The sequence below is a fragment of the Adiantum capillus-veneris genome, chromosome 2 (assembly GCF_014529385.1).
Source record: "Adiantum capillus-veneris isolate H3 chromosome 2, ASM1452938v2, whole genome shotgun sequence".
Lineage (NCBI taxonomy): Eukaryota > Viridiplantae > Streptophyta > Polypodiopsida > Polypodiales > Pteridaceae > Adiantum > Adiantum capillus-veneris.
This window is the reverse complement of record NC_140932.1, coordinates 152,105,743-152,249,921: the sequence shown is the minus strand read 5'-3', so window position 1 is coordinate 152,249,921 and position 144,179 is coordinate 152,105,743. Positions and strand designations below refer to the sequence as shown.

General features: G+C 42.1%; 1 protein-coding gene across 3 annotated transcripts; it reads left to right on the top strand.

Annotated features, from left to right (window-relative positions):
• Positions 1 to 57,043: 57,043 nt before the first annotated feature.
• LOC147463868 (zinc finger CCCH domain-containing protein 63-like) lies at positions 57,044 to 104,723 on the top strand. Of its 3 annotated transcripts, none has more exons than XM_086491697.1 (7): positions 57,044 to 57,350; positions 57,503 to 57,609; positions 58,086 to 58,148; positions 75,251 to 75,376; positions 75,478 to 75,783; positions 103,753 to 104,055; positions 104,220 to 104,723. In XM_086491697.1, exons 1-7 carry the CDS (start codon positions 57,299 to 57,301, stop codon positions 104,517 to 104,519), a joined length of 1,257 nt encoding a protein of 418 aa, XP_086347823.1. In that variant the 5' UTR covers positions 57,044 to 57,298; the 3' UTR covers positions 104,520 to 104,723. The 3 variants fall into 3 exon arrangements, with proteins under 3 accessions (XP_086347823.1, XP_086347817.1, XP_086347826.1); XM_086491691.1 differs by having other exon boundaries at positions 57,045 to 57,350; positions 58,083 to 58,148; XM_086491700.1 differs by lacking the exon at positions 57,044 to 57,350 and adding an exon at positions 74,630 to 74,736 and having other exon boundaries at positions 57,561 to 57,609; positions 58,083 to 58,148.
• Positions 104,724 to 144,179: the final 39,456 nt, after the last annotated feature.

The window sequence follows — 144,179 nt, the reverse complement described above, 5'->3', positions numbered from 1 at the left end:
CTGTGAAAATTTTGGTTGAAGTTCAATTCTTTTTGAAAAAGCAACAAAGTCAGATGGAGCATCAACTGAAATCAGTGGCAGAAATAGGGGTGATAGCAAAAGTCATGTTACAAGAATAGGGTGAGCTAGTGTAGGGTTTGAAATTAGAGCTGGAGGAGCTGAAGTGTCAACATAAAGATGAAGTTTAAAATTTTCTGGTGCAACATCAAAGTGAGGTTACTAGAGTCAAAATGTCATTGGGGATGTTCAAAGAGTGGACCCAGGCCTTAGAGGGTAGAGTTAATGGTGAGCTTGAGAAATTGATTGCTAGAAATGTGGAATTGCAGGTGCAAAACCAGATATTGGATCAAAGGTTGAAGCCTTTGTTGGATTTAGAAAAGCAAGTGTTGCGTCAGGAAGAAGTGGATGTCAAAGGGGTGCTCATGTTTGAAGGGGATGTGCAAGTGCTTAGACATAAAATGCTTGATGGTATGCAGAAGGCTTGGAAATCCATGAGTGAGAGGTTGAGTACTGTGCTGAGGCATCCCTATGAACTGGTAAAAACTGGTTTTGTCAGTACATATGAGGGTCTAGATGGCAAAGGCTGAGGGGAAAACATGCGTGAAGGACTAGAATAAATGATGTGATGGAGTAGAACTTCAAATGGCGCACCCCCACTTACACAAGAATCTAATATCCCATGTGCTATGATGATTCTACTTAGTGGAAAATTGTCCCACAAATCAAAGAATTTTTCAAAGATTCCCTCCTTAAAAATTCGGAACCAACTAAATCCAACCTGCACAACTCTGACAAAGCAGAATCCGACTGGCCAATACAGAGCTACAAGCTCCTAGTACCTCTAGATCAAATTTTGATGTCTCCATGTACTAGGTCCATCATCATATATACTTGAAAAATGTTGCTCCTGGTTTTGACCATGAAAGTCAAGTTGTTTCTTGCCAATATGTTGTACCATAACTTGTTGAGAAGCACCACTTCCAATAATGCTATGCTTTGAAATTCTTGTTGAACACTGGGTCAACAACACAACATAACTCAAGTTTTGTACCAAAGTCTTATCTTTTGCGAGTTATGAAATGCTGCGGATTATGGCTATAAACGTCATTTGTAATGAGTAGTTATTATAGTTTCAGAAGCCGGGGTGCAATGGCACTTCTAGATTGTAAATACAAAGCCATTTGACCCTTTCAACCCCATTTTTGGTTAAACCTAAGGTAGCCTTAGTATATAAGGTACCTAGGTCATTTTGTAAAAGGGGGGAGACTTTAATCATAATCAAAACTTTAGCGCTGCCGTCTCCTGTGTGTGAGAGAGAAAGAGAGTGAGCGTGAGCTTTATCCTCTAGCTACGCCCGGCTCGCTCAACACATTGGAGATTTGACTGCACCATTGGTGTAGGCTTGAGCAGAGCTACGCGCCAACGCCAAGCATTCCACGCGAGACAAAGCGCACACGCCGATGCATCTACGAGCTATTTGTGGCCGTAAGTGTATCAAATGATGTCTGTTTTCTGCGTGCTAGTGGTCTATAGGATCGTGGTGACATAAGCTACGCATAGGTACTCATAAATTTCAGTTTCGGGCACTTTCAAAATTTTGCTCTGTCATCCTACGCGTTTTCCGCAGATGGGTTTAGAGTGAGGGTTGTGAGTGTAGAAGCTTAGGGACAGGTGTATCCTAGTGAGGGGATGGTGTTCCTTAAGTTTCGTACGAATCTGGCATGATTAGGTGAGTTACCTTCCATATGTGTGTATGTGGCTAGGTGGTGTAGTTGAGAGCAGTGAGGTTCTTGATTGTGGTTTAGTTGGCCTTCCAGAGTGTTGTATGTGTAGGATGGTCTCAGCCTGACAAGCTAAAGAGATTTACTCTGTGTGCCTATCGTGTCATCTGTGTCCTCGATTGACATTATGTTGATGTAGGTAGTGTTTGCATGCACTTCATGGGTGTGTGAGTCGCTCCCGCAACAATTCCTTTTGACTCAATCAACCCTGCTTGAGGCCAATCCAAATGAGGTGGTCTCCCCTAAAACTTCTTTAATCTGACATCAGCCACAATGAATCTTCCTTGGCCCAAATCTTGTACAATCTTTTAGGGACCTTTATACCTCAGAGTAAGCTTGCCTATGTGTGGTCCTAATCTAGAATTGTAAAGCATCACCCAATCTCCAACTTGAAAAAATTTAAATTTGACTGTCATGATTACCCAAGCTTTCCTCCTTCTTTGAATTACCTCAGCGATATAAGAGATCACCAATCTATCTTCCTCTAGATGCATCAAATATTTGCTTCTATGTTGAACTGACAATCTAGGACTCATTTTCTGAGCACTAGCTCTAAGACTTGGAACTAAAAATTCCATTAGCACCACAGCCTCAAGAACATATACCAATTTAAATAGAGTCATATCTGCGGTAACCTTAAAAGCTGTCCTAAAAAACAATAGAGCTCAATCCAATTTTTGATCCCAGTCCTTGTGGTTATCTTGAACAATCTTCTTTAAAATTCTGACCAATGTCTTGTTGGTGCTTTTAGCTTGTCCATTGGCCTGCGGATGATAAGTTGTAGACTTTTTGTGAATAATCATGTAGGCTTTGGTTATCTCAAAATCACCTCATTCAAAAAGTGACTCCCTCTATCACTTACCAGCTCCACAGGACACCCAAATCCGGTCATAATATTATGGTAAAGAAATCTAGCTACACTCTAAGCTTTATTATCTTTTAGGGCCACTACCTCCACCCACTTGGTACAGTAATCAGTAGCAACTAAAATGTACTTGCAACCCTTGCTGGTGGTAGGCTTTACACGTCCTACAAAATCCATACCCCACTTTTGAAAAGGCTCCACATGTAAAATTGGAGATCCGACATTCGATCCCTAGAGTCTGGCCAACCAATCTTCTGACAAATAACATAGCTCTTGGCATGTTGATGAGCATTTTTCAACACTGTGGGCCACCATAATATAGCATGCAACACCTTTCTCCCTGTAATATCACCTGAGAAATTCCCTCTTGCTGCTCCTGAATCAGCTTCCTGCAAGACAACCTTTTGTTCAAAGCCAGGCACATATCTTCTAATTACTTGATCAATCCCTTTTTTGTATAAAGCACTTGCTATTACCAAAAATGGTCTAGACTTTAGAGAAAAATTCTTCTTCTGATTATCTAAAAAGCTTGCTGGCATAGTATCACATCTGTCAAGTAAATCAACATTTGATCATACCATGACTCAAAAATTTCATTCTGAACCTCAAATAGTTGAGCATTAGGGAGATAATATCTATACCCATTCGTGCTTCTCCATTGTCCAACCTACTTAAATAGTTAGTAGTTGCATGCTCTCTACTTGGTGTGTGCACAATCACAAAATCAAACTCCTACAACAGGAACATCCATATGGCTAATCTCCCAGTTAACAATGGCTTCTTGACCAGATACAATAAAGCTTGGTGACCTACATGAAAGACCACTCTATTGCTTAACAAGTACTAATGGCATAATAGACATGTATGAACCATCCTTAGGATTTCTCCTGCATAAGAACAACACCAATAGCAATATCCAATGTATCCACAAAAACATGAAAAGGCCATGTCCAATTTGGTGGATGTAATATAGGTGCTACTGACAACATTTTCTTCAACATTTGGAATGATTTATCCTGTGGTTCATCCCAAACAAAGGGAACATGATTCTTTGTCAAGTGTGTAAGAGGCATACATACATTTTCTAAATACCTGCTGATGTATCTAGCATTCCATTTAACATGTCCAACAAACCTACTGACCTCCTTCACATTTTTTGGAGCTTTAGCTGCTTCAATAACTTCAATCTTCTTCTCATTAATGGAAATCCACTCTTGGGAAACCACATGGCCCAAAAGAACTCCACTTTTAACAACAATAACACTCTTGTAAAGAATTCATACATATTCTAAACATCCAACACCTTTCAAAACACAGCTTAAGATGATGGAGATGCAAATTCCTTTTACCAAACACTGAGAAGTCATCCACAAAAACTCTCATAAATCCTGCAAATAAGGCTCAAATGTTTTATAAGATGCAAAATTGAATGATGGTGGTCCATTTTTGAGACCAAAATTCATAATTGTGAAAACATATTCTCCCCATGTGATAAATGTTGTTTTTTATTGATCCTCCGCAACAACCTTAATTTGATTGTATCCTAAAAACCATCCAAAAAGCTGTACATATCCTGCCCTACTACTGCATCTAGAATTGCATCACAAACTAGCATTGGAAATGAATCAGTTATAGTGGCTGCATTCAACTTCCTATAATCTACACATACTCGCACTTTACCATTCTTCTTTAGAACCATAATAACAAGTGACAACCATGTACGTCATGAATTGGTTTAACAAAACCCACAACCAATAAGTTGTCAACTTCCTTCTTGATGTGTTTTGCAAAATTAGGATTCAACCTATACCTTTGATGCACAATGAGAATAGCATCCTCTTTAAGGTTGCTATGATGCTGGTGCAATCCAAGATCTATCCCTTGTACCTCAGATTAATCCCAAGCAAACGCATCTTTATATTCTCTCAATAGCTGAAATAGATCCTGCAAAGATTGTCTATCAACATGAATGCTAACTTTCACCATCTTCTTCAAAAGCCCGAATTCAACTCTTTAAGCTCATCTTGCTTAACTCTAGTTGATCCTCCAAACCTTTTGTTGTATATCTTCTCAGCCAAATCTCTTGCCTCCTTTTATTCTTTCTGCGATCCTTCGAGCTTGAGGCCATATTTTGATCCACCATTTGTACCAATTGTAGCCGTAAAAGTCATCCTCAGGTTTTCTCTTGTTGTTACCATATACATGTGGTAGTGATGTGTGTGAACACACTAGGACCGCCGGGGCATTTTTTCCCTCTTTAGGAGTTTTTTCCCCCCGTGCATTGTATATACGCCCATCCCTCTAGGGCTATCCATCTTTCCATTGCAGACTAAGTAACGCAATCTCTATTGTGTGCCTTGAGCTTCCTTCATTTTCTCCAAGCTGTTTGCATTTCCTTGCAACCCTAATTCCAACAATTGGTATCAGAGCAGGTCGCGTCCCCCCGGGCTTAATCGCCAGCAGCTCTAGCACACGGCTGCTCATTTTCTCCAATTTCAGTGAGCTTTGGCAAGCGTTTGCAGGTCGATAAAATTTTTGGGTGATCTCGTAGAGTTCATTCCGCTCGAATTTTTGATTTGAGCTCATTTTGACCTCCGTTTCCACTACAAGCAGTACTGCACAGGCTATTTTGTCATTTTGTGCAAATTTTTTGTTAGTGCCGTTTTTTGCATAACAGGTACCTTAAAGTCTTCTACCGTTTGTGCTATATAGCACGTGTTGTTCCCGCTTTGTTTCTCCTCTTTTCGGGTAGTTTTCACATTAGGTGCAGCATTTACCATGGCTGACAACAACACATATGTGTTCAAGATGTTTGCTGCTGAGGGAAAATTGGATGGGGACAATTACCCTATGTGGGCTTACATGATGCAACATGTTCTTGTGTCAAAGGGCCTCTAGAATATTGTGTAGGGCATTGATATACGTCCTGGTTCTGAGGATGCAAGCAATGTTGAGCATGTTGTAGGTCTTGCTGCAAGAATTGTTGCTATTAGAGTTGTTTTGCCTACGACAGAACAATCTCATTCGGATGTAAAGGATGTGCAGGCTCATGCATTGATTGAATTGTCTGTGAAGCACACCATTGTTCCTCACATTCGTTCAACAAAATCTGCAAAATAGGCTTGGGATATTTTGGCTGGTCTTTATGCAAGTCGCAATGAGGCTAAAATTGCTTTGCTACGTAAAGAGCTGGAGTCGAAGATTATGCATGAGGAAGATGATATGGACACTTTCCTTGCTAGTATCAAGGATATTAATGAGCAACTTGTTTCTGCAGATGAAGTGATTTCAGATAGTTCCCTTGTGCAGACTGTTCTTGATGCCTTACCAGATTCTTACCAAACTTTTGCTAGTACTTGGAGACTTATGACCCAGGGAAATCCTGAAGTCAAGTTTGATGCATTATGCACATTTCTGTTGTAAGAGTCACTTTCTAGAAAAAACAGGACTAGGCAGGCAACGTATAGTTGAACAGGCTTTTATTGCTTCTCAAAGAAAGGGTGGTAACAACAATGCAGCAACTTCTTATGGTTTTGCTGCGAGTGGCAAAAATTCTGTTCCTAATGCTTCTACTAGCAGCAATTTGTCTAGAAATTCTGGTGATAAGGGCAAAAAGAATAAGTCTTTCCATTATTGTAAAGCTAATGATCACTTGATCAAGCACTATCCTAAGTTAAAGGCCAAAGAAACTAAGAAGAAAGAGGGTGATTCCATTGCAAATGTTGGTTCCACTACAAATGCAGCCATTGTTGAGTCTTCTGTGAAAGGAGACTATGATGCTGATGTTGATGCAGGGCTTTTAGTGCAGATGCACTTACAATCTTGTTGCCCATGATGCATGCATGTCAGTTGCTGCAGATTCACATATGTGGTATTTTGATAGTGGTGCTACAAAGCACATTACCTCACATTGTGGATTTTTCACCTCTCTCGAGTCTGTCCCTCATGGGAATTCACTCACTTGTGCCAACAATGTCTCTTATCCGGTTCAAGGAGTTGAAAAGATTGTGCCTACTACTGCAAATGGCAGTTATTTCACACTTCTTGATGCACTTTATGTACTTGGGATCAAGAAGAATCTTTTGTCTGTATCTGCACTTGCTAGACTTGGACTTGTAGTCAAATTTGTGGATGATAGATGTACAGTTCATGATCTCAGTTATGGTGATGAAATTGTTGCATCTGGGCTTTTGTGCCATGGGATGTATAAGCTCACTTTGTATGACAAGTGTGGACAAAATTTTGCAAATGCAATTGCAGATTCAAGGGCTATTTCAGATGCAAAACTTTGGCATGCACGTTTTGGTCATCTGAATTTTGTCAGTTTGCTGCATTTGCAAAAATCTGATATGGTTGCTTCTTTGCCGCCTCTTGAAGCACCTGTCAAACATGTTTGTGAAGGTTGTATTTTGGGTAAGATGCAACGTTCAAAGTTTCCAAAGGATGGTTCAGTTAGGGCCACATGCAGTTGCAGCTTGTGCATAGTGATGTTTGTGGGCCCATGCAAACTCCGTCCATAGACAATTACCTTTACTTCGTGACTCTCATTGATGATTACTCCAGGCATGCATGGGTATTTCCACTTAAAGTGAAGTCCCAAGTTTTTAAGTGCTTCATCCAATTTCTGGCTATGGCTGAAAATGTATCAAAATGTACTATGGGCACCCTCCGTTTCGATCGAGGGGGGGTGTATATGTCTCATGAGTTGCATTTCTTGCTAGTCGTGGGATAAAACACCAATGTATAGTGCCTTATACACCTCAGCAAAATAGCGTTGCTGAGAGGAAAAACAGGTCACTTACGAAAATGGCACGATTGTATGGTCAAAAGTCAAGCTTTGCCGCATTCTTTTTGGCTTGAGGCCATCATGTGTGCCACTTATGTACTAAACAGGTGTCCTACGAAAACTTTGTTGTCTTTTACTCCATATGAAGCATGGCATGATAGAAAGCCTTCTATTGAGAACATGCGTGGTTTTGGCTGTTTGACATATGCTTTGGTGCCACAAACACAGTGCAGAAAATTGGATGATAAGGCTGTCAAATGTATTTTTGTTGGTTATAGTGCTGAAAGAAAAGGTTACATGTTGTATCATCCGCAAACAAAGCATATTCTGGTTTCATGGGATGTAGTGTTTGTGGAAGATTCTGTTCAGCCCTTGCTATCATGTACAAGAGACAATAAGGTAAGCTCACAGGACATTTATGACAGTTTGTTGCCTCTTTTTAGTGGTGTAAGTTCGAATGTAAATTCCAATGAGGCAAATGTATAGCCGATGGGGGTTTCAAAAAATGTTACAAATCAGCCTATTACTGATGCAGATGTACATGATGTACTTGATGAGGGAAGGGTTGAAAATGAGCATGCTAGAGGTATGTCAAAATGGCTGGTGCATACATTGCATGACAGTAAATTGGATGCACCTTTGTCTAGTCGTACTCGTTCATGCTCTCTCCATGCAATTTTGTAACTTTGGGGGGTCATATAACACTTTTACCCTCTCCAGGCTCATCACACTAGTAAACTCCCTTTATAGTACTTAAGCTAAAGGTCAATAGGGACTAAGCCCACTAGAAAGCCCTAGTACATTTCACACAATGCTACCTAAATCGGATTAAGAACCCAAGTAACCATTGATTATTAGGAAGGCATTCCCCATGGTATTAAGAGAAGATCTCTAACGCCTAGCTTGGTCAAACTAGCTTAGTCGGATTGCTTGATTTTTAAACCTAGACAAGTGCTTATGACAAAAAATTACATTGAATTTAATGGTTGATACTAAGAAAATGCGTTGAATATTATGCTACCAATCACCATTAAAGCAAACAAACATGGATGCAAAAAGATAAGGGGCAATGCTAATGGACGAGAAACACCTGTTTGTGTTGATGGTGGCGCTTGATTCCATGAAGGTCCAAATCCTAAGAACAGAAATTGTTCCTGTACACACTATGAAACACAAAGAATACCTCTAAGAGGCACATCAGTGGGAAGAAATAACTTTGCTAATCACTAAACTCTAAAACAGAAACACTCCTATCATACTAATCTTACCTACCCTCCATCACTCAAGTGATGAGGATCAAAGGTGTTTGATGACATAGGTTTCTGTTTAAATGTTCTGGATGTGAATGTGTAGGTCTCGGTCAATGTTTTGACTTTTATTGTGCATACTCGCTTGCTAATTGCTCTTGCTCTTTATTTTTTTCTTTTTTGTGAGTATAAGTCTTTATATATACATTCCCTAAGATTGGGAGATTGAGAGGTCAGGGAGGAAGGTTGAGAGGGGAGTGAGTGAATGATGACTGTCAGCAAACACTCCCCCTTTCCTTGGGTAGATCATACCTTTTGGAATGAGCTCGTCACCCTTTGAAACCAATTGTTCCAGTTGGTAATAGGTGAGTATTTTTGCCAGTAGTTTTCTTTTATCTTAGGTGCCTCGTCGAGTTGCAAGGGTGGTAAGGTACTCTCCCAGGATCGAACTTGAAGTGGTTCATCAGGTGATTCTTGAACACTAGGAGGTATGGATTCCTTTGTAGCTTTATGGAGGTCCACTATTGTAGGTGGAGGTTGTGGAGAAGCTTTTACCTCTATGGATGCATTACATGAGGAGCTAGAAGCTTCATGGAACTCCCCCCTTCTTGAGCTAGGTGGAACAAATCGTTCTTTCTTCGGTACCCAAACTAGCTCTGGAGCGGGTGTGAAGCATTCTTTGATTTTTTTCTTTCCATGATTATTGATTCATTTTGGAGCTACAGGATTGGGCGTACATGGGTCACGTGACAGGTAAGAACACAATCTACGTTTTGGCACCCATATTTGATCATTTCCTTGATAGTAGCCTTGGGCTTCCAATAGTCGTTTAGGAATCCAACGGAACGTTTCTTTACATTTCTTGGGGTGAATGGGACGTCTCTTACCAGGCTTCAAAAATGTGGGCTTCTGTTTTTTAGCATCAACCATGGTCGCTAAAGAAGATTTAGGGACCCATTTGCATGTTCTTTTTGTTATATGAGGATGAGTCTTGTCAGAAGCTATATGCATTGCTTGTAGCATATTTAAGGGTACGGGCATTTCATCCCCCTCAGGTGTTACCCAGGTTGTCCCCCTATTTCCCCAAGTGTCTATGGTTGCTGCTAGGTGGACCCAATCCACATTGTCTGACTTAGTCATCCCAGGTAGTACATCCATATAAGGAGAATATTTCCCAACATCAGTGTCAGCTTTACACGTGTAACCGTACTGCAATGGGGCCGAGTGAACTGTGGTGTCAGATCTATGATCAATTATAAACCTGTTTCCTAGAGGATGTGCTCGACCAGTCACAAGATCCACTCGAATGACAGAATCTTGGAACTGCAGGTAGACATGGTTTTTAGACCAGTCATGCATCATTTTTGCTTCCCTCATGAAAGGACGTCCTAAGATCATCTCCGATGCCATAGTGTGTTTGGAGAAATCCATAACAATGAAGGTAACTCTTATTTTATGTCCAAAGACCTTGATCTTGAGATCTTCTAGCATCCCAATAGGTTTAACAATAGACCCATTGTCCATCTTCACTACCATGGATGTGGTCGTAGGGTGAGGTCTTCCCATAGTTTCCCATCAATTTTTAGTGACAGTGCTAACCCCAGCGCCACCATCAAGGATTCCCTTCACAATTAATACCTTAGTAGTGATGGGTATGGTTGCATTGGATTCATCACCCTCAAAATATTGTCCCAACTTATTAATAGGTATTTCTATAACAAGGTTCTCATCTAGGTTGGGTTGTGGATCTAAGTGTTCCTCCTTTATTGGCATCTCCCCAGCTCCATCCATCTGTGAAAATTGTGGTAGCCCAAACTTTAGTTCTCCATTGAGGAAGGCTCAAAGAGCTTAGACTAGCTCAGGGTCTTTATATAGTTTGGACATGATGGTGATTCTAACTTGTGAAGACATGAAATCCATCAATTTGGCAATGTTTAACGACACCTTTTGGACTTCAGTCCCTTGACGTGGGGAAGATGGGATCTCCATTTCTTCGATAGGATCAGGTAGTCCCTCTGTAAACATTCTTTCCATCAAGAAGTGAGTACGTCCACTTTCCCATGACTTCAAGTCACTTTCTTCTTGGATGACACTAGATATGTGTAAGGGTCTATGGACTTGGTGAGGTTGTTGTTGCGTAGGGAACACGGTGTCTGTAATCTGGATCTACCTAGGTGCTGGTTCTAGATCCCTTTGGGTATCTTCTACCAAACTCCTTAATTGCTTGACTCACTCAATCTCCTCTGTAGGGTTTGGATAAGTTCCTATCTTCTTCTTGGATCTTGGCCATTGTGGCTCATGAAGATCTTCTTGTTGGTTTCTATCTTAGTGGTCGTTTTGGTCTCCATGGTTTCACCTGAATCAGAATCCTCTTCAGCATCGTTCATATATACGGGGTCGTCACCAGTCCCTATGTTGGTCTTTGAACTGGGGTCTGACTTCGCTGCTTTTTGCGATCTCTTCCTTCATGTTTTCTTCTTTTTTTGAGATTGGGCAATTGATGCCATGTCTCTTTCCTCAAGAATATAATTTTGTTTTTGGAGCATTGATCGTGTGAGTACATTTAGTGGTACCATAGGTGTAATTTGTGATGGCTCCTCGGTAACTTCAATCAAGTTTAATGGCGTGATCTTTGGTGCATTTGGATTATTTGGACATTGGGAAATCAAATGATCTATGCCACTTCGATTACACACGAGTATCGACATTGTAGACATGCTCGCTTGATTGGTTTGCATTAGTGCGGTGTTCTTTTGTAGCCTAATAGGACACTCGGCCACACGATGTGGACCTCCACACTCATAGCATTGAAGAGGTGGTCTCTTAGCAATGTAATTGATATTTTCGCCTCTTGCCACAAGAGCAGCTACTTGATATACAGGTTTCACTTGTCCCCAATAGCCCTCCATGTAGTATTGTGGACTTTCTTCAAGCACATCCATCCCATAGGCAATATTAGGATCTATATCTTCCTCACAGCCTTCCAAACAAGCAATAGATGACTCACAACCCACTTCATTCACAGAAGTGATTCTCGGATGTGGTGGTTGCACTCCTAGCACTGGAGGTGGTAAGGGTGTTGTTTGAACAACATTTTGGGCACTAGGGACCATGTGTTGTGCTGTTTGTTCAAGAGGTGGGGCCAACATCAATGCAGGCACTCGAGGTGTGTCTGTCCATGCCAAGGTTGGTCTATTGGCCATCGCGGGCTTAAATACTATGCAATCCTTAGCTTGATGACCATACCTTCCACAGGCATTGCAGTTCCCATTGAATTTTACTCTAAAAGTAGGGTATTCACTGGTACTATGCGAACCATAGCATACTGAGCACCATTCTTGCTCCCTTCTTGGATACATATGATTGTTTTGCGGAGCATGATTGTCTCTAAGACTCTCTTGAATGGCCTTGCTGACTGCTAAAGTCATCTCAAATATCTTTGGTTGTAAGGTTTCTAGTTTCTGAAACCTTAGAAATTATACAAAGCCTGATCAAATTAACTTCGTTGTTAAGAACACATTGTAGAATGATCTAACTATGGTAAATATTGGTATTTTTGGAACCATAACTAGAGCTTTACTTGAGTTAGAATTTTTCAGAACCGAATTCTGATAAAATCTGGAAAAGTTACGGACTCTGAAAGGTTACACTATGAATTTAATTAGTTAAGTAAAATTGAATGGTTTCAGTAATTATTACTGCTAAAGATTTTTTATCCTAAGGTTCTAGAAATTGCAGATATTTCCAAAATTAATTATTAAAAGTCAACAAACTAGCAAAAAATTTATTTTGTGTATCTCGGGAGCTGTGTGGGATAACGATGAACTTTCCCAGACTAGATTTCGCGGCAGGGGGCGTTTCTGGAGCTATAGGGCTGCTTGGGATGCAAGTTATTGCCATTTTCCAGCCTCTGAGTGCCCAGAAACCTATAAATATGACCCTTGCTTCATAATTTTAGATAGACTCGGAGCCTTGAAACATTCTCTCTCATCTAGAGAGACCTCTACTTAGAAATCACTAGAAAGCAAAACTATAGTTGGTTAATCAACGATAATTAGTACTAACCTTTCTTAATTAACAAAGCTATGTTAACCCATTTATAAATTTCTTAATTAATTGAAAATTAAACCTATGTATACTAAAAAATCCTCTCGTAATTCAAAATTCTCTGTTGATTATTGTGATTAAGTTTAGGGATACTAAGCTAATTAATTATTATATCATATTAGGACTGAAATTACTCATTTTAATCATAAATTAATGATAATTATACTAATTAAGTTTAGATTCAGATGAGATAATTATCCAAGCTATTTTAGACTGTCATAATGCTAGGAAAAATATCTTGTAATTTTTTGAATAATTTTCATAATTAATTAAGCAGATTTACACTATTTTTAAGAGAAAAGTAAAGAGAAAAATAATGAAACTAATCCAAAATTATTTGAGATATTTATCAGAGATATATCACATCTTAGGGAACCCGTGATAATTATCTTAACTTCAGATAATTAGTTTACCTAATTATCTTAGCAGAATTACACTACTTTTAGGAAAAATTAAAAGGAAAAAATAGCAAATTGATCCAAAATGCTTTGAGATAATTACTAGAGGTAAATCACATCTTTTGAAACCTGTGATAAGTATGTTAACCTTAGATAATTAGTGTAACTAATTATCTCAGCATAATTATACTTTTTTTTAAGGGAGATTAAAATGGAAAAAAATAGCAAATTGATTCAAAATGCTTTGAAATAATTATCACATGTAAATCACATCTTATAAAACCCATGAAAATTATGTTAACCTCAGATATTTAGTTTAACTAACTATTTCAGTAGAATTATACTGTTTTTAAGAGAAATTAAAAGAGGGAAAATAGCAAATTGATTGAAAATTCTTTGAGATAATTAGAGGTAAATGACATCTTATGCAACCCTTGATAATTATCTTAAGCTCAAATAATTAGTTTAGCTAATTATCTTAGCATAGTTACACTGTTTTTAGGAGAATTTAAAAGGGGAAAAATAAAAAATTGATCCAAACTGCTTTGAGATAATTATCAGAGGTAAATCACATTTTAGAAATCCCTTGATAATTATCATAATCTTAGATAGTTAGTTTAACTAATTATCTCAGTAGGAAAACATTGTTTTTAAGAAAAATTTAATGGGGGAAATAGTAAATTAAACTTAAAACCTTTGAGATAATTATCAGAGATACATCACATCTTAAAAAACCCGTGATAATTATCTGATTTAGAGATAATTAGTTTAGCTAATTATCTTAGTAAAAAAGCACTTTTTTTAAGGGTAAAGTAAATGGAGAAATTAATAAATCATGTGATATGATTACATACGATTTATCACAGTTAGAATACATAATAAAAGGCCGTGATAATTATGTCAAGGTTAAAAACTTAGTATAAATATTTATCTAAGTCAAATTATACTAATTCTAGCTAAAAACTAAAGAGAAAAATTAGTAAATCAGGCTATATGAGTACATGCTATTTATTAGAGCTAGATTACATGATGAAAAGGCCGTGATAATTATGTCAAGGGTAGAAACTTAGTATAGATATTTAGTTTAGTCAAATTATACTAATTCTAGCTAGAAACTAAAGGGGAAAATTAATAAATCATGCTATATGATTACATGATATTTTATTACATGATAAAGAGGCTATGATAATTATGTCAAGATTAGAGAATTAGTATAGATATTTATCTAAGTCAAATTAAACTAATTTTAGCTGAAAATTAATGAAGGAAATTAGATAATTGAGTTGGAAAATTAAAAGATAATTACCAAAGGTCACAAATGTCCTTATCTCCTTGTGATAATTATACCATAGTTAATTAGTGAGTTTAGAAAATTATAATTGACCAAAAGTCCTCTTTTTAACAAAAGATTACTAAAATAAATAGACTTTACAATCAAAAGTTTTTAGGAAAATTATAGTAAGTGTAAACCTATGATATAAAGTGGAGGAAATGAACTCTTTGAGAAAATAAATAGAATAAATATTAAGCTCAAAATAAACATATTCCAAGCGTAAAATTCGATGGAAAATTTAGGAACAAGATATACAAAATTATAAGAAAATTAGGATAGCGTAGAAAACCCTTATCATGCCTATATAGGAAAGTAAGAGATTACTAGGTCAAGAATTTACCAATTAAGACTATAAATTTAACCTAGAGTTGGGTAAAATTGGATACAAAGGTTAAGTCTAGCTTTCGGATAATTTACCTAATGATTAGACGTCCTTTTTATAAAGATAAGAAGTTATGGCACCTAAAAGGACCCGAGCAAATCCTACATCTGATGATAAGGATGTAGCTCCAAAACCAACTAGAGCGTCGCACGATGACGAAGCCGGGCCTAGTAGTAGGCCTACGGAGAAGAATCTTCAGGCGCTAGCACAACAGCAGATGGCCAATCAATCCCATGTGGATTTCCCATTATTCAATATAGTATTTAAATAGTTCAAGTTCTTTTATAAGTTAGCATTGCATACATAAGGAGTGAGTAAGAATAAGAAAAGGAATAATTGACCAAAAACGGAGGGTAACTTCCAACGTGCATTGTTTATAATGTAGGAAAGAATTGTTTTGGTTAAAATTGGTTGAATTGAGAAAGATATGATTGATCATCCTTAAGACAGCTTGTCTCAAGACACCTCCGACTCCTTGGTATATTTTGATGATAGTGATGGCTTTGCAGCCACGGATAAGCCGGTTACCCCCATGAACGTTGAGTTTCTACTCCGTGTCATGTCTTGATCTTTCTACATAAGTTAGGATACCGTTTGTTAATCCTAGAGGAGCTGTCCAGTTGTATGGGAAACTGGTTTGGTGTATGGGCACCCGAAACTTTGGGTGGGGGTTTATCCACTCCGGATTGTGAATAAGGAATGGGTGCCGTTTTTTCACCCTTAGGTGGTCTTGAGGCAAGAAGAGTACTTGTCATGGTTATTATGGACAATGTTTTGATTGACAGTACCCTATCTTAAGTTTAAAGATGTCTGTTTTCTTAAAAAATGTTATCTTTAATAATTTATTGAAGGAATTACTGTGACGGAATGTTATAAGAAACTATTTTTTTAAATGTTAAAACAATGTGATAGTAATTAGAAAACAAATGAATCATGTGTGAGTGCGGGGTGGTAAGTGGGGATTGACTAAGGTTGTCAATCATGGACGGGTGGACCTGATTAGTCAAGTAACTATCCATTCCCGCGCACTAAAAACGTTTAGAGACTTATTCACTTGGAAGAGGAGTCCACCAGCGGCTATGCATTGGTTGAGGATACCTTAGCCAAATTTGTGGAAGTTATAGGGCCGAAATAGTTTTTTGGACTTTTAATACATTGTCCTGTTTCCGCTGCGAGACATGACTAGGTCTTCTTCTAAGGCTATAGACCCAAGACATTATCAATGGTAAAGGTCTATTCCTTGGATTTTTCTTGTTTACAGACTCTGATTTTTATCAGACCTAGAGACCTGTCAAAGATCCCATCCCGATCTTGGTATTTGGTGGATAGGGGATCTCACATTGGCTCCTTAGCAATAGGCTTTAGGGTCATTGGTTGATGCCCCGATGTTTGCGTGCTAATAGATTTAGGCTCAACAGACACTCTTTCTCCTTGAATCATTAAATTATCCTCCAATTGGATCGCATTGGTGGTGACTGCTTCCCAAGTGGTGATACCTCTAATGACTAGGCCATTGTAGATATCCTCATGTGGTAATCCCCTAATGAATCTATCAAGCAATTGATTATTATTGAAGCGCTCATTTGGATTACAACGATAATTCAAATGCTTCAAGTGACTAATAAAGTCTCTCACCGACTCTCCTTCCTCTCGTTGGGCTTTCTGGAGTTGAGAGGCTACACCCCAAAGTACTCCCTCTCGTATGTATTCTTTCAAAAATAGTCTCCTAAGAGTAGGGTAAATCGTTTTTTCTTCCACCCTTAGGGTTCTATACCAATCCCCTACCTTCCCACTTAAGGTTAGGCTTAAAGCATTACTCTTATGCATGTCATTGTGTTCTCCTAGAGAATTGCATATTTGTTCAAACACTTTGATATGCTTTCTCACATCCCCGTCTCCACTAAAATTTTGCGTGAGCTTGGCTATTTGTACTGCCTTACTTCTAGGTTCTCTATCAGGCTGTTACGCATATTCTCAACAATAGATCGACCGATAGCTTGAGCAAATGTTGAGAGTCACCTAAGTGAGCAGGAACCGTGGGTGGAGGTGCTCCAGAGACTACATGTGGAGTAGGTATTGGCATTGGGCTTGGCGCATAGGAAGCCCTTGGATTCCACATTGGGTACAATGTTGTGCCATGGGATGGCCCAAAGTTCATATGTGTGACCCTAGGCATAGTAGACATCGTATGTGACATGCTAATTCTAGCCGGTATAGTCCCATGGAAATAAGAACTTGGGTGTTGTGGTTGTGGAGCATAGGTTGTTGAAACAATGGGAGGAGTAAGGGCTACATGAGTACGAGGACCCATGGGTGTATACAATTGGTACACACTTGTAGGTACTCTTGCAGGCATTGAGCTACCATGTAGTGGTGATGTACTAACAAATGAGGTCCATGGCGTGTTTCTTGGCATGCCCATCATTGGCGTAGGCATGGTAGCCGTGGTGTCATCAAGGGAAAGATGAGCTAGACTTGGAAAGGTAAAGCTTTCACTTGTGGGCTCAGATTGCACTGAGACCCCTGGCGAAACAACATATGGAGGATCCGTCAGACTTACCAAGGGAGTCTCCATTTGCGATAAGGTTGGTTGTTTAGCCTTCCCTGTATCCAAGAATCTCATGAGACCCGTTGAAGGCATGTTGATCCCCTTGTTCTGTCTTTCTAACTCAATGACCCTATGGATGACCTCACAAACTCTTTGTTGTTGATCCTCCACACTAGTAGCACCCATTGTGGATTGTAGGACATCTAACCAACCCACGTGATAGGTGTGACCTGTGTTTAGGTCGGTTAGAGTTTTTCGTTTGTAGTTTGTACTCCCAGTTCTCATTTAAGAACGCTCCATCTAGGATTGAGGTGCTAGGGATGTCCTTTATACTAGATGCAATGTGGCTCTCTAGGGGTTGGCCCTTAGCGGTTGCTAATTTAGGAGCACTCAATTGCTCTCCTAGCAAGGATATTGACATAGAGGCTTTCTCTTTTAACTCTCTTCGTTGCTCCGCCTTGCGTAAGCTCTCGATTTCCTTTTCCCTTGCTACAAGGATATACGGCTCAACGTCTTGCACTTCCGCAAGGCTTCCACAATCACATAATATAACCTCAGAGGGAAATAGTTCTAAAGAGTCAGGGGGTGCAGTGAATGGAGTATTCACGTGCACATTCTCTAAGGGCATAGGGTCTACGTTGGTCATGAAATTACTTCCCCACCCCCCTCATTTACATCATTAACTCCATGTTCGGAGCGAGTGGCTCTACTAAAGGTTTCCTTCAAGTGGCTAAGCACGCTCAACCCGGACCGTGGGCCCATGTGTTACGGGAGCGACTCACACACCCATGAAGTGCATGAAAACGCTACCTAGATCAATATAATGTCAAACCGAGGACACAGATGACACGATACGCACACGGAGGAAATCTCTTTAGCTTGTCAGGCTGAGACCATCCTACACATACAACACTCTGGAAGGCCAACTATACCACAATCAAGAACCTCACTGCTCTCAACTACACCACCTAACCACATACACACATACGGAAGGTAACTCACCTAATTATGCAAGATTCGTACGAAATTAAAGGAACACCATCCACTCACTAGGATACACCTGCCCCTAAGCTTCTACACTCAAAACCCTCACTCTAAACCCATCTGTGGAAAACGCGTAGGATGACAGAGCAAAATTTTGAAAGTGTCCGAAACTGAAATTTATGAGTACCTATGCGTATCTTATGTCGCCACAATTTTATAGACTACTAGCACGCAGAAAACAGACATCGTTTGATACACTTACGGCCACAAATAGCTCGTAGATGCGTCGGCGTGTGCACTTTGTCTCACGTGGAATGCTTGGCGTTTTCGCGTAGCTCTCCTCGAGCCTACACCAATGGTGCAGTCAAATCTCCAATGTGTTGAGCGAGCCGGGCGTAGCTAGAGGATAAAGCTCACGCTCACTTTCTTTCTCTCTCACACACAGGAGACGGCAGCGCTAAAGTTTTGATTATGATTAAAGTCTCCCCCCTTTTGCAAAATGACCTAGGTACCTTATATACTAAGGCTACCTTAGGTTTAACCACAAATGGGGTTGAAAAGGTCAAATGGCTTTGTATTTACAATCTGGAAGTTCCATTGCACCCCGGCTTCTGAAACTAGAATAACTACTCATTACCAATGACGTTTATAGCCATAATCCGCAGCATTTCATAACTCGCAAAAGATAGGACTTTGGTACGAAACTTGAGTTATGTTGTGTTGTTGAACCAACGGTCAACACTCCCCCCTTCCGCGTTCATGTCGTCCACGACATGACCTGATTGTCGATGGCAATGTGGTCTTTGCTGTCGTTTTGGCTTCATCTGTTGCACTGCTTGTAACTTTGTCGAACCACAACAAGAACTATGATCCATTAGAGCGGACATCTATCATCATAACCATTCATCTTTTGAGATCCTCTGATTACTTTTATGTCTGCTCTTCTTCATTGGGGACTTCTTTGTTCCTGTGCAATCATGTTGTTAGTGTTGTCTGCAGCTTTGTCATTGTAGGCCATTCTTCGACTCGCCATTGAGGAGAAGTATGCTATGATCTGAAATTGGTGCTCCAATTCATTTGTCAATTGATTTGAGTAGCATTTCCTTATTGTTGATGTAGAAGGATTATGTACAAGAGGATGGTGATAGGTGTCCTTAGATTAGGGTCTAAAACCTGGATGACCAAAGGAAAAAAACCCGGTGGGAAAAAAAATGCCTTTGGTATACGCTCTTATTGGAGTTGAGCAGTTGAACGTGAAGTACATGTTCATAAAAGGTGAGTGCTCGGGTGAAACACGGAAAGAGTGCCTAATGCAAGTGCCAATTATGGGACACTCTATATGCATATGAAAAATTTGTCAACAAAAGCATGCCATGTGAAAGAAGGAGATGATGGGTGTTTCGAGGAATAAATGTAGCACATGTGACATCAAAAGATGTCTCAATAGCTTCAACCTTTCCAAGAAGGGTTGTCGATGTAGAAGTTTCTCCACTCGTATCTCACTATGCTCAGTACGTGAGTGTCTTTTGGACCTTCTCCTTCACTTCACCAGACTTAAGTACTTAGACTTCGACTCTTTTTCTCACCTATACCAGCATGAGCGACACAACGTAAATATGCTCAACTCTTCCAGCTTGAGCAGTACCTAGAATAGCTAAGACGCTTAGACCACAGAGAATATTACTTGAAGCTTTGGGACTAACACCTCACTCATTTTGTGGCTTAGCTACTCGACTCTGACTTTTATGACTTGTCGGTTGCCTGTTGACACTGCTTTGTGACAAGTTCTTTGGTTGTTGTAGTGGCTGCTGAGACATACTTCGTGAAGATTCATTGTTTTCTTGTACCCCACTTAAGAAAAATCATTCAAATAGAAATCTAAATGCTATGTACACTATACACATGTCCCTAGGGGCTCATATATGGATTTTGTCCCCATACTCCTATGTAACACTACTATGAGGGCATATACTCTAAATTTCGTCAAAAAAAAATCACAATAAAACGTAAAAATTCAATGCCTCTCACAAAACATTGCCCTCTAATAGTCATAATGTTAGGTCCGCATTCAGAATGCCTCCCCCCTTCCTAATTGGAGTCATAATGTTAGGTTCGCATTCAGAATGCCTCCCCCCTTCCTAATAGTCATAATGTTAGGTCCGCATTCAGAATGCCTCCCCCCTTCATAATGTTAGGTCCGCGTTCAGAATTCCTCCCCCCTTCGCAATGGGTATGTGTTGTGCTTGGGCAATTAAAAGTTGTGCCTATGCAGGCCTTGTAATGTAGCCCTATTATTCATACACAGTCAATGCATGGAAAAGATTTATGTTGTGCAAGATGTGGGTATAAGCAATTTGCTTATTGGAATTTGTTGGTGAGGCTTCCTATTCTAAGCAATGTAATGGTCTTTGAAGCTCCTGTAAGGTTGCTTGATTGAAGCGATTTGTTCTCTTCTAACTGTACTGTAATCGTAGGAAGAATTGTAAGAATTCAAGCGGCAATGCACTTACAGCAGTTTTGTTGTTCTTCTTTGAGACCCATTTCTTTGCGATTATTGGCTGTTTTGTTGCTGGCTCTCGTTTGGGAACCCATACTTGCCCGTGCTTCGTTTGTGTTTGAAGAGACTTCTTTGGGATCCACCTTTTTTTTGTGTGAGTCAACAGTGGTCTTTGCTTCAGCCCTTGTATGCTTGGTTCGGGACGGGATTCAGGCTTTGAAAGTTGATACTGTGGTTGTTTTGGAATCCAAATGAATTCCTAACTTTTTCGTGCTTAAATCAACTTCGTTGGAGCCCAAACCTGAGTTGTGAAAGCTTGCAATTTTGTGATATTCTTACCCATTCTGAGTTGATGATATGGGATGTCGTAAGATTCAGCACTATCGCTACTATCCTCATCAAGGTTGACTTCTTGTACTTTCCCTTGATTTTTTGGTTGGTAGTGGAAAGTTATTGTCTATTTGCTCGTGGGTGGTAGTTTCTTGGAGGACTTTTCTAGCCCATTGATTAGAGCATTGTTAGCTCGTTACTCGGGTCGTATTCCTCCTAGGCTGAGTCTTTGCATCCTTATTAGGAGCCATGTATGAGGATGCTTGTGGTGGCTGTGTCTTCACGGAGTACTTTGGAATCCACTTTTGATGCACTTTATTCATGTGGCGATGACATTGATTCTCGGGTAGTTGATCTTCTTGAAGCTCGAAGTGTTCTACAAAGTCATAGAACTTGTCGTCTTCTTCTTTTTTGGATTCTCCACATTTATTTGTTTGCTCCTTATTTCTAGAGCTTGTTGATGTCTGGTTCTCTTCGTTTTCCTGGATTACACTCACTGCAAAATAAGGAACGACATCATAGCCATTTTCATCACAAAAATTTGTTGTGGGAGCATCCTCCATGGCGCACACGTCCAGAGTAGCCAAGATGTGTTCCCATCCAAAAGGCTCTAACTCTTCTTCAAGAAATGGTTCTGGGATATAGTCCCTATCCTCCATAGCTCGCTCTAGGATACATTCCTCAAGTTTCAAGCTACCACATTGTGAAGCTCCACACATCCACAGTTCTTTAGACTTACCTAACCAAGCTGGAAGTTCTGATCCTGCTACTGTGGTGGAATCAAACTCCTCAACCGGTGTTCTCGCCACATCCCTATAGCTATGGTCCCTCAAGTTTATCTTTGTTATGTTTTCCATATGTCTCAGGTATATATGGTCATAACCCCAATCTTGGACCATTTTCAATTGTCGCATGAATGGTCTTCCCAAAATGATGTCATAGTTGTTCTTCTTGCCAAAGTCAACAATAGCAAAAGTGTGTTCATATTCAATGCCACAAGAAGTAACAAGTACTTTTTCTATCAGTCCTAGGGGCTTTTCCTTGTGTCCTTCTACAAGCTGCAGGGTCATTCGTGTGGATATCAAGGCAGGTTTTCCCCATTTTTTCCAAACCTCTTCGGTTGCAATGGCCACACCAGCTCCACTGTCAAGGATTGCCATGGTTTTTACATTATTGAATTCCACAGGAAGGGTGGTGTTTCCATCTTCTCCCTCATAATACTCGCCTACCTTGTTTAATGGCACTTGCCTAGTATTTAGTTAAGGCATTTCAAGCTCTTTGATGCCTTCCTCGATTTGAGTCATTAGGGTTTTTACACCAAATTTCTCTAGACATTTACCCACATTAGCCTACATGTTTGGTCTTATTCTGAGCAACTCGGCTAACATTATTGTACAGGTGACTGGGGTAGATAGAATATCTACTAGCCCCTTTGAATTGATGGCCTTGTTGGGAGACAGTCTTTGTGATGGGACTACAACCACATCTGACTTGGTCTCGTACTCTCCCATGTAGGACGTTAGTGTTCTTAGAAAATGGGGTTGACTATCCATATATTGTACAGATCCTTTGTTGCCCCAATACGATCGCACGTCTAGATTCATTTGAGATCCAGTCTCAAATTCCTCTATTGGTGGTGGAAACACTCCTCGTTCATCACGAGTCTTGTCTACTAGTCTTCTTAGGTCATCGGCTTCATTGGCCTCTCTGACTTGTTTCCACAATTTGTCAAGACCATCTATCTCTTTACAATCCTCAGGTATAGCTTGGTGAAATCCCTTGGAAGAGGAATCCGTGGTATTCAGTACTATCCTTGGTTCTAATGCTAGGTCTTTGAGGTTTGGTCTATGCTCATGACTAGAATCTGGCTCTTTTAATTCCTGGTTTGGTGGGATTACTTGTGTACGCATGACACGGATCACATCCTCAGGTTTTGCAACTAGTGGTTCTAGTAAAGTTTGGGCTGTTTGAATCATTTTATGGCACATTTCAAACCTTTGATTTTCTAGTTCCGCATAGGGATATGTCATCCACCTGTGTTCTTGGGTTTGGTTGTTTTTGAGCCTCACATCATAGGTTTTCAAGAGAGCATCTAATGTCTCATTAACCTTCTCTGCCAACACAGATCCTCCTGAACTAGCACTTCTCGGTTTCTCATCCATGGATGGTTCTTCTAGAGGTTTAACCATCTGTGTAAGAGAAGGTTTTCTGACTAGGTGCGTCTGTCTTTGGTCCATCATCTGTCTTTGGACTCATGTCACTTTCCGTGTTCTTTGTCTCTGGATTCTCATCAACTTTCTTTTGAGCTTGTGCTCTCGTAACCACTTGAACTAGTACGCCATTTTCATTTTCTGAGCTACTAGGGAGCTGGACAATCCCTAATACATTTGTCGTGGTTTTCCTGATTTGGTTTGGTTTTTTCGGGCAATTGGGGATCAAGTGAGTGATGCCACACTCAAGACAATAGGCATTTACTTCAGTGATCTCCGTATGAGGACATTGTTTGACCAAGTGGTTGTCACGATTTTTGTGACGATCTGTCTCTGGTTGAGGAGATTCTTTTAGCATTTCCTCTTGGCTATAAGCAAGCTTTGACCTAGATAAGCCGCTATTTGCAATGAATTGAATGTCCTTTCGTCCATTTCATACCTTCTTTCTTTTGACTGAAACCCAGGAGGTGGAGGTTGTATCGGCCTCACCACTCCATGTGTTTCTCTTACCTTTTGTTGCTCCGAAGGGTAGTACTCACTTTGGTTGCTATACCACATTGTAGCTGGTACTGGCATTGGTTTATTTTATGCTTCCATCATTGGCATGTATCTCATGTCTACCGGCATTCTAGCACCTGGCAGCGGAGGTTGTTGTCCTAAGACAAGCTGTGGCCTTAAAACTCCTACTGGTCCCAGCGCATTCGCCATAATGTATCTAAGTGGAGTAGGTGCTTCTGGAACAGGTTGTACATACCTCTCCCTAGCATTTTCCGTGTTATAATAGCACTCTTCCCCCGTATGGTTCGTCCATTTTCTCTCAATTTCACACCACTTCAGCTCTCCCGAATCAGACCTTACAAGAGGAATCAACCTCTTGACCAAGTCATCGATAAGCTTTTCTTGATCAATAGGTGTCGTTGGCTTGGCAATAGACTCATTTATCTGTGAAACACTGTGTTGAGAGGATGTGTCATCTCCTTGACTCTTTAAGTCCTTTTCTTTGTATGCCTCACAGTTATCCACTAGATAAAGAGCTTCTTTGATCAACTCGTTTAGCGTCATCCTCCTTATCATATGCAGATCCTTCTGAAGGCCCGCATGTATCATTCCTTGGATAAAGATCAGCATTAGTCATGCTTGCGTAGGTAATTCCGCTCTCGGATAGAGCTTAACATATCTCTTGAGCCGTAATGATGCTTTGCGTACTGATTCATTCTCTTTTTGTTTGAATCCATGGATTTGCGAGACTGTGTTGTGAGCAATGCCTTTTGGCGAGAATTCTTCAATAAACTCCTCAAACAGCTCATCTAGGGTCTCAAAATCCCATTTTTTCCATCGAGTCGAACCATGTAGCTGCATCATCTTCTAGAGTCAATCCAAATCCCGCAAACTGTGTCGCAAAATATGAAACTTCCTCTACTCACTCTTGTAAAAGCCGTTACGTGATCTCTCGGATCTTTATCTCCGGAGTATTTTATGTTTACCCATTTCTGGACTTGGGATGGTCTAACTCGTCGATTGTCTACAAGTCTAACCAGAGACTCTCCCAATCCTTCTTTCGTTATCGCTCTTGAAGGGAATCCTGGTGGCTCTCTTCTTGGAATTCCTATAGAAATTCTCGTGTTTGGTGGAGGCATTTGTGGTCCTTCGTTGACCAAATATCCACCTCTTTCTAGTACAGTCTGTGGATTTGTGCTTTCTACAACTCTGTATTCTCGTCCATACTTGTCGACAACTATAGATCTCCATTGACAGTCGACTCCGTATGTGTAGACATATAAGAGCTTGTAATCCGTTATCTCTTCTGGGTATGGATCTGAGCACCTATAAAGATTGACCTCATTGTCGTCAATGTATCTATATAGTCCTTCACTCTCATGACCAATCATCCAAACTCTCTCAACAAGATGGATCTTTATCAATTGCAAGTTTGGAAGATCCATTGTGGGAGGATATTCCTCTATTGTCGGGATCTCCAAGCTTGTGTAAGCTGCGTTTGAATCTAGGGTAGACATGATTTCTCGGCTTAAGAGCTTTTTCTTGGTTCAAGTAGACTTAGTCCACTGTGTTCAAGTGCTTTGGTTAGGGAAAAGTCGAAACTATGTCCAAAACCGCAACCATTTCGTCACAATTCTCGCAAATTGTCGCTTTCAGACACCCCTAACTTGTGGATTTATTTTGAGTCCTCAAACGACGTTTTTTTTCTCAAAATTGACCTAAACGGTTGCCCTAGGCATACATTTAGTTCAAGTTTTGATCTAAGATCTGTAGAGCCGCTCTCAGGCTTCGTTTTGATATAAAAACTTTTCCGATCCGATACCGTTTGTGAAAGTTATGGCCAAAACAGTGAAATGCAGTTTAGAATGGTCAAAATGAGTCCAAATTCAATTTTAAAAGAAGATTTGGGATCTCTGTGACACTGTGAACACTTCTGTATGGTCAAAATTACAGTTGGACCCTAAAACTGGCCTAGAGATATCCTACGCGTAGGATGTCTATATGCTCAGAATTTAACAAAATTTGGTCCAGAGACTCCCCTTAAGTCCAGCAACACAATGGTATGCTCAAAGGTTGATTTGGACCTAAAAATGTCCTTGAGACATCCTACGCGTAGTATGTCTTTTTACTCAGAATGACTTGAAATTTTCACCCCAGCTTCTCCTCGATTTGCTGATCATAGTGGTGTGCTCATAGGTTGGTTTTGAGTCTTAAATCAAGCTGGAGACATCCTACGTGTAGGATGTCTAACTGCTCAGATTTTGTCCAAACTTGATCCCAAGATTCTCCTAGTTCTCAGCAACCCAATGGTATGCTCAAAATTGGATTTAGATGCCAATAGGTCAAGATTTGGGCTGCATAAGCTTCTAGTGCACTCCAAGAGTAGGATGTCTGACAATTCTTGTCTTTGCTTGGTAAATAGGCCAAACAAGGTCCAAATTCACTTTTGAAAAAAAAATTGGAATCCTTGAGACACTTAGAACCTCCCTATGGCCAAAGTAGAATTTTGACCACTTTATGACGTTGGAAACATCCTACGCGTAGGATGTCTTTTTGCTCTGTTTCAGCTCAAACTTGCACTATAGCTTCCCCTTGATGTGCTAAGCTCACAGCTATTTTTACTTTTTGATTCTGACACCTATAGGTTGGTCAAATGATCAAGAATCTGTTCCAAAATCCTGATGTCTGTTCTGATCAATTCCTAAGTCAAATCAACTCCAAATTGGACCAAATTTGCCTAGGAGGCTTATCTAAGGCTATATGACAGCATGGTATGGTCACAATAGAATTTTGGTTTCAGAATTATGCAGTAGACATCCTACGTGTAGGATTTCTTTTTACTCAGAATGAACCCAAACTTGGACCAAAGATTCCCCTAGTCTTCAGCAACCCATTGGTATGCTCAGAGGTTGATTCGGAGTGCTAAATGATGGTGAAGACATCCTACGCGTAGGATGTCTAAGTTCTTAGAATTGCCCCAAACTTGAGCCACATCTTCCCCTTGATGTCAACAACCCAATGCTATGCTTAGATTTTAATTTGGATGTCAAAAGACCCCAAAACTAGCTGTTCTAGCCTTTTGTCTGTCCAAAAACGCTAAAGTCTGTTCAATCTTCACTTTCACTGACCCAAATGAGCTGAAAACTCTCACATACACTCAAAACATCATGTATAACATGCACATGAAGTCACCCTATGCTTTGGTCTCAAAAATTATGCCTTGGGCACAATTTGGGTAGGATGTCTGGCAATTTTCGTCTTTTGGTCTTATCCTGTCAAGATATGGTCAAGTTCCCCTTTTCAGGTGAAAATAGGGTAAAACCTACCTTCTGAACACACTGGTCAACTTAGAATTTCAAAATTTCCACCAGATCACCCTGTAGACATCCTACGCATAGGATGTCTTTTTTCTCAGAATGGACTTCTGTTTCTACCCAAGGTGCTTCTTGATGCATAGAACAAGAATATGTGATCACGGCAAATTTTGGATGTCAAAATTGCTTAGAATCACCACTTTTGGGAAAATATTTCTCTGAAAGAGTAACATCCCCTTAACTCTCAGTCTATATGTCCAAATGACATGAGCTTAGGTGTGTGTGTCCAACACAACATGCAGAATATGGGTATGATGTCAAAACTTGATTTTTGCTTCCAGAATCACTCTCTAGACATCCTACACGTAGGATGTCTACTGATGAAATTTTTGGCAGAATTCATCCACAGGCATCTCCAAGTCTTGAGCACTACTTTTCAAGCATTCCTACCAGTTTTTTATGCAAAATTGTGGTCAGAATATTAATTTTCTTGTTTTCGCATTTTTGACACTCCGTCTTTGGTCTTTTGGGTGTCAAGAGTTGGTCAAAACTCTAGTTTCAATGTATACTTAGGGTAAACCCCCCCTTCTGAACACACTGGTGCAATCAAAATTTTCAAATTTGGTCTCCATAACCCCCTTGAGACATCCTACGCGTAGGATGTCTGTGTTTATAGAATTGCAGGTTTTCTTCACAGAACCCTTGCAAATGCTCTTTTATATGCACAACATCAGTCAGTCATACAAAAATATCCACAAAAGCTTGTTTAATGCATTTTTACCCTCAAAAGCACACTTTTCTGTGATTTCAAATGCAATCAAGCACTTTAGAAAATAATTCAGTGTTGAATAGCTCTAGATCAGAAATGGATCACTTACCTAAAGCTACTCCTACAAATCATATGGGGTTTTGCATCTATGAGTAGAAAAACGCTTCACTGCCACACACGGACTAGTAAACGCTTTTATCACCTCACAAATCACTCGACCACTAACAACTACTCTAATCCACAGATCCTAACTAAACCTATCTAGTCGCAAACCCTCGGCAAGACACACGCTTCCTGGATATCCACTTGATCGCAAAATATCCTCTTCCGGATCCACTTAAGAAAAACGCTTTCTTTACCCGAAACTAAATCAAGCAACAATCACACGAGTGTTAGTAGGAAACCTTCTTAGGTCCTTGTGTCCCCGGTAGCAGTGCCAATGTTGCGGGAGCGACTCACACACCCATGAAGTGCATGCAAAAACTACCTAGATCAATATAATGTCAATCGAGGACACAGATGACACGATAGGCACACAGAGGAAATCTCTTTAGCTTGTTAGGCTGAGACCATCCTACACATACAACACTCTGGAAGGCCAACTATACCACAATCAAGAACCTCACTGCTCTCAACTACACCACCTAGCCACATACACACATACGAAAGGTAACTCACCTAATCATGCCAGATTCGTACGAAACTTAAGGAACACCATCCCCTCACTAGGATACACCTGTCCCTAAGCTTCTACACTCAAAACCCTCACTCTAAACCCATCTGTGAAAAATGCGTAGGATGACAGAGCATAATTTTGAAAGTGCCCGAAACTGAAATTTATGAGTACCTATGCGTAGCTTATGTCGCCACGATTCTATAGACTACTAGCACGCAGAAAACAGACATCGTTTGAGACACTTACGACCACAAATAGCTCGTAGATGCATCGGCGTGTGCGCTTTGTCTCGCGTGGAATGCTTGGCATTGTCGCGTAGCTCTCCTCGAGCCTACAGCAATGGTGCAGTCAGATCTCCAATGTGTTGAGCGAGCCGAGCGTAGCTAGAGGATAAAGCTCACGCTCACTCTCTTTCTCTGTCACACATAGACGGCAGCGCTAAAGTTTTGATTATGATTAAAGTCTCCCCCCTTTTACAAAATGACCTAGGGACCTTATATACTAAGGCTACCTTAGGTTTAACCAAAAATGGGGTTGAAAGGGTCAAATGGCTTTGTATTTACAATCTGGAAGTGCCATTGCACCCCGGATTCTGAAACTAGAATAACTACTCATTACAAATGACGTTTATAGCCATAATCCGCAGCATTTCATAACTCGCAAAAGATAAGACTTTGGTATGAAACTTGAGTTATGTTGTGTTGTTGACCTAGTGGTCAACACCATGGCATGCATGTCTTGGCCTGAGCTATCGGGATTAGGCATTGGGAAACCCTCCATGACGTCGTAGTCAGAGGAAGTGTCACTAGCCGCTATGTTTGGGTCTTGGTTTGTAATACCTTGGATCCCTGCCGAGAGCCCGGAACCTAAGGTAGGTGGATAATGAGAACTTGTGTAAGTCAAAATTCTCTCTAGTTGCTTCATCTCTAGCACACGACCAAACGCAGATGCATGTGCCTTTGGCACCCTACAAGCGTCGGCGAATAACCTTGAAGGTTAACCGCTTACTTTTTTAGGCGTCCGTTTTTACTGGTTTTTTTAATGTTTTTTAATGATAGGTTTTTTTTATTAAAGTGTGTGATAGCTCAAAACGAGCGTATCACTCAGAGGGTTGCGGTGTGCTTTACAGCACAACGTTTGGTCACCTGAAGCTCCGTTGGTCCTCAAAAAAGTCAATTTTTAGCTACGTGTGAAGCTAAAATACGTAATTTTAAAGGGCGACTGAGGCCAGAGCCTGAGCCTGAGCGTGAGCTTGGGTCTGGGAGATATTCCTGATCCCGGTCCTACCTTTATTTTTTTTATTTTGGGATAAGGTCGCTGCGGCCTATGCGCGAACACACACACACACTCTACCTACCTACTTACAACTAATACACCTACTGTTACACACTAACACACTTCATTAACTCTCAGAGATCTACTTCCTACTTACTGTACTTTATATTACATAGAACTAACAACCTTAATACTAACACCTTACACAGAAAACACGATAACCTTTCAAAACTTCATTACAAAGAAATACTCAATAGTAGCAACACAAAATCCTTCTTCTCAACACACACACCTTCCTTCCCTACCTTTCCTACAATTGAAATTGCACCACAAAAGAAGCACAGAGTGCCATTCAAGCTTAGTGTATGGCATTCCCCGGCAGCGGCGCCAAAAATGTGCGCGTATGTCGCACTTGTCACTGCAAGGAACTTGCCAATACACTGTGTGCGAGCCACAAATGGCTCCTAGCACACAACAAGCCTAAACTAGTAAGCTCAAATATGGTGATGGTGTGTCACTCACCGCTCTACGCTTGCTGTCGTGGAGGATTCCTCGCCGCAAAGAAGAGGGAGACGCAACTATGCCGCTACGCCGCGCTCAACCACCTCGCCGCCGTCATGCCGCCGCAATGCTTGATTGCCCTCTCTCTCTCTCTCTCTCTCTCTCTCTCTCTCTCTCTCTCTCGCATACACACACACACAAGGAGATGAAGAAAAAGAAGATGGAGATGGAGCAAGAGCACTCTTCAATTGCACAAATGAGAGAATGAGTGAATTTTAGGTTTAGTTGACTTTTATATGAGCTCGCCCCATTCACACTTGGGCGCCCATGCTTAGCCAACTAATCCCTTGAATGTTCCAGTTAGAGTGCGTCTTTCATCGGCGATCACTCTTATCCTTTTCCTATTGGACCAACAAGCCCGGTATCTGACTCTACCAAATAAATAATACAGCGTCCGTCGTAGGTGATAGGAATGTGCGTGAGGGTTAACAGTTCTTTATGTCGATGATTCGTTGATCACTGGAGCAAATGAGAGACATATTGCTGAATTCAAGGCTGATTTGAATGCTACTTTCAAGATGAAAGATTTGGGGCTATTGCATCATTATTTGGGTATACAATTTAAGCAATGTGATGGTCGTATTGCCTTGTGTCAGAAAAGTTACATAGAGACATTACTATGTAAGTTTGGACTTGAGGATTGCAAACCTATTGCCACTCCCATGGAAACAGGTTTGAAGTTGAGTCTACATGATGCTGGTGATCCTGCTGATGTCACTCTTTACCAAAATTCTATTGGCTGCCTCATTTAAATGTATGCAACACAAGGCCGGATATTCAGTTTGCAGTCTCACAGGTTAGCAGATTTATGCATAGCCTAGGGTCAAAGCATTGGCAGGCTGTCAAGAGGATTTTTCGCTATCTTAGTGGCACTTTTCTTGGCTTGTTTAATCACAAGGGGGGATCATTGTCGCCAGACTTACATGCTTTGTTTCATGCTTGGCAGTTCATGTATATCATGGTTAAGCAAGAAGCAACCTACTGTGGCCACTTCTAGTTGTGAGGTTGAGTACAAGGTAGTCTTCACAGCTACGAGTGGATTTTGTAGTCCCTGCTATAAAGGTGGTGTTCTAGGGCACTTTGTTTAAGGAGGCATTGTTGGATGGTGGATCTGGAGTAAATATTCTAGCGGAGTCACTATATTAGCAAATGCAGTTAGGTAAGTTGGAACCAACACCATTTGAGGTCAAGATGGCAGATTAATGAGGGGATCAACCCTTAGGAATCTTGAGGCAACAAACTATTCAAATTGCATGCATAAATTTTCAGGTGAACTTTGTGGTGCTAGCAATGGAGCAAGGAAGTGCTTCATATGAGATGTTATTGGGGAGACCTTGGTTCAAAGCAGCTAAAGTTAAGCAGGATTGGGGTGATAACCAGGTTTTTTTGAGAAAAAGTAAATAGTTACTAGCCATTCCTATGAAGGGAAGGAAAAATACATTCAAAGAGAGACCATTGTATGCTCAGACCATTAACTTGGATGAGGAGATTGAAGATGATGTGAAGAAGAAGTATTTTTGCAGGCTAATCCAACCATTGTACGTGTATTTGAAGTAGATAATGAAGGAATTTTGCTACCAATGACCACATACCGGCATGCGGACCATACATGTGTTGGAATTAGGGTTGCAAGGAAACTCACACATCCATAAGGCGTCTAAGCCATAATCCACATCTGCTGGATCAATGGTGTGAACCAATGGTTCAACAATTTGGTCTGTATGAATTGGATATTCTTTTGGTAACAATCTATTTAGCATCCTCTCCTTAAAATCTAGAACCATGCATAACAATTGATCGAATGGAGAGTTAATTAATACCTCAAACCAATCCTTATCATCTTTTCTTACTGCAGGTCTTTTCAACTTGTGCTTCAGTTGCTCCACTTGAATGTCTAAATTCAGATCCTCTAGAGCCTGATTCTTTTGCTCCTTCTGAACTTTTTTTTGAACCTGATCCCTAATACCTTTTTGCTCCTTCCAATCAATTTGTCCCTTTGCTTTGGACCTAGTAGCTGCCATTACATCAGCATCCTGATTATCAACACATTCATTACACTCACCTCTGCCCACTCATCACAATGCTCCCTCATTGGCTTCTCCTGACTGTCTTGGATTTGCACCTGTGGTTCTTGGTGATCAAGTGCATCAATAATGATCACATTTGCTTGAGCTTGTGCTTGATTCTATTGTTGCTAAGGTGGAATTTATTGTTGATTGTCTTGATTATAAGGCACTACATGCATACCTCTTTCTTCTTTATGCTTTACCCATAAAGCACAATTCAGACCAACCCAATGATGTGGTGCACCACAATAAACACATGGCATCACCCTCGGTGGTCTTCTCTGATTATTGTCTTGTCTTGGAAGTCTTGGAGGTCTCTGAAATAGTGGTCTATCTCTAAATGGAGCCACTTGATTAGTTTCAACATCATTTCTACCTCTACCTGCATTTGTACTAGGTCTACCCCTGTTAGTGGGATTATACCAACATTGTGTTGTATTATGACCTTCTCTTTCACAAATGCGACAATACTGCTTCTCCTTTGGAGGTACCACAACATACCCAATCTTCTTTGATTGGGTAATCAAATCCTCTTCCTTATTCTTCTTATCCTTCTTCTTCTTAAACCTATGCTTCTTCTTCTTCCTCCCTTTGGTGCTTTCAGTCTCACTATCTAATGATACATCAGAATCACTATCTTCATCGGATTCAGAGTCAGCATCTAACTCATCTTCTCAATCCAAGCTACTCTTACTTTTGACTTTTGTCTTGGAAACCAAGCCTTTTTTCAACTCTTGTTGTAGCTTTAACCAAATTGTTAAAACCACTGCGATGTCAATGTTGGCTACTACATTCTTCAATCCCTTTATCAAACCTCATGCTAGAATTTCATTTGTGGGCCTTTCATTACCCTATAATCTGTTCACCAAACTTTTGAATTTTTGAGCATAATCTTCCACCAACATATTTCCTTGCCTGATGTCTTTGATTTTCGTCAATATATCTGTTGGAGTTTTCTCCTTTTGAAACCTTTGTAGAAATGCATTTCTGAGTACATCATAAGTTGAAAAATGTGCCATGCCATATTGGCTAAACCAGCTCATCGCTGTATATTTCCAATGTTGTTGAAAATCATTGAAGCTTTATAGGATCACCATGCATGGCCAAATATCCACTTGCTTGCCATTTGGTCTCAAACTAAGCCACATGACAATCTGCATCCTCACTAGACTTACCTTTGAATTTTGATGCCTTAACCTTAGGGTTGGGAGGTGGTTGAGCCATAGGGGGAGACTGAGGTACTCTCCTAGATCTTTGCCTGGTAGATATGTGTAGTGGGTCAAAGTGGAGTCTTCTCCTACTTCTTGTAGATCTTGCTATCAAGAGTAGAGCTCCAACCAATTGCCTCACCTCTCTGCCCTTTGGTGCTCCTGAACTCTCCCCTACCTGAATTTTTGGCTGCACTTCAGAGACATTTGTTTCTCCCTCTTCCTCTATGGCTGGATCATATTGAATGGGATCAATATTTCTTGCTTGGGCTAGAGCCCTAGTGTAATAGACTCAAGATACCCTTCTAGGTCTTTCCGACATGCATCATCATTCAGTGTGACCCACAAACTGACTTTGAATGCTGACTCAGAAGATAATCAGACACAATATTCCCAAGAATTATAGCGGGATCACCAAATGTGTTGGGGCTCATCAACACATGAAACTCACACTCAACCATGGTATCAGCAACAAACAACCATCTATCTCATGATTAGACTCAACATAGAAACACTCTAACTCTCATGTAAAACTTAGGAATAGAATCAGAGTAAGCAGCAACACACATGAGAAAGATTTGACAACAGAGTAACATTTGAGCAACTGAGAGTTTCCTATTTCCTCCCCAAAATAGAGTTACAACTCCGACTCTCTCATAGAGCCATACAAAAGTGTCAAGTTCTCCCTCTCTAACTAACCTACCTAAATATGGCTATATCCCGACAAGTCTTGGCACACATGCTAACTGTAATTATTCAATTTAACAAGATCTGACTAAGCAACAAGTGACTAAATAATATCCAACTGAGCAACACAATAGACTCAACAATATTCAACTAAGCATTATCGAGTCAACACGGACAAGGTCACCCTTTGCACTCACATCAAAGGTTTTAGTAAAGCACATGAACCTAATTAGTTTCTAGAGCTTTATAGTCAAATGCAAGAGAAGGATTGGGTGTTTGGAGTTGTCACATACAATCAAATGCAAAATAAGGATTGGGTACCTAGAGTTCTCACATATTGTTGCATCATTGACATACTTGCCAAGCATGGATATATTGACAAAGCCCTACGACAAGTCTATTTTGAGATGCGAATGAGTGGTTGCTACCTTGTATATAACATTAATAGAAACCTCTCTGGTCGCATGAAGACTATTCACATTGTTACCCGACTCTTCAATGATATGTGGATGCTTACAAGATTTTCGAAGAGGCCTTGGGTAAGAATCTTAGTGTCAAACTGCCACATGTATGCAAATACTTTATGAAAATGCTTGAGGAGCTTCCTATCCGGAATGTCCTCTCTTGGAATGAAGAAGCTCTCGGATGTTCTCAACAGATGTGAGATGAGGGTATTTCTTCAGATGTAATCACCTATATGCTCTTGATGTAGCAGCCCAGCAAGACCCTCACATGGATGACAAAGTTCACGGGGGATTCTATAGAAACATGTTGTGCTTGGCAATGCTCTTTTCAATATGTATGCTCATTTCCGCAGGAGGTGGGTTCTGCCCGTGCAAAGTCCAAGGAGGAGTTGTTGACATTCTCATGCTCCTCACCACAATGCTGCAATTCTTGCATCGGCTGCAGTGGTGGGTGAATGACCATGTCGATGCCACGCTAGCATTTCCAATACAGTGCCTAGTGGACAAGCTACCTGACTTGCTAATCTACAACTCCATGTCTGCCTATTGGCAGCGGATGCCGCCGTGCAACAACTCCCAAGCCCACGTGCTCTGATCATAAGAGCGCTTTTTGCTTCTACTCGTTAAGCAACGTCAAGTTCAACGACCTGCGATTTCTTTCTTGGTTACTTGTGTAGATTGTGGACATCAATGATGCTGGGTAGATCCTCAGGAAAACAATAGTCCCCAAATAGTCGACATTAGTACTCCGTCGGACGGCATCATTGAAAATTTTGTCTTGTGCATCATGAAGTAGGGTGGAGTTGTGCATCCGATCACCTCATGTAAACAAAAACAGAGCTCTAATGTGTTCTATTTATGCCTTCCAAAGTGGAGCGGTCCATTCCAAAGAGGGTTCTCTCGTCAAAGTGTGGCCAATGGGCCATACTCTTGGGTTGCTAAATGGGGCCTCTACTGTCAATCTCAACCAATGGGATGCAAGCGACATGTGGTTATTTTCATAAATTGATGTAATGCTCCTCCCAAGGATGTGCATAGAAGCAACAATTTTAGGACAGGACTGGGAGTATTCTGTCCAGGCAAGTACAACTTGTCAAAGCTCATTTTGCAAAAAAAGCCAATTGTTGATGTTGGTTTCACTCCATGAGAGCACAAAAACATTAGCCCAAGTCTTTGAAGGCTTTGTATCCCAAACTAGTGCTTGGAATGGTTGTCATGGTTATCTAGCATGGAGGCACCCCACTTAAAATGACACGCCTTTCCATCAATTGCTATTGATACTGATGTGCCTGGAAGAGATAGTTCTTTGTACTTGTCTCTATTCTGTACTTGTTTCATTCTTTCCCGAGGAAGAGAAGGCAACCATCGACGGTCTTTGGAAAGAATCAACAAAGGCATAATTTGTTTTTTCACTTAAATATATTCAAGGCAATGAATTCAACTCCCTCCATCGTACGCGAGGGTTCCTTTTGGGGTTGAAAGTATTGGGGTTTCTCAGAAAGAGGTCTCACCCTACCACTATCTTGATTTGTAGAGAAGCATTGCCACCCTCAACATGTACAAAGGTACACAAGTTTGTTTTGCAAGGAGCTACCGGGACAACAATTACAGCCTCCTATTCTACTACTTGATGCTTCTTTCACCAAGGTACTACATGAAGTTCTATTTTGCAACAGTGATGGTTGACATACAATAGAGAAGTATAAAACGTTTTCCACATTCATTGCCACAAGAGTGAGCCATGTGGAGGGGAAAGCTTTTCTTGAAAGGAGGGTAGAGGATGCTCTACATAGCATAATCCAAAATTTCCACGACTCCAACTCCACAACACTGCAAGGTTGGTTACATGCATCCAATTACCCATGCCTATGCGTTTGCTTGACGTAACACATAAATGCTATAGGGCAAGATACGCCTTTTGTTTCTTATAATTCTAGAGAGACCATAGTGCCAACTCTCTAGCATACTTTTGTATGGCACTTTTGCAAGATGTGCACTGTCTAATTAGCATTATCACTTTGGACGTGAATGCAAGACAAAATGTTTAACTATTCACATTGCTTTTATGTAGCTTGACTTAAACATTGTCATCAAACTTGTACCATTGGATGTCACCCTTACAAAATTAACAAGTCGGTAGTGCACCTCAATTTTTATAGTCTATTGATTCTTTCTGTGTATTTTTAGTTTGTCAAAGCTTCCTTAAGTTTAGTTTAGCCACATGTTTTCTTACATGCTCAATCTCGATCATTGTATCTATATATCAAACAGACGCGTACTTCTTTTCTTACAGTTCAACTTATGTATTGGAATACTCAATGCACTCTGCATGTTACTTTATTCTTAGGTGGTTGATGTGAATCTAAGTATATTCTTGTTTGGTTTGGAAATGCATCTTATATATTGTAGCCCAATGTTATCCTCTCCATAACCTATGTAGCACAAAAACAACCCTTTATCCCATCATTTTTCTCCTCATATATATTCGACACCAACTTCTGTGATCGACATGAGCTATGACTCCTTTCTCTCTTTGATTGTCAAAACATGTAACTCTCTCTCTCTCTCTCTCTCTCTCTCTCTCTCTCTCTCTCTCTCTCTCTCTCTCTCTCTCTCTCTCTCTCTCTCTCTCTCTCTCTCTCTCTCTCTCTCATGTTCTATGAGAAATAAGGGAAAATTGACTATGCTTGATTGAGAATAAGATGGGTGTCTCAAAGATGGGTCCACGTTCAAGAGATTAAAAAGTCAATATTTCTAGGCTGAATGGCAATCTGCAAACCATTACCAAAGTAGGTTAAGGAGTAGGTTAAGATACAACCCTTTTGCTCGATTCTATTACCCTCTTTAGTAGCCCTTTGTTTTATAGAGAGCACTATGCGACACAACTTGTTTCTTCACAATGCTCATCAAGTCCCAAGCTAAGCTATTGTTGGTGACTTTCAATTGGTTCTACTCACCTGCTCATGTTCCACAAAAAAACCTGAGGTGATAGAAATCACAACCCACTAACCAAGTAACCAACTACGCTTCAAAATCTGTTATACTATGTACGTCAAAGGCTCACCAAGCAAGACTAGTTTTTGTTGTAAAGGGAAAGGGCAAGGAAAGCCTGCATTGAGGAGAGAGAGGAACAATGGAGAAGATATGTCTGATGTTGATACTCTCACTCAAGGTTGCTTGGAGGGGAGTTAACGGTCCCTCTCTGCCTCTTGTTTCTTAATAGGATAGGCCCCATGTGGAGCCACAATCTCTCTCTCTGTCTCTCTCTCTCTCTCTCTCTCTCTCTCTCTCTCTCTCTCTCTCCTCTATAGGGGAAGCCCTGGGTGCAACACACCTTGTCTATCTATCTTGCTCTTGTTTTTTGGTAGCAAGACCAAGGCCCAGAGAGATAGATAGTGATGCTCGATGGTTTGTGCATGGATGAGAGAGAGAGACATACAGAGAGAGGGAGAGATATTTTTGCGATGGGATGAACCTACAAAGAGACAAAGCAACAAGTTAGTGATGGTGTATTGGGACTACCACAGGGGCATATGACTTGTTTGACGGAAAGATGGAGAGAAAGACTACTATTGTCCCCTCAAGATCACAACAACGAACTCTGCCAATGCTGTCAACTTGAAGGTGACCCCTTATGCTAGTACTCTCACACCTATTTCTCTCTCCCCCCTGTAATGCCGCCTACTATGGCCGCCCAGGCAAGAGCACACATCTGCTACAAGAGGGTGTGTTTGTGTTTGTCTGCAAAGAGAGATATAGCAACAAGTTGGCGACAGTGAGTGCATGTAGAGAGTGGTGAGTGCCTCGTTCTCCAGAATAGGGGAGACCACTGCAAGGCGACCATGATGGTGCATAGTGGGGAAGCAGATGCGAGTGCAAACCCAATGATGGCCTGGGGTAGGGGTTGTAATGGTGATCTAAGGAGAAACACACCTACAATGAGCAGTGCACGAAGGGAACAACGGAGCAGGATGCAGGGGACAGCGTGTGGGTGCAAGGGGGAATAAGGTGTAGTTTTCCTTTGGAAAAGGGGAAAGTCGGGAGTGAGTCTTTTGAAGATTCCTCTTAATAAACTCAAATAGAGCCAAATATGTAGGATAAGTATGGGAAAGTAAGAGGGAGAGCAAATGACCAAAAAACTTCTTTCTATATCCAATGCCAATTTTGGTACTATCAAAAGTTTCTGACTTCTCAATGCTAGGTTGAGTCTTTGTTTTCTATAAGCTTAGGTCAATAGTGTAATTTCATGCCTAAGGTAGGATTGGAGAAGCAAGGCTCTAATCTATGCATGCATGGCCAAGGGGACTCCTAAAATAGGGACCATGAGTCTATAGGGGTAAGGCTAGGTGGACATGAACATGTGGTAGTACTCAAGAGCTTTTAGTGATACTAGAGCTCAAGGAGGTCGTGGTGGAGAAGCAAGGCTCTAATCTACACATGCATGGCCAAGGGGACTCCTAAAATAGGGACCATGAGTCTATAGGGGTAAGGCTAGGTGGAGATGAACATGTGGTAGTGCTCAAGAGCTTTTAGTGATACTAGAGCTCAAGGAGGTCGTGGCCTCTCTCTCTCTCTCTCTCTCTCTCTCTCTCTCTCTCTCTCTCTCTCTCTCTCTCTCTCTCTCTCTCTCTCTCTCTCTAGGAACGCTCCCTGGTGGGGTCGAGGACGTGCAAGCCACACATGAATAGCTTATTCTACACACACAATTGTGTACAACCATCTGCAGCAAATCATCCTCTCTCTCTCTCTCTCTCTCTCTCTCTCTCTCTCTCTCTCTCTCTCTCTCTATGGGTGCTTGCTGGCCTTTGCTCCCTTCTTTGTTTCATGGGATCATCGAGTTGCGCCCTGTAAACGGAGCTATCTCTTCTTCTTTCGCAAGATCCGCAATTTTTGAGTCTCTCTAAAAAGTAAGAAAAATAGATTCCAATGTCCACTTCTTAAATTCTTCATTCATAATGCTTGTTTGATAATATTTTAAAATTAAAGGCGAGCTCGTTTTCATATTCTAGTAAGTCAGACAAACATTTCCGTTCAGTTTAGAAGAAAATGCTTCTTTTAACTTTTTCTTGCTTTTTGTGCTTTTCAATTTTTTTTGTGAAAAGTAGGGTGGATCCTTAATCTACCAGTTTCGGCGATGCTATAGTTCAATCTTATAAAATCTACTTTTTTAGTGCTTTTCACGTTATTTTTAGCTTTTCATGCTTTTTGCTGATAGAAAATCTATTTTCTTGTTCGGGTGGTCAAAGAAAATTCATGGTTCAATTTTAGGATTTACGCTATTTTTAGCTTTTCATGCGTTTTGACGTTTTCAAAGAGTAATGTGCTTTTTAAAATGATCTAAATCAAAAAATAATATTTTTAGTCATTATCTGGTATAAAACGGCTATACAATGAAGAAACGTGATTAAAAAAAATAATTATAAAAATTGTTTTTATAAAAAACGGCATTGTAAATATGTCGAGTAGTACGGGAAAGTTGTAATTAAGCCAAAGTATCAAGGTGCAATATAGTTCATTCATGATCACGTTAGTTGTCAAGATACGGTTTCAATTACTTGATTTGCGACAAAAATAGAAGGGAAAAGGGCGAGAGCTGACCACCAAAACATGTGCCATGTTTTAGAAAAGACTCCAAGAAGCAAAAACCTATTCCAAGTACACTACGGCTAGACAAAATTGGCATATAAGGAGCAGTTCTACTTAATTTTCAATATCCATAATTGCATCTATTATTGCAAGGCTTTATGTACGTATTATACAAAGTGGTGTACACTCTCCATCACCATCTCCATAAGAACTTATTTCTTATTTGTAGAAAGAAGAAGAATCTAACAACACACACTCTCTCTACTTGCTTACTATACTCTTATCTTTGCATTGTGTATGTGCTCTTCATCGACTTTGTGATGTATGTACCACATCAAGTAGGCAATAGGGACACTATTTTTTATCGTATCTCCTAAACCGCTATGAATCAGGTCAAACTCTTTGAGCATCAGAGATTAAGAACATCGTTCTCTCTTTGTGTCATGTTAAAATTCCACATGAATAAAGAGTCATGGTAGCTTGTTACCCACTGCACTTAAGTCAATATTTTGAACCCCAAGCTCCTTGAAGAACCACTATATAGAATCATTGAATGGGAAAACCCACTTAGCCAAATCAAAACAATGGGAAAATCAAAGAAAATCAAAACCTTGATCAAAATTTTTGGTAAATTTATTTAGATCACAAATATCACTTTATGAGTGTGAGTAATTAAATGTTTCTTAAACAGATTTACCTATGCATATTGAGGTGGGGAAATACCATATTTTATGATTTGCTTTGATGAGTTGATTTTAAGTGTTTGATATCCATAAACTTATATAGGGGTATATGGTTAGTCAACTCGAACCATACATGCAAATATGGATAAAGTGGCTTTCCTTTTGTGTTACAATTTTTTGCATAAATCTCATATGGGAAAAGTGATAAGATAAGGTGCTATCTATGTTATGAGACTGAGCTTGATGCATTGATTTGTGGTCAACCACTTCCTTTTGCATGTCATGCATCCAAAAATAGAAAAAAGTTGTTTTTTGCATACATGTAAAGTTATGGCATATGCTTGATCAAAGTGGTGGGGATATTTTGCATCATGATTGGGTTAATTTAATGATGTCATATGATGTATGGAGCCTCGTGGATGGATGTGGATGTCTCATGTGCATGAGTATTCCGCTTTACACCCTTTGATGTCAAAACTTGCTCTATGTTTAAGGAGGGTAAGTTGCGTTCATAATATACCACTTATGCATGGTTAAACATGATCAAAACAAGATTTTGAAGTTATTTTTAGTTGTTGGCCAAATTTTTTTAATGCAAAAAAATTCCATACTTTAAAGGCCATGTGTACTGGCTTGGTTTGGTCACAATGTGTATAGTGAAAAGTCTAAGTATGGGAGTTGGTTCAGTAAGGAATATGGTTTATGGTAAAGGGCTGAGATTCACTCATGGGTTATGGCCGTGATTTTGATTGTGGACGCTAGTGTGGATCTTGCATCATTTTTTTGGTTATGGCTATGTTGTCAAAATGCTGTCAAAATTTTTGCATCCATGTTATGTGCTAAAGTAGTTTTGCAGGTTAATGGTCCATCACCCTGAGTAGGGTGGGGTGCTCACCAATGTGATAGGATTTGATTATGGTTTAATATCTTGGATTGGATGACAATGTGGTTTTGATGGTTTATGGTGGATGTGTAAGGGTAGAGACCCTATACAGTCTTGACTACCTGGAAATGATTGTTTGTGCATATGCAAAGTACTATTTTGATTGGACTCATGTGTTATGTTTCTCATGATAGTGTCGCTACAAGATTCGGATCACCTACATTACTTAGCTTTAGATGAAAGAGTAGATGACTTGGGGCTTTGTTGAATTTGTGGTGTTGCCTATATCTTCTTCTTTTTTGCTAGAGCCTAGGATCATGTACACAGTTAGTGCAATGGGATAGAATGACTTACATGGAAAACACATTGGGGATTGTCTCTTGGATTTTCCTGAACACCCAATGATGGGCACTGAAGAGACATGGTGCGCAAGCTGGTATGGTTCATGTTGATTTCCTACCCCCTGTCAATATTTGGAATCCTTTCAGAGCCCGGGGTTCATGGAGGGAGGCAAAGCGGCCTCGTGTCTAGCTCAGGTAAGTTAGAGGTGTTCTGGCTTTCTCCTTGCAAAGTGAAACTCTCTTTGTCTTTAGTAAGAGCAAAAGTGGATGGGTGCACTAGTCAATCCTTGCATAGGGTTTGGTGCTTCTACTATTCATTTATATTTTGAAGTTATAATATACCCAAATTTTGCTATTGCATTAATTTATGGTTTCCCTATTTTAGCTAGATGGGGCATTTAAACATTTTCTTTTTTCACTCTTGTGTTTATATGCACTCTATTTCACCTTCCACTCCTCTCTTTCTCTGTCTCTTCTTGCAAATGTGGTGTACATGTACCTTCACCGTTCTCTTGGTCATTTTCTTTACACTTTCATTTATACCACACATTCAAGGGTAGCACTAGACATTAGATACCTCTCTCTCTCTCTCTCTCTCTCTCTCTCTCTCTCTCTCTCTCTCTCTCTCTCTCTCTCTCTCTCAATTGTCTATCTCTCTATCCGTAATGTACATGTTATCGATATGTGTGTGTGTGTGTGTTACCTACCTTTTACATATCTCCATGTTGAGATATATATATATACACACATATACATACATACATACATATATATATATATATATATATACACACACACACACACATACATACATACGTATATATATATAAATATTATTAGCAGCAAGCTAACGTGGACACCATTTTTCGGAGTTCTCTTTGTAAAACAATTATTATTTTGATAAATCGGGAATATTGTAACTCTTATTTTCTTGGTAAACTTTGTAATTAATGAGTCGGGGCTACAAGCTTCCAGATTGTATCAGGCATTCAATTCCTAGCTTTGGTAGAACTCCAGATTATTACTTTTGACCACTCAAAAACCTTGGCTAAGGTATAAAAGCCAATTCTTGTAAGTTTTTTATAAGTTTTTGGATAAGAAATACACAGCGTGGGCAAACAGTGCTCACTTCTCTCCTTCTCGCGCTTCCTACTCCCTCTCCGGTTGTCACATTGTGAATGCGTTTATTGCATTGCAACCGCAGGTAAGAGCTCTACGCATTGACGTAAGCCATTCACAGTATTTCGTAGCTTTTGGCGTCGACCCACGACCTAATTTCATCATAACTAGGAATTCGCACTTTTAAAACAAAAACTAAGCATAGGCGGGGTATTGGGGCATCATTGCTAAGCATTTAGATGCATTCTGGGTCAAAAACGACTAGGTCAAAAATCCACTGCTGTTAATAATCGCGATTTTAGAACTTGACCTAGAGTGGGGTTTGAGGCCATAGGCATGTGTGCTTAGGTCTTATAAACTTGTCCTAAAAGTTTCGTTATGTTTGGATGTCATTTGATGCTGTAACGGATGTGATTTGCTTGCCGATGAGCGATTGGCTTTTGGTGATTTCAGTCACTTGAGTGTAGCCTGAGTTAGATGCGAGTTGTTAGTTGTTTTCCGAGACATTGACAACCTCTTGTAGCCTCTATGCACTAGTCGAGTCAGCTTCGTCCCACGGTTTGACAAATTAATCGTGGCTCTTGCTAATAATGCAATAAGATAGGATGGTGAGGTTAGACACACGTCCCACATTTTCCACCGTTGCCGGGGATCGAAAACTAGAGAAAAACACGAGCGTCTTGTGTAATTGTCCTTTAAATTCCTCTAGGTTTGCCTGGAGTTCAAAACTCTCTTTTAGAAATCGCATAGCTTAAGATTGGCGTCTTTTGCTGTGTAGAGGTAGCTTGGAAGTAATCGTACTTGCTGAGTACCTTTAGGACTGTAGGATTGTACATTTAGATTAGGATTTGGAGAATGATTGATAGACGAGACAAATCTTAAGATCAAGACTCTGAAAAACAGAAAAAACACAAGAAAACGAGTGTTTGTGGACACTTTCCACAACCCCATTGCATGAGAAACTAGGAGTAGGGTAAGTAGGATCCGAGGTGGATTTCATAGCACTGCTCTCTCTGAAAGAATCAAGTGTGAGTTGTTATTTAAAGCTGCAAAATTTCAGATCTACGGCTAGAAATAGCACGAAAAGACTCGAATTCACTTAATCCAACTGGAGAGTAAGCCTGAGAGTTGTCCGAATCAGTGGGTAAGCTCAATGACACTTCGAGGTAAAAATTTCAAGAAGTTGACCAAAACTAAGATTATTTACTTTTTCTTGACATTTTAGGCCAAATTAAGTTTTGACTTGATTTATAGCCTTAAAAAACATCATAAAAGGATTGTCTTCGAGAAAATTGCAAAAAAAGTGCTCATTTCAAGCCTCAAGTTAATAATTACGATTATTAACTTTTTGCTCTAAATTAGCCAAGACTCATATCATTGACTCGTTGCATGTGTACAAACAACTTTTGTAAAGGCCCAAGAGATTTGGATCACTAAACTGTCAAAAAACTAGGTAAAAACTAAAGTTTGTACTGACTTTTTGAACCTTGAGTGTGAATTAAGGAAACTTTTATCCAAACTTGCTGAAACTTGATTCATAGGCTTATATTGATGTGATAAACATGTGTATATGCTCAGTTGACCAAAAGCTTGCAAAATTTTGGCAAAAATAAATAATCACGATTATTTACATCTGCCCTGTTTTTGAACCTTTTTACCAAGTTGGCATACCACTAGCTTTACCATGTTGTAATAAGCCCACAAACCAAATTTGGTAAGATTTGGATCACTGGAGTGAAAACTGTGACAAAAATTGCAAAGTTAGTCTGCAGACAGATAATTGATGACCATTTGACCAAAAATTGTCCAAACTTGATGAAAATTGGCTAGTAGCTCTACAACTTGACTCCATTACATGTGGAATAATTCCTCCTCTTTCCTCCTTCATTCATATTTTAGGACAAAACCCACACTTTATAATCCTCCCCTTGGGATTTGGACTAAGAAAAAATAACGAAGATGCAATATCCACACAAGATGATAAAAGTCCTCCCCTACAAGTAGAGAGGTTGCACGTTTAAAGTATAGAAGACAAGGTTGTTCTTGCCTTCATCTTCTTTTTTGTATTCTACCATGTGAGCCGAGCCTTTGATAGGTCTCTTCCCTTTGTAGCTTCTACTGTTTCTTCTACTAATGCTGCTTTCTCCACTGCTACTGCCTCCATTTGAGGAGCATCGAGAAGGAGGGTGCCCCTTCTTACTGCATTTGTTGCAAGGTTTATTTGTGTAGAAGTCTTTTGCTACTTGTCCCATTCTTCCACATTCATAACACTTTCTTCTAGTTGATGATGTCAATGTCAAATATCTTCCCCTTGAGGATGTCGTGACAAAAGCCTATCCTAATGATGTTGATAAACCTTTTTGATTTCTTTATTCTACTTGGATTGAGTTGAGGACATCTTGGAAAGGTGGAGCTAGTTCTTTTTCTTCAAGAATTGTGACTAAGTGGTCATAAGAAGGTGGAAGTGCACTTAATAGTACGTCCACTTTGTCATCTTCTGGTACTTTGACCTGGATGTAAGTTAGTTGAATGACAATTCTCTTAAGCCTATTTACTAGGCTAGCAATGTCCTCCCCTTCGATCATAATGGTCTTGTAAAGCTGTCTTTTGAGACTAACTTTACTTCTTTTGGGCCTGGCTCCAAAATTACTTTCTAGGACATGCTAGGCTTCATGTGCATGCTTACATTCATCTATGAAATGCACATAGTTGTCATGCAAGGAGGTGATGATGATTCCTAATGCTTGTTCGTCTTTGGACAAATTTTGTGCACTTGAGTGTAGATGCCCTAGTATGTACTCCATCGGGTTTGGGTTGTTGCTCTAGGGATGTGCTAATAATAGATCATAAACATTTTTTCATTAAGTAACCCCTTAACTTTGTTTTCCAGGTGTGAAATCCTTTCCCGTTGTACTTTTCAATTCCCTTTTCCCCCATAGTGCTAATGGAGGGGTCCTAGCTTAGGAGACTCTCCTACCCCAGTGTCTACCTCTTTTACACGAGCACAAAAAATTTGAAATTTATTTGAAGTTGTTGTGCTTGGTTGGATTCATTTCATTGCAAGGTGAGAGAGAGAGAGAGAGAGAGAGAGAGAGAGAGAGATTTATTCCTTTCATGAAGCTCCTCTTCAATCACCGGGGTGAAGCCCCTCTTCACAAAGGAGTAATGCTCCTCCGCTTTGATTTAATGTTTAGCCATGATGATGTGGAGTCCAAATCTTTGGAATGATCCCCTGCTTGTTTTTCTCCCTTTTGAATGCTCGATGCAAAGCTTTCTTCAAATGCTTGTTTGATGGATGCTCTTGAAATCCCTTGTTGAAGCTTTATTGAATGTCCTTGAAGCAACAACAAAAGCTACAAAGGGAAGAGACCTATCAAAGGATCATCTCACATGCCAAGAAGACAAATATGAAGGCAAGAACAACGTTGTCTTCTATGATGCCATACCTTGAAGATGCAACCTCTCTCCTTGTAGTGGAGGACTATTATTTTCTTGAGTGGATACTATCATCCTATGTGGATTTTACCAAAATACCTAATATGGTCTTCCATGTTTTTAAGGCAGACACTATTGTATAGAGTTCGCGTTCGTAAGTTAACTAATTGCTATGATTATGTTGCTATCTTCAATTATGTTCACCCGTTATGCTCACAAAGTCATTTCTCAAAAGTACTCTCATTAATTTTCGCTACTCTCAAATTAAATAGGCCAATTTCATTACATTGGTATCAGAGCATTTGGTTTCTCTTTTCTTGCTTAAGAAGAGAGGTCCTTAAGTAGGCTATAAATGGTTGATGTTGTTAATTATATTAGGGTAAGTGGAATTGGGATCTATTATCTGTTTTGTTGAGCCCACTATGTGGGAGATGGTGCACACCTCAAGAGCTTTGGACTTAATAATGGAGTCTTTTTAGACTTTCCTACGGCTTTACCATTATTGAGCCATAAGAAGTCCAAAAGGAGCTAGCCCTTGGCAACTCTGCTATGTTAGACCTACTCCTCTACTCTCTATAATTAACCACTTCGAGCTGTGGGTGTAGATACTTAAGAGCCGATTTTCAAAGGCTAAGAGGAGTGGCAACTAAGGTTTTGAATTGCCAAAGCATACACTAAGTACATACATAAATTTTGTTAACATGTCTAACAATAATCAAGAGAGTAGAATGAACATTCATAGCTTTGATTTTGCACATGAAGGTGCTAATGATGATGCTCCCATGTTTGTGAATTATCTCATCACTAGGTTGCAGCAAGCTATGGGTAACCCTGCTTTGCAAGCCGAAGTTACTCAACAACTTTGTGCTTATGGAATTTCCGTTCCTCTCCAAGAGGAGAGAGAGCTTAGGAGGCCTCTTGAAGAGACCCCCAAAAGAATACTCTCTCCCATTCGAGAGGAGGAATCCAAAGAGCAAGAAAGCAATGAAAGTTTAAGTTCCTCTGAAGATGTGGCTCCACGAAGACGACAGTCTAGACGATCGCCCACTCCTCCCAAGAGGAAAAGATCAACACATAGTCCATCTCCTCATCACTCTGAAAGGCAAGAGAGGAAACAAAGGAAGAAAAGGGCTAGGAAGAGGTCACCCTCTTCTCCTTATTCTTCACCTTCCTCTTCTTCTGACAAAAGTTACGGTTATTCTCCTATAGAATACAAGAGGGGAGGACATCGCAAATCATTTCCTGCATGGCGAAGGTCACAAAAGCTAAAGAAGTTCAAGGAGGGAGGAAAGAGTATCTCTTTTCTCACCTATGATGGCACCTTCGGTGCTACCGACAAAGTGTTGGCCTTCATCCAGCAATTTGATGCGGCCTTTGGAGATGAGGGCTTTACATAGTCCTCTAAGCTACTCCATGTAGCTATGCACTTCCAAAAATCAGCTCGTCAATGGTGGGCTAGCCTTCGTGGAAATGGTGACGCCCCAAAGACATGGAAAACTCTACGTGTTTCCATCATGAAGCGATTCCTTGCAAGCGATGCAAAGGACAAAGTGCTTACCAAATGGCGCAGCTTGAAGCTCCTCTCCCATGAGTCTATCCACAAATATGTAGACAAGTTTTGGGATTTACATCTCAAGGCTACTATCTTTCAAAAGATAGACTTTGCCGAGCAAAGGCATCAATTATGTGCGGGATTACTTGAAGAGATCGCCGAATACATCAACTCTCAACGGCCTGGTACTATTAGCAAAGTAATCCATCACACCATGGTTGCTTCACGCATCAATTTCCATCAAGGGGCTAGACGTAATGTCAAGCCCATGGAAAACAAAGACAAAAATGATGCAAAGGGAAAAACCAATGTTCAAAATACTTCCCAAGTCAATTCCAACAACAACAACAATCGGTCCAAGGAGAAGGGAGTTTACAAAGGTAAAAACAAACTCTCTCCTAAGAGCTTGAAGCTTTTTGCAAGGACCATAAGTGTTTTAAGTGTGGGGAGCAAGGATATGGCTATCATTCTTGCCCTAAGAAGAATACTCGCAATGAGACTCCTAGGGCTTCCACCATCGAAGCTCCAAAAGAGGATGCTCATTGCAAAGGATCATCACTTTCCTATGCTTGGGGAAAGGTAAGAGAGCACGATGCCTTCATCTTGTTTGACCCTGGCTCAACTCTTAACTTCATATCAATGGAGTTGGCCACCAAGTTGGGCATTCAAGCTTTTGAGATGGGAGATATAGTAATAGCTAATGCAGCTTTCAAGGGACAACAAGCCTCCGTTACTCCCTTGATTGGGAAGTTGAGGCTTCATGTCCAAAGGTATGTCGACAAGGAAGACTTCTTCATCTCTCCTCTCCAACATGAGGATGTTATCCTAGGGGCACCATGGTTTGATCGCATGGCTGCCAACATGAAGTTCCCTGAAAGGAGAATCTACTTCACCTACAGGGGAAAGAACATGTATATAGATGCTAGTGAGCGAGGTCACACTATTCCACTTGTAAATCCTCTTGCTTTTGATAAGTCAATGAAGAGCTCAGTTTCTACGTACATGATTTTTGTCAAAGAGTCTCTAAAAGATACTAATGTTTCATCAAATGTAAATGGTAGGAATCAAGAAGAGTTAGACTTGTCTAATTTCCTAAAAGGATTCCAAGATGTGTTCATCGATGATATCCCTATGGACTTCCCTCCAAAACGAGGGGATGATGACCATCGTATTGAGCTCCTTCCTGGAAGCTCACCACCGAACAAGCCTCCTTATCGAGTCTCACAAGCTCAACAAGAGGAGATCATGAGGCAAGTACAAGAGCTGGTAGACAAAGGGATGGTGAGGCCTAGTTCCTCTCCCTTTTGTTCTCTAGTCCTTTTAGTGCAAAAGAAAGATGGTACATACCGTATGTGTGTGGACTATCGAGCACTAAACCATATCACTATCAAAAACAGATTTCCCGTACCTCGGGTAGAAGATCTGTTTGATAAGCTACAAGGCTCAACCTACTTCAGTAGGATTGACCTTAAGAGTGGCTATCATCAAATAAGGATAGTGGATGAAGATATCTTAAAGACCGCGTTTCGCACAACATTTGGTCTTTATGAATATCTAGTCATGCCTTTTGGCTTGACTAATGCACTAGCTACGTTCAATCGTTTGATGGAGAAAATTTTTAGACCATACTGCAAATCACTGGAGTGTTCTTTGATGATATCATCATCTATTCCAAGTCTTTGGAGGAACATAAGCAACATCTCCAAGTGATTTTTCAAGCATTGAGGGAGAACAAGCTTTTTCTCAACCAAAAGAAAAGCGAATTCTTCCTTCAAGAGATTCAATACCTAGGTCATATTATCTCTAAAGATGGTATCCGAATGGATCCATCAAAGTTAGAGGTAATAAAAGCATGGCCTAACCCAAGAAATCTACACGAGCTAAGAAGCTTTGTTGGTATGTGCGCATACTATAGACACTTCATAGCAAAATTCTCTCAAGTAGCAGGACCACTACACGACTTAACTAAGAAGAACGTTAAGTTTGTATGGATTGCTAAGGAGCAAAATGCTTTTGAAAAGCTCAAAGAGAAGCTTACTTCCCAACCCATCCTCGTGCTTCCGGATCTCTCAAAGCCATTTGAGGTCCAATGTGATGCTTGTGGTGATTGCCTTGGAGCAGTTTTGCTTCAAAAAGGGCATGCCATAGCATATGAGAGCCAAAGGCTCAATATTGATGAACGAGTCTTGGGCATTTATGAGAAAGAGCTTTTAGCTGTTCTACATGCCCTAGACACATGGAAGCACTACCTATTGGGGACTCCATTTATCCTACGAACCGACCACCAAAGTCTCAAGTATTTCATGACGCAAACCAAGCTTTTCGACAAACAAATGAGGTGGGAAAATTTTCTTTCGCAATTTAATTTCCATATTGCTCACATAGCTGGTAAGCACAATTAAGTGGCCGATGCACTTTCACGACGACCCAAAGTTCATGCGGTGTCTATAGCTACTCACAATGATCTATCCTCTATGATAGATGAGTATGCTACTGACCTTGACTTTAGAGACATAATGTCAGCCCTTGCTTTGGGGAAGAAAGAGGAACCATTCACCTTGCAGGATGGTTATCTTCTCCACGGCAATAGGCTATGTGTTACCCATTCCCTTCGTGAGAAAGTTATGTATGAATCCCATGCTCCTCCCTATACGGAGCATAGAGGTATTCAACCTACTCTCCGAGGAGTAGAGACGTACTTCTATTGGCCTACCATGAAAGTGGACATACAAGAGTATGTTTCAAAATGTGTAGTATGCCAAAAGACCAAGTATGATAGAGGGAAGCAACCTGGATTACTCCAGCCACTGCCTATTCCAAATTCACCATGGGAGAGTATATCCATGGATTTCATCTTTGGATTACCCAAGTCTATCCATGGGAATACAGGAATATGGACAATAGTTGATAGGTTTAGCAAGCAAGCACATTTTATTCCTGTCAAAAAGACTATTAAGGCACATCAAATGGCAACTCTCTTCATATCTCAGATTTTTAAGCACCATGGATTACCCACATCCATCGTGTCAGATAGAGATCCTAGAATGACCAGTAACTTTTGGAAAGGTCTCTTTGAAAATCTAGGAACAAGATTGAATTTCTCTTCGGCCTATCACCCACAAACAGATGGCCAAAGTGAGATAGCCAATCTTACGATACTCGATCTACTCAAGACTTATGTTACCGAAGTAGATCAACGCTCACAATGGGAAAAGTACTTACCTCTTGTAAAGTATGCTTACAATAATACTGTACATACTTCTACGGGAAAAGCACCTTTTGAGATCATTGAGGGAAGACCTAAAAGTCCCTTGCTACTCAAAGTACATGGGAAGATCTTTGCCACCGATGAGTATAGCCGTGACCTACAAGAATCTTTTCAAAAGATTAAGGAGGCTATATCCATCTCTCAACAAAGACAAAAGGCTGCTGCTGCTGATAAGCACAGAAGAGCCTTAATGTTCAAAGAAAATGATTGGGTCTTACTCAAGTTTCCTAAGGCTCGATTAAGGCAAACGATGGGCAAAAATCCTACGGGCCATCAAAAGTATTATGCTAAACTAGCAAAAATATACTATGGTCCTTTCCAAATCTTGAAGCCCATCAATTAGACGGCTTATCAACTCAAGTTGCCCAACCATTGGCTCATACACAATTCCTTTCATGTAGCCTACTTAAGTCCTACAAAGGAGAACCACCAACTGAACCAGTAATTGAAGACCCTCCCGAAATTGAAGACCAAGAAGAGGTGCTACAACCCGAAGCTGTTCTTCGGCATGAAGACAAGGTACTACAACATGGTAAGATTATCCGACGGTATCTTATTAAATTCAAAAATTATCTTTTTGAAGATGCTAGATGGATGCAAGGAATACAGTTTAAGGATAGTATGAACCTTGTCAATGCTTACAATGCTACATTAGAGTAAGCAAATGTACAAATTTCTTTTAAATGACTCATGTTTTTGTCTTATAAGACTAGTCCTCTTTTTAATTGTGCACAAATTTAACTAGTATGCATGCTTAGAATCATGTTTGTGATGACGACGTCTCTCAAACACCAAGTAGAATTTGTCACTCTACTTTGGGAGAACGAAATGGACTAAAGAGCGGACATGCTTGCGGAAGCTATGTCTCCCAAGCACCAAATGGATTAGTCATCCATCTTGGAAAGATGTCGTAGGGTAAAAAGGGATCCTCTACCCGCTAAGTAAAATTGACTAATGACTAAGGCTTTATCTCTTCTACCTCATAGTCGAGGACGACTATGATTTCAAGAGAGAGGTAATGTCATAAAATCTAATATCTAATATCTAACCAACCCAAATGATTCTCTCATATTAAATTGATCACTTAATGTGGGAGAATAAACGGGAACAAGTGTTAAGATATAGACATGTGCTTATAGATCTATCTCAACACGGGGCCAATGGTAAAGGGGCCCAAATGAGAGATGGTCTATCAAAGAGAAAGGCTAACAAATGGAGCATAAGACCTTAGGGTTAGCTTCATTGAAGACCTCCAATAATGTGTGTAAAAGGCCTTTGACCTTAGGTAAGCTAGGGCTGAGCTTGAGGTGCGGGAACCCGACCCAACTCGAGGTGCTTGTCTTGCTTGTCATGCTTGATGACTAAGGTGCTTGATGATTGAGGTGCTTGAGGTGCTTGACATGCTTGACATGCTAGGGTTGCACTTGAGGTGAGAACCCAGCCCAAGCTTAAAGTGCTTATGAGCCAAGCTTGTGGTGGGAACTGGGCCTATGCATGAGGGGCTTGAGGTGTCAAAAAGTCAAAGATTCAATCCCTACAAGGAGGGGGCGAGCCCTACATGAGGGGGGATGAGAGAGAACACCCACACACTCACACAAGGCATGAATGGTACAAAGAAAGCAAAAGGGACACTTGTCAAGTTCCTCCTCATGTTGCCCTCATGGTGTGCCTGAAGCCTATTGGTTGGCCACCCAAGGGGTCCAATAATAATTTAGGAGATTTAATTAATTGATTTAGCATTTATCTAGCCCTCTCTCTCAAAGGGGAAAGGGGGACACTTGTCTCAAGGCTACCCTTGCTGCTTGTAATGCCTCCTGCTTGTGATTGGCTAGGCCTGGAGGGGTCCAATGAGCTTCAAGCATGAGCTACAAGGGGGGGTCGACCCAAGCAAGCTAGGGGGTTGCTTAGGGGGTATACTCACCCACACACACTCACAAACACTCTCATTGTGTGTAATGCAAAGTGCAAGAGCGCCCTCTCCTTCTCCAAGCAAGTAGAGGTTGAGAGCCTACACCAACACTCTTGGATATGGAGTGCAAATCCACCAAGAGTCATGCTTCAATGCTTAAGCTTGCCATCTCCTTCTTCTTCATTACTATGCTATTATGTATGCTAGCAACAAGAGTTATGATAAGTGAGGAACTAATTCTTTCTCCTACGAAATGTTTCTTCTTCCTCTTCCCTACCCTCATTTCCTGCTAGTTCTCTCCACCTTCGAAGGTGTTCGAGGTCTTGGGACTGAGGCTTGGGATAGTTAAAGCTTTCTTCAAGTTTATGTTATGTTTGTGATGCATGAAGCTTTCCATCTTCATTGCATCACCTAGGTCACAAGGAACACAAAGATTGTATTGTAACAAGTCTCTCTTAATGGGAGAAATCATAATATAAATGCCTATTAGAGGGGGGACAGGCTCCACATAAATCCGGTCCTCAACTGTTGTCATGTTCTCTAAATTCTCTCTCTTACAAAAGTATTGTTCATGCCAAGTTAACTAATTGCTATGATTATGTTGCTATCTTCAATTATGTTCACCCACTATGCTCACAAAGTCATTTCTCAAAAGTACTCTCATTAATTTCCGCTACTCTCAAATTAAATAGGCTAATTTCATTACATGTATGCGGCCCATCACTTACTTCCCCTCATGGATCATAATGGTCTCATCGGACATACGATTGATGAGGTAGGCGTATCACTTTGGCATGTCCCTCCTGTGAACTATAGAAACCCTGTCCATTGAATGCTCATCATCCAGGCCTCTAGGTGACCCCGACGCAGTGTTCGAGTCACTCCTAAGCATTTCCCACGCAGTGGGCGAGACACCGGCCACTCTCAAACGCGTAGGCAGTATAATCCTTCGGTGTACTCAAAATAAACATAAATCTAATCTATTCTAACTTAAATAAACCTAAATCTAATCTAATGTAAATTTAAATCTAACCTTATCTTAAACGATAAAAAGAGGAAAATGGTATAACCTTTCTATCACCCAAGTGTGGTAGATGGGTTATACCATTTCCCTCTTCAATAACAGGTAAATAACGTAAATAAACCTAAATCTAATTTAATATAACGTAAATCTAAATCTAACGTAAATAAACTTAAATCTAAGTAAACGTAAATCTAATTAAAAATAAACCTAAATCTAATTTAATTTAATTTAAATAAACCTAAATCTAATTTAACATACGTCTACATCTAACTTAATCTTTAACGTCTTTTGGGATAGTTTCCTACGACGTTAAACCTCTCTTCTTCTCGTGTGTGTGTGTGTGTGGGTGTGTATGTGCCAATAAAAAAAGAAAAATGGTATAACCTTTCTATCACCCAAGTGTGGTAGATTGGTTATGCCATTTCCCTCTTGAATAACAGGTCTTGAGTTCAACTCCTCGTCGGCTAGATCTTTAGGTCTCTTGAATTGGTTTCCTACGACGTTAATTAAACTCTCTTCTTCTCGGGTGTGTGTGTGTGGGTGTGTGTGCACGCCAATAAAAGGAGAAAAATGGTATAACTTTTCGATCACCCAAGTGTGATGGATTGGTTATGCCATTTCTCTCATGAATAACAGGTCTTGAGTTCAACTCCTGTCGACTAGATCTTTAAGGTCTCTTGGGATAGTTTCCTACGATGTTAAGACTCACTTCTTCTTCTTCTTCTTCTCCTTCTCTCTCTCTCTCTCTCTCTCTCTCTCTCTCTTTTCCTCTGTTAATGTGTGTGTGCATTCTTTGTTTATGTATGTGTGCGTGCGTTTTTGGTTTATGCATGCTCTCTCTCTCTCTCTCTCGCTCTCTTTTTCTCTCTCAATGTGTGTGTGCATTCTTTGTTTATGCATGTGTGTGTGCGTCTTTTGTTTATGCATGTGCTCTCTCTCTCGCTCTCTCTCTCTCTCTCTCTCTCTCACACACACACACACACACACACACATTGTGTTTTTGAGTGTGTGTGTGTGTGTGTGTGAGAGAGAGAGAGAGAGAGAGAGAGAGAGGGAGAGAGAAAGAGAGGAAGGAAACATTAGAGCGAGGAGAGGGAAGGAGCATACCTGGCTCTCCTTCCTCTCCTCGTGTGTGTGTGTGTGTGTGTGTATGTGTGTGTGTGTGTGTGGAGAAGAAAGAGAGAGAGAGGGAGAGTGCTCGTTACCTTGCTTGCTTGAGCGCGCGCCGAAAACTCAGATCTGAGATCTGAGTATTTGGATGCTCTCGGTTATTTTTTTAACCCCTGACAGCCTTGCTATAGGCGTCGCTGCTCATAGCGACGCTGTGGTTTTTCACATTTGAGCATCGCACTGCGAGCGTCACTAATATTAAGTACCTCTTGTAGTGAATGTTTACGAAAGGGAAGGGGCCTCTACTAGTGCCATTGTTGAAAGTGGGTTACTTAGATGCCAACCTATTAGGAAAGATGGATTTATTAACGATGAGGATTGCCACCCCAATGCCGGCTCACCCTGAATTACCCAAGCTCAATACACTTGGATCACCCAAAAGAGGAGCACTACTTCCATATAATTGCATATAAGTCTCTGTGGACTAGCAAACTACCTAAGGACCAAGATTACGGGATAGAAATCTCGACTACCGGTTTATTGTCGACTCACTCGCGAGCTGCAGTTCCAAAATTGTACCAAAACTGCCAAAACAGCACCTTGGGCACCCCCTGGGCTGTTTTGACCCAACTACGGCTTATTTTCTTGAAAGCGTCCCTATGTGGGGCTCCCATGGCAAATTTGGACCTCGGGCTGACAAGTTCCAAAAACGTCAAAAAATTGGCCACATGGAGACGAGATGCGTGAGGGACAGTGTGGCACCGAATCTTTATGATTTGCTGACGTGCGAGGCTCGAGGCATATGCAACCTAGTCCTAAGAGCGCATCGCACGACATAGTTTAAATCTGCTAGTTGAGCTGAGCAACGAGCTTGAACGAAGCTTTTGCTTTCTAACTCCTCCAAGATTGGCAGAGTTGCCTCGATGAAGCCATTCTCTCTCTTCTCGTTGCCGCTACATGACAACCTCTCTCTCCTCGAATTGCAGGGTGGAAATGACGAATTAGCTGACGTGCACTTCAACTCTACCTTTGTCCCGTGCGAAACCTACCTAAGGTAGAATAAAGCTTGCCACGTACTCTGTTTGAGGTTTTGAAAACGATGAGGCATTTAACGTGTGCCGTACTGTCGGCCCAAGAAAATATACGCGCACGCCGCAAATAGCTTATTAGCTTGCACACTTTCATTAATGGTGAGTCTGCATCAGCTGGAGTAGTGTCACTTGAGCCCAGTTGTGAGCAAATTCCCTTGGGTTAGGCGTATCGGTCTGTCTTTCCCTTTCTCGCTAGTCTTTCTCAGCCTCGGCGGGCGACCCGGGCCCCTTTTCTTGGGCAGACGGGGTCTTTGCGCAGTAGAGAGAGAGAGAGAGAGAGAGAGAGAGAGAGAGAAGTTAACGCATGATAGATGGATCAAAGTGCTACCTCTGTATCTCATGATACTCAAACGGACCTTGAAGGTGAGCGCATCCTCTTTACTGCGGCATAGTCGATAGCCATCAAGGATTTTATGTCTTGCATATAATGTAGAAGTCTAGATAAAACACGATGTTTCACCCAGGTTGAGAGGACGTCATGGCATGCAGCGTTAATCTATCTTGATGCATCGCAGGAAGCTTGCAGCAATTGAAGCTGCAGGATTGTTCCTATTTTTTGCGGACAGGGACTTGTGCATTCGGTTCGAAGTGCCGCTACAATCATCCAACAGCTGAAAAACTTGTACTCTTTTTTCTGTCATGTACGGTTGTTTTGCATGCATGTGCATTCGATTCTGTTTATGCCAGGCAAGCTGAGAGATTTTTGATTCCATGTGTACATAGAGGGGTTAACACAACTCATCAGCCACCTAGGTTTTGACCTAGGGAGCAGTTTATAGGTTGTTTATTGATACCTAGAGGGTTTACTTGTTAAGGGGCTCTGCATAGGGGTTCTTCTTCTGTGTGGGTGGTAGAGTAATTTACCTTGGTGAGCCCATTTAGCTGAAATTTTGAAATAGTGGGCATGAGCTAATGTCATTGTGCACTAACAAGCTTTGCCATGTGACTTTCAGAAATGTTTATATACATTCTTTTCTTGGTGAAGAGGTTTACATGATATAGATCAGTAATTCTTATTGCATCTTTCTTGCATATGCATATAGCATACAATGTTGCACTTCAATATCCATTCACTTGGTTTTTGGTGCAATTCAGCAGGTGGTCTTATCCAATAACAATGTTGAAGATTTGCCTGAGCGTCCTGGGCAGATGGAATGCCAGGTATGAATAGCTTTAAATAGCTTCAAATGGCGATTAATTGTGGGACTTTGGCTTTACTTTTCAGTGATCCTTGTGCATGAGCTTGAGGTCTTGGCATAAAATTCACATTCTATTCTACTTTTCATGTGACCATTATGCATGACGTTGAAGTCTTGTCATATACTTTGCATTTTATCCTCTGGTGGGTTGTCATAATAGGGCTTGGTCATTTTTTGGTGAAAATTCTAACTTCAGATGGATAGGATTGTTTTGACCCAATCAAGGAATGGAAGCATGCTTGAATTCAAATTTTCTTGTGCTGTCACTTTACTATTGATGGCCATTGTCTTTTTTGAATGTTGTTTCGCAATTTTGATTTTGTTACTGGATTCTCTAAATTATAGAGTGACTTGCCTTGCTTGCTTTTTACTAAGCTTTTTGGTTTGTTAACTCTGATCGCCTTTGCTGATATTTCTTTTATGCTTTGTTTATGAAAGGAAAACTATTGGCCTTTAATTTAAAGAGATGCAAAGGGTAAAAGTGTGCATGCAGTGACATCTATTTGCAGTGACATAATAGATGTCACGTGCATACTCGTAGTGAGCCTTATGGACATGCGACACCTCTGTCGCTTCCAACCAATATATCCTCTGGGGCCTAGGGCATTTTGTATTGGCAATATTTGAGTTTGTTCATGGTTTGTTTATAGAACCTTGAACTAGAGACGCAAAATGTTTCTAGAATTGTAATAGGTGCATCTCTTATTTATTCATTGTGACCTAGTAGATGTATGACAAGAAACATGTATGCTAAGCTTAGACCACAGTCATTGTGTGTTTTCAAGGTGTTTGCTATAGTTGTTTCTTGTTTAGAGTGTACTCTATTTGGACTTTTAAATATTTGACGTAGGCAAATTGGTATCTTGAAACTAGAAATGCTTGCTCTTTTTTACACTTGAGATGTCTTGCATGAGTGCTTGTAGCGTTTGTCAAAGTAGTGTGATTTGACGATTTTATCATCGACTAAGAGTCGGATTGTATCGAGTCTTTTTAAGATTTATTGTTGGAAGCCATGTCGACAAGCTTCCTTTTAAGCAAGGTGAAGATCACATCATTGATTTGGTTCTTGGGAACCAAGGATCGATGATATTTGATAGGCTACGTGATTCTATCTCCTTTAAAAAGCTCGACTTAAGAGTTGGTACCATGATATCAAGATCACTTCTTGAGACATATATAAGACTCAATTCAAGATGTCCTTTCAATTATATATTTTTGGTGATTCTATTTGGCTTACCAATGCTCGCGCAACATTCAATAGGATTGTGGACTAGTTTTTAAGAGAAAACACATTGTGTCGACACATTCTTTGATATATGATTGTTTTCTCTAAGTTGGAATTAGAGCATCGAGAGCATCTAGGACGGGTGTTTCCAGCATTGAGGAAAGAAAGATAATTATAAACTTGGGTCGACTCGTTGCTGCGCATCCTCCCCACTTCCCTTCCCTCGCTATCGTTTGCCCCCCCCCCTCCCCAAGCTGCGTCTGCACATTCACCCACGTTGCCTTCCTGCAGTCTCGCCCTTTCCCGCCCTTGCTGTTCCCTGCACAGTCGCCTGTTGCCGCCCCTGCACTTGCTCCTGCTACCCCTTGCCGTTCTCCGTTGAGCAGCGTCCCCCCCCCCCCCCTTCCCCTGTCCCGTTGTGCAGTTCGGTGGAATATTCGTCTGTAGCCTACCCGTATCCCCCTACTCCCTCGTTCTCATTTGGAGTTGGTTCACAGCGACTCCGATTTCCTTCGTTCATCTCGATGCTTTCGACTCTCCCTCTTTCGTCTCGTAGCAGTAGACACAGAATGGCGGCTTTTTCTTCATCTTAGAGGGACTCCATTGAAGTCCCCTAGCCCGACCCCGCAGAACCCACCATCCGACTTGCTCTTTCACCGACAGAGCAAGCGAGTCTAGAGGCAAAGGTGGCGCGCCTGCAGGCCACCTCTGTTATTTGCAAGATTCTCGGCACCAAACCCAGCAAAGGGGAAGTGAGCGATCTTCTTCAAGCCCGCCTTCTCGCAGAGGTGGGCAAGATCCTTGATGTTTAGCTTCTCGGACGTGGCTACTATTTGATAGAGTTTCAGACTCCCGAGATGGCGTCCAAGGTCATTGCGATGAGTCCCCTATCCATCCGTGTAGTTAGAGTACATTTTCGACAGTGGCGCCACGGTTTCGACCCAGCTACCCCGATGTTCTTGTCAAGGAGACAGACCTACCCATCTTAGAGTGCTTCCCCGGCTTGAGGAGAGAGTACCTTCCACTCCTTTCCAGAATAGGCTCAACGAGCAGCAGGCACAGAATAGCGGCTTTTGCTCCATCTCAGAGGGACTCCATTAAAGTCCCCTTGCCTGATCCCGCAGAACCCACCATCCGACTTGCTCTTTCGTCGACAGAGCAAGCGAGTCTAGAGGCAGAGCTGGCGTGCCTCCAGGCCACCTCTGTTATTTGCAAGATTCACGGCACCAAACCCAATAAAGGGGAAGTGAGCGACCTTATTCAAGCCCGCCTTCTCGCAGAGGTGGGCAAGATCCTCGATGTTTAGCTTCTCGGATCTGGCTACTACCAGATAGAGTTTGAGACTCCCGAGATGGCATCCAAGGTCATTGCGATGAGTCTCTGGCGATTTCATTTTTTATCTTCCCAAGACTTAGAGTGGGCACGATGACACTTGAATAGTCATCGACAGATATAGCAAGCAGACTCATTTTGTTCCGGTCAAGAAGACAGTTAAGCCGGATCATTTGGGCTAGCTTGTTTCTCTCACAGATATTTCGACTACATGGCATGCCTCCGTCTATAGTTTCAAATAGAGATCCCCGTTTTTCTAGTTTATTTTGGAGGACGATCTAGGAGAATATTGGGTACTCGGTTACAATTCTCGTCCTCTTTCTACCCACAGACAGATGGGCAATTGGATAGCGAATTCGGTGGTTCTAGACTTGTTAAAGTTTACAATCTCTAATCAAAAGGTTCAGTGGGAGAAGGATTTGCCCTTACTGGAGTTTGCCTACAATAACCTAGTGAGTACTTCTACGAGGAAGGCGCCATTTGAGACTATGGAGGGTGCTAAGAAGGTTCCACCTATTCTAAGCACCAAGCAGATAGTATGTTCAAGTTTTGGAGACTGCTTTTGCAAAGGTGTGCAAGGCTCTTGAGAAGTCTCAAGCAAGGCATAAGAAGGCAACAAACAAGTATCTCCATGACTTGCAGTTGAAGGAAGATAGGTGGATGCTTCTACGGTTTGAGAAAGCACCCCTATGGGAATGAAAGGGCAAGGAGCGACTTTTTCCAAAGTAGTATGGGATACTATGGCCCTTTCCAGATTTAGGTAAAGATAACTGAAGTTACCGAATACTTAGAAGATTCACAATGTATTTTATATGAGTCTATTGAAACCTTTTAAAAGTGAGGTGCAAGTGGACAGGAAGCCAGAGGAGTAGCCCAGAGTGGAAGAGAGAAAATTCTCATTCCAGAACAGGTCTTGGCTCACAAGGAAAGGAAAGTGAGGGATCAGATGATAGTGCGTTTCAAGATCTCGACAATTGAGACTGACGTGCCAACATTCAAGGGCGGCTAGCGAGGCTACCCACAAGTCCCATGGCACAAGGAAAGAGAGGAAAGGAATCATCTGGTAGATTAGAAAATTCCACAGATTGAGATTGAAGTGCCAAGGACATGAGGGCCAACAAGGCTACCAACAAGTCAAAACAACACAAGAAAAGAACAGAGAGGTAAGCTAGGTCCACCGGATAATTTGGTCAAGGGTACTTTTTGGGCCCTCAATGCAAAGTGGATGGAGGAAGAGAACCTCACAAATTCTCTTCAGAGAGAGCTGTACCTTGAAGCTTTTAAGCTATTAGCAGTGTTTATGCCAAAAATGACCGATGACTGAGCAAGGTTGAATCTGATGCGGTGCGGACTGCACAAGAGGGGAGCCACTCCACTCCTTGTCACAAATTGCCTAGGTTAAATAAGGTCACTAATTTCTCTTTGAGATTATAGGGTACTAATTGGCTGAAAGTATTTTGCGGAATGACTTTATGAACTGTGTGCACTGAATTGGAAATTTCCTTGATTGAATTGAAGACATGTGCTCTTTCATGCATTAGAGACATGTAGAAAAAGATGAAATGTCTACAATATTTTATCCGATGAATGATTTGAACTTAGTGCATCTAGACATTTGTTAGAGATCGGTTAGGTCTAGATGTGATGGCTAAGTGAATGAAGAATGAATGTGATTTGAACTTGGTGCATCTAAACATCTGTTAGAGATCAATGAGATCTTGTTGTGATGCCTAAGTGAATGACATTCTAGTTCATCAAGATGTCTGTGGATGAGATGATTGGATACAGTCAAGGCTGAAATTTGTTGTTGCTTATTTGCTGAAAATCGCCATGCAAAAAGGGGGCAACTTGTGGCGATGATGTTGGGAAAAGAAAATGCTAGGCTGAGGTCTTCTGGATGAAAAACGCTAGCAAACTGGGGATGTCTTGGCGATGAAACTTCTTGCTGGAAAACGTCAAGGGCTTGGGAGGCTATGGCGATGCTTACTTGATGATGAAAACGCTAGGTTGATGGGAGTCTTTGCTTGGAGGGAAACTGCCACCAAGGGAGGTTCTTGCTGAGAAGTTGTCTGTTGAGCATCGGTGCTCCTATTGCTAGACCGATCAAGGGCTGAAAATTGACGCTTCCTATCTGTTGTCCAAAAACGCTAATGGGTGAAAATCGCCATGCAAAGAGGGGGCAACTTGTGGCGATGATGCTGGGAAAAGAAAACGCTAGGCTTAGGTCTTCTGGATGAAAAACGCTAGCAGACTGGGGATGTCTTGGCGATGAAACTTCTTGCTGGAAAACGTCAAGGGCTTGGGGAGGCTATGGCGATGCTTACTTGATGATGAAAACGCTAGGTTGATGGGAGTCTTTGCTTGGAGGGAAATTGCCACCAAGGGAGGTTCTTGCTGAGAAGTTGCTTGTTGAGCACTGGTGCTCCTGGGGCGAGACCGATCAAGGGCTGAAAATTGACGCTTCCTATCTGCTGTCCAAAAACGCTAATGGCTGAATTCTGTCGTTGATTCGTTGCTGTCCCAAAAATGCTGATGGCTGAAATGTTTTGGCACCAAAAACGCTGAAATGGGCTGGTTCTTAATGGCTGAAAACTGCTGGTCTTTATGGTGGTCAAGGCTGAAATCTGTTGTTGCTTATCTGCTGAAAATCGCCATGCAAAAAGGGGGCAACTTGTGGCGATAATGTTGGGAAAAGAAAACGCTAGGCTGAGGTCTTTTGGATGAAAAACGCTAGTAGATTGGGGATGTCCTGGCGATGAAACTTCTTGCTGGGAAACGCCAAGGGCTTGGGAGGCTATGGCGATGCTTACTTGATGATGAAAACGCTAGGTTGATGGGAGTCTTTGCTTGGAGGGAAACTGCCACCAAGGGAGGTTCTTGCTGAGAAGTTGCTTGTTGAGCACTGGTGCTCCTGTTGCCTCTTCTGCCCATTAGTGCTAGTCTAGGTTTGCTTATATACAAACTTACTCAATTTGCCCTACCTACTTTTCAACGAAAGTCACCTAAAATAATAAGTGAAAAATGTCAAAAAATAGGGAAAATAGGCTAAATGCACTGGAATTTTTTTTTGAAGGATTCTAATGGGAATACTTATGATCATGTTGTGTGCAACCAGAGGATATGCATCTACACTAAGTGTCTGGACATGCACGGTCTGCAAACAAACTCACAAAAGTGCCAGAAGACTTCCTATTCTAGACTGACTTGATTGAACTGAACCTTGGTCATGCTGTAGCTTGTCCACGGATACATAGGGTTGGATGTGTCACGTGACATCTGTGCATTTTAAAACGTTATCGATGCAGATCCTAATGGAGGCATGGACCCCCTGGTGACGGTTCATCTGCAAGCATTCTCAAAATGCATTGCTCGAGTGGGCCTTAAGAGCATAGCTTTTGGGTTCATTATAGAATGTCCCTTCAATTGGCATGTTCCAAGGCTATGTCTTAGCGAGCATTCTGCGAGGCTGAATAGATATTTCTTTGGACGAGAAGGGCCCACACGGTACGTGTTCCCATGAAGCCACAACATGAACAAAAGCGAACCAAGATCAACCAATGGCTATGGAAAGTAGATCGGCCAACACCCAATTAGCAGCCTATGCACGTTCTCAAGGAAACTGACACTATTTGGCTCGGGATTGTAAAGCCAAAAAGCGCATGCACGAGTTCGCTAGAGGAGGAGGCAAAGGCAAGCTTGACAAGGACGACAGTACCAATATTTAGTTAATGAGGTCTGACAATCGGTGTTATAAATGTGGCGATGCTTTGTTTGGCTCGGGTTTTTGAAGCCAAAGACAAAAGCAGGAACTCACAAGAGGACAAAGGCAAAGGCAAGCTAGACAAAGATAATGGTAATAAAGAATTGACAGAAGAGATTGGCATGGCATACAAGGCGGCGCTCACAATGGCCATGACGCAAGATTTCTAGTCAGATGGCGGTTGTCGCAACTAGCTTCAACCAGGGGGAGGCTTGTGAGCAGCAAAGCGGCAAAATGTTGCTCTCTATAGACCCTTGTGTTGGAGTTCAAGTTATCGATGTTTGAACTCGTGGGTCGCAATTCAAGACACATACATCTGGCAAGGAACCAATTAAGCATATCTATGGATGAGTGCACCAATTCATTGTTGTTGGCCAGATTATGGATCGGATGTGTTTCAAAGTTCATTGTTTGGAAAGTCTGGACGTCACAGTTCACGAATGGGAAATCTTGTACGTAGGTCGACTTTCTATAAGGCAATCGATGTTCAAGATGGCATCCTTCTAAGGTAAAACGTTCGAGGGTAGTAAAACCGAGGTGTATCCAATGGAAGGTACCTCTACTAGGGTGTCTATGGTAGCTTCTTCATCCGCTTGGTCTCACTATTTATGTCCACTATGAGCTGCAAAGAGGTTGTTGAAGCTATAGCACATCTCAAGTGAATAGCCCCATGTGATTCCAATATTTATTTTGGCTTTAGATATTTATTATACTTATTTGTCAAAGTTTGGATAGGGCAATTTACTAAGGTGCCTATATAGGCACATCTAGCTCCCATTGTATAATCATCAATTCATTTGCCAAGGTTGGTTGGTTTAGTAGTCTCTCTCTCTCTCTCTCTCTCTCTCTCTCTCTCTCTCTCTCTCTGGTGTATTCTCCCTGTTGCTCTACGCTTCCGTATCGTGGACTTTGGCAACTTCTTCATCGATTTGGTCTTCCTATAGATATCCACTTTGAGTTGCAGCAAGAGTGAATGTCCAATGTAGCCTTATTATTTATTTTATCATCATATGTATTTTTTTAACTTATTTAACATGAGAATTAGGTTGGGTAATTTAGTATATTTGTATATAAGGACCCCCAACGCCCATTCTAATAGTCATCTAATTCATTGCCGAGTTGGTTGGTTCGAGCAACCTCTTTCGCATTCTCTCTATCTCTAGGCTTCCACATCGTCTACTTTGACAAGGTATCCCCTATCCATGCCCGTCTAGGCCAACCACCTAAATGCTCGTATGGCCCCACAATAAGGGAAAATATGTGAAAATGAAAAATGTGAAAAACACAATGAAACAAGGGCACAAGGCATCAAGTAAAAATGAGCCAAGGCTAGGAATATCCCCAACACCTACAAGAGGAAAGACAATCGTGGAAAGACCCAGCTCAACAAGGCTAAAGATGATCGAAGAGAGAGCTCATTCAACTGCAACAAACCCACAAAACAACCCTCACACCCTATCAACTATCCATCGAAGATATCGGGATTGACCAAATAAATCCAGAGAGGTACTGAACTCTAACCAAAATATCGTAGACTCTAATGATCTTATGCACCATCACAAGCTCTTGATGTGGCAAACCTTGAAGATCTGGCCAACATACTAAAACTAGACAAGGGACCTAAAACCTAGAAGTAGAAGAAGAAAATCCAACTTACAAAACCCAACCGAGGGGGCTAAAACTATAAAAGAAGACTTAAGGGGTTAGGATTTTTACCAACTTACAAGACCTAGCCAAGAGGCCTAAACCTTAAAAAGGAACAAGACATAAAGCAAAACCCCAACTTGCGTAAATTATGCTAATATGGAAGACTGTACTGACATTCTCGAAAATTGTGCTTGTTGCATTGAATCTCCTAATTTTACTGGCAGATATGACCGCCAAATTTTGGACTAGTTGCTTTTGGTAACGTATGCTTTTCATGTGAGATGCTTTTGGAGAGACCAAGGGGCTTTAAATTATGTACATAGGGTACTCTCTCTCTGGTAGCAATACTCACACAAAGACGAGCATAAAGAGCAAACATCAAACTTGCCTCCCAGCCTTATAGCCGATACAGGCTAACTCGAGCCTGGGAGCCTAAAGCTAATGAGCTAGCCTCTACCGCAAGGGCTGGTGTCCCATACCACCAAGCCCACACCAAACGGGTGCATGGATAGAGCTACCAAGGGCCTAGAGTCCAAGTGTGGTGATCACACATGATGTCTCACAAATGAGTCTCATACCTATTTATAGGACTTAACCTCCCTTCAACTAAGGGTGCATTCACCGCATGGTTGGTTCACACTCACCGGACAGATTGCAAGAGCCCATCTTGATGTTAGAGAACATTATATTGATATTCTACCGCATAGAGAAGCAAAGAAAAGTCATAGGCCGGAAAGTGATTCAAGCAATATTAAGAAATATCGAAAGGGGCGCCAAGGTTTGGGACCAGTGCGGTCTCGGAGTGAAACTCCACCTCTTCGTGTTTGGCGTGGATTCTCTCTATTTATGTTCTGTTGTTTTGAAGTGTTAAAAGGTCTTTTCTTTCAATCGGCACGTGGTGCCTTTCCGTTACATATACTGCAACATATGCACAAACTTCAAAGCAAGTAATACTTTTATTCACTCAAAGCGTGAATCTCTACTGAGAGCTCTTCCTCATAAATCTACGCAACACTCATATTTAAGAAATTACAAGTCTCATATGCTACAACGTGGCCATCATGCATAAATTTTGCTCCCATATTGCTACTACATGCAGTGCAATGCACCTCCTTCAGTCGCTCAAGTAATATAAGTCCTCGAGTAAATGGTATACCTTTCTGTGTTAGGCCATGCAATGACGAAGAAAACTGTCTGATAAATCCCCAAGATAAGAACGTAAGTCCAAAAGGCTACTACTTCATACACCATACATCTAGCCAACCTTGGCCAGATCCATGCTTGCACCCTCATGCATTACAATATGCCTCTAGAAGTGTATCTCTCACCTAAATAACTTGCTTTTCTTTAAGTTGATAATTATCTTTTCTTTTTTTGAGAAAAAGATCCTTCTATTAGTTAATGAAATTGCCCATAGGGCTACAACCTCCTCTACAAGATAGGGCTACAACAATCATGATGGGGAGAGACTCCCAATGAAAAAACAACATATGTATAATGAGGCTAAATCAAGAGACCGGAGGAGGGAAAAGCCACACAGGTGGATGATAGTGCCATCTGAGCACACCTTGGACCATGGTGAAAAAAGGCCCAGGATGCCAGAGTCGAAGGAAAGCCTCTCTGCGCTCCCACATACGGTCGGAACTATCCTGGAGTCTCCCGAACTGTCCTCTGAGAGTATGGATCAGCTCTAGCCAAAGATCCTGAACAGTCTCTGCTGGTGGTACAGGGCAAGCCTCGAAGATGTGGAAGCAGCGGGCCCGCCAAATGAACTAGAGTGTTAGGCCATTGATGAGCTCCCAACACTCCTCTCTCTCACTGCACCACTCCTGTGGAGTAAGCTCTGTAACAGGTTGGAGTGTAGGTCGACCCCCCTGCATCACTATTGTCATGCTGGTGGAAGATAGCTCAAACTGAAGTGTGGGGCCCTGAGAGTGGACCAAGCAGCTGCCCCCCAAGTGTACTACCGAGTTGTGGAAAGAGCTGGCAGCAGCCGAAAGACGCGAAGCCACACCTGCTGCGCCAAAGGACAATCCCAAAGACAGTGACGCTGACTCTCCACAAGATGGTCACAAGCTGCATATGTGGCCGAGAGACCACTATGTACAAGCCAACTTCCAACTGCTGTAGCTCTGTGTGCAACCAGCGACTGGAACAAAGTGACTCATCTCGGCTCTCTGGAGTCCCACAACCTCTCCCAAAAAGGTGCCAAGAACTCAGCTGTGAGACCCTCCTCCTGCCAATGAGGTGCTGCAGCACGAGCCTCTCTCTGCGTTGCCAGGATGTGACGTCCCAGTCGAATAGTGTACTGAAAGAAAGGGACACCTGGATGGTCTGTAGAGGAGAAAGGGTCCTCCACAGCCACTCTCCAAGATCCCACTGTACTCGTGCCAGTGGACAACTCTCCCATGCCCAAAGTCTCCAGTGGCCAGTCTCAAGAGCTGTTGGGTTAGGATCTATGACACAAGTCCCCCCACAGGTGCCCACCACGCGGATCCTCTGAAAACAGCACTCTGCCACTTGCCGGGCCTCAACTACAACTCGGTGTAAGCGTCCCTCACCCTATAGCTCGAAAAACAAAGAGGATATAGTCTCTGAGCAAGCCCGAACTGAGATGAGAACCTCCAATCGCGTGAAGGTTGCCATCCATCTGGGCGCTATTGATTCGAGAGGTGTGAGCCACTCAGCTGGTACTGTCTCTGAGATGTCCTGACACATGCTCTGCACCCCTCTCATGCCCAGTAGCTGAATGCCTTGAAGTTGCTCTGACAAGCCTGAAAACTATAACTAGTCACCTAGAGAGCATTGTGGACCCTTTGCCATGGGACCCCAGGAAACATGAGGCCAACTGTCAACCAAGTGGTCTCTCTGAGTGCTAACCATGGGGTTCCAAACAAGGGGCTGTCTCAGGCGCTCCTCCGTGCAAGTAGGCTGACGTTGCTCTAGGCCTCGCCGCAGTTGCTCCCAGGATTGGAGCTGACTCACAGCGAAGTGGTCCTCCAATCTCCTGCTCAAGCCAACTCTGCGCATCTCTGTGAAAATCCATCGAGTCGAGGGTCGCCATTGGCCTTCAGCTTGAGGCACCCTAGCACTAAGCCATTGAAGCAAGAACTCCTTCCATGGCTCCTCACTTGGAAGAAGTCCTCTGACGATGAACTTCCCAAGAAGGGCTCTGCTGTGCTGTGCTGTGCTGTGCTGGGTCTATGATCCCTAACCCTTCCTGAGAACAAGGAAGAGTGATGACTTGCCATGCCACTTTGGCCCGGGCTATCTGAGTGTCACGCCCTGACCAAAAGAAGTTCCTGATCAGCCTCTCTACCTGGCCGATACAAGAACTCGAGAAGATCCAAGAGGAAGTGATAATGTAACAACTTCCTCCCGGTAGACAGGAGGAGGGAAGCAATTTGCGACTCGGGAGACAAGTCCAAACCAACCTGACAGCCCAAGTACCGAACTGCAGTCCTTGGGGGAATCCACTTGAAACCCTCACTTGGTATCCAATCGGGCGTAGGATCACTACCAACCGAGAAAGCCATTGTCTTTCTCCAGTTGATCAGTGCGCCATATGCACAACAGAAAGTCTCAAGAGCCTGCTCACACCACCTGAAACCCTCACTTGGCATCCAATCGGGCGTAGGATCACTACCAACCGAGAAAGACATTGTCTTTCTCCAGTTGATCAATGCGCCATATGCACAACAGAAAGTCTCAAGAGCCTGCTCACACCTGTGTAGGTTGGCCTTCTAGCCATCCAAGTACAAGGCTGAGTCGTCTGCAAACTCAGCGTCCAGTAGCTCATCTCGCTTAATAGGGAGCGCTAAGCCACGTAAACCAACCTGCTATGAAACCAAAAACCTTCTCATCACCTTAGCATAGAACTGAAAGAGGAAGGAGGCAAGAGGACAACCCTGTCTGACCGAAGGCGTGAGCATGAAACGATCACCTCTACCTCTTGCTAAAAGCACCTGACTGTGTGCTCGTCTGTACAAAGCTGACACCCCTCTGATCCAAGCATCTGAGAGCCCATCCTGCGTAGAGTGCCCTCCAAAATATCCCAATCAACTCCGTCGTAGGCCTTCTCAAAATCGAGAAGAAGAATCACCAAATCCTCACCACGGAGCCGCGCGAGGACAGAAGCTTCCAAAAAGTAAAGATGTTGTCAAGGATACTACGCTCCTTGACAAAACCTGTCTGAGTCCCATGTATAAGGCTCTCTAGAAGTGGCTGAATCCTCAAACTCAGAGCCTTGGCAAGAATTTTGTAGGCTGAGTTGAGGATGGTGATGGGACGCCACTGTCGAATCTCATCCAAGGAGCCACCCCCTTGGGAATGAGGTAAATCAAGCCCTCACTCATGCTGTCAGGCATCTCACCTGTGTGCAGGATGTATTGAAAAGCACTACAGAGATTTGAGCCAAGCAAGTCCCAGTACCCCAATAAAAAGCTAGGAGTCAAGCCATCCTCACCTGGACAGCTACCACGGGAGAGTGCACAAAGAGCCATGTGCAGCTTCTCTAGTTGTAGAGGCAGCTCAAGCCTCTTAACGCATCTCCTCAATCACAAGACAAGGCATCTGTGTCCACATTTGCTTTCTGCATGCATCCTGACGCTCTGACTGGGGCTCTGCAGACAGTAAATCACGGTAAAAGACAGTAGCAATTGCACGCATGTTCTTTGGCTTTGAAGCAACTGACCCGTCGGGTCTCCTCAACTGATTGACCTTGGTATGCGTATGCCGAGGTCCCACTGCCTCAAAGAAAGCGCTTGTCACTCTGTCACCCACGTGGGTCCACTGAGATGCTTGTCGATGGAAAGCAAACTCATGGTGCCTCTCCTCTGTGCTGACGAGCTCCCGGCGAGCCTGCTGTAACTGCTCCTCCAACCAAGGACTGTCTGGATGTTGCTTCTGCATCCTCTGCAAGGAAGCAACGCCCCATCGGAGACGCTACTGCTCCTCTCGTTGCAGCCAGCCGAGCCGAAGACTCCCGAAGAAAGAGCCGATTAAGCTTAGCAATCCCGAGGCCACTCTGTCAGCAGGAGACTCCTGCATGTCTAAGCTCTCTGTCCAAAGAGTCTCCACTCGCTCTCTAAGCACCGAGTCCCGTTGTCACGAGTCTGTGGCAACTTTACTTGTTGATTTCTTTTTGGGGAATTTTATTTGACTTGTTTTAAAGCACCCCTCTAGGGAACTGCTATTTTGGACCTGAAAATGTGTTCGCGTCATTAGCTTTGGAATGACAAGGGGAACATTTTATTGCTCTGCTGCCAAGTCAACTGACGCACTAGTTGAGGTATTTTTAGCCAAGTTGGCCAAAGTCGGAAACTGGGCGAGGTGTCACTATGTGAGCACTTCTGCCACTCTGGGCGAGTCTACAAGAGAAAGGGGGCGCCATTTTCAGCTGCAGGCGGATTGCAACAAGTGCAAGAGCCCCTCTTATGTACAATGCGGTGCCAGGCACTTACGTGAGTCTGTTCGTAGACCGTGCATGACCAGGCACTTAGAGTAGATGCTTATCGTCTGGTTGTACACATCATGATCATCAGATTACCATCAAAACCCATCAGGAGCATTTTTACAGTGCACAGATCCTTTTTCCTTGTTTTAGCCATTTCTCACTGATTATTAATAAGTGACTTTGTTGGGAAACTGGGTAGGGCAATTTTGACCAGCAAGTATATAAGAAAACCATTCGCTAGCATTATCTGGCAGAAGAGGCAGCAGGACCAGTCGTCCAACAGTGCACCTTCTCAGCAAGACTCCCCCGGCAGGCAACCTAGTGTTTTCAGCCACGAAGAACCAGCGTTTTCTTCAAGTGCAGATCAGCCTCAGCGTTTTGCATTTGCAGATCAGCCTGGCGATAGCAGGACCCAGCAGATCCCCTAGCGTTTTTGCAGCAGACATCAATTCAGCCTAGCGTTTTTGTACCAGCAAGCCAGCCTAGCGTTTTGCAGATTCCCCGCGACGGATTCAGCCCTAGCTTCAGTGTTTTCAGTTTTCAGCATATAGACACTGCAGAATAGCCCTCAAACCTCACAGATCTCACCTTCCCGCAACAAATCCTCGTCGCACGGTTAGATCAGCCAGCGTTTGCAGATTCAGCCCGCTATTTGCAGATTTCAGCATCTGCGTTTTCAGTGCATCTTCGTTGCGTCGTCGCCATCGCCGTCATCATCGACATAGAGTCAAAATTCAGCATATACAAGATTTGCAGATTTCAGCCACTAGCGTTTTCAGATTTCAGCCCGTCTCGTCGTCGTCATCATCATCGTCGACATTGTCGGCAAGTCCATTGCATTGTAGAGATTTGTGCAATCAATAGTAGATTGCTCTGGCCATAGAGAGTGGGACCTTCGGAGGAGGGTCTGACAACATTCTGGTGTCGTATTCTTCTCTCTCTATCTCTCAATCTCAGCACCTTCATTCACAATGTTCACCACTTTGTTTGTGTCCATTGCACTCTCTCACTAAAGGAACGGAAGGCTCTCCGTTCCGTGAGCAAAAGGAACTCTTGAGCACAATTCGGAGCACTCATCTTGAGCAAAGCTCAACATTCACATCCGTTGCACCTTACAATAGACGTCGTAATAGTTGGGGATTTATATGCGACTATTGTCGCACCTGTTATCGCACATATTACCACTATGCGGACACGAAACGACAGAGTTTTGCTTCTAGTTGCACTGTCCCCAAAGTCTCCGGCCCCTTTTGGTATTTCTCTCTTTATTGCCCATGACATAAGGACAACTGCTAAGGCACTCGTACTTTGCTTTTGCAGAACTGGAATGCCAAAGCGAGCCCCCAAGGCACTTATTTAAAGGCCCTTGGCTTAAAAGCAGTGTACATGAAAAGCTATGCTCCCAAAAGCTCCCCATTGCCAAAAGATAGCGCGCGGCCTTCTTCGTACAGGTGTTTGTCAACGGCTTTACGGGCTCGTAGGGGTTTAGGCCTCTTTGCTAGAGAGCCCAAAGTTGGGGGTTTTTATGCTCTAGGCTCCCCATGGCCTTACCACGTCACTAACTTGTGACAACATGTGCCGATTCATCACTTTTCAAAACTTAAACCTTAACCTTGGGTGAGTAAGACGGCTTCCTTCTCTATAAGAAAAGAGGTGAGATCATCAAAATCCAGCTTTTCCTCGTGATTTGCAAGCGCATTGCCTTTGCCACCATCTCCTACTCCTCGGGCAATTTGTAATAGTAATAGTCAATGCATTGTCCATAGCCAAAAGTCAATCATGGATGACCTTTGCCTTCATAAAAAATGATTGCATGGAAGTAAGTTTGGTCTTCAAACTTGCTGGAAAATAACTCTGCAAGAAGGGTGACTGCTTGCATTGTAGAGGCGCGATCAAACATTTCAGCCTCGATTCAAGGCATGAAATTTGGGTGCCATGTCACCACCGTACGGGCATCACATCAGCTGTGTTGCTCCGTCTTCTGTTGGCCACTTCATCGCTTTGTGACATCTTTACAGGATTTGTTTAAGCACGATGTGTTTGTCGAACAATGTTTGGAATCATATGGATATCGTCATAATTTTGTTGGTGTGTCTTAAGTGAGTTTTTCTGTTCATCTTGTCTTTGTTCATTAGCTAGCTAGGCAGTACAAAATTTCCTTTTGTAAAGGAATGTATCAAGGCAATGTGTTCTCGGTGCCTTGTGAAAGTGGATGCAAGATTTTTTTTTTGAACAGTATCAATATACAAACTCTTGAATAAAATGATATATCCAAAGCCCGACAAAGAGAATGACATGATTGGGAGTATCTTTAATTATGATGGGGAAGTTTATTAGCACATAAAGGGGAAGATGGGGGACATGACCCGAATTGTTCTGAATTTTGCTTGTTCAACGGCAAGAATTAATCTAGAGGCATGACTCTCTCAGTTTGAGGGTCAACACCGTATTTTGAGGGTAGCTGATCTCTTTAACGTGATTTTTGAGAGTCTCATCTTGGATTTATGGTCTCGACCTTATTTGATTTCAGGGAATCACAATTCCTTGTTCCTACCTACTTTCAAGTCTTCCGCAACCAAGAGGACAAGAAACAAGACATTTAAAACAAGACTTGTCAGATTCTGGAGGCAAGAATCAATTCCGTTTTCCAACTTCAATGCCTCTTGAGAAAATTGGTTCCACGCAAAGTTTTGGAGCGAGAGGTGAGGGTTGGAAACTCTGAGAAACAGGAGCGGCACTGGGGTGCTTTTTCCTGTGGGTGTATTCATTTGTGAGATGATGTTCTCTCTTTTTAGGCGCAATAAGACTGAAATAGGATAGGAGGGCTTTTTCTCAAGGAGAGGGGGGATACCTGTAGGCCCTTTCAGGGTGCTGTTGTCTTTGATAGTGCGGAACTCTGATAATTTCTCCTCAGAAGCAGACCTTAATTTTTTCAGTTTAAATGAATTAAGAACTGCAGAAGCTGCTCTTAATATTGACTCTTCTTCCCATTGGTGATATGTGGAGATGATGTGTTTTATTCAGGTGATTCAAGGCAAACTGCACTCATCGTTTCTATGTCTCACGAAGATTGTGAGGCATTTAGAAACAAAACATCCTTGGATCTGGAATTCACGGTGCACTTGCAGAAGGTTGGGGCATCTGTGAGATCTGTTTTTTGGTGGAGTATCTGTTATTATTCTTAGGTATCTTATCACTATGGTGCCCTTGTCCCATATTCTTGACTGAAGCTTAAGCACAATCAAGCAGAGAAATTCCATGTGCCGTTTGAAATCCTAAAGATGGTGTAGGGTTCCCTTGTTTCATGACTTTCGTGACTTGATTTGATAGGAATCGGCCAAAAATTGCATTAGTTGCACTTTTTTTGGCTGTACCTGAATCAAACTTTCTGAAGTATTTTTGCCCTATCTTTTCAAAGAAACTAATCGGTTCATTCCTAGGTGTCTAGTTCATCAGTGCTACAAGCCTCTAAAGTAGAGTACTATGCAGAAAAATGCGTTAGATAATTTGTATTCACTTACAGCTGAAAAGGAATTGACCTCGTAAATTATGTGCTTGTTAAGACATCCATAGCAAAAGACATGACTTAATTTTGCATTGCAAACCAGTTTACATTGTGAGTAACTTTTCTGAAATTTTATGCAGTTTTTTATGAAAACGGGAACTTGTAAGTTTGGGCCTGCATGCTGGTACCATCATCCACGGTTAAAGAGTGCAACGAATGGCAGTGGGCAACTGCAGTTAAATTTTCTTGGATTGCCACTAAGACCGGTTTGTGACTGCTTCCTGTGGTCCAATGGTGGTTTGTTGTTTTGTCAATATGGTTTTATTCTCTGAAAATAAGGCTCAACTCAAAATCTGTCATTTTCCAGGGTGAGAAGGAGTGTACTTATTATCTGCAAACAGGTTCTTGCAAGTATGGGAGTACATGCAGGTTCCATCACCCGGAACCCATGGCTACTGAAAGTGTGCAGCCATCTTTGAACTTCCCAACAAACTTACCTAATGGACTTTCTACACCAACGCCTGTGACCTATCAAGATCAAGGAACAACATGGCCTATGGCTAGGGCTCCTTTTATGTCATCACCGATGGGGATGCCGAGGCCTTTGAACGTCATACCCTTCGTCACATCTTCTCCCCAACACATTCCAGTGACTGGGCCAAATCCTTTTCAAGTAAGAAATCCTTCTTAGTACCACTTTTAGGCTTGGCAATGAGGTTGGATTCTTAACTGAACTCAAATCTGGAAATGTTGAAATTCTCATTCATAGTAATAGAACTCTGACGTTCTTGTAATTTTGCACGTATATATATATGTATATATATAGATAGATATATAATGTATTTGTGTGTGTACATATATATACCAAAGTTTGGTGTCCCTTTCGTTATTTATTTTTATATTAATGCTTGAGCAAAGTACAATGTCCGAGGGTCCTCTTTGCTCATTGTTCCCCGGAAAATCTGAGAAAAGAGAGGTCCTGGTAATTAATTTAAAGGCTCTGGGCCTTCTCAAAAGCAATTACATGAAAAGCTTCAGTCTCAAAAGCATCTGGACCAAAAATTGGTGCCCAAAAGCAGCGAGCGTAAATTGCATAATCTCGTACAATGCCACATCAGCAGCCAATGTGAATCGCGGCGGCATCCATACAGCCTTGCCACGTCAGCACATACACGTGATTTTGGTTTTTAATCATTCTTATGTCCCTAGGGCCCCATCGGACGGGACAATATAAGTTGGAAAAACTTATATATTTAATTGTTGTCCATTTCCAAGACGAACATGCCACATCATCATTTTGTGACATACCCCCCTCTTGAAAGAATTGTAATAAACCTCGATTATGTCTACAAAATCAAACCTAAGCAGAAACGAGTTTAGTAGACACTGACTTTTAAGCGCTGATGCACTAGAACTGTGCTCAAGGTTCCATTCCCTTACGGAAGGGAGAGCCTTCCGTTCCTTTAGTGAGAGAGTGCAATGGACACAAACAAAGTGGTGAACACTGTGAATGAAGGTGCATGAGACTGAGAGATAGAGAGAGAAGAATACCACACCAGAATGTTGTCAAACCCTCATCCGAAGGCCCCACTCTCTATGGCCAGAGCGGTCTACTATTGATTGCACAAATCTCTACAATGCTTTGGGCTTGCTGATGATGTCGACGACGATGAGGACGATGACAAGACGGGCTGAAATCTGAAAATGCTAATGGCTGAAATCTGCAAATCTTTATCTACTGAATTCCGACTCTATTTCCATGACGATGTCTATGACGACGATGCGATGATGACGCGCTGAAAACGCAGATGCTGAAATCTGCGTTTTCTGGGCTGAAACTGCGAACTTCACTGGATCTGACTGTGAGGCGAGGATCTGGTGAGATCTGCGAGGTTTGGGACTTCTTCTGTGATGTCTGACTGCTGAAAACTGAAAACGCTGGTCCTATCGTGGATCTTGTCGCGAAGAATCTGCAAAACACTGGTTGGTCTTGCTTATCCAAATACGCTAGGCTGAATTCTGTCTTCTGTTGCTGCCTGTTGTCTTGCAATGCAAAACGCTAGGCTGATCTGTTGTTCTACTGTCGCCGGGAATCTGCAAGTGCAAAAACTCCAAGGCTGGTCTGTGGATGCAAAAACGCTAGGGTCTCTTGTTGATACAGAAAACGCTAGGCTTGCTGGGGTTCTTGTTGAGAAGGTGCCTGTTGAACTGAGTTCCTGCTGCCTCTTCTGCCAGAAAGTGCTAGCGCTAGGTTTCTTATATGCATGCTTGTGAAAATTGCCCTACCTAGTTCCCAACAAAAGTCAATTAAAAATAATAAGTGAAGAATGTCAAAAAATAGATAAAATAGGTCTATGCACTATAAAAATGCTCTTGATGGTTTTTGATAGAAATCTAATGATCATGTTGTGTGCAACGAGAGGATATGCATCTACTCTAAGTGTCTGGACATGCACGGTGTGCGAACACTCACAAAGGTGCCAGATCACTTCCTAATCTAGGCTAACTGACTGAACCGAACCCATGTCATGAAGTAGCTTGTCCACGTACACATAGGGTTAGATGTGCACGTGACAATCATAGTCCTAGTCTCGACTACTCTATTTTATGCAGACCATTGAGTACTTGCAAACTTTCTTGATGTCATGGTTCACACAAAAGTAGTGGACGTAAACTCTTTGACCTTGTTTGCACGAATAGTCTTCAATTGCTTTCTAGATTCCTTCTCCCCAAATGTCCGCCAATTCTTGAAGATGTCAAAAGCCTCATCCTTGTGCTTGAAGAATTATACCCAAGTAAAGCAAGAGAAACATTAAGCAAACATTTTACCTAGAGATACTCTTGATGATGATTGCTCTTCTATTGACAATAAATCCTCTTATTTGGTTCCTGCTTCTCAGGCTCGAGAAAGCAATGTATTTTCTCAAGATGATGCAATAGACGATGGTTCGCATAATAGTGTTGATAATGAGGTAGAAATACGAGTAGTTGTTAAGAGGGGGAGCAAACTTGGCAAGCTATTGAGGTGGTTGTCGGGTACTTTGCAAGATGCCAAGCTACAGATTTTCCACTAGATTGGTGTGCTTCGGGTTCCATGAAGCAATCTCAACGGTTGTTAGAATGTTGAGATAAATGGAGCTTTATTACAAGTGAAGTATGTCCTAATGTCCTCAGAGGCGAAGAAGAGCAAATCTATTACAATTAAGGAGACACTTTTAGAACTGATGTAGAAGGAGGCTAAGCAAACAAAGAAAGGTTGATTTTGTCGAGAGGAAAGATATAGGGGAGTTGGTTTTGAGGCCACGGGAGCGGAAGGTCATTGGTTTCAAGTCGGTGTACAAGACGAAGTACAAATCAGATTGTTCATTGGACAAGCAAAAGGCTCACTTAATGGCCAAAGGCTTTTTAGAGCTCGATTGTGACGAGACCTTTGCATTGACTGCAAGTATGGTGACCGTACGGATAGTTTTTACTCTAGGAGCTCATCATCAATGGCCTGTGTTCTAAATGGATGTCCAATCAGCCTGTCTCAATCGTGACTTAAGAGGAGGACATGTAGGTGAAGCAATCTTCAGGTTTCTCAGTTCTAGGATCGAGCGACAAGGTTTATAGCTTGTAGAGGCTGTCTAATGCGTGAAGCCAACTCCTTCACTGTGGTACCCAAATATAGACGCTTTCTTCGTGTTTGGGACAATTCTTTGTAGACCCAGATTTATATCTTTTCAGGAAGACGAGATTGTTGACACTTGCTATCGTCTATGGATGTTCTTGTTATCATATGTGACAAGCAAATTCATTGTACGATGGAGACCCTGCCCAAGGAGTTTGAGTTGGAAGATCTCTGCGTGTTCCATTATTTTCCTAGAATTGAGATATGGCAGAGTGGGGGCCATCTTCCTCTCTCAATAGTGATATGTCACAAAGTGTTGATGTGTTAAGCCTCTGAAGAATAGAGCCAACCTTTAGATCATGGCCGAGGGGCCTAAACCCTAAGAGGCAGAAGCAGTTGAAGAAGAAGCCGAAGAAGTTTCCACCAACTTATGGGACCCCGTCCAAGTGACATAAAGGCATTAAAATAAAGCTGGACCCAACACACACACAAGCTTATTTGCGTGGAGCCCGATGATGTGGCAAGCCAATATAGAATTCCGGATTTTGCTATTAGCGTGTACGGATTTCCATGTTTCACATTGATTGTGTTGATGTGGCAGCTTGTACGGATTTCCGTTATTTACGTTGGTTGATTTTCAGTGCCAGCTTTTGGGCCAGTTGCTTTTGAGTTTCAAGCTTTTTATGTAAACTGCTTTTCAAAGGGCCTTTAAATAAGTGTAGAGGGCTCTGTCTCTGTAATGCTTCAGTGTGAAGGTGCAAAGCACGAGTACCGGCATTGTATAGAGCTCAAGTAATATAAAGAAATACCGGAAGGGGCGCCAGGGTTTGGGGCCAATACTCTCTAGGGTGGAACTTCGCCACTCCCTGTGTCGTCTCTCTCAGTTCAGTTGTTATTGAAGTGCTAAAAATCTGTTCAGTCTTGTAAGGTGCAGCGGAAGTGAATGTTGAACTTTGCTCAAGATGAGTGCTCCGAATTGGGCTCAAGGTTCCTTTTACTTACGGAAGGGAGAGCCTTCCGTACATGAGAGAGTGCAATGGACACAAACAAACTGGTGAACACTGTGAATGAAGGTGCTGAGACTGAGAGATAGAGAGAGAAGAATACGACACCAGAATGTTGTCAGACCCTCCTTCGAAGGCCCCACTGTCTATGGCGAGAGCGGTCTACTATTGATTGCACAAATCTCTACAATGCTTTGGACTTGCCAACAATGTCGACGACAATGAGATGGGCTGAAATCTGAAAACGCTCAGGGCTGAAATCTGCAAATCTTGTATGTGTTGAATTCTGACTCTATGTCGGTGACGACGATGCAACGATGACGTACGCAGATGCTGAAAGGGGTTGAGAGGTGCAAAAGAGAGACACCACCAACCTCAGTGGACACCACCTCAGAGCCGACGCCCTTCCAAGCGGGTATGGTGTCATAATAATCAATATCTAATTCTCCTAAATGATTTTCTCATGTTAAACTGATCATTTAATATGGGGAAGTGCCAAGGGAGAAAAAGCTAGAATATTGGTTAAGCTAGCAGACCGGGCACAGTAGGGATCCAAAGGAGGGAAAATAGGGATCCAAAGGGGGGGCCATCTGTAAAAGAGCCATGTGCAACAATGGGCTTAAAAGACCCTAAGGTTCAGCCCATTAAGACTTCCAAAATACTAAGGTTCCAAAATTCAAAGGTTGTGTCAAAAGGTCAAACATTGGGGGGAATTGGATGCTTTGTGTGTGACCCAAAAGTCTTTGGCAATCCCTACATAGGAGGGGGTGAGCCTTGCAAGTAGGGGATGAGAGAGAAACTCACACACACACACACACACAAACTCCCTTTACACAAAGGGAATGAGGGACGCATGTCAACTCTCTAGCCCAGATGCCCACAAGGTGTACCCAATTCCTATTGGATGGCCTTGGAGGTGGACCAATGAGAATTAGGCTAGAGTAAATCTGGTTTAATTAATTTAAAGACACTTAATAAAAGAACCAATAAGAATTAAGCTCTCTAGAAGACTATTGGACAGTCTCCCAAGGGGACCAATGAGCATTTAGCAGCCCAATGGCGTGCCTGATTCCTATTGCCCAGGAGGCAAAGGGGTCCAATGAGAAGTTTAGTTGAATTAAATAATTACCTAAAGCTCTCACAAAAGGGGAAAGGGGGACACATGTCAGAAGGCTATCACTTATGCTGCTTAATTACCATTGGCTAAGCCTGGGGAGGTCCAATACGATGCTAGCAAGAGCAAATAGCAAGAGGGGTCGACCAAGAGAGAGAGGGGGACTGATTTTTCAAAGGCATTATCACCTACACACTCACACTAACTCATGTGTGAAGTAAACAAGACTCTCTCTCCTTCTCAAGCTTTAATGGAAAGCTTATCACCTACTCCAAGCTTGTGAGAAGGAAGGCCTACACCAACAACTCTTGGCTTTGTGATGCAAATCCAACCAAGAGGCAAGCTTCAATGCATGCTCATCTCCTTTACCATGCTAATTACTAAGCTAAGCTATGCTAATATGAGTGATTATGTGAGGAGATGTACATCTTTCTCGTAAGAATACTCCTCCTTCCTCTCAATCTACTCTCATACCTCGCTAGCTCTCACCATCTTCGAAGGTGTGTGAGGTTTTGGGTCTGAGACCGTGAGGGAATTGATGTTGTTTTTGATAAGTGTTTTGCGTAGTGCATGAAGTTTCCATCTTCATTGCACTAGCTAGTATTGAAGGAACACAAGAAATTGTATTGTAAAATGTCTCTCTTGATGGGAGAACCATAATACAAAGCCTTTTGGAGGGGGGACCGGCTCCATGCAAATCCGGTCCTGAACTGTTGTCAATTGCTTAATTTCTCTCTCTTTTGAAGTATTGCTCATGCTATCTAACTAGGTGTTATGCTTTTTGTTGCTTTCTCCACCCAAGCACTCTTGTTAATCTCATTAGGAATCTATTCTAATGAAATGCTCACTATGTTCAAGCTATTTTCCGCTACACACAAGTTATTAGGCCATTAAATGTTATATATGGCATCTCCTAGGGGGAAACTGTCGGGTTACAAAGGCAGTTTAGTGAGGTGAGCGATAAGTTACCTAGAGGAGGCAACTCCAAAGGGAAGATTGAAGCAAGTCCCGCAGTATCTGGGTCTTTGAACAGAGGTACTTGGTTGTTGTCACGCCCATATCAAGTTAGTGAAATGGGTCTCTCAAGGGAATGGTCATGGCCCTAAGAATGTAGATAATTCTGGCGTCTCGTAGTCCAGAGGAAACTAGTGACAAAAGCGTCTGCCTTAGGATTCTCGGTGCATAGTCCTGGTCGTTCTTCTTGTGCACTTTTCCGGCGTATAAGGAGAGCGGCCGGGAGTGTCCTACCTGACTCCTAAAACAAAAGAAAGAAAGGTGAAAACGCAAATGCTGAAATCTGCGTTTTTTTGGTTGAAACTGCAAACGCTCGTTGGATCTGACCGTGCGGCAAGGATCTGTTGCGGGAAGGTGAGATCTGTGAGGTTTGGGGGTTCTACAGTGGAGTCTTGATGCTGAAAACTGAAAACGCTGATGCTATTCTAGGTTCTGTCGCGAAGAATTGCAAAACGTTGGGCTGTTGTGTTGCCCGCAAAACGCTAGGGCTGATCTGGTACCTGATGCAAAACCGCTATGGATCTGCTATGTCTGCTAATGCCGGGGCTGATTTGCAATGCAAAAACGCTAGCTGTGTTGATGCAGAAAACGCTAGGGGTCATCTGTTGCAAAAACGCTAGGTGTCTTTTTGGGGTCTTGCTGAGAAGGTGTCTGTTGAACAAAGTGTTCCTGCTGCCTCTTTTGCCAGAAAGTGGTAGCGCTAGGGTTTCTTATCTACTTGGCTTGCTAAATTGCCCTACCCAGTTTCCCAACAAAAGTCACTTAAAAATAATAAGTCAAAAATGTCTAAAATAGGGAAAATAAGTCTATGCACTATAAAAATGTTCCTGATGGGTTCTGACTGAAACCTGACGATCATGCTGTGTGCAACCAGAGGATATGCATCTACTCTAAGTGCCTGGACCTACACGGTTTGCGAATTGACTCACAAAACTGCCAGAACACTTCCTAAGCTAGACTGACTGAACTGAATCCAATCTTGTCATGAAGTAGCTTGTCCACGTACACATAGTGTTAGATGTGCACATGACAAGTTTGTTATTTGCTATTGGCACGTGGTGCGCGTATTGTGACAATGGTATCAGAGCATCAGGCGTGTGCTTTTCTGAAAGCATACCGGTCCTACAAAAGAGCAAACAGAGCAAACCAGCGCTTCCAAAGGCTACATGAATTTGATTGTGAAAGAATCTTCGTGCTGCGACCCCGGACTTATTAGCCACTCCCACCCTTCATCGCGCATCGGGTGCGCTCCCGTCTTCGCCGCTGTTTCTTATAGGACATATGCTATAAATATCACTTGCGAGAGAAGGATCCAAGATTTGTTTCGAGCTGTTGTTTTTCTCAGATGCAGTGCCATGCAAAAGTGGTGGTCTATAGCTAACAAGCCGCATGCTCCAAGGACTTGGCAAGCTTTCAAGAAAATTTTGGCCTGAAGTTATGGTTTTTGACATCCTCCTTCGGAATGCAACTTTTGGCAAAGTGGGGTATCCTGAAATGCTTGCCATGGAAACCCTAGCAGATTATAACTTGAAATTTCTCGACATCTCTTAGTAGGTATCTCTTCTCGGTGTGATTGCTATGTCTTGGGACTACCATCGTCGCCAGAGGAACATTGTCTGTTCAAGAGCTAATGGACCATGCTGTAGTCGGCTGCGACGTTATGGAAGGAATCTAACCCTAATTTTTGGTGCAGGTTTCAGGATGAATAGTCAATCGACTTTTTGAGCTCGATTGGTGTCGAGATTGCTTTTTAAATTTGAGTTTTGTTTGAACTTGTTTGGTAATTTTGTTTGGAATGGATAGGATCTGTTTTGAATCTGTCTTGGTGCTGATTTGAAATGTTTGACTTTGGTTTTAATACTGGTTTCAATGATTGATGATTTTAATCCCGGGTGGAGTAGTGAGAAATGCTGTTTTGGTATTGTTTGAACCTCAGAATGACGTAGACGGGATGTCTGGGGAGCGTTTTGTTGTATGCTTGAAAACTTCGGAACGATGCAGACGGGATGTCTGGGGAGCGTTTTGTTGTATGCTAGAAAACCTCCGAATGACGCAGGCAGGATGTCTGGGGAGTGTTTGGTTGTATGCTTGAACCTCTAAGCACCGCAGGCTGTAGTCTGGGGAGCGTTTGGTTGTACGAGTCCTCTAAACCCATGGCCCGGACCTTTTTAGGTTATTTGCGGAGAGAGTGATGAGGTAGTCGTTGAGTAGCTTCATACCGCAGATCGTTTGTCTCGGGGGAGTACTCAGCGGCGCTGTTAATTGTGTCTTGTAACATGCATATCTGAGCATTTGTGTTGCATTGTGACGTGCCAACCACTGAAGATTCCTAATTGGATGAGATTGCTTGGCTATATAATTTTAGTGCATCAAGACTCCCGTGGAAGCTCAGTGCGTTCTGGGTGTGATGGCTAATTTTACTACGCCGGAATATCAAGAATTTCAATCTGGATGAAAGGAGAAGCTAACTCCTTGACAAAAGAGCCGAAAGGAGAAGTCTGATTGTCCCTCATAATTTTTTTTTAGTTAACTTGAGTAATCGTAGACAATTCCTCTCTTTCAAGAAGGGGGGATGTCACAAACTATTGATGTGTCAAGTCTCTGAAGAACAAAGCCCAACCTTCAGATCATGGCCGAGGAGCGTAAACCCTAAGACGTAGAAGTAGTGGAAGGAGAAGAAGTGGAAGAAGTTCCCACCAATTTATGGGACTTTGTCCGATGGGGCCCAAGTGACATAAAGGCATCAAAATAAAGCTGGACCCAACATACACACACCGTGGAGCTTGGTGATGTGGCCGGCCAATATGGAATTTCGGATTTTGCACTGACTTGCTGACGTGGCAACCTGTACAGATTTCCGCTTTGATTGTGCTAACGTGGCAGCTTGTACGGATTTTTGTGATTTACGTTGGCTGATTTTCAGCGCCAGCTTTTGGGCCAATTGCTTTTGAGTTTCAGCTTTTCAAGGCCAAGGGCCTTTAAATAAGTGCAGAGGGCTCAGTCTCTCGCACGCTTCAGTGTGAAGGTGCAGAGCAGCGCGAGTACTGGCATTGTACTCCAATCTTTAGATCATGGTGTGTTGACGTGGCAGCCTGTACGGATTTTCGTGATTTGCGTTGGCTGATTTTCAACGCAAGCTTTTGGGCCAGTTGCTTTTGAGTTTCAAGCTTTTCATGTAAATTGCTTTTCAAGGCCAAGGGCCTTTAAATAAGTGCAGAGGGCTCAATCTCTAGCACGCTTCAGTGTGAAGATGCAGAGCGCGAGTACCGGCATTGTACTCCAACCTTTAGACCATGGCTGAGGGGCCTAAACCCTAAGAAGCAATAGCTGTCAAAGAAGAAGAAGCAGAAGAAGTTCCCACCAACTTATGGGACTCCGTCCGATGGGGCCCAAGTGACATAAAGGCATTAAAATAAAGCTGGACGCAACATACACACACACACATATGAGCTTATTGATGACGTGGTAGGCCAAATGGAATTCCGGATTTTGCGTTGACTTGTTGAAATGGCAGCTTGTACGGATTTTCGTGTTTCACGTTGATTGTGATGTGATAGCTTGTACGGATTTCCGTGATTTACGTTGGCTAATTTTCAGTGCTAGCTTTTGGGCTAGTTGCTTTTGAGTTTCAAGCTTTTCATGTAAACTGTTTCTCAAGGCCAAGGGCCTTAAATAAGTGCAGAGGGCTAAGTCTCTGGCACGCTTGAGTGGTTGAAGGTGCAGAGCGTGAGTACTGGCATTGTATTGAGCTCAAGTAATATAAAGAAATACCGAAAGGGGCACCAAGGTTTGGGGCGAATACTCTTTGGGGTGGAACTTCGCTACTCCGAGTGTCGTCTCTCTTTCAGTTTAGTTGTTATTGAAGTGCTAAAAGTTTGTTCTTTTCTGTTATTGGCACGTGGTGCCCGTCTGTTATTGGCACGTGGTGCTCGTCTTGTGACATGATATGTGCAACAATTGTTGGAGGCTTTTAGTATGACCTTGTGCAAGCCCAATCTCTAGTATGATGGATCCGTATTCTAAGTTGTTTCTGTATGACCCCTCGTATGTAGCTAATGCTACGAAGTATCAAAAATTGGTTGGCTTTGTTGTTTGGTTATTGAACACCCGTTTTGACATTCATTTGCGAGTGGGACTTCTCTGTTGATTTATGTAGAAGCCCATCAAGTCATATGTTCGAGAGGTTCTTTGGATCTTGTGGTATTTGAAGTTTGAAGCAACCAAAGTCATTAGGCATACAATATATTGTTGGAGGTACAAACTCGAAGATTACTCTTCAAGGATGAAGTGATTTTGATTGGGGTGGAGAGCTACATCCACAAGGATTGACTATAGGTTACACCTGCTCATTTGTATCAAGAGCGATTTTATGGAGCAATAAGTAGCCCTTTGAAAAAGCCCACTGTTGCCTTGTCGTCCATAGAGGTTGATTATCTTGCTGCTTGTAGTGCTACATGTTGGGAGTGTTTTGGTTACGTAGGTTGCTTTTAGGTGGTTTTACGTAGTAGATGATCATAAATTATTCCGACGTCGGGAGATGTATAGCTATCGTATTGGTGTTACACACTCGGACCAACCACATAGACACACAATATCATTTTGTTGGGAAAAGACCTTGTCACAAACTCCTGATGTGTCAAGCCACGGAAGAATAGAATCAACCTGTAGATCTCGGCCGAGGGGCCTAAACCCTAGAAGAAGCAACATAAGAAGTTTTACCAACTTATAAAGTCTTGCCGAGAGACGTATTTTAAAAGAGAAATTCCAGCCAACTTATGGGACCCCATTCGATGATGGGGCCCTAGTAACCCAAAGACAGTAAATAAAGCTGGATCCACTCTCTCTCTCTCTCTCTCTCTCTCTCTCTCCTCTCTCTCTCTCTCTCTCTCTCTCTCTCTCTCTCTCTCTCTCTCTTTCTCACACACACACACACACACACACACACACACACACACACACACACACACACACACACACGATGTAGCAGCTGATGACGTGGTAGATAGTACGGAATCCCACATTTTACATTGACATGCTGACGTGCCAACTATACGGATGCTTGGATCTCACGCTGACTGGTGTTGACATGGCAATGTATTGATTTTTGCGTTTTGCGTTGACATGTGTTGATGTGGCAGTGTATGAAATTCCTTACCGGTGTTGACATGGCAATGTTATGATCTCCGCGTTTTACGTTGACATGTGCTGACGTGGCAGTGTACGAAATACAGCTTTTGGCCAAGATGCTTTTGAACCGAATGCTTTTGAGTTTAACTGCTTTCCATAGGCCAAGGGCACTTTAAATAAGTGCAGAGGGCTCATTCTTTGGCACTCTTCCGGGTGAAGGTGTAGAGCGCGAGTAACGGCATTGTACCGAGTTCAAGCAATATAAAGAAATACCAAAAGGGGCGCCAAGGTTTGGGGCCAGTGTTCTCTTAGGATGGAACTCCGCCACGTGTCATGAATCAGTTTAGTATTATTTGAAGTGCTAAAAGTGTTCAATCTGTTCTTTTCCGTTGCCATGTGGTGCCCGTTCGTGACACTGGTATGAGAGCTCTGATGCTATTGCCACACGCGTCACACAGGACCACAAATGACTTCATGAGATCTAGTAGAATAATCACGGGATCTGAAGTCAACTTTTCCTTTAAGAGACTGAAAGCTGAAATCTCTCTTTGGGTCCATCTAAAAGTGACCTCTTACTTTGCAAAGCTATCTGTGCAAAATTCTTGATAAACCTTCTATAGTATGAATACAATCCCAAGAAGCTTCGAACATTGTGCACAATCTTTAAGTCTGGCCATGTCTTAATAGCTTCAATCTTTGCGGGATCCATTCGGACACCATCCTTTGACACTATGTGGCCAAGAAAGTGGATCTCTTCCAAGAAGAATTCACTTTTCTTAGGATTGACAAGTAACCTGTGACTGTGCAACTCTTCGAACACAATGGTCAAGTGACGCCTATGCTCCTCTTCATTCTTCGAGTAGACTATCATGTCGTCAAAGAATGTGCCAACAAGCTTTTGATGCGAGCGGAAAATCCGGTCTATCATTCTGTTGAACGTGGCAGGAGCATTTGTAAGACCAAATGGCATCACTAAGAACTCATAAAGACCAAATGTCGTTCTAACGTAGTCTTGTGCACATCCACTGGCCTTATACGAATCTGATGGTATCCACTCTTAAGGTCTTATCGTGCTGAAAATTGCAGCACCCTCTAAACTGTCAAGAGTATCATCAATCCTTGGGATATGTTCTTGATGGTATTCTTGTTCAGCGCAAGAAGTCAATACACTTGTGTCAAGAGCCATCCTTCTTTTGCATTAAAAGCACTGGGGAGCAGAAAGGTGAAGAACTAGGCTGAATCAGCCCCTTCTCTAAAAGCTGCTCTACCCGGCCATAATCTCTTTTTGTTACGCCGCACTAACCCTGTAGGGAGGTCTGTTTGGTGGGCTACACCTTGGCACCAAATCTATCGCATGGCCCTGAGGCCTCTCCGGCGGCAATTGCGACGGTAATGAATCAGAGTGTTCGTGTGCGTTGGGAAAGTCGCCTAGTACGTGGGGATAATGTCTGTGAAGTGTCCTAGTACAATTATGTTGCCAAAATCGGGCCAATTCAAGTCATTTTCAGCCTAGATTATGCGGGGCAGCTTGTAGGAAATCACAGGTTTTATTCCCTCTTTGAATACAATAAAGAAATACCGAACGGGGCGCCACTCTTGGGGCCAACAGGTGTCGGCGTTCTAGCTTTCAAGCCGTGTATGTTGAAGTGTTAATTCCCGTCATAGGTTTTATTTGCAAGCAAGCGTCTTTCCTAAAGTCTAGAGTAAAGTTTTCGGTGAAAGCCAAAGTCTACCGCTCTACGGGCTGGTTTCATGGTTCCATTGCTGCCCGAAACTTTACTCTAGACTTTAGGACATAGAGAAACTTGCAAATAAAACCTGTGACGGGAATTAACAACTCAACATACGCGGCTTGAAAGCTAGAGTACTACCAAGCAGACGCCGACATCTGTTGGTCCCAAAGACTGGCGCCCCGTTCGGTATTTCTTTATTGTATTCAAAGATGGAATAAAACCTATGATTTCCTACAAGCTGCCCCGCATAATCTGGGGTAAGAATGACCTGAATTGGCCCGATTTTGGCAGCATAAATGTACTAGGATGCTTCACAGACATTATCCCCACATAATAGGCGATTTTCCCAACGCATACGGACACTTTGCAAAACCTGGCGAGAATTTGCAGCACGCTGAATTCTCTGTTTTCTGGCATGAAAATGCTCCAGAACACATGCACAACGGTCCCCTCACGTCCTCGGACCTCTTGGGGTATTAAGGACCGTTTAGGACCGAAACCTCAAACCTGCAAAAATATACACAGCAGGTGTATTTCCCTCTTTGGGCTCCGTTTCGTGAGCCGTTCGCATCCGTAGCAAGTCCTCGAGCTCTCGCACCTATAGGGCTACTTGCCCTTTGAATCGAATGAGATTTCTCGTGTGAAATCTCTCCGAATTCACCTGTACCTGCGGGGGATTAGTAACTAGCTAATACAGTACCTGTGCAAGAGGCTCTTGCCTCGACAACCACGCATGAACCCACACAACTGTGCATAGGTCAAATGAAAAGCCCTCTTTTGGGGCATCACATAATTGCACGGAGGGGAGAGAGAGAACAATGAATGCTGTGCAAGGCTTTAGTTCGTGCACTTCACTATACATAGAGGGTAGGCAAGCACACAGTAGCTTTGGTACGTGCAACAATCCACCATACGGTTGAAAATGCAGCCCACGTTTTATTTTTAATGCTTCTCTCTCTTAAGTTGGAAAATGCCCAAAAATGTGTTAAGTGGCACTCATGCATTAATTCCTCGCTTTGGACGTTCTGGTCTAAAAATATCTCAACCGGTTGCTAAGTTGACTTAGCGGCAGAGTAATGAAATGTTCCTCGTCATTCTGGAGCTAATGACGCGAACAGATTTCGTGGCCCAAAATAGCAGTTCCCTAAATTTTAGGAGATGCTTCCATTGGACTCTCACTGGTCATCTGACCATCTTTCACCACTGGGACCACATCCAAAAATGCAATGTAGCTGTCACCAGGAGGTGTATTTTTCCTGGTGCCTTCCGTAAATAAGTATTAGATATATTTATTTTATTTTTACCTGTTTGTCCCAAAACCCTTGAAAAGGTGCAAGTGGACATTGCATGGCGAGTGTGAAATGGCTGCAGCCAAATGGGTTTTTCACATCGGGGATCTAGGTCGGTCAGACAGGGACTGCCCGGGCCAGTTAGCATTGAATTCTGATGAGTATGGAAGCTCGCGCGCCAAACTGGAATTTGGGCCACTCGTCAAGTCACAACAACTTTATAAGTTGAAAGGGGCCAGTAAATTAACCCACATTGTAGATGTTGGTCAAATGGTAGTCTTCAATGATGGTCAGGAGACTGGTAGGGACGCCATGGAAGCATCTCCTAAAATTTAGGGAACTGCTATTTTTGACTGGAAAATGTGTTCGCATCATTAGCTCTGGAATGACAAGGGGAACATTTTATTGCTCTGCTGCCAAGTCAACTGACGTACCAGATGAGATATTTTTAGCAGGGAAAGCCCAAACTCGGAAACTGGGCGACGTGTCAGCCTGTGAGCGATTCTGCCACTCTGGGAGGCAAAAACGAGCTGCATATCAACAAAGGGGGCGCCATTTTCAGCCTCAGGTGGATTGTAGCAGGTACAGAAGCTATGGAATGCTTACCTTGCCCTCTATGCACAGTATGGTGACGGGAGTGATGCCCCGCACGCTACATACTGCTCTCTTTCTCCCCTACGTACAGTATGTTATGCCCCACTAGTGGGCTTCTCATTTGACCGATGTACAGTTCTGGGGGTTTATGCGTGTTTGCCAAGGCAAGAGCCTTCTGAACAGGAACCGGATTAGCTAATTGCTAATCCCCCACAGGTACGCACAGTTCCATCACGAAAGATTGCGAGTTTGGAGAGTTTTCTCGTGTGAAAACTCGTCCAATTCACAGGGGAACTGTCCCATTGCGTGCGGGAGCCCTTGGGACACGCGTAGGCGTGTTCGCTCCGCTAAAAACGATCCGAAACAGGGAATTACAGCCTGCTGTGTTTTTCTGCAGTTTTAGGGTTTCGCACCTAAACTGCAAGGGAATATCGGGGGAGCCACGTGAGAGCCTTGGGATGCGTGTACAGGCTTTGGGGCTCCCGGCAGTAAAAACAGAGAATTACAGCCCGCTGAATTTCTGTGACAGCTCACCAGAAAGCTTCCAGATATCGAGGGAATCCGTCCTAGACAGGCGTTTTTGACCTATAGGGGTTTTTGCGCCGTTATGTTGTCGAAATCCGGTCGAAAACCTGCGTTTTCAGCCCTCGCCAGGTTTGGACAGCTTTGTGAAAGCTTGTGCTAAGTGGTCGGATCGTCTACCTTAAATTGAATAAAGAAATACCGAAAGGGGCGCCAGTCTTTGGGGCCTACACGGTGTCGGTCTCGTGTGCGCAGTGACATTATAGTCGTTGGACGCGACTGTGTTCTCTTCCCTTCTCAGTGCTCTGTGTAAAGTTAACAGGTAATTGAAATAGTATCGCCGTCTACGTTGTACGGGCCGGCTATATGGTTCCATCGGCGGGATAGTCACTTTTTCTTCAAAAAGTGCAGTGTGGATTGTTGTGGGTGAAAGCAACACAGAGCTTGTCGATATGGCAGAGAAGAGAGACCAAGTACCTGAAGAGGGATCTTCCTCACATGGCACAGAGAAAATTCCTTCAACTCTTCAAGAAGAGGACAGGTTGTTTAGAACTCAACTGCGTTGTTGCATGGACATGTTTCAGCAGTTGGCTAACAACCCAAGGATGCAGGATGCAGGAATTCTTACAGGCTTCGACATAGGGTTTTCAGCCTCCTACACAGGGCATGACTGAGCCGTTGCAAGAAAAGGAGATTTCCAATGCGCAGAGGACTCATGATGCTCGAGGGAAAGCCCATGTGGTTGAGCAACTAGCGGTGTCCAATGATCCAAAGCAACTTGCTTTAGCTGGACAGGAACCGTTTGTGAATGGTCAAGGGAGCAATGAACAGGCTATGTGTCAGACCCTTCCATTACCTAATACTTATCCTGGTTATTTTGGAGGTGGTTCAGTGTTTCAAGCTATGGCTGGACCTTCCACAGGTTATATGCCAGGGAATGTGTTCGGGACAATGCAAACAGGCATGGGTAACCTTGTGTACGCGAACATGGGTGTCCAACCAGGTTTTCGGGGTGCCTATGGCCAGTTTCGAGTGCCTGGAACACAATTTTGTATGGCTGGTTTTTCGCAGCCATACGTACAAAATGCAGATATGACTGGGAAAACAGGTGATGCGAGTGCTGGAATGAACACTCATGGAGCACCACTGTTACAGGCACCTGTTTATGATAATGTGGCTCCTTTGAGTCAGCTTAAGGATTACAAGGAAGGTGGGCAGGGAGTGAAGTTTGAAACTTTCAGAGGAACTGAGGACCAATTGAAGGCTTTGACCTTCATACAGCAGTTCGATGCAGCTTATGCTAGAGGCTACTTCACGGAATCTTCAAAGATACGCAAGGCTGCCACTTTCTTGAAAGGGAAAGCGCTTCATTGGTGGACCGCATTGTTGAACCAGGATCAAGCCCCAACAACGTGGGTCCAATTCAAACAACTTTTTGCGCCTGCATGGTTGACAAACACTTTTGAAGTGGATGTAATGACGGAATGGCACGAGTTGAATGCTAAACAGTGTGCGAATTTGGAAGAGTACAATAAACAGTTTTGGGCCACACTGTTGCCAGTCACCTCTTACAGGTTTGTGCCATTGTTAGAACAGATTGAGAAGTACTGTTGCGGATTGCCCAAGAAAATCAGGGACTACTGCACAAAGACTACTGTCATGAATATGTTTCAGTTGATAGAGAATGCAAGAGTGGCCAGCAATCTGTGGAAGGGAGATTCCGATGGATTTAATAGCCACAAGAAAGGGTCCCAGGGCAAACAGTTTTCGGCCAAGGGCAATGTTGCAGCAAAGCCTTCTGAGTCTCCTGCAAAGAAGCCCTCCACTCAAGAAGCTGATACGTCCAAGAAGCAGTCTAAATCTTCTTCGGAACGAGGACAAGGACAAAAAAGGCATTTTTCTGGCAAAACTTTTCAAGAAAGGAAAGCTCTTAGGGAGGCCAAGAAATGCTACATTTGTGAACAGGAAGGACACTTTGCAAATGAGTGCCCACAGAAGAAGTCACAGGATAAGGATGACAAGTCAGACCATAAAGGGAAGAAGCCAAAGCCGAGTGCAAGACTTGTTCCAGATTTGGTTGGAGATCAGCCAAACACAGATGCCACGGAGCTGTGCAGAGCTTGGGGCAAAGTTAGAGACCAGACAGTGCTGGTTTTCTTTGATCCAGGAGCCCGTGCAAATTTCATATCACCAGAATTGGTATCAAAGTTGGGCATTCGTGCAGAGGAGATGGGTATGACAGGGGAAGCAGGTTTGGCATGCCCAAGACATTCAGAGCTTGTTACTCCCATACTGGGAAAGCTTCATCTGCACATTCAGAGCTATGTGGATGCGGAAGAATTTCATATTATGCCGCTTGAGGGCTGTGATGTGTTATTGGGTATCCCATGGTGTTACAGGTTGCATGCTATGGTGGATACTTACAACAAAAAGATTACCCTTGTACATAGAGGAAAGACTCATGTCCTTGATGTAAAGCTTAAAGGCGAGTCTGTTCCAGTTGTTTCTGCTTCTGCTATTTCATCTGTAATAAAGAATCATCTTTCTGCGTACTTGATCTTTGCAAAAGAAGTACCTCAAGTTGTATCTAATTTGTCTACCTTAGATAAAGACAGGTCAACTTTTTTGAGTGGTTTCAGTGATTGTTTTTCGGACTCTTTGCCAGGGGAGTTACCTCCTTAGAGACCCGAGGATCATACTATAGATCTTGTGCCAGGTTCTAGTCCACCGAATAGACCACCATACAGGGTTAGTGCAGCCCAACAGAAAGAGATTATGGGTCAGGTCAACGAGCTTTTAGAGAAGGGGCTGATTCAGCCCAGTTCATCCCCTTTTTGTTCGCCTGTACTCTTAGTGCAGAAGAAGGATGGTTCATGGCGCATGTGCATTGACTATCGCGCCTTGAATAAGAATACTATCAAGAACAGTTTCCCCATACCGAGGATAGATGACATTCTTGATCGGCTTGAGGGAGCGTCATTGTTTACAAGAATAGACCTAAAGAGCGGGTATCATCAGATACGCATTAGACCAGAAGATGTCCATAAGACTGCGTTCATGACAACATTTGGTCTCTATGAGTTTCTTGTCATGCCATTTGGTCTCACAAATGCTCCTGCCACATTTAATAGAATGATGGACAGAATTTTTAGACCGCATAGAAACTTCGTGGGTACCTTCTTTGATGACATGATTGTCTACTCAAAAGTCTGAAGAGGAGCATAGGGATCACCTGACTGCAGTTTTCAATGAGTTACGTAAGAACAGGCTACTCATTCATGCGAAGAAAAGTGAGTTCTTTTTGCAAGAAATTCACTTCCTTGGGCACATTGTTTTAAAGGATGGGGTACACATGGATCCCGCTAAAGTGGAAGCAATTAGGTCATGGCCAGACTTGAAGTCCATACATGACATACGAAGCTTTCTAGGCTTATGTTCCTATTACAGGAGGTTCATCTGAAATTTTGCTGAGATTGCTTCTCCACTCCATGCACTGCAAGGAAAAGGAGTTACTTTCAAGTGGACAGCCAAGGAAATTTTAGCGTTCAAACACTTGAAAGAGAAGCTGACTTCAGATCCGGTAATTATTTTGCCAGATCTTTCTAAATCTTTTGTGGTTCAATGTGATGCGTGTGGCCATAGTCTTGGTGCAGTTTTAATGCAGAATGGTCGAGTAGTCGCATATGAGAGCAGAATTCTTTTGAAGACTGAAAGGAACTTGCAAGTCTATGAGAAAGAATTGCTGGCAGTAATTCATGCTCTCACTAGTTGGAAACACTATTTGCTAGGGGCTGATTTTGTTGTCCAAACGGATCATCAAACCTTGCGATATTTTCTTACACAGACGAAGTTGTCTGAGAAGCACATGCGATGGGCAAACATCTTGTCAATGTTCCATTTCAGATTGTGCATGTGCAAGGGAAAAAGAACGTGGTGGCTGATGCGTTGTCACGAAAGCCCCAAATTTTAGCAGTGTCAATTCTGTACCATTGTGAACTAGACGAAATGAAGACTCAATATGCTGAAGATTCAGATTTTGCAAGGATCTATGACCAGCTTGTTGATGGGCAACATCATGAGCACTATATGCTTAAGAACGACTTTCTCATGATGCATGGAAAGTTATGCGTTACTAAACAGTTACGGCCAAAGATTTTGATGGAAAGTCATGCTCCACCTTATGCTGGGCATCGTGGAATTGATGCGACGGTGAAAGGGATTGAGGCATTCTTCTATTGGCCAGCTTTGCGTCAAGATGTTGACACATTTGTAAGATCATGCTTAGTATGCCAAAAAGTCAAATTTGACAGACAAAAGCAATCGGGATTGTTGTAGCCATTGCCGATCCCTGATAGGCCACGGGAAAGTATAGCAATGGACTTTATCTTTGATCTTCCAAGGACGCAAACAGGAAATGATGGGATTTGGACTATCATTTGTAGGTTCAGTAAGCAGGCCCATTTCATTCCTGTTAGGAAGAAGATAAAGCCAGAACACATGGTCAAGATATTCATGAGCAATATCTTTAAATATCATGGGATGCCTCAGTCAATTGTTAGTGGCAGGGATCCACGTATAACGAGTCTTTTCTGGAAGGCATTGTTTGAGAACATGGGCACTACGCTCAAGTTCTCTTCTTCGTTTCATCCGCAAACTGATGGACAGTCAGAAGAGGCAAATTCTATTGTCTTGGACCTACTCAAATGTTATGTCTCAGAGCACAAGGCAACTTGGGAACACCATCTCCCATTGGTTGAATATGCTTACAATAACACTGTGCATACATCAACAGGTAAGGCACCATTTGAGATAGTGAAAGGAGGAAAGAAAGTTCCACCCATTTTGTAGACTAAGGACAAGATATTTGAGGCAGACAAGTATGTGCAAGATATGGATGAAACATACAGGAAGATAAAGATTGCTCTTGAGAAGACTCAGGCTAAGCAAAAGAAAGCTGTTGATCATCACCGTCGTGAACTTGTATTTTCACTTGGTGATGGGGTACTTTTACGCTTTGAAAAGGCCAGGTTAAGGAAAAGGAAAGGCAAGGAACGCTTGTTTCCTAAGCTCAGTATGCGATATTATGGTCCTTTTCAGATTTCAGAAAAGATCAGCGATGTAGCTTACAGGTTAAAGCTACCAGAAGGCTGGAAAATACATAATGCTTTTCATGTCAGCCTTCTAAGGCCCTTTGTTGGTGATGTGCCAAAGAATATGCTTGATGAGGAACAACCCGAAGTGGAAGAATTGGATGAAATCCTTGTTCCTGAACAGATATTGGCACATAAAGAAAGAAAGGTTAGAGGAAAGGTTGCAAGACGCTATTTGGTGAAGTTCAAGAACTATCCATCATTAGATGCCAAATGGATGGAAGAGTCTGAATTGCTTGATTCACCTCAGCTATTGCAATTGTATCTTGAAGCCTTTCAAATGGAACCCACAGTGACTTGATGCAGCCTTTTTGGAGCAAGGCAAGAGCATGGTTCATGATACTCAAGAGAGTAGTTAAGCGATTGTATCTACTCTTTCCATACAGAATTTAGCTAGAGAAGTTTGTGCTCAAGAGTACACTAGAAGACTTCTATGCTTGATATATGTGTCGTAGCCAGGTTGGTGGGATTGTTTAATCGTCCAACGCTACATTTCCGGAAGCATGTATATCTTGGATCCCCATCATAGAATATATGTGATATCAGGAGATATCTGCATGTATTATTGGCATGCAAGCGAGGTCGCTTGCAGTATTTCAAGGGTGGGGTGTGTCACCAGGAGGTGTATTTTTCCTGGTGCCTTCCGTTTGTCCCAAAACCCTTGAAAAGGTGCAAGTGGACATTGCATGGCGAGTGTGAAATGGCTGCAGCCAAATGGGTTTTTCACATCGGGGATCTAGGTCTGTCAGACAGGGACTGCCCGGGCCAGTTAGCATTGAATTCTGATGAGTATGGAAGCTCTTGTGCGCCAAACTGGAATTTGGGCCACTCGTCGAGTCACAACAACTTTATAAGTTGAAAGGGGCCAGTAAATTAACCCACATTGTAGATGTTGGTCAAATGGTAGTCTTCAATGATGGTCAGGAGACCGATAGGGACGCCATGGAAGCATCTCCTAAAATTTAGGGAACTGCTATTTTTGACTGGAAAATGTGTTCGCATCATTAGCTCTGGAATGACAAGGGGAACATTTTATTGCTCTGCTGCCAAGTCAACTGACGTACCAGATGAGATATTTTTAGCAGGGAAAGCCCAAACTCGGAAACTGGGCGACGTGTCAGCCTGTGAGCGATTCTGCCACTCTGGGAGGCAAAAACGAGTTGCATATCAACAAAGGGGGCGCCATTTTCAGCCTCAGGTGGATTGTAGCAGGTACAGAAGCTATGGAATGCTTACCTTGCCCTCTATGCACAGTATGGTGACGGGAGTGATGCCCCGTACGCTACATACTGCTCTCTTTCTCCCCTACGTACAGTATGTTATGCCCCACTAGTGGGCTTCTCATTTGACCTATGTACAGTTCTGGGGGTTTATGCGTGTTTGCCAAGGCAAGAGCCTTCTGAACAGGAACCGGATTAGCTAATTGCTAATCCCCCACAGGTACGCACAGTTCCATCACGAAAGATTGCGAGTTTGGAGAGTTTTCTCGTGTGAAAACTCGTCCAATTCACAGGGGAACTGTCCCATTGCGTGCGGGAGCCCTTGGGACACGCGTAGGCGTGTTCGCTCCGCTAAAAACGATCCGAAACAGGGAATTACAGCCTGCTGTGTTTTTCTGCAGGTTTAGGGTTTCGCACCTAAACTGCAAGGGAATATCGGGGGAGCCTCGTGAGAGCCTTGGGATGCGTGTACAGGCTTTTGGGCTCCCGGCAGTGAAAAACAGAGAATTACAGCCCGCTGAATTTCTGTGACAGCTCACCAGAAAGCTTCCAGATATCGAGGGAATCCGTCCTAGACAGGTGTTTTTGACCTACAGGGGTTTTTGCGCCGTTATGTTGTCGAAATCCGGTCGAAAACCTGCGTTTTCAGCCCTCGCCAGGTTTGGACAGCTTTGTGAAAGCTTGTGCTAAGTGGTCGGATCGTCTACCTTAAATTGAATAAAGAAATACCGAAAGGGGCGCCAGTCTTTGGGGCCTACAGGGTGTCGGTCTCGTGTGCGCAGTGACATTCTAGTCGTTGGACGCAACTGTGTTCTCTTCCCTTCTCAGTGCTCTATGTAAAGTTAACAGGTAATTGAAATAGTACCGCCCTCTACGTTGTACGGGCCGGTTATAGTAGCCCAGTTCTCGGGTGATTTTCTCTTGGGGACTTCACCTTGGCACTGTGCCTCCATTGAGTTAGTTTCCTAGTATCCACCAACTTATTAAGTGTGGCGAGGGGACCCAAATGACTTTCAACGGAGCCTTTTACTACCGGAATTTTAGTGCCGAACAACTTCCCGTCTGCGGGTGAAACTACAGTTTCACATTGTCCATATAATGTCCGGCTATTTGCAACTTCAAAAAGAGGGTCTCAAAAATTAAACGAAAATCATGGGAAAGAGACCAAGAACTAATGTTAGCAGTCGCCACGTCCTTGTGACACAAGGGGCAAACGGGACAGTTGGCAAACGAAGAGAAACGTGCAGGACACCTCAACAAGAGGGGGCGCCCAAATGAGGATTGGGGCTGTTTTGAAGCTCATTGTGACTTACAGTGTGTGTATGAGTAGTGGGTGTAGGTTTACAACTTTAATGGAAAGCTGGCCTTCAACTTTGTCTCATGTAGCGCGATGATTTGCTCTAGTGCATCTCTCTCTTTCTCCCCTTTGCACATATGGTAATGCTCCACTAGTTGGGCTACTCAGTTGGTTGTATAGTTCTGGGGGTTTTATGCGCGTTTGCCAAGGCAAGAGCCTTTTGAGAGGAACCCGATTAGCTACTTGCTAATCCCTCAAAGGTACGCACAGTTCTATCGCGAAGGATTGCGGATTTGTAGAGCTTTTTTGCATGAAAACTCGTCCAATTTACATGGAAACTATCCCATTGCATACGGGAGGCCTTGGGACACGTGCAGACGTGTTCGCTCCGCCAAAAACGATCCAAAGCAGAGAATTACAGCTTGCTATGTTGTTTTGCAGGTTTAGGGTTTCGCATTTAAACTGCAAGGAAACACATGGGGAGCCTTGCGATGCGTGTACAGGGTTTTGGGCACCCAACAATGGAAAGACAAAGAATTATAGCACACTGAAATTCTGTTACAGCTCACCAAAAAGCTTCTGAATTGCGAGGGAATCCGTCCTAGACAGGTACTTTTGACCTACAGGGTTTCTGGCACCATTATGTTACCGAAATCAGGTCGGTAACCTACGTTTTCAGCCCTCGCCAGGTTTGGACAGCTTTGTGAGAGTTTGATCTAAGTGTTCGGATCGTCGACTTTGAATTGAATAAAGAAATTTTGAAAGGGACGCCAATCTTTTGGGCCTACAGGGTGCGATCTTGTGTGCGCAGTGACATTCTAGTCGCTAGACGCATCTGTGTTCTCTTTTCTTCCGAGTGCTCTGTGTAAAGTTAACAGGTAATTGAAATAGTACCCCCCACTACTGTGTACAGTCCGGTTATAGAAGACACCCCACCAAGGTAGTTTTCGTTCAACGTACGGGATGTCTAGTACCGTTTGGTCGGACCCGTTCCGTTCAGTACGTTTAGTACGTTTTGTTCAATCGAAAATGTAGCCGTTTATGACCGTTGGCGGTAGTTTTTGAACGTTGACAGTGAACGTTAGTGGGCGTTTATGGAGCCGTTTTGGAGCATGTTTGCAACCATGTGGCATGTGCCAATGCCTATTGCCATGCTCTCCCTCTCACATGCATAATGCCCCATGCTCTCCCTCTCCCATGCTCTTTCTCTTCCTATAATTTATTTAAGCAACTCCTCCACCTTGTTCTCAACACAATTTACAAGCTACAAGCTCCAGCCTCTCAATGCTCTCATCATCCATGTGCTCCCATTGAAGCTCTCAAGTGACAAGGCTCAAGCTCTTCATCTTTTCTCCCTTGGGTCTCTCTCCCTCAAGCTCCCATTGAAGCTCTTGAGTCTCAAGTGACAAGCTCTCCATCGTCTCTCCCTTGGGTCTCTTCCTCTCAAGCTCTCATAATTGTAATCTGTACAAATGCAAGTTTCTTTAAGGCCTAAGCCTTAGGCTTAAGGATTATTGGATTATTTTGAACATACATAACGTCATCGTACATCATAAATTTTTTTAGTTCGTGTAGTACCGCACATCGTCGTACGTGTACAAAACGTACAGGACCGTACGAGACCACCCTGCGTGACCCCACAACTTGGTTTTATTCTGCTAAATCTCACCTACCAATGAGTTAATAACCCATTGATATGAGGTGCTTCATATGTAGATACTACTTAGGCTTGGATATTGATTCTAGACCATGCGAACACTTGCAATGCCTACGTCTAGCGGACACTGGTTGTGCTCATGTGCAATCAAGGTAAGCAACTACTCTGAAGTGCTTGGATATGCTCGTCCTGCGTATAGGCTCACTGAGGTGCCATAACGCCTCGTAGAAATAGGAGTTAGCTAACGTATATGTTTATTATATTTTTCACTTTTGCAATTCAACTTAAAAGAAGGGTTTGAAGGATGTCTGTGGTCCTTAAGAAAGCTTCTTTAAAATTAGCATCTTGCTCTAGGAACATTTCTGTGATCTCTTAGGGAATTTCATCGTGATTTTATAATCTCTTATGTAGATAAGTGCTCTAATAACTTTGTTTTACGTGCAAAAAGTTCTATTTAGAATGCTTGTTAGGTGACGTAAACGCTCAGACTTACAATGGTTGTGAGCTTTCGATGTAAGAGGTTATCTTGAAACATCTAGACTTTTGTAAGTCTTTTGGTTTCAAGTGTCAGCTTATTGTTTGGAAGTTCCACAAGAACCCTATAAAGCCTAAATTTATAGCTGCTTCTTGCAACACCTCTTTGAGCGAGGTTTCCAAATGGCTTAGTTATTGTCTCAAAGCCATTTTACCTAGTGTAAATGACTTGTGGAAAAATTTGCTAAAGGAAGCAAATGTACCTTTCGATTCAAATTGGATTTTAAATGATCCAGTAGGTGTGATTCTTGTTACAAAGTTTTTGAACTCTTCAAGAAGCCTTAAGGAGAAATCTTCTCCTTTATGTCTCCAAACTTTCGACTTTACAACACTATATACGAAGCTAAATTTGGAGGACCTTAAATTCAGAGTCAAGTCTCTTATTTCAAAAGTTTTTGCGTTTGTATCCGAAAGAGGGAATGGCATTTCATGCATGTTGCCATTCCCCGTTCCCCGTTCCGATTTTCCGTTGCGGGTAACTATGGTAAATTAAATAAAAGTGGGAAGCTTAAAAGCCACTTATTGTTTGACTTAGTAAAACCTTATTTTGTTATTTTGATCTCTAGCGCTTCTAGTATTTTTACTCTAGCTTGATAAATGCTAGCCTTTATCATGGCTGAGTATGTCCATCACCTCCGGAGGGTGATAGAAACTCAGCTCGTTGGTTTTGTAGAGTACGTTCAAAGCATGAATCACCTCTATACAAACGTGCACCTACTCTTCGGCACTGACGACGTGAGTAGGGATGTCATAGCTGTTGTCCAAGCTATGCATTATAAAGGTGATATATTATTCTTCGTGTTTGGACAAGTAGCGAAGTTGAGGTCACATATTGTCAAGTTTGGATCTTCGTACTTCTTTGGTTATTTATAGCCTCTTTTTCGTAGGTTTGTTGTAGTATTTATTTTCCGATTTCGTATTTAGCTTACGTTAGGACTTAAGAACTCGTTCCTTTAGAAGTTGTTGAGTGAAGCTCGATTTTTAGGATTAAGGTTTTAAGATGTCTTTTCCTTTTTTGTTTAAAGTTGAGTACTTGTTTTTAAGTTTTAGCCACATAAGCTTCGTCAACTTATTTTTCGTGTCTCTTTTCTAAAAACATTTTTACATTAATAATGTTCTGTTTTATCTAGTTTTGTTTCATAGCAAATAAAATGATTTTAAGTTGTTTTTTTTCCTCTTTTCTTTTCTTGTGTCCCTTGCTTTTATAGTTTATGAGTGCTTTATTCTCTCTTATAAATCGTGATTTCAGACTATTCTGAACTTATGAAGGTATATAAGGGTTTGTAAGGAACAACTAACATAGTAGAAACGATGAATTTGTTCCAAACCCTTGAAAGGACACTCTCATGTCCTGAGGAGTTTTCACTGTACGTTAATGTGGAAGAAGACAGGTTTACAGGTTCCATGCCGGCAATTCAATGTTGCCATGGGGAGACAGAATTGTCTCAATAGGATCTTGAGAGGTAGATTCAAGAGTCAGGTATTGGTTACAACATTTGGAGAACTTGTGAAGCAGGTTGATGGTAGTCTCTGTCATGTTGATTAGAAAGGGGGCTTTGGTGCTTTAGAAAATGCAGGGTGTCATGGGACGGGCACCACATGCCAACGAAAAAGAACAGATTGAACAACTTTAAGCACTTCAAATAACAATTAAATTGAAAGAGATGCACGACACACGAGACGGGGAGTGGCAGAATTCCACCCCAAGAGAGCATTGGCCTCAAACCTTGGCGCCTCTTTTGGTATTTCTTTATATTGCTTGGACTCAATAGAAGCCGGTACTCCACGCTCGGTACTCCACGCTTTGCACCTTCACTCGGAAGCGTGCTAGTGAATGAGCCCATGGCACATGTTTAAAGGCCCTTGGCCTATGAAAAGCAGCTACATGAAAAGCATCAAACTCAAAAGCATCTGGCCTCAAAAGCTGCCCAGTGTAAATTACGGAAATCCATACACCTGCCACGTCACCATGCTGCAATGCGAATTGCGGAAATCGGTACAGTTTGCCACGTCAGCAGTTTTTACGCTATGTTCTCTGTGTGTGGGTTCAGCTTTATTTATTGACTTTGTGTCACTTGGGCCCCATCGGACGGGGTCCCATAAGTTGGTGGGAACTCTTCTTCAAAAAGAGGCCACTTGGCAAGTCTTTGCAAGTTGGTAAAACTTCTTTTGCTGCTTTTGCTTAGGGTTTAGGCTTCTCGGCCGGGATTTGCAGGTTGGCTCCGTTTTCAGTGGCTTGACACATCAGCAGTTTGTGACAACAAGGAGTCCTTTTTGTATGGGGGCTCTTAACATCAGACTGGGAATCAGCATTTTTTCTTGACATACGAGATTAAAACTTGGTGTATTTGGTGCGTGAAATACGGAGTTGAAGATAATCAGATACATTGGCAATGCAGCCTTGTAATACAAGCAATGGTAGTTTTCTCTTAGAGGGAAGTCTGTCTTTTGTCTGGGCAATAGAAATCTTTTCCATTTATAGCAACAACCGTAAGGGCACAAACCCCATGGTCAAGTTCAAATATGAAGGTTTCAAATAGAGGAGTAAGGACATATACAGAAACCTTCCAAGCACTGGTGTTTGGATGCTATCTATGGATTTCACAAGCTCATACTTTTCAAAGGCTCGTGTATAATAACCCTTCCCATGCAGTGGCGATTTATTTCATCTTATACATTTGTTATGTCGTATGCATAAATTCTTTTTGTTTCAGAGGAAAAGCCATCTTTGAACTATTGGACTATTAGAGCTCAGCGTTTTATGCCTTTTGTTGCAGCAACCAGGACAAGCTCTGCAGACGCCTACATCAGACAGGAGTTGTCAGGTGTTGCCTGCTAGAGGTGTTGACTATCCTCACGCACAGGGGCAGTTCACAACTGGAGCAGGTTTAGGAAAGCCGACAGCAACCATTCTGCATGGGCAAACAATTTTCCCAGAAAGGCCAGGGCAGCCTGATTGTCACCACTACATGAAAACAGGTGACTGCAAGTTTGGATTGAACTGCAAGTATCATCACCCTAAAGACCGAGCTATGTCCCTGCCCTCTGGGTTAAATCCAATGGGGCTACCTCTTCGTGTTGTAAGTTTTTCTCCCTTTGTGACTGGCTTTTTGATCATGCTAGCTTGCACTTCCCTTTGAAGGTGAATCTGGGCTTATCCTGGATTCATCTAGGTATATTTTTGATCATATTACCTTTACAAAAATTTCTGGTTTTCTGAAGAAGTTCCGTGGCAATTTGACAGGGAAAGCAAGCCTGCCCGTATTATGTTAAACATGGTATTTGTAAGTTTGGACCGGTGTGTAAGTTCGACCACCCAGTAAATGTGCTGCCTTATAGTCCACCTTATAGCCCCTCACTTTCTTCTTTAAATGAGATGCCTGTGGCTCCCTATGTGCCTGAATCCTCCCCTTCAGTTAGTCCTGGCTCTACAGTGTCAGAAAGGCTTCAGAACACCGTTAAGGGCGACGAGTCGAATGCCAACAAAGAGCCGCTTACTCAGGCTTCAGGGGTAAACACAGCTAATTCCACCAGGCTTGTATGATGTACAAATTTACAAACATGAGCTTCCATTTCTCAGCCTTAGTGGCTTAAATTGACAAAGATGATGGTTAAGGCCGAGGTTCTTGGGGTTGAGAGAAACTTGAAACTTGAGCAAACTCAAACTGCTTTGACATGGTAATTGTGAGAAAGACTTGTTGGGGCCGCTCTTCATTTGAATTTAGCCAGTGGGCAGCTATTTTGTAAATAGGCCCACATTTTTGGGTGACTTGTCTAGCTGCTGATTGATCAAATAATTGCAGGTGCGTTTTGGTTCTAAATCTCTTAGTGCTGTCTTCATTTTAGCCATGGTGATGTGTTAAAAAGAGTGTTTTGGTGCCCACAGCCTCCTCCTGCCAATGGAGCATGGGAATACAGGAAAATAACATACTGGCTTGTAGTCGGTGAGCGAGCTCTGTAGCATTTGAAAACTTCACAAGAAGTCAAAAAGGTCACACAACATACTGTTGCACATTGTAGATACTAGTATGTAGGTGTTGCTTGTGGTGGCGACACCTCTCTCTCTCTCTCTCTCTCATTCAGGATTTCATAGTGGGAGCCAGGCCAGTGGGCATAGCAGTAGATCATCCTCTCTTGACACTGTCCGTTAAATTTCAGTATAGTACAACCCAGACACCAGGAGGCAGGTCACACACCCGCTATACATTTACACCAGAGATTGATTTTGTTTATACAGAGGATATATGGGACTGTCTATTGGAAGGCACAGCTGGCACAAATGGTATAGGCCTCTCAGTGGAGGAGTGCACCACTCTACTGACTGAGACATTGCATGGGGCTGCTGCATCAGTGGCATACCCACAAACTCAGCCGGGTAAGAGACGACATTTTGGGAGCATGCCCCGGAATAGTTGGAATGATGAGGAATGCAAAGAGATGAGAGCCCAGCTTCAGAGGGATCTTTTGTTAGGAGTCATCACTTACAGACAGTCTCCGATTGCTTTCCGACGCGTTGTGCGACGGAAGAAGTGAGCTTACCTAGCTCAGATGGAGCGAGACTTATATCAAATGTTCTTGAGTAGGGACTCAGGAGAGGCATGGGCGAGACTTCCATGAGCACTCCCCTCCCCCAGTGATTACTTCACCTGTTGTGTGGGGCCAATATGCGACATCATTGTATACGATTCATAGACAGGAACCCCTTCCAGACCCTACCAAGCCTTGCCCAGCTAGGAGCACTTTCTTTACACTTGAGATGGTACGAAGGGCCATCGACAGGAAGAGGACCGGGAAGGCATATGATCATGACGGTCTAGTAGCGGAGCACTTTATACATGCCGGGGATATGTTGATGGAGGTTCTCGCAGTGTTGTTCAATCATGCCATGTGTGAGGGATTACATTAGACTTGGAGGTTGTCTAATATTGTGCCCATCTTCAAGGCTGGTGACCCTACAGAGCATGGGAATTATCGCACTATTATGGTTGGACACACATTGGCACGGTTGTATGCATCTATTCTGGAGCAACACTTGAGTAGTTGGGCAGAGGGCGAAGGTGTACGAGCAAAGGGTCAGGTCGGCTTCAGGAGGGGTTTCTCCACTCTTGATCATATTCTGACACTCAGGGCCATCATTGAGGAGGGCAGAGCACATGGGAGACGGATCTATTGTAGCTTTGTGGATTTTCGCAAAGCATTTGACATGGTACCAAGAGCTCGATTGATGCGCAGACTGCAGGAGATTGGGGTGTCCATAGAGGTAATTTGGGGGATTATGGCTTTGTGCAGATCAGTGGTGGGATATGTACGCACTCCGGAAGGGGTATCTAATTTAGTTCACTCTACTATTGGAGTGAAACAGGGCTGCCCATTGTCTCCTACTCTATTTGGTATGTATGTTGATGAGGTGTCTGATTACATTGACAGAAAGGGTGACAGGGGTGCCCAGCTGGCAGGGACGTGGATCCCATTGTTGCTATATGCTGATGATATTGTGCTGATATCTGACTCACCAGAAGGTATGCAACGACATTTGGATGCACTACGCAGTTTTGCAGAGGATAGTGGACTGTGTGTAAACCTAGGTAAAACAAAGGTTATGGTGTTTGACACCACACCGCAATGGGTCAGGAGATCAGTACCTACTTTCAAATATGGTCATGAGATTGTGGAGTATACAGATGCATACACTTACCTGGGGGTAGTCTTTATTGGGCTGAGATTTTCTTTGAGAAGAGCAGCAGAGACTAGACTAATTAGAGTCGGTGCGGCTCTGGGAGGAATGGAGAGGATGTGTTCGTAGGTTCAGTTCCAGCAACCTAGGACAAAGTTATGGCTCTTTGATACTTTGGTTGTCTCTACTATGTTATATGGGGTGCAGGTTTGGGGACCTTCTATAGGCCAAGATGGTTGGAGGCGTATGGAGAAGCCCCTTGGAGGCGTATGGAAAATCCCCTGGTATCTATGATCTCTCGGCTGATTAGAGCCAAGGTTTTCGTACCGCATGATATCATTCGCGCGGAATTAGCTGCCCCCCATATGGAGATTGGGGCGCTCACCAGATCAGTCTCCTTTGTACACAGTCTGTGGGATACTACGAGAGACAAACAGAGACAGATATGCCAGGGTGGCTCGAGTCCTCCAAACAATTAGCTCTTAATGGGGATACATCATGCTGGTATGCACAGATGGCATCATGGTTTCAGACACATGGTTTTCACCATGGACAGGTTGCCTCCTTTTCAATACTCTCTACAGGCACCCTTGAGGTCTCTGACACGGGTAGAGATTAATAGACTCATCCGTCAGGATCTGATCCTGTTGGACACGAGGAGGACATGGATAGAGCCGTTACAAGAGTTGGGCACAAAGATGGCTTTCTATAGAGAGCATCTTCTCCACCTCACTGGGGATGGATTTGTGATTCGACCTAGCTATATGGACACGCATCTTTCGCATGGTTTGCGTTGTGCCATTGGCCAGATACGCACGTCCTCACATCAGCTCGAGATTGAGACTGGCAGATTCAGAGGGACACCAGTAGATAGCAGAATATGCCGCTTATGCCATCTAGAGCCAGAGACAGAAGTACATTACATATGTCATTGCACAGTGTACTCTGAGATACGAGGCCGTTTTCATTGTCTATTCAGAGAAGGTTTTGGGCCTCTATCTAAGGTCATGAGTTATGAGGATCAAAGATGTCTTGGGCTATATCTACTTGAGTTACACAGGCATGGAGAAACTTTACTGAGGAGAGCTGAAGAGAGACATCCCCAGAGACAGATCACAGATTTCTTTACACTAGATACTGTACACCTAGAAGAACAGACAGAGGAGCAGCCAATGGCGGTGGAGAGGTCTACCCGCACTACTGGCATTCTCATAGACCGAGCATTGGAGCTAGGGAGATCTAGACGACCTCGAGGGAGAAGAGGAGCTACACAATGTCGAAGGAGGCTACGACAAAGGATTCAAGCCATACTCTTTCGTCGTCCAGAGTGCAGATGAAGATGGATCTCTACTCCCCTCCCATATTGTCTTCACATTGTACTGCTTAGTTTAGGATCCCGCAGTATTTATATTTTGTTATCCTAGTTTAATTTATTTTGTTAATCTGACTTTGTATTAGATACACCTCCTTGTAACTTTCTGGTCTCATAGGTCACTTTGGCCTTTTGAAGACGTTAATATAACATTTCATTTCATTTCATTTCGTTTCTCTCTCTCTCTCTCTCTCTCTCTCTCTCTCTCTCTCTCTCTCTCTCCACGGGTTACCCATTGCCTTAGTGCAGATTGGGTGGACCTTGCAGAGGATGATTCGTGTGGGTTTTTTTTTCGGGGGGCGGATCAAAAATCCCTCCCCTCTCTATACATGGTATGTGTACATCAAAAGACGTACATGTAGAAAAAGGGGTAAATTATTTTCCGTGGGAAGAGAATTAATGGCATTCTCAAATTGATTAAAATGTGGCGAAAGTCTGTCTTCAAGTGGCCCATACTTGACATTTATCGAGAAGACTCCTTTTGAATTTGCATGTAGCATCTGGATTATCACAACCTAGTACTTGTAGCATCTTGGGCCATAAGCCATACTCTTTCGTCGTCCAGAGTCCAGAGTGTTGGACACAAGTGGCCCATACACCTCGATGTCTAGTCCATACTCATGGAACTCCTTGCTAAGCTTTTGTTGAGTTTCTTTATCACACACAACTCTTTGTGGTGTGCCATTCCTTTTCTTTGGATGCTTCCATAGGTAGCCATTCTGTAGAAACTATCATAAGCCTTCCTTCATATTCTTTTAAATTCTTGTTCAATCCAATCTTCTAGCTTTTCCAAGCGGTCAAATATCGTCCAATAAGAAATCGATTATTGGAATTAGGGTTGCAAAGAAACACACAGCTTGGAGAAGACGAAGGAAGCACAAAGCACACAACAAAGAGTGTATAACTTAGTGTGCATTGGAAAGATAGATAGCCTTAGAGTGATGGGAGTATATACAATGCACAGGGGAAAAATCCTTCTAGTGAGGAAAAAATATCCCGTTAGTCCTAAGTGTGTTCACACACATCACTACCACATGTATATGGTAACAAATTCGCCTTGGGAGTGATGCGGTGAACAAGAGCTGGCACATAGAGTATAGGGAAGTGCCATGTCCTGAGGACATGATCAATCCACAAAGGGGAGTAAGCCCAAAGCTTTGCGAAAAGCTTCGAACTTCTCACAAGACAATACCTTTATGAAAAGATTTGCAAGGTTGTCCTGTGTTGGCTCACAAGCCAAGCTGATCTCTCTTGTTGAGAGCCTCTCCCTAACATAGTGGTAATGCACCGCAATGTGCTTTCTGCGAGCATGAAAAATTGGGTTCCTCGCAACCACCAATGCGCTCTGACAATCAGAGTAGATAGTGTTGGCACTGTGTTGTCCCACACCCAAATCAACCATAAGGCATCTGAGCCATACACAATCAACCGTAGGTGTGAAGATTGCCTTGTACTCAGCCTCACAACTAGAAGTGACCACAATAGGTTGCTTCTTGCTTAACCATGAGATACAACTAGAAGTGACCACAATAGGTTGCTTCTTGCTTAACAACGTCAACCAAATGAGGAGCCTCAACCTATTCTCCGAAGATCTACAAGAGCAAGTAGACCTTCAGAAAGGTTTGTTCCTTCCTTCAACCATCTCTTGATCTCAGATTCTGGAGAGCCGGAATCATACGAAGAAGCTATGCAACATGAATCCAAAGAAGAATGGACGAAGAGCATGCAAGTGGAGATGGACTCACTACATCGCAACCAAACATGGGAGTTGGTTGAGTTGCCTAAAGGTAAGCGGACACTTCAAAACAAATGGGTGTACAAGCTGAAGGAAGAAGAAGGTGGGAAGAAAAGGTACAAGTCTAAGCTTGTGGTAAAAGGTTTTTCTCAAAAGAAAGGTATTGACTTCAATGAAATATTTTCTCTTGTTGTAAAAATGAACTCAATTAGGCTTGTCTTAAGCCTTGTGGCTGCTCATGATCTAAATCTCGAGCAAATGAATGTAAATACGGCATTCCCTCACGGTGACTTAGAGGAGGAAATCTACACGCTTCAACCAAAGGGGTATGAAGTAAAAGGTAAGGAGAAAATGGTTTGCAGATTAAAGAAGAGCTTGTATGGTTTAAAGCAAGCATCAAGACAATGGTACTTGAAATTTGATCCATGGATGTTGGATCATGGATTTACAAGATGCAACTCGGATCACTGCGTCTACACGAAGAATTTGGGAGATGGGAAATTCATCATCCTAATGTTGTATGTTGATGACATGTTGATTGCAAGTGCTAACATGCAGGATATCAAAGACCTAAAAGAGGAGTTGTCCAAATCTTTTTCAATGAAAGATTTAGGTGCTGCAAAGAGGATACTTGGTATGAAAATATCAAGGGACAGGACGAAGAAGACAATAAAGCTATCTCAAGAAGATTACATCAAGAAGGTACTATAAAGGTTTGCAATGCAAAATGCAAAGCCAGCAGCGGTAGGTTTTCTAATGTATGCTATGGTCTGGACAAGGCCAGACATTGCACATGCAGTGGGAGTTGTGAGTAGGTTCATGGACAAGCCAGGTAAAGAGCATTGGCAAGCTGTGAAGTGGATACTTAGGTATCTAAAAGGGACAACAACAAATACTTTGTATTTTGGAGGAACTGATATTTTTCTAGAAGGGTATGCTGATGCAGATATGACAGGTGACAAAGATAGTCGAAGGAGCACCACTGGCTATGTGTTCACGGTTGGAGGCACAACAGTAAGCTGGGCTTCAAAGCTGCAGAAAGTGGTTTCACTTTCTACCACGGAAGCAGAGTATGTAGCAATGACGGAGGTAAGCAAAGAAATTCTGTGGCTTCACAGATTCTTAGAAAAGCTTGGATTCAAACAAGACAATTGTGTCTTGTACAGTGATAGCCAAAGCGCTATCCATCTTGCAAAGAACTCAACCTTTCATTCAAGGACAAAGCACATTGAGGTGAGATATCACTTCATACGCACTCTTTTGGAAGATGGACAGCTAAAGCTAGGAAAGGTGCATACAAGTGAAAATCCTGCAGACATGTTTACAAAGGTGGTCAACAAGAAGAAGTTGAGCTTTTGCTCATCTTCAATCGGCATTCAAGGATAAGAAGCCAGAATGGAAAGCAGTCACAGGTTTGGTTTGGAGATCAATCTCCAAGTGGGAGATTGTTAAGTATGGAGCCTGATTTACCCTTGTAATTTTCTGTGGTAAAAGCGCACATTTGTAAGGCCCCCATTATGAGGAGAAGCCATCGTGCGTGAAGGAAAATCACTTACCGGAAACCAAAATTTTCACGGACAAGAACCAAATTTTTTTCCGTCGGAATATTCCTTTTCACTTGAATATTATGGTCGGACGGCGGCCGGAAAGAGGTCGGAAAACAACCGGTCGGTTGGCCGGTGGTCGGTAGTCAATGGCCGATGGCTGTTGGTCGGAAGTCAATGGCCGGTGGCCGAATTCAAAAGCGGACTTGTCTTCTCAAGGGCGGCCACACATGGGCGGATTGGAGGGTCTGATTTGGACTAATTCGCACAAGGGCGGCTACACATGGCTGTCTCTCATAAGAGAGGGCAGCCCTTTTGGCCTATAAAAGGAGGCCATTTCTACACACATTTCATAGTGTGAAGTTGATGCAACAAGGTGAGTGTGAGGTGGTTAGAGTGAAGCAAGGCGGGAGCTCTATCAAGGGTTTAATCCCTTTGTAAACTACTTCTTCTTTTGAAGTGCTAAAGCCATTGAGTGGCTGCTTTCCCGTGGACGTAGCCCACATTGGGTGAACCACGTATATCGTGTGTACTCTCTCTCTCTCTCTCTCTCTCCTCTATAATCTATTGTGTGTGAAATCTATCTCTCTCCATTAAGTAATCTACTCAAAAATCTATTTAGCTACGTCTTATTTCCTAACACTATGAAAGTGCAAATTGAATATCCAGCCTTGTGTTGCATACATAAATATGGCAACGAACAACAATTTGGTAAAGAGTGACATTGGCAGAATCACCAACATCATGAAGACTCAATTTCAAACCTGTTTCCATGGGAGTGGTAATAGGTTTGCAATCCTTAAGTCCAAACTTACATAGCAATGTCTCTATGTAACTTGTCTGGCACAAGGCAATACCACCATCACACTGCTTAAACTGTATACCCAAGTAATAATGCAACAACCCCAAATCTTTCATCTTGAAAGTAGCATTCAAATGAACAATATGTCTCGCATTTGGTCCAACGATCAGCAAATCATCCACATAGAGACTGACAATGAGAAGTACATCACCCTCACGCTTTACATACAATGTGCTTTTTGTTGGACTGTTAGGAAAGCCTCATTTGACCAAATGAGTATCAACTTTCTCATACCAAGGACGAGGAGATTGCTTCAACCTATACAAAGATTTCTTACATTTGCACACTTTATCCTCTTGTCCTTTCTTGACAAAACCACGGGGTTGCATTACATAAACTTCCTCAAATATGTCACCATTCAAGAAAGTAGTAACAATGTATGATCGATGTATATCCCAACTAAAATGAGATGTGAATGCACATAGAAAACGCATAGTAGTCATATGACAAGTGGGAGTAAAGTCTCTTCATAATGTGGCCCTTTTGTTGTGCATAACCCTTTGCAACAAGTCGAGCCTTATAGCGATCAATCTCACCATCCGGCTTGTGTTTCAACTTGTAAACCCACTTTGTACCAATGGCCTTTTTTACAACAGAAAAATCACATAAAGTCAATGTGTCCTGTAAGTGCATCATATTTGATTACATGGTAGCCATCCAAATTTTGAATTCTATGCTTTAGCAAAAGACAGAGGTTCCTCAACATCACATAAACTAGATACAACCAAAGCATAACAATCTGATGCATAAGATACATGGTGAGAACTTGAACGAGTACGATTAGAGAAAGGTGCATCCAATTTACTGTCACGCAAAGTATGCACCAACATGTCAGGACAAGGGTCCTACGGGGCAAGGCCCAACCTAGGGGGTCAGGGACCTAGGCCAAGGGCCTGGACTGGACCAGTGTGGACTGGGGATCCGCTTAGGGCAAGAGCTAGGAGCTAAGCCTATATAAAGGGCGGTAGGGAGGAGGATCCGATGTCTTAGTCTCCTAGGTCTTACACTGGTATCAGAGCTCAGAGGAGGGGAGAGCTATGGAAGAGGGGGGAAAGACCTTGCATGATGGCTGCATGGTGGCTGCATGAGCTCTCTCTCTCTCTCTCTCTCTCTCTCTCTCTCTCTCTCTCTCTCTCTCTCTCTCTCTCTCTCTCTCTCTCTCTCGTTTTCCAGGAGGACGTGCAAGTAGGAGCCAGCCGAGGGTGGACCTGTAGGATTAACCCCTTATATGGGGATCTACATGATGGGCTCAAGCACCCGACACAGAGCGTGGTGTTCAAGCCGGCTAAGCAAGAGGATCATGGGGTCGAAGGCTGTGTGCATGGCCGCTAGTGCCAAGGACGAGGGCAAGATTGAGGTGCACAAAAGAGGATGGAGGCGGGCTCGTTAGGGTTGCGAGGCACCAAGCAATCGTTTTCAACACAGGGACGAGCCCTGGTTCGCAACAGGATGCTCTCTGCGTGTGTTTTTCTCCCTCGCGCAGTCTTTGTCGCCCGCCATGGTTGGGGTTGGGGTTCTTCGTTTTCCATTTGGGGGGCCGCCCACCGTCAAAGGGTGGCCACCCTTCAAAGATTTCAAGGGGCGTACCCCCCCCCATTTAAAGAGGCGATGCTTTATTAACAAGACCCATTGAACTTAAAAGTGGCCGGTACAACTCTCATGGTGGACGGAGTTTGCAAAAAAGTTGGATTTCAGTTCAACTTTGGATTTTCTTATGCAAGTTGGGATGCCGAAATTGCCATCAAAGCAATTGGATTGGCGAACCAGTCCGGCAAGGCTGCATAAACTGGTATGCAAGACATGCAAATATCACGGAGAATTCGATTGTCCTTCAAAGTAAATCGGAGAGTCTGATTATGGAACAAGAGTTCGTAATCTCTCACGTGATGTCGATCAATTGCTTGTTGCCTTTGGAGGAGGCATAAAGTGTCAGGACATCATGTAGCGAGGAGTAAGGTTCCAAGCCAATGCGACGACAAATTTTCAGATATGAGGTTGGCAATCTCCAAGCCAAAGAGACGACAAATTACCCAATACAAGGTTGGCATTGTTAACGGTTGCAATCCAGGTACGCTTTGCTTATATGCTTGCATTAGATATGGATTGTTGAAATTATATGCTTTCAATATGGCGTCCTAATCGATGAGGTGGTGGATCAACGCGGTCAAGTTTCTTCAAATTTTGTTTCGACCTTGAACATGAACACACAGATCAGGGTTGTTATTAGACACGCGTGCAAGCATGGCTTGTTCAAGGCATAAAAACCTAGCACGACTGGATCTTACCAAGGTTTATGTTTAGCAAACCTTGTCTATCCAAATACCAATGATTGGTTTTACGACGAAAATCAAGCACGGCTTGAGTATAAAACGGTTACGATGTTTTCCAATGGTTAATGTTTGCATTTATTGATACGCAATTGTTGCCTCATTTCTCCATAAGCAAGTACGACTTGGTGTTGTGACAGTAGGGTTGTGCATTGCTTATGAAGCGTATTCTTGAGATGGAGAAAGTATCCCCTCTATTCCATCGCTATAGCATGCATCAGAGGATAGTACACTTTAGACACTCCAAACACAAGCATGGCTTGTGATAGTTATCATATGCATTCAAATTTTTCTGCATATAAAATTGGCAAGCAACAATTATTAGTTTGCAAACCCAAATCAAGCACGGCTTGAGTGAGTACTGCTCTCGTTTACAAGCCAGGCTTCTTGCATGGCAAAGGTCAGGGCATGGCAATGCTTGCAAATCTCATGATGGTTGGCACAGCCTGTTTGCAGGTCTTGTTAACGGTGGCACAAGTGCTCGGAAAGGTTGACCCTTACGTGCAATACCAAGATGCTATGAAGCACATTCAAGAGCTTGGCTTCTAGGCAAGCTGTTTTCCCATGATGCATCGATACATGGATATGATCCACCCATTCTCGGCACGCATGATCTGACGAGCTTTTCAAGACATACGTGGAGCATGGCTCCGTCTAAGTAATCCAGTCAAGCAGATATGACACATGGTACAACGCGACAAGGTCGATTCTTTTTGAATGCTCGCCAAGGTCGATGTTCTCTTGTTATGCCATTGTAAATTGGCAAGAGTATGTATTTGCTATGAGCACACTCCTTTGGGGAATTTCTTCATATGCCTGCAGGATATTTTAGGTCAATTTTTTCTCGCGCAACACAAATGGTTATGCTCTACATTTGAGCAAGCTTTTGACATCTTCAGACAACTGGTTTCAGCAGGATGACCAGTTCTTTGACAATTTTACATGAAGCAAGGCTTCTCCCTTGTGCCAAGGTACTGCCCAATGATTTGGAATCATGGGCAGTGGCACACAAGTTGAAAAAATTGGCAAAATAGGGAATATCACCTCACATAAGCCCTACCAGTCTAAACTGTGCAAGGCACTTATGGTTTTGGTTCTCACGGTTGAGGCCATCGCTCTTCGCACGGGCTTACAATTCTGCATGCAAGGCATGCTAGTAGGTGGATTCAATTCTACCACTTCATGCATTACGTTTCCGCTATCACAATCGCAACTCTGTCAAGGACGGACTAAGGATGGTCGGGCGGGCAAAGTGCCAATGCTAAGTCGTCCTCATACAATCACGACCCCTGTATGGTAGGTGGATCACAATGAGTTTTCTGTTCTTTGGTTACCTCTCTCGATGACAGAGTCATAGTGGAAAACTGTGGAATGCTTATACGATAAGCTGCCATTTAGACATAAGATGCGTAAGAGCACATAGCTTGGGTACACACTCTAAAATCTTAAGGAAAGTTCCTCAACCGAGCATGCTCTTATTCTCTTCCTCTCTCTCTTTAAGGGAATAATGAAAATCTTCTAAGAAGCTTTTGCTACATGTTTCACTAGTGAGTTCTCCTGAGCCAAGATGCTCTAACTCTCAGCTAGAAATTGGGCAAGATGCTATCCACATTAGTCTTCATCGGTTCGACGATTGAACACTAATTGCCATGAGGGCTATGAGCCACACACACTGGCTAAGAGCCATTGTTAAATCTAGGGTAAGGCCCAATTGTTGGTTAAATCTAGGGTAAGGAATAGCTCTACCCAGCGGAGTACACATTGACGTTAATTGACAAGGAAGAGTCCTGTCATTACGGATGTTTAGAGTATCATTTTGCAATGCATGTTTTGAGTGCGGTGCTCGAGTTGAGTTTTTGATAACCTTAAACTCCCATCAGCTGATCTCCACCATGGAGTATAGACGCAGCAATAGGTGGAGATAGCATGGCTGTCCATAAGAGCTAGCCATTTCACTTGTGTGGATATCCGGCTCCCTCTATAGCACTACAGATTACCTATGGACATACTGTTTTGGGGTAAGACCCGCCGGGTAATTGCTACATCTCCCCATAGGCATTGAGGATCATAGTTTGATCTATTCTCGTTATACTTTCAAGGAAAGAATTGCATAATCTACCACGCGGTAGCGAAAAGATTCAACTTTTCAAGTTGATTCTCATCATTCTTTACACGGTTAACTAGGCTGGTTATCATTATCTGCTAATTGAGTAGTTTCTACAAAGGGTCTTACCAAGGGGTTTGACTACGTAGATTCTACCCAACGGGTTTGGATTGCGAAGGCAACACCCAGGGTTTCTAGTGCATTGTTGCTTGGTTTTTTCACCAGGGGGGAGTACAATACGGGTAACTGACCTTTTAGTTCAATCCCCACGGCCATGCCAAGGGCATGTCAAAACAAGTATTTTGGGCTGTAGTGTCCAAAGTACATTACGCTGTTATGAATCCACTTATAGGATTCGATTTGGCACATGTTGTCACATGGAATACATCATGGTCTAAGAACTCAAGGAGTTCGGTTTAGCCAGTGTGGAGCAATGAATGAGGGTCCCTCTCATTCTTGTCGTAAAGTGTTTAGAGCTACCTCCACACACAAGTACATCTTGTACTTGTAGGATGTTCTTTTTCATACATCCTTAGTTGAGACATATTCCACATGTGGCAAATATGAGTCTCTGGGACTAACACTGGCGCCCCCTATTTCAAATATGTGTCACGACAAAGTCCCTAAGTGCTGGTCAAATCTGTTTTCTAGACCATTTTTAGCACGACGTATCTGGAGCAATTTCAATGGCAAAAAATTATCGGATACTTACAATGACTTGTTCAGCTGCAAGTATTGCTAAACAACATTACAGAGGGTTGTTTATACATATAGCAAGGCTATAAGTTGTTAATGAAAAAGTTTCATTGTCTGTACCTAGAAGTGATCAATCTTTCACCTTCTATTGTGATTCAGACATTTCAGCAAGGCTTGCAAAAGATTGCAACTAAAAGTATTTAGTTTCTTTTCAGAACTATTTACATTCCTTTTAATGCGTGCTAGGCGCATCACATTTGCTATAAGTATTGGCAAGGATCATTATGGATATACAGGTTCGGGTTTGTTTTTGCTAAATGCATGCACACTAGGTGTTATGGGCCCTAGTGTTTCGCAAAGGGTGATTTGGAACGGCATGCATATTCCTTAAGTTGTTGCTCATGAAGCATTTTGCACTCTAAGTGCAATATCTCTAGGAGATTACTTTTGGGTCTACTAATCACCAATAGAGGTCATGGATCGGTTTGGGCGTTTGTGGATTTTTTCAAGTTAACCACGATGGTTATTTTGGACATTGTTGATTCCTCACCAATGTTATACACTACAGTGATTCCCCGTTTACCAGTCATCTGGGACGACTTTCTGTAAACCGTGAGGAAAACACACCTTAGTAATGTCAGTTATCCAAGGGGATAGACAGATTACAAAGAGTAATTTTGTGCTGAAGGATAAGCAAAGTGCGTACGTTAGCACCATGCGATCCAATTAGTAAGCATTTATTGCTCTTCTTGGAGTTTACTTACTATTAGTTAATGCATGTTGCGACTCCTCTTCATGTAAAAGTCAGGTTCTCAATCTTGACACTTGTTAGGGTGGGGTTGTTACTGATGAAATTTGCGAACAAGTCAAGGACTTACACTTGGCTGATAAGTTAGGTCAGCAATTTACTTTCACAGAAAGTGAAAAGCGGTACTCTTTAGGAGTCTATACACTAGATGATTGCAAATGGACAACAATGTGGAAAATCAAGATATTACTCTTGGTTTCATTGAACCTCCTGCGGAACTGTGTTCCGGGCAACCAAACAACTAGATCCATGAGGGATGCCACTTGGGAAAACATTAGTGTTCTTAAGAAGAAGTTCTCCACTTTTGTTTTCGAGGACGAAAACTCTTCTTAAGGGGGGAGTAATGTCAAGACAAGGGTCCTACGGGGCAAGGCCCAACCTAGGGGGTCAGGGGCCTAGGCCAAGGGCCTTGACTGGACCAGTGTGGACTGGGGATCCGCTTAGGGCAAGAGCTAGGAGCTAAGCCTATATAAAGGGCGGTAGGGAGGAGGATCCGATGTCCTAGTCTCCTAGGTCTTACACAACCATTTAGGCATACCTCTAGCCTGCTCATTCTCAACCCTTTTCTTAACACTATAACCAACAAAAATCCATTTGACAGTCTTATCATCCAATTTTCTTCACTGCATCTGTGGCACCAAAGCAAATACCAAACATCCAAAAATACGCATGTGCTCAATAGAAGGCTTTCTATCATGCCGTGCTTCATAAGGAGTCATAGACTGCAAATCTTTGGTAAGAAACCTGTTAAGGCAAAGGTTGACTTTTGACCATACATCGTGCCATTTTTGGAAGGGACATGTTTTTCCTCTCATTAATATCATTTTACTGAGGTGTATACGGAACTGTACTTGGTGTTTTATCCCACGACTAGCCAGAAATGCATTAAATTCATGAGACATATACTCCCCTACCTCGATTGGAACGAAGGGTGCCCATAGTACATGTCGAGGGGTTTTCAACCATAGGCAGAAGTTGTTTGAAGCACATAAATACTTTGGACTTTGCTTTAAGCGGATACACCCATGCATGCTTGGAGTAATCATCAATGAAAGTCACGAAGTTACCCACAAACATCAATATGCACAAGCTATAGCCTGCCTGTGGCCCTAACTGAACCATCATTTGGAAAATTCGAACGTTGCATCTTACCCAAAATACAGCCTTCACAAACATGTTTGACAGGTGCTTCAAGAGGCAGCAAAGAAGCAACCATATCAGATTTTTGCAAACGCAATAAACTGGCAAAATTCAGATGCCCAAAACGTGCATGCAAAAGTTTTGCATTTGAAATAGCCTTAAAATCCACAGCTGCATTTGCAAAATTCTGCCCACACTTGTCATACAAAGTGAGCTTATACAGCCCACGTCATAAAATGTCAGATGCAACATTTTTATCATAAAAAATGAGATTATGTACTGAAGATATGTCATCCTCAAAATTTGACTACAAGACCAAGTCTAGCAACAAGTGCAAATATAGAAAAAAGATTCTTTTTTATTCCAGGTACATACAATGCATCAACAAGTGTAAAAGAATTGCCATTTGCAGCAGTAAGCACGATCTTTCACTCCCTTGACCGGATGAGAGGCATTGTTGGCACAAGTGACTGAATTCCCATGAGGGAAATCCATGAGAGAGATAAACAAGTCACAATGAGAGGTAATGTGATTTGCATCACCACTGTCAAAGTACCTCACACGAGCAGCTGCAACAGCTGACAAACATGCATCATGGACAAAAGGATCATGAATGTAATTTGCACTTAAGGCCCATTCTGCATCAACAATAGCATCACAATCTCCTTTCATAGAAGACTCAACAATAGCTGCATTTGTAGTGGAACCAGCCTCTTTCTTTTTAGTCTCTTTTGCCTTCAACTTAGGACCCTGCTTGATCATGTGATCATTAGCTTTACAATAATGGCAACGTATCTTCTTTTGCCCCTTATAACTAGAATTCCCAAACAAATTTCTTCCAACAGAAGCATTAGGAGTATGTGTTTTACCACTCACAAAATAACCATGAGAAGTAATTACATTGCTGTTACCACCTTTTCTTTGAGCAACAATAAAGGCCTGTTCAACTGCATGCTATCAAGTCTTGTTTTTTTTCTGTAAAGTGACTCTTGCAACAGCAATGTGCATAATGCATGAAACTTGACAACTTCTGGATTTCCTTGGGTCATAAGTCTCAAAGTACTAGCAAAAGTGTTGTAAGAATTTGGCAAAGCATCAAGAACAGTCTGCACAAGGAAACTGTCGAAAATGACTTCGCTTGTAGAAATAAGTTTCTCATTGATATTTTTGACACCAGCAAGGAAAGTTTCCATATCATCTGCCTCATGTATAATCTTTGACTCCATCTCTTTATGCAACAATGCAATTTTAGCCTCATTGCAACTTGCATAAAGCCGAGCCAGAATATCCCAAGCCTGTTTTGCAGATTTTGCTAAACGAATGTGAGGAGTAATAGTGCTCTTCACAGACAACGCAATCAATGCATGAGCCTGCACATCTTTAATATCCCAATGAGCTTCTTCAGTCGTAGGTAAAACAACTCTAACAACAATCCTGCCACCAAAACTTGCACTATCCTCAACATCGGCTGCATGCTCAGATGCAAGACGTACATCGATGACCTTCACAATATTCTAGATACCTTTTGACACAAGGACATGTTGCATCATATAAGCCCACATAGGGTAGTTGTCCCCATCCAATCTATCCTTAGGTAAACATCTTGAACGCATCTGTGTTGTTGTCAGCCATGGCAAATGCTGCACTTGATGTGAAAACTGCTCGAAAAGAGGAGAACGAAGCGGGAACAATACGTGCTATATACACGAACCATTAAAGACTATATGGGACCTATTATTCAAAAAATGGCACTGACAAAAATTCTGCACAAATTTACGAAATTGCCTACACAATGCTGTCTATAGTGGAAACGAAGGCAAAAATGAGCCCGAATCAAATGAGCCCCAAAATATGTGTCTACATGTAGACACTCGCCAAAGCTCATAGAAACTAGAGAAAGTAAGTAGGCGCATGCTGGAGTTGCCCTCGGGAGGACGCAATTTGCTCTGATACCAATTACTGGAATTAGGGTTGCAGCAAAACACACACAGCTTGGAGAAGATGAAGTAAGCACAAGGCACACAACAAAGAGTGTATTATTTAGTGTGCAATGGAAAGATAGATAGCCCTAGAGTGATGGGTGTATATAGAATGAAAAAGGGAAAAAACCTCCTAGTGAGGGAAAAATGCCTCGGCGGTCCTAAGTGTCTTCACACACCCTATTACCACATGTATATGGTAATACCAATCGCCTTCAACATCTCTTTTGAAAAAGACATTTGTCAAACACATATCATTAATTCTTGCATGTGCAACGGTATAAAACTTTGTACCTACCTCATCTCCCTCAATGACCATGTTCTCTTTGTCTTCATACCTTGCTCTAGATAGCATATCTGCCATTGAATTGTCCTTCCTTGCTATATGCTTGAATACTAGATTCAAGGATTGCATGTAAGATATGCATCGCATCATTGCAATGTCAAGACTTGAGAAATTTGTGATCAGAGGCAAGAAATCAGTTTCTACTACCACAAATGTCCCTATCAAGTACTCCTTGTCGCATTTCAATGTTGTGACTACTCCCATAATCTTTTTTTAACTTGTGCATAGTCTCGTCGGTGAGAACTTAGAACCTTAGCCCCAAATCTCACCACATACTTGTTTCCTTCTTCATCATCTTGTCTTATTGCCCATCCAATTCCTGTAGAACTTGTATCTACTGTCACAATCACTTGTTTTCCAAATGTATAGTCAATTTTTCTCAAGTTTGGTGATGGAAGAAGTAGCTTTTCTAACTTTATTATGGTTTTTGTATGCTCCTTTTCTATTAAAACTTTTGATTATTTCTCATTAACTGATAGAGAGAATTTGATACATGTGCATAATGTAACAAGATAGAAGACGCATGCACCCAAAGATCTTTGCGTTATTGTTTTGCATGTCTTTTGATTATTTTTGATTGCATCCACCTTCGTAGGACAAGGCCTTCTACCATAAGGACCGCACATATGCCCCACAATCAACATTTCATTGACTCTAAATACACACTTTTGCCTTGACATGGTAAGATTGAACTCTTCCAACAAAATCTTCTCACAATCTTCAATATGGTCTGCAACAAATTTACGACACTCCTTTTAATCTATCTATAGCTTCATATTTGTCTTTCTCTTCACATCGTTTGATATGCAACATCATTAAGAAACGACATTGTGATTTGAGGTGTGAAGTCACGTAGAACGTTATTGATCCCGTTCATCATATGTGTAACTGAATAAGTTGCTCCTTGAGGTAAGGTACACATCCTTACCAATCTCAAAGGTGTTTTCATTGTTGTGAAATCTCTACTTCCAATAAGTAGCTAAAATTGATCAGAATTTGAATAGAGGTCTTCCATTGAATAAATTGCCCTTCCTACAAATGCCTTTGTAAATTCATCCACAATTGGTCCTCTATCCACCTTCTTGATAGTAACCCTATTTATAGGTCGAATGAAATGCAAGGCTCCATTCATTTTAGGCACAATGAACTACCTGTTTGAATATGGTGCACAAGAAGGCTCCAAAATACCCATGCTAATCTTCTCATTGAGTAACTCTATCAACTTTGACAAATGTGCTTTTGTGATCGGAATTGGATGTAAGTTCCAAGGTACATGGGGGATAGTGAAGATCACGATAGGTGCAACAACATTAGGACGTCTTCTCTTCTTGTGTCAAAAACTCCTCACAACCAACCTTCAATTCTTTTAGATATTTCATTGTGAACTTGTGTCATGTTCTTTTTGGATCCCTAAGATTTGGCTACAAAAAGTCTTCTAGCTTTTCCATGGAATTTGATGTAAAGGCAAGGCCATTGATCTTACTTTATTTGCCACAATTTTGTACTTTGGTCTCTACTCGCACTTCCAATCTTTCGTTGACATTAAGTGCTTTCTCATTTTCAAAAGCCTCAATCAATTCATACATTTTCAGAGTGCACATTTCCTCAACATGGCTTCCATATGGCAACTTAGAATTCATTGTAGCCTCAAGCTCATACATAGTATCAACGTAAGAAACCTTCTCAGAGAAAGGTGAAATACATTCACTATCCTCTATAAAACCCATTTTTTTCCTCTTATTTTGTACATTATATGCATGTTGACGTCTAGCTCTCTTCCTATTTTCAAGATTCATGAAACATACTGACCCATGCTCTGTTATCCCTTGAAAACCTGTGGAGAAGATTCTTCTTCATTTGGGTTAGACGAGATCCCTTTTCTTTCTAAACCATTGCAATCCACTCTAAAATGGTACATGGTCAAAACCCCTCATTTCCCTAAAGTCGAACTCTTTGTTTGCTCCGGTAGAGGATACTCCCAAAGGCCATCAATGTTCCTCTCACGATTCACACATACTATCAAAGACTGGATAGCTTGCTTTCCATCTCTACTCTTTATCTTGGCATAAGTAGAACCATCATCTAAGACCTTTGTTTCCATTAGACCTGTTGTGATGTTTGACTGCCCAACGATAAGTAGGCATCTCTTGCACGAAGAAGTTTTGCTCGTCTTTGACATTGCCAATGGTCACCTTCACATTTGGAAATGCCCCATAGAGATCTCTTGATGAGTTGTTGAGATCTCTTTGAGTTTTTGGTAGCTCTAATAATCTAACCATGGTCGATGTCTATTGGCCACGTGGCCTTCATGTAAAGACTCATGGACATAAGATTAATTTCGAAGCCATGATCTATCAATGCAACATGCGGCTCCTCAAGATCACCCACCTTTACCAAAGTTTCTATCGTAGCTCTCGCTCAATGACTTTTAGAGTAGTGGATTTTATGTAAGGATTCATCTTCATCATTGTCATCCACAAATCTAACACACATATATTTTCCAAAAGACTTGTAGCATCCTACAACACTGTCATCACATTCCTTGTCTTGTATCTTTATTCCAATGGCTCTTCTTCACCCTTGGAGGAGTAGACTCAATAAGAGTGCACATTTCTTTTTATAATATCTATAATCTTCTCATGGATCTCATGCTTAGCTATGCCAAGGACTTTAGCTAAAATAAACTCAACTTTACTATTCAAAATCCTGTCATCCAATACTTGCTTCAAATAAGTAGCAACTTCAATGCCAGATTGTAACTTGTAAGCAGGGCCTTTTGCTTTTGTTTTTCCCTACTCTTTCTTCTTTCCCATAGACACCTCCTCCATTGAAACCTCAAGAGTGGGAGGAACCTGCGGTGATGCCTCATGAGAAGGTTTTGGATCAGCGGGTCCTTCATCCCCATTCTCATGCCTCCGCTTCTCTTCCACAATTGCTTCATTGGTATATCATTTTGCAAGATAAGCATGCACCGACAAAGAGTCCACAAGATCATGCCAACCTGTTGTGAGATGTATGCAATCACTAGCTTCATGCAACACCTATATTTAGTTACCTTCCCTTTATTAGCTGATGCCACTAGATATGGCCACAAGCGATCAACTTCCTCCAAAGTATTTTGAGAAGGCTTTGAACCTTTATTTGGAATGGGCTCTCTCTTTGCCCCATAGGTAGCGGCCTGTACTACAATGATGGCATAACTAGTCACCATATCCTCTAGTAATTTCCCCCTTTTCCAAAGTTAGTGCCTAACGACATACTTGTCTCTCGCAAGTGGATATTCCCATTCTTGACAAACACAAGATCCCTTAAATAAATGAAGCTATCACAATCTCTTCTGCCATGGCATGTGCTATCACATAATGTACATCTGTGCACAAACCCCTTTTTTACTTTGGGATTTCTATTCAAAAGATTGCCCTTTCTCTTAAAGCCTAGCCAACTTCAATTCATCTCATGCAAGCCCTTGAAAAGCTCATCAAGCATAGAATTATCACCTTTTTGAGTCATAATAGTAGGCTTTGTTAATATCTCTAGCATGCTAGAGGTAGAAGAAGCACCATCCACCACCATCTTGTCTCTATGTCGTTGACTCTTAGCATGTAATGAGATTGGATCCTCAACCTCTTTCCACTCTACCTTTAAACGCTATTCTGTGGCCTAGTCTTCTAACAATAGCTCTAACTTTTCTTGAAGTTCGTGTCCTACAGATTGAAGAACAATTCAGTCTTTTCACTATCCAAAGTATCTCGCTGACAGTTGAGAATAGCGTTGCTCAAACTCCCTCAGTAATTCAGTGATAGAAAGCCCTTCTTTCAGCTTTGAAATCTAAGAAATTTTGTTTGGTAGCCCTCTCAGAGTCTTCCTTGAAGTATTCTTCCTTTAAGACCAATTTGAATTGGCCCAATCTCTTCCATGCTGCTCCTTGATTCCCCTTACATGCTCTCTAATCTCAGGTACCACAACAAGCTCAAAACTTTTGACATCTCTACCTTTGACAATCGTTGTAACTCCATATCTTTCACATAACCATGAAGATGTTTTGTGTAATCTTTCCATTCAAATTGATCCATTTTATTCACAATAGACTAAAGCTCTTTGGCTATTGACATCTCTCTTCTTTCTACAGCTTTGCTATTGCATAAACGTAGGAAATGCTTGAACATTTGCACTGTACCTTGGTCAAAAAGCATCCTCTAATGTTAAAATCCCTAAACTTGTGAATTTTTTTTCAAAGTCCAATTTTCATTTTAAAATTTATTTTGTTTCTTTTTATGAATTTTGGACATGTTTCCCACAGTCCATGCGACTTGCTATTTTTTGGACATTTTCGCTCGCATCAAACTGTCTAGGTAACACGAGTGCTCAACCACGTTGCATTAGGTCCATCATTATTCCCAAAGTATATTAAGAATCATTTACATCAGAAAACATTTATGGCATTGCATCCAAGGCCATAACTCCTGGTTAAAGTATGTACACGACGACAACCATTCCCACACATAACACACTATATACATGATGGAAATTGTTCTCATTGATCCGAAAGGCATAGAAAGTGAGTTTTGAAGACATTTTCACATTATATGCATGCCATGTCAGGACACTGTGAGAAAAGCAAAGTATAAGTCCAAGAAGTACAAATTCTAACTCCTACGAGCAACCGTAGAAACCTGTCATCCAATGCTAGCATGATTCGTAAGGTGCACAAAGATTTCTTGTGCATAAGCCTTGTGTCAAAAGAACCATCCACTTTCTTTATGCTCTTTTGCTGCAGGTAAATCACGAGCCACGAATGCTTTAAATTTGTTTAGTAAACCATGAACTGTGTGACTAAATCCCAAGTATCTTTGATCTTTTGTAGAGGTACATCTCAACTTGTAATAAGCAGCCAAATATAAGCTAATGATAGATTTTTTTGTTATGCTTGGTACTTACGTACATCCCAAGTTTGACTTAAAAACCATTGCAAGGCCTTGGCAATGCCTCTTAACAAGATCTTACATAATATTAGTATGCTACCTTGTAGTGCCCACCTAGAGAGTCTCACATCTTTCATAGAAAGTAGTTATGCAATGTGAAATGAAAGTAGCCTACCCTTAACCCGTACACGGGTGTTTTTCTTGCACGCTTCACCGTTTCGAGCAAAATTGGGTGCAAATGGTAGCGATGATCAGCAGTTACTTGCATCATAAGCGATTTCATGCGCGACAGTCCAACGACAGAGATAAATACTAGACTCTACATTCGCTTGTTAAAAAAAGGGGTTCCACTTGCACAACAACACATGGCCAGTTTTAAGCCGAAGCTTCCAGCTAAGATCGAGCCTGCGTCGAGCTGCCAGGATTTAGCCTCAGCTGAGGTAGCCGCTGGATACTAGGCTTGCTGATGCCTCCTAGACGGATCTTACATATGATATTTTGAAAGGACCAACGAGTTCTTCAAATGGAACCCATCCCATTAATGCCACCCTTTACCCTAATGCATAACACTTTGCATTGATAATGCAACATTATCATAATAAGGGTTCTAAAGAAAAGATCATACATCAAGGGGCATAACAAGAGACTAGATTTACATCATGTGATACATGTGTACACAAAATCCATAGAACACACCCTAAGAAGCATGCCTCCCTACAACCTGCTTTGTCTATGCCCTACAACCTTGAATAGTTTCTTGTGAGCTGGCTCTTTTCGCCTTTATTTTAGCGTGAGCTTCCTTCTTCGTTGCTTCCTCTCTCATGCCCTTGACATTGCTCTAGAGTCCTCAAGTCTGCTCTGTTCAATTGGGTATTCTATCTCCTTAATGGTTTTTGGGATTGCTTCGCCATCCGCTTCGGCTTGTGCAACCATCCCCCTTCTATTGTGTGGACATTAGTTGGATACTGTGGTCACATATTCCCTCCTCACCTCACTTTTTTCCTTCTTGGTTTTGTTCGGATGTGGCTTTCATATCTCCTTCAACCCGTGCTTGCTACTTTGTAAGGCTTTGGGATTTTTTTTTTTTTTTTTTTGGTGTACTTACGTTTACCTTGTAGTTATGTCAATTTCCCAAACGGGATGCTACTATTTCACCCATCATAGAAGTTGGATGGTTCAAAGTTTGTAGTTTGGAAGATTGAAAATTCATGGTCAGTCTTAGGGCGACCAACTTCTGGGACTGGCCGATGGATCGGAACAATGCCAATTGTCCTACTATTTTGCTTCCTCAACTATTGTCATAAAATCTAATATCTAACCAACCCAAATGATTTTCTCATATTAAACTGATCATTTAATGTGGGAGCATAAACGGGAACAAGGGTTAAGATATAGATAAATGCTTATAGATTTATTTCAACACGGGGCCAATGGTAAAGGGGCCCAAATCAGAAATGGTCTATCAAAGAGCAAGGCTAACCAATGGAGCATAAGACCTTAGGGTTAGCTTCATTAAAGACCTCCAATAATGTGTGTAAAAGTCCTTTGACCTTAGGTAATAAGCTAGGGCTGAGCTTGAGGTGGGAACCGGATCCAACTCGAGGTGCTTGTCTTGCTTGAGGTGCTTATCATGCTTAAGGTACTTGTCGTGCTTGATTAAGGTGCTTGAGGTGCTTGTCCTGCTGGGTGATTAAGGTGCTTGAGGTGCTTTGTTGTGCTTGCTTGAGAAGCTTGTGAGAACACCCCCAAGCTAGAAGTGCTTTGTCATGCATGATGAGTAAGGTGCTTGATCACCTAAAGTCAAAAGGAGCCCTACATAAGAGGAGGCGAGTCCATATTGTAGGGGCTAGTGAGAGAACACACACACACAAACACACTCAAGGTAACCCCAAGCCTTAAGAGGCAGCAAGGACACATGTCAAGCTCCTACCCATGCTACCTTCATGAGGTGCTTGAATTCTATTGGCCAGGCTTAAAGGGGTCCAATGATAAATCACTTGAATTATCTAATTGTTTTTTCATTGTCAAGTCCTCTCTCTCAAAGGGGAAGGGGACACTTGTCCCAAGGCTACCCTTGTTACTTGTAATGCCTCCCGCTTATGATTGGCTAGGCTTGGAGGAGTCCAATGAGCTTCAAACATGACCTACAAGGGGGGGTCGACCAAAGAAAGCTAGGGGGTTGCTTAGGGGGTATCCTCACCCACACACACTCACACACACTCTCATTGTGTGCTATGCAAAGTGAAGGAGCTCCATCTCCTTCTCCAAGCTCCTTGAGAAGTTGAGAGCCTACACCAACACTCTTAGCTATGGAGTGCAAATCCAACCAAGAGCCATGCTTCAATGCTTAAGCTTGCCATCTTCTCCTTCTTCATTACTATGCTATTATGTATGCTAGCAAGAAGAGTTATGATAAGTGAGGAGTTAATTCTTTCTCCTATGAAATGTTTCTTCTTTCTCTTCCCTACCCTCATTCCCTGCTAGCTCTCTCCACCTTCGAAGGTGTTTGAGGTCTTGGGATAGTTAAAGCTTTCTTCAAAGTTTATGTTATGCTTGTGATGCATGAAGCTTTCCATCTTCATTGCATCACCTAGGTCACAAGGAACACAAAGATTGTATAGTAACAAGTCTCTCTTAATGGGAGAAATCATAATACAAATGCCTATTGGAGGGGGGGCCGGATCCACATAAATGCCGTCCTCAACTGTTGTCACGTTCTCTAAATTCTCTCTATTGCGAAAGTATTGTTCATGCCAAGTTAACTAATTGCTATGTCTATGTTGTTATCTTCAATCATGTTCACCTGCTATGCTCACAAAGTAATTTTTCAAAAGTACTCTCATTAATTTTTGCTTCTTCAATTATGTTCACCCGCTATGCTCACAAAGTAACTTTTCAAAAGTACTCTCATTAATTTTTGCTACTCTCAAGTTAATAGGCCAATCCCATTACAACTATTGCTTCCATCTTGGCAGCTCCTACCTCCTCCATCGACTTATTTTTTATTGGTATTGGGACGTCATCATTGGTTGTTACATAAGCATGGGCTGATACATGGTTGTCCTTTGCATCAGCTATGCAAATCATGTGATTTTACTTCTTACTTCCTTTCAATCAACAACAATCGACTATATGAGATGATATCCGTAGTGCCCTTGTCTTAAGACTCGTATTTCTCGTATGTAGTAGCTTAGAGACGAGCTTTATGTTTGTGGCAAGGTGATCACTATGGAGGACATGGCTACTCAATTTTTGGCCAAGCTTCCTCACAGTATGACTATTCATACCAATTCCTTGTTTCCTTTGCTCATGCTACCACTTGGAAGAATCTTCTACCTGCCTTGTTATGGATTTCTTAGCATCTTCACTATCAAGATTCCTTGATGCTATTGCGGTTGACACCAATTTAGCAGTCCGTGCTAGTGGAGCTCATAAAGAAGGACAACCCGCCACTACTCCCTAGCAAAATTGACCCGATGTTACCTATACCTATTATGGAAGACATGGACATACAACAACTAGATGCTACTGGGATGCTACTGGAGATGGCATGAATGCCGTAGAGATGCAGATGATCATGGTTCACTTGGGACATGTATAGTTTCTACCCCTGTTGCTCCCAATGCCTTAGCCAAGGTACTAGCTACTACTGGCATTGGCATTTAGGCACTTTAGTTTCTATTTGCCCTAATCCTATGCTTGTTCCTTTGGACTTGGAGTGTTGCCAGTCTCTTCTCTCGATGTCATAAGCCTTTCTCCTTTGGTTAGAGGGTTTTGTCTTAGGGGGATACCACTTCTCCACCTCTCTCTACCTACTTCATAATTGGCTGATGGGTTGGTATTTGGCACGCCCATCCCATTTTCTTCTGTGACTTGTTCTTCTTTTTTGGCCATTAATTTTAGCTTCCATGTTAACATGATGAGTGCAACCTCCACTATGGTCATATTCACTTGGTATTGGACGGTTCTTCATTTCTTTGCTTGGTGCTCCTTTTCTATCTCCAAATTTTGTAAGAATTTTTCCTCTGCAACTTCTTAAGTTTAGGGGCGTTATTAGAGCTTTTTGGTCACTTGTATCATTCTCCTTCCGAATGCTTTCACTCATGCTTATGAATTTTCTCACATGCACTCACGCCTTTGGTTGTGGGTTGGCCACTCTCCCATCCTCCTAGTCCCTGGATCTGGGCACATAGAAGGCCTAGGCCGCACATGCATTTTCTTTGTTTTATATTTTACTCCTTGATTTATGGATTTTCAGTGTTGGGTATGTTGAGACGTTTTGTCCATGACCTAGAGTTGGCTCAGTATGTTAGTGTATCCCTAGGAGACTCACTAGTCATCTTGTATCAATATGCCTTTGGAGTTATTGAGTTGCCAACTGAGTATTTCTCTCTCTCTCTCTCTCTCTCTCTCTCTCTCTCTCTCTCTCTCTCTCGTTCTTGCATTCGCATGTCCATGTATTGTATTCTATTGTTCACTCATGGTTATGTTTCTTATGCTAGGACAATATAGACAAAAATTCTTTAAAACTTGATTAGATTTCACCTCTCATAGGGATGTGAGAAAGGAAAGATGCTAGATTTTGCTAAGGCCACTTCTTACTAGAAATGGCCAAAACGTTTCTTGGGTTGCAAAAAGGAGTACAGATGTCGCCTTGATGTTTTTTAGAGAGAGAGAGAGAGAGAGAGAGAGAGAGAGAGAGAGAGAGAGAGAGAGAGAGAGAGAGAGAGAGAGAGTCTCTATGCGTCAGAATGAGCAAAGGACACACAACAATTGATGAGGACGAGCTGAGGTCGCAGGAGTTGAAGTAGGCCTGCCACAAGCTGATGAACGTCTGCAGCTAAGCAAGCTGTCGACGGAAGAGCGCCATGTCTGATTTCATAGGGAGGATGCAAGCGAGGCACGGTTGAGACAATACGCTCTCTCTCTCTCTCTCTCTCTGCGCAATCCAAGTCTCTTTCTTCTCCCTGTGTGTCTCTCTACCGTGGTGCGGACGGGCATTTCATTTGTTGTCGGCATTCTTTGCATCTTGTCGGTGTGCTGCGTCTAAGCTGTCGTGATTGTGTGGTGAAGGGTAGGATTGCCCCACGACGAATGGCAAAGGGAGGAGCAAATACACATGGTGCTGATCCACGATGGTGCAGAGGGACGGGGTACCTGCTGTTCTGCTCTCCATCGCCATGCCCTGGTCTTGTCTCCATCGCATGCAGGGTGGCATGCAGGGTCAAGACAGAAAGGCGGCGCTAAGGTCAGGCGAGAAAGAAGACGAGGAGGGCACGGAATGGTGGGGGGAGAGAGAGAGAGAGAGAGAGAGAGAGAGAGAGAGAGAGAGAGAGAGAGAGAGAGAGAGAGAGAGAGAGAGAGAGAGAGAGAGAGAGAGAGAGAGAGATGCCGTCTGTCCTGGGGCCAAGGCGAACACAGGAAGTTTTTTTTGGCTACTATGATTGTGACGGGGCCCATGCTCCACGTCTTGTTAGCAATAGACTGTGTGCTTTGAGAGCGAGACAAGCAAACCCATGGCGGGTCTGAGAGCAGGGCCAAAGAGAGAGAGAGAGAGAGAGAGAGAGAGAGAGAGAGAGAGAGAGAGAGAGAGAGAGAGAGAGAGAGATGCGAGGCTAAGCTCTGCATGCAGGATGAGGGGAAGGGGGAAACTGGAAAGCTATTTCTTTATTTCCTTTGGTATTGAAAGATTCTGACAGACAAATTAATGAGTTTGGCAATTCTGGACCCATTAGCAACATTCTAAGTAAGCCGATCCATCCTGAGGCATGTACAACTTGTATATTTATATATCAATTCAACATTGAGATTGGCCACTTTATTTTGAATTTTATGCGAAAGCATCTCAAGTTTATTTGGTAGTTGTGATTGTGTTTACACGAAGCAAACCATCCAACATTTTACATGTTATTCTCCCAATTTTTGTTTTTGTTTTTGAGGGGCAAAACTCACAATTGTTAGATTGTATTAGAATGACACCAAGAAATATACAAAACCGATTCAAACCTTGAGGGCAAGTGGTTATATCACACCCTAAAAATATCTAGAATCAAAAGCCCAATCCTTTACACAGCAAGGCTTGACTAGATGGCAAGAGTCGTCCTAAGCCAATCCTCTGAGTTTTGCCTTTTACTTACCACAAATATTAACTCCTTACTTTCTTGTACAATCTCTAAAAATCTAGCCACAGAGAGGTCGCTATTGAAGACCCGGGAGTCCCTGGCCTTCTAGATCTTACTAAAGAAACAAAATCTGACAATTTGAGTACAGCTATGTAGTGCAGGACTTCAAAACTGTTTCACACCAAGGCACATATCCTTCTTGAAAAACCCTATCTTCCATGTTCTTTTTATCCATTCGCACACCTTTCCTACCAAGCCTCTGCATGATTTTATTAAAATTATCCCAAAGCTTACTACAAACGTCTTACATCTGTCATATAGCAAGCACTTGACCAAGAACAAGAACAACTAAAACTTTTACCATTCACTTTATCTTCATTAGGGCTTGATAGAGCATGGCCACTACAAATACCTCGTTCATTCATGCCACATAAATCGAAAGAAAGACACAATAATGACATTATGTTATGGCAAAACATACGATGTTACGAGATTGGGCACCCTCCTGAGTGCATGATGATTTGTAGAGTTGGAATTTTGGGAGTTGACGAGGAGACACCGGCAAATAATAATCCTTTCGGTCATTTTATTCTTGCACAATATTTTAGATCTTTTATCAATAAGCCACCATGGCTGCTTTGTAAATAGGACAGTGAGAACTCACCCTAAGAGGGTCATGTAATAAGTAAGGTGTTCCATAACTAAAGTGGCACTAAAGTGTAAAAGAGGGGCCTCTAATTTTTGGCACCAACAATAATATCAAATATCAAATACCAAACTCCACAAGAGGTGCGATGGAGTTCAATTGCAATCTTTTAGCCTTTCTTGTGTGGATGCCCTAAATTTTCCCTTTCCTCTCTCATATACTATGCCGTGTTACTCTGTGTACCCTATGATTATGTTACTCTTACAATTCCCCTGACACTCTTTTACACTCTTTCCTTGTCAATCTATTCTTTTGTGTGTGTACGTGTGTGTGCGCGTGTTGTCATAGTCTATGTGTGTGTGAGTACTTGGTAATTGGAAGGGATGGTGAAAGGTTGATAGAGAAGTGTGCAGGCAAGCTTGGGAATTGGAAGCAACCGTTCTCCCCATTTCCCTTCCAACAATGGTACTAGAGCCTCTGGTTTGAGGAAAATCGACAGCCGAATTCAAATTCTAAGGAGAAAACTACAAATCTACAACATTGAGTTCGCCAATCGAGACTAATAGACTATTAATCGAGAAATCGACAAATTAAATTTGATCATCGACATCGAGATTCGGCATGGACAATTTAAATTTCAATTGATAGCTAACTTTTAGCAATTGTGAAGGCGAGAGAGAGCAAGAGTTGAAGAAACAGAAGGGCTTGAAGATTTTGAAGAACTTGTATTAACTCGGTGATTTAAACTCAACATTGGAAAGGCTTAGAAGGAGTTTGGGAGGAAGCGGGGACTAAGAATTTTTTTTGGCACTGGAATGTTTTGAAGGAAGAGGCGAACAAGGCAACGAATTCGAGAGAGCTTTGAAGGAGTTTCAAAAGTGTTGTACACAACTTCATTAATCGGGTCGCATTGATACTCCCTAGTTGGAAGCTGCGAGTTGCGACACCTTGTGTGCAAAGCACTAAGCATATGACACAAAAGAGATGAATCTGAGAGACAAATACTGCCGTGGGAGTCCTCCCTTGTGGGCAAGGAACATCACCATCAACCACAACAAATTCGTGCGAAGCCGGTAGGAAACTAATCGCTTTGGCATGAGTAATGCTTTCTCCTTCTTGCGGGAGGGCCAAAGCATGTCCTGCAGTTCGTGAGCTCACCGACATGCTCTGCAAGCAATCATTTTTGCTACCTGCAAGCTTGACCACGTTTTCCCCCCTACACTTTTGCCTAAAAAAAGGTGTGCTTACCTTAACTTTCAAATGGTCGGCCGCCCATTGAAAGCCTGACCTTCACTTAACTTCAAGTTGAAGCTAGCAACCCTTCACTCCTTTGCCTTACCCTCTTGATCGACCGCCCAACGGCAATTCCCACTAATCCCCCCAATAACCCTTATTGCAAACTCTTTGATTGGTCACCATATTCAAGAAGTCACCAATTATTAACAACATTGGCCGCCCATTATTTCCGTCGATTGACCTCTCCACCGAACCATAACCAAGTCACATTCAAATTTTAAAACATCGCCCACTCATTTTAAGAACTTTAAATTTACATCAAAAACGTGAAGTCGATGGCAATCAATTGATGATCATTAAAGATGAATCCCATTAATGATTGTTATCCACAGAGGAAGCGAGTTGGACGTGAAAATTTCCAATTTCTTGCACATGGCTCTATTCAATTGGGCATCAATTGCACATGGCTCTATTCAATTGGGCATCAATTTTTGATCTTGCCATCGTACTTCCACAATTTGGATTGGACGGCATCATCAATCTACGAGCTAAGTACCCTTATTCTGTTATTTACTTTATTTTTCTCATCTATTCCACATACCAAGCATACATTTACTATTACATAGTCATTTTCTTTTATATATATGTATAAATGAATAAATAAATAAATATATACATAAAAAGATAAAATATATTAAAAAATAAAAATAAAATAAAGAGAAAAAATATAAAAAAGAAAGAAAGAAAGAAAGAAAGAAAAGCATGCAATCATGGCACACCTTCCACAGGCACCCACAGTTGTCGAGCAGCTTGTCAATCTGAAACAATCTCTCACTTATGAACGCATGCGAAGGCAAGAGCTTAAGGATAAATTGTTGCATTCTGCACGCATAGAATCTGCACCGACATCCAAGCAAAACAAAATTAGCAAAAAAGCCTTCACTTTCAAGGATTTTGATGGCACTAAAGATGCTAGCAGAGTTCTAGCATGGGTTAGTCAATTAGATGACTATTTTCATGATGAAGACTATCCCGAATGTGAAATGGTAAAGTGTGCATCAAATCATCTTACCAGTAGCATTGCATTGTGGTAAAACGGCACCAAACAACATGGTAAAAGACCACGTACCTGGCATGCATTCAAAAAGTTGTTTTTACCTCAAATTTTGCCCACACAGTATAATGCTAAAGCACGATGCCTGTGGGATTTCATTTGTCATGGTTGAAATGAAGATGTATAGGGCTACACATATTGTTTTTGGAACTATTTAATTCAATTGCAAGCTATTGAACACGTCTGTCGTAGGAAATTGAAGCTTAAGTATATATCTGGCTTAGCATTACAAATTGGTGTTGAGGTAGGTATGTTTGAACCGGATTCACTGCCAAAGACTATTAATTTGGTCCTTAATGCGGAGAAGAAGAAAGGCGGAAAACCTTCTCACACTGAACAAACTGCTAACACTAACCATAACAAGAGAGCTTCTTTGTCTCAGAACTTTGACAGGAATAAACATCAAAGCCGTACCTTTTTCAAGAGACACAAATTTAACAATTTTGCTACAATTTCTCAACCTTATGGCAACAACAATGGCAACACACATCAGCGAGGCAATCAAAATTCTTACAGCCAGCGTCCGGCTCAAAACTCTAATGGTAATGAAAAGGTTAAGTGTTTCAAATATTTTCAGTATGGTCACTATGCAGATAAGTGCCCAAAAGGTCGTGCTAAGAGCAATAGCCAACCCAATGGCCAACCCAATGGAGTCATTTGAAATCCAAACCAACGACCCTTCAACAACAATCGCCCCAATGATGCTCGAAGATGCTAATCCCAACAACAATGAAGTGTAAGCTAATTACAGTGAGGGATATGATCCCGCGTATGATCAAGATGACAACCCATCTTTAGGTACTCCTATATCTCCTCACACCTAGTTTAAAGTGCAAGGCACATTCAAGGGTGAAAGTGTCACCATACAATAGCCATGATTTTATTTCTGCATGGCTGGCACAACAAATTTCTCTCTCTAAAAGTTCTTCACCTTACAAAGTTAAAATTGTTTTTAATAATCATTATTTTAATTACAAACCCAAGTTACTGTTGAAGTTTGCATTGGTGAATTTACACAAGTACGTACATTTTTGGTAGCACCATTTCATGGTCTGGTGTGATTCTAAGAATGCCATTTTGTCATGAATTTGATCCATTGAATAATTATAAAACACATACCATGTCTCTTACTCATAATAATCAAAATTTGTCCATCCAAGCAACACTAGAACATAAAAAATTTCCACTTCTCTCTCACACTCATGCCAAAAGAGCAATTTGAAAACAAGGAAAAACATATCTGGTGCTGGTAAATCAAATCTCCAATGAAACTAAAACCTCACTTAATTCCTCAATGATGATTTTCTCTCACAATTTAAGAATTGATTCATGCATGATCTACCACTTGGATTTCCACCTTCACGCCCAGAAGACCACAAAATAGATATTATATCGAGTAGTGAACCTCCTTGTAAAGCACCTTATCGTGTAAATCCGACTGCACACAGGGAGATACAAACTTAATTCACTGACTTGTTTAAGCAAGGACTTATAAGACCTAGTAGTTCGCCATACAGAGCTCTAGTACTTCTTGTTAAGAAGAAAAATGAAACTTTTTATATGTGTATTGACTACAACGCTTTAAACAAGATCACTATCAAGAATATGTTTCCTATTCCTAGAGTGGATGATCTGTTAGACAACCTGAAAGGGGCAAACATCTTTAGCAAAATTGACCTCAAATCAGGGTACCACCAAGTCAAAACGTTTGACCAAGATGTATACAAAAAGTGCTTTTAGAACACAAACGAAACATAATGAATTTCTTGTCATGCCATTTGATCTAACAAATGCATCAGCCACATTCACACGCATGATGAATAAATATTTTCATTCACCATCAAGATTTTGTGATTGTATTCTTTAAGAACATTTTTTTATTTAGTAAATTAGGACAAGGACATAAAGAGCACTTAACACATGTATTTGAATTGATTTCACACAACCACTTGCATCTGAATCCTGGAAAGAGTTCATTTTTTCAATCTAAAATTGAATATTTGGGACACATTGTATTAGGCAAAGGAATACATGTAGACCCCCATTCAATCATGGCCTAGATCCAAAAATGTACATGAACTTCGTTCTTTTATTGGTCTATGCACTTATTACAAGAAGTTTATATGTAATTTTGCTTACAAATCTCATTACCTCACTCTCTCGTTGAAAAGAAATTCTCCTTATATATGGTCTGATTTGCAAGAAAGTTCCTTTAATGCACACAAGAATGCTTTCATAAACGCACCAGTACTACAATTGCCTAGTTTTAGTAGACCATTCTTTGTCGTAGTCACTGATGCTAGTGGAAAAGGTATCGGTGCAATCCTTATGCAAGATAGCCATCCACTCACATTTGAAAGTCGTAAGTTTAAACCGTTTGAAGTAAAATTTAGTACACATGACAAAGGTTGATTGCTGTTGTACATGCTTTGAAAATTTGGAAACACTATTTAATGGGTGCTGATTTAATCATCAAAATTGATCATCAAAGTATCAAATACTTACTGTCTCAACCCTTAATAGATGATAGACATATTAAGTGGACTGCCTTCATTCAAAATTTTCAACCCAACATTCAATACCAACATGGTAAGGAGAATGTTGTAGTTGATACTTTGAGTCAAAGACCCTCTCTTAATAATCTATCAACCATTATGGGTACTTCATTTGATTCAATGCCTGACACTTATGCACAAAATGATGATTTCAAAAAACCACATGGTTGCATATGATTGAGAATTCTGTGTATGCATTTTTGGAATACACTATTCAAGAAGAATTTCTTTATTTCAAACAGATGTTGTTTGTAAGTAAAACTTTTTGTACATTTATCATTGAAGAGTTGCACAAACCACCCTATGTTGAACATAGAGGATTTGCTGCTACTTTTCAAAACTTATGTCGTGATTTCAATTGGCCTACTATGAAAACTTATGTTAAATAGTATTTTTCAACTTGTTTGATTTTTCAAAAGGTCAAAGCAAAAATAGGTAAGAAATTAGGACTTTTACATCCTCTTCCTATTTCTGAAAAACCTTGGGAACATATTTCAATGGATTTTGTTGCTGGATTTCCACTCACTGTTCATAAGCATGAAATGATTTGGACTGTAATTGACCATGTTTCTAAACAAGCATACTTCATTCCTTGTAAGAAAACACTCATATCATATCAAGCTTCACTTTTATTTCTTAAAGCTGTCTTTCCACTCATGGTTTGCCTAAAGTTATAATATTTGACCGAGATTCCAAATTTTGTAGTGCTTTTTAGACTAGCGTTTTTAAAAACTTGGAACAACACTTGATTTTACTTCTGCATTCCATCCTAAATCTAATGGTCAAACCAAAGTCACTAATTGCACTACAATTGACTTGCTAAAAGGTTATGTTTCTTCTCAACCCAAGAAATGGGATGATTACCTGCATATTCTATAGTTTGCATATAACAACACCACTCACACTGCCACATGTAAATCTCCATTTGAAAATTGTGTATGGTCATTCTTTGCCTACTCCTGGTTCACGTCTTTCTAATGTTGTGCTTGCGGCTAATGATTTTACTGCTAATTTTTATGATGTTTATGGAAGTGTGCATTTTGTCATTAAACACTCACAAGAACTTTACACTAAGCATGCTAACAAGCACCACAAGGCACACCAATTTAAGGAAAGTGATTATGTTATGCTTTGCATTGAAAAACAAAGGATCAAAAGTATCGATACTGATGTTTTTGTTAAACTTGCTCCTCATTTTTATGGCCCATTCAAAATTGCTGCTGTCATCAATGATGTCTCGTTTTGTTTAGACTTACCTTCACATTGGCACATACACAATGCATTCCACATTAGTCTTTTAAGACCTTTCACAGAACCCCTACCTACACATCACATTTATGAGAATCCACCTTCACTTGTGGACCAAGAACAACAACTCATCCTTGCACAAATAGTTGATAATGAGACCACCACCACATACACTAGCATGGTTTATAACCGTTATCTTTTGACCTTTAAAGGCCACCCTACAAAAGATGCCAAAGGATGCTTGAATTTTTCATTCGCAACTTCTGAGACCTTGTCCACACTTTCCATCACTCATGGTTCAATTGATTCTTTAGTGAGTAACTGAGATCAATTGTTATCCCTGATGTTACGAGACTGGGCACCCTCCTGTTGCATGTGGTTAGCTGCAACTGGAATAGCTGGTTTAATGGTTAATTATGTGTTGTTTATTTGATTTTACTAACAAGGAGTGCATGATGATTTGTAGATTGAAATTCTGGGAGTTGATGAGGAGACGCCAACAAATAATAATCCTCTCGGTCATTTTATTATTGCACAATAGTTTAGATATTTTATCAATAAGCCACTATGGTTGCTTTGTAAATAGGACAGTGAGAACTCACCCTAAGAGAGTCATGCAATAAGTAATGTGTTCCACTCATAACTAAAGTGGGACTAGGACGTAAAAGAGGGGCCTCCAATTTTTGGTACCAACAATAATATCAAATATCAAATACCAAACTCCAAAAGCAGTACCGTGGAGTGGAGTTTGGAGCTGCAATCTTTAGACCTTTCTTGTGTAGATGTCCTAAATTTTTTCTTTCCTCTCTCATATACTATGCTGTGTTACTCTGTGCACTCTATGATTATGTCTACATCTCTTACAATTTCTCTTACACTCTTTCCTTGTCAATCTATTCTTTTGTGTGTGCGTGTGCGCTATCATAGTCTGTGTGTGTGTGTGAGGACTTGGTAATTGGAAGGGATGGTGAAAGGTTGACAAAGAAGTGTGCAAGCAAGCTTGGGAATTGGAAGCAACCTTTCTCCCTATCTCGCTTCCAACATACAAAACCAATATTTCTTGCATTAAATGATCAAATTTATGCTTTGCTTACATAAACACAAGGTTGCATTTATACATGCCACGTGTAGGGACTACACACATGAGGATTATTTTGGAATGGACCCTGTCTATGTTTGTTCTCATGTGGTGGAGACCTTGAAGGAAAAACTAATGCACAAGAAGTTTTTGACAAATTCTCACAATAATTCCCACATTGTGACTTACCTCAACATCATGAGCTTCTATGAGGGAGGCACCGCATACCTAGCTAGGTACGATTGGGGGCAGGGGACCAATCCGGTTTGGAGGGGAGGGGGAGATGCAAGGAGAACATGAGCTACATTTCACCGTATCACCACATTGTCTTAATCAAAGTCACTCCTATATACCAACTTCTTTGAGTGTTTATAGTGTGAATTTCTTGTAGTCGAGCTTTATTTACACCTTTTTGATTGAGTGAGTGTAACACTCTCTTGTTCTTATTCTTCTCATTTTAGCATAGCCTCATTGAACGTAAGCTTTGAGAAAAAAGAAATATAAGTTGACAAGTAGTTCAAGGTTAGAGCTTCCCCATCTTCTTGCTTGGGAAACTTGGAGCAACACATAATTTGTCCAAATGGAAACTACGACCAATGTTGCAAATGTGCCGGAGCTAGTTTTTTGATAGGAAAGTCAACAATATTGGTAGAAAAATAAGTATATGCAATGATAATATTTTTAACAAGGTTGCTAATTATTTTAAGGTTTAAGAGGAAATTAAGACCAAGAGGTTTTAGGAGAAAAGAAATCACTAGTGTGTATTGTATTGTAGACACATTGATTTTTTGACACTATCAATTAAAGCAACGAACAACAAACCCAAGGCAGACCATTGATAGGAAATGCTCTAAAGCTAACCATGCTAGCACATAATGCATGGGCTTGTGGATGGTGTCTTGGAAAACGTTGAAGATGTCGAGAATGTAGAGTTTGTAGCACGAGAGTGTGGACATAGTGCAACGTAAGATGAATTCTAACATTGGAGAATCTCCTCTAAGACATGGTGGAGTCAAGGAAGAAGTGCCAAAAGATTTTGGGTGGCAAGGGGTTAATTTTAGGCCACCATGTTTATTGTACATGATGTTTAATTTAGCTTCTTATAGCCAAAGCTAGCAAGAAGGCAAGGACGACTACAAAACATGTAGACAAAACAAAAATCTAAAAAACTGCCCAATTTCCTAAACTGCCAAATCTTGTTTGTCCACTTATTTTTAACGTGTTCATGTTTGTACTTATTATATTTGTAAATGTAGGTGGGAACTTTTATTGATTAGATCAGGCTGAATGAATTCTTGCTTGTATCTAGTTTTTCTACGACACTTAGTTTGCTATTTTTATGGGCCATATTTTGTCAGAGGATTAGATTTTGACCATTGGAAAAGTATGAAGGCCAATTTTTGTAGAATGAACAAATAGGTGGCCAAAACGTTTCTTGGGTTGCAATAGGCAGAATCCTTGGAGATACCGCTTTGGAAAAGGCAAGGGTGGGCAAAGGAAAGCAAAAAGGAGTACAGATGTCGCCTTGATGTTTTTTTTTTGTAGAGAGAGAGAGAGAGAGAGAGAGAGAGAGAGAGAGGCTCTCTATGCGTCAGAATGAGCAAAGGACGCACAACAATTGATGAGGATGAGCTAAGGTCGCAGGAGTTGAAGCAGGCCTGCCACAAGGTCATGAACGTCTGCAACTAAGCAAGTTGTCGACGGAAGAGCACCATGTCCGATTTCATAGGGAGTATGCAAGCGAGGCACGGGTGAGACAATGCGCTCTCTCTCTCTCTCTCTCTCTCTCTCTCTCTCTCTCCGTGCAATCCAAGTCTCTTTCTTCTCCCTGTGTGTCTCTCTACTACGTGTGCGGACGAGCATTTCATTTATTGTCGGCATTCTTCGCATCTTGTCGGTGTGCTGCGTTTAAGCTGTCGTGATTGTGTGGTGAAGGGTAGGATTTCCCGACGCCGAATGGCAAAGGGAGGAGCAAATACACATGGTGCTGATGCGATGGTGTAGAGGGACGGGGGACCTGCTGTTCTGCTCTCCATCGCCATGCCCTGGTCTTGTCTCCATCGCATGCAGGGTCGCATGCAGGGTCAAGACAAAAAGGCGGCGCTGAGGTCAGGCGAGAAAGAAGACGAGGAGGGCAGGGAATGGTGGAGAGAGAGAGAGAGAGAGAGAGAGAGAGAGAGAGAGAGAGAGAGAGAGGGCCAAGGCGAACACAAGAAGTTTTTTTTGGCTACTGTGATTGTGACGGGGCCCATGCTCCAATCCTGTTAGCAATAGACTGTGTGCTTTGAGAGCGAGACAAGCGAACCCATGGCGGGTCTGAGAGCAGGGCCAGAGAGAGAGAGAGAGAGAGAGAGAGAGAGAGAGAGAGAGAGATGCGAGGCTAAGCTCTGCGTGCAAGATGAGGGAAAGGGGGGAACTGGAAAGCTATTTCTTTTTTTCCTTTGGTATTGAAAGATTCGATTCAAATCTGACAGACAAATTAACGAGTTTGACAATTCTAGACCCAGAAAGTAGCAACATGTTGAACAATTAAGTGTTCAACATGTTGTTGACTTCTGTCTACCTATGTGCTTTTTTTTGCTAAATCTCCCGCATGGAAATACATATTTTGATTTTGAGTTCGACTATGCATTGCTAAGTTAAAGCTCTATGATCAACATAAGTCACTTGCCATATTTTAGCGTTTTGGGTGTGGCACTTCAAATGCTATTTTCAGTCATAACTTGTGATTTAAGCATCTATTTGTGATTCCAAGCGCAGCTATGGATAGAGCTTGACATTACAAAGCTATAGGTTCTATAGATCTAAGGCCAAAATCAACTTGGTTAAATTTAGGCCTACTATTCAGTATCATTTTTGCATCTTGATGAACTTGAGGCCTTATGCTTGAGTATGGCATGTGATTGTAGATTAGCTTTTATCGAATTGGGTTTTGCTTGAGGTCAACAAGAGCTCAAGCTTGATGGTGGTGCTTGCTTTGATGCTTAGCGAAGCCTCTTTTCCGCTAGCGAGAACTTTTCCTTATATATAGCTTGGACCTTTGGTGAGTTGAGCTGAACAGGGTTCTCGTGAGAGAGAGCTACAAGTTGGTTCATGGCAGTGTGAACCCCCCCCCCCCCCCCCCCCCCCCCCCCTTTGAGAGACTTTGATTTGAAGGACTAAATCTTAGTGGGAACGGTGCTTTAGTGAATTTTTTTATTTTATTTGCATATTAAATCTTTTAATGCTAAAAAAAAACAAAAAGGGGATGCTGACTTGTAGGCGAGGGCGATGGTGGGAGAATGCCCCAAGATCAAGGGCGGTGAGCTGTTTTGAAAAGGTCATGCAGGTGTTGGTGAGGCTCGCATTTTGATGAAGCATAGTGTGGACTTTGCAACATTTTGTTGCAACATTGCAAGTCGGCAGGTCGGTGCCTTTTAAGCTCGCCTCCCAGTTGATGCTAAGGATGATGAGATTTAGCCCTGTGCAACTCGATGCTCTATCATTCCCCCCTTTTGGCTTGATGATGGCTTCTATTTGCAAGTCATTCTCTATGCACTGTGGTAGGCCTCCTTGATCAGCTTGTCCAACCTCCTTGCTCACCCCAGCCTTCGTGCTCAACTCGTTCAGGTTGTATCTTCTTTCACATTTTTGTGTGTATCATTTGCACCTTTAGATTCCAAAACGTTTTGCTTCTTGCTACATTCACATTGTGGC

Coding starts and splice junctions, on each gene's coding strand:
- LOC147463868 (XM_086491691.1), top strand. CDS start 57,299: ATGGATCAAAGTGCTACCTCTGTATCTCATGATACTCAAACGGACCTT. Junction 57,610..58,082: donor ATCCAACAGCTGAAAAACTT/GTACTCTTTTTT, acceptor GGTGCAATTCAG/CAGGTGGTCTTATCCAATAA. Junction 75,784..103,752: donor CTGGGCCAAATCCTTTTCAA/GTAAGAAATCCT, acceptor CTTTTGTTGCAG/CAACCAGGACAAGCTCTGCA.